The sequence below is a fragment of the Sebastes umbrosus genome, chromosome 15, assembly GCF_015220745.1.
Source record: "Sebastes umbrosus isolate fSebUmb1 chromosome 15, fSebUmb1.pri, whole genome shotgun sequence".
In the NCBI taxonomy this organism is placed as follows: Eukaryota; Metazoa; Chordata; class Actinopteri; order Perciformes; family Sebastidae; genus Sebastes; species Sebastes umbrosus.
In genome coordinates, this window is record NC_051283.1 from 23,600,065 (window position 1) to 23,715,743 (window position 115,679).

General features: G+C 41.7%; 1 protein-coding gene across 1 annotated transcript; it reads left to right on the top strand.

Annotated features, from left to right (window-relative positions):
- Positions 1-6,898: 6,898 nt before the first annotated feature.
- Positions 6,899-110,558, top strand: LOC119502781 (dolichyl-diphosphooligosaccharide--protein glycosyltransferase subunit STT3B). Its single transcript, XM_037793980.1, has 16 exons — positions 6,899-7,419; positions 50,337-50,445; positions 60,991-61,278; positions 73,620-73,685; positions 83,668-83,767; positions 86,247-86,345; positions 89,030-89,176; positions 94,995-95,043; positions 95,706-95,860; positions 96,909-97,120; positions 99,258-99,445; positions 101,005-101,176; positions 101,720-101,893; positions 106,240-106,353; positions 108,771-108,977; positions 109,727-110,558. Exons 1-16 carry the CDS (start codon positions 7,139-7,141, stop codon positions 109,799-109,801), a joined length of 2,436 nt encoding a protein of 811 aa, XP_037649908.1. The 5' UTR covers positions 6,899-7,138; the 3' UTR covers positions 109,802-110,558.
- The last annotated feature ends 5,121 nt before the right edge of the window (positions 110,559-115,679 follow it).

The following is a 115,679-nucleotide window of genomic DNA, read 5'->3' on the forward strand; positions in this document are numbered from 1 at the left end:
CTCCCGCGGGGATAATGTCAGACCAAGTTCAAGTGTTTTCTACGCACTACATTTCTTCTCAATGGCCTCAAAAGACATCACACAGACCGAGGCTGTTCCAACCACAGACGTGTTGATAAGACAGCTGTTATTCTGAAGAGGTAGAAATGCATGCCAACTTTTCAGAATCTGACATTCTGCCTGCAGACAGTTGATATCTCTGTTGAGCTCAGGTTTGCACCACTCCTCCTTATTTCTCTCTTCTTGCTCTTCCTCGATCAATTGAAACTTTCTCGCAAACTTTTCATGCAGCCTGCCAATAGGATTTGAAGCATCACTGCACTCTTAGCTATGTCGACAGGTCAGAATCAATCTTGATGAATGTGTTGAACTGGCAATTTTCTATGCTGTTATTGTTTTGAGGGTTGCTGTCAGACAAAAGTTTCCTTATTTAAGTTTAAGTCCCTCTTTATGCCCTCAGATGCAACATGAGTCTCTTTTCAGTTCATAATCGCGTTATTATTGTATAATTTCAGGGCGTAATTATTGTGATTAAAAGTCTGATTAAAAAATCTGAATGATACGATTCTGTGACTGTATCATTATTTGAAATTATTTCGGGTAAGATAAAGATGCAAGGACTTTTTTGTCAAAAACACTGTTACACTCTCGTTCATTTCTTATTTAAATTGTAAAAAAAAGAATTGAAGCCTTCATTGACAGGATTATTGCTTTGTTCCCTTCTTGGAGATGTTGGTAGATGAAAGCATTTTTGCAATCAAATGAAAAAATGAAAAGAAATTTTCAATCGAAACTGTCATTGTCTCTGCAGCTCACAGCACTCTTAGGGAGAAATAACTTTTCATATGCTTTGGAAAATGACAGACGTATGCAATGAATGCAATAGCATCCTGAGGCAGATGCAGCCTTATAAATTGAGCAAAAGCTCTCTGATCTCCGGGATGATAGATCACGGCATATTCTGTTTCAAAACATATTATTTTATATTCTATCACAACAAGCGATTTTCTTTAAAATGAGAGTCTGAGCTTGGCTGTGTGAATAGCTATATATAATCGGTGGATCATCCATGACGTTATCAAGATTAACTGTCCCATCGTACGAGGTGACGCCCGTTGTCGACCCCGTGCCGGCACGCCTTCCATCAAAGTCAAGATTAAGATGTTGTGGAGTATCATCCACACACGTGTTGAGTCTGGGTCTGAGTGGGTCATGTTCACATTAACTGCCTCTCTGTGTGTCCCATTGGCTGTTGGAGAAATGAGGCATGCTCAGTGTGAAATGATGTGTCACTGATGAGGCCACGCGGGTAACCCCCTGTGCACTCGGTGAAAGACCCCGCATCATCAAGTAGAACTTAACTCAGGTCATTACTCATGTTTTTGTGACTTATCACTAAAAGACCTGCACTCAAGATGTCACCAAACTCTGTTGTCATAGAAACCTCTTCAAACGTGAATGCGTATTTGTCTTAATGAAACGAGGAATTCTTTTAAACTTGACCTTTACAATTTATTACGGTGTCGTGCAGCTAGTCAGAGAGTATTTGCAACAGACTGTCTTAACTCTCCTGCAGGTAAATAAATAGTTCATAACAGTTGGACGCCGCACCTCGTTGGAACGTTAAGTGCTTTTCTTTAAGTGCTCTCATTTCTGTTAATGATTGCGACGCAGATCGGCGTGCACGGTGGCGATTCCCCAGGCATTGGCTAATCATTCTATTGCACTGGATCACACAGACGGACTCTGTGGAGTCTTTAAAGCTTGCTGCGCTCGCAATGAGCGAACATCCTGCTCTGCCATGCTTTTTATTAGAATGTACAGAATGGATTCCCCCCGTTAGGTTGTACATGTAAATGATGCACAAGGTATTTTGAAGGGGAGCGATGCCAAGTGAATTAAAGGACAATATCAACTCAATATTGCCCAAAAAAAACAACAACTTCATGGTTTCAAATGTTTTTTCTGTAGTTTACGAGACAGGAAGCTGGTGAACTTGAGACTCTGTGTGAATGCGCTTGACTCAGCGTGTTACTCCTGTGATGGATTGGCAATCAATGTAGTGTTTTCCTGCCTTCCACCCATTGCATGCTGGGAAAGGGGCTCCAGTCCCCACTAATGACACTCAAAAGGAAAAGGTGGGTATAGATAAAACATGGATCTATAATTCTCATTCATGATTTTTTTTTTCTGCTTTCATTCACAATGCAACAGCTGCCACTGCTGTGTTGCACGGATATCAGGTATCTGGGAACATGGTGTGCCTGCTTCTCAGACATCCTTCACACCGCAGTCTGTGCCTTAAAAACAAATTACAACATGAGATTTCTTCCCACTGTGCAATCCGCGTACCGTCAGCATTATACTGTTTGTGAGGCTGCCTCTAAAAAGTGTACAGCATCTTTGTTTTTTTCAGAGAGACGGTGTATTCACGGAGGATTCTTTGCTTTGTCCCACATGCTGCTTACATAACAACGAGCACAATTGACTGAGAGATTTGAGATTATTGTGCATCTTGAGACAAATTACTGAAGTCAGTCAATACTGCACCTGGATGATACTGAAGCTGTCTGCAGCTTTCAGGGTTCGCCAGTTGCACTGGTGGACTCGGGGGGTAGGGGTGGGAAAGGAAGGGCAACCATCCCCCTTGGTGCCCTTCAAGTGGAGAAAACATGATAATGTGTCCTCTAGGGTGCCATTCAAGTGGAGAAAACATGATAAAGTGTCCTCTAGGGTGCCCTTCCAGTGGAGAAAACATGAAAAAGTGCCTTCTAGGATGCCCTTCCAGTGGAGACAACATGATAAAGTGTCCTCTAGGCTGCCCTTCATGTGGAGAAAACATGATAAAGTGTCCTCTAGGGTGCCCTTCAAGTGGAGAAAACATGATAAAGTGCCCTCCAGAGTGCTCTTCCAGTAAAGAAAATGGGATGAAGTTCCCTCTATGGTGGCCTTAAAATGGAGAAAACATGATGCAGTGCCATATAGGCTGCCCTACATAACTTTTTGTGCACTGGTGCCCCACTGCATGCAGATGGTGCCCTTCTTATTTTTTCGCCCCTGCCCTTCAGACAGCCTGAGTATCCCACTGGCTGACTGCACCATTCAATTGCATCACTTTTGGCAAAAAGAGTAAAAGAAAAGGGCATAATGAGACATAATCTTCTTGACCAGTTGTGACGCCTCTTTCACTCTCTAACTCTCTCACGCAGGCGGTCAAAGCAGAGAGAGATGACAGAGGTGCAAAGAGTGTTTCATGCCATGAGGCATCTTGAACTTTTTTGCACGACTGGCCTTTGGCAAAGTAAAGAAGTGCCGACACCTAAGAATGCCGAGCATGAACTCGGCGAGTCTGTATAATGTTCAAGGGAGGGGGAAAAGAAAAAAAAAGCAGAGAAGAAAGACAAAGCAAAACACAAACATTCAAGTCTGCCTCTGGAGACGGAGGAAAAGCGGAGCTGCCCTGCCTGGCAACAGCACTCATTTTGGCTGGCTTTCATCTGGGCTTGGCCTTTTGACAATAGATGCGATTGAGGCAATCTTCACAGCCTGCATTTCTATTTGTCTCAAAGGTCATCCATTCAGAGTGTGGAGGTATAGAGGTGGAGAGGGTGAAGGGGAAGAGGGCTCATCACGGCATAAGAAGCAGGCCTTGATGAATGATTGAGGAACTGTGTGCATATGTGTGTGTGTGATACTGTACACAAAGTATGTATTCATCAGTATGCATGTGCTCATGTGGGATTACATGTATTTGCATTCATTGTATTGTTACACACTCTGTTGCCTGTGTGTATATGTCGCGTGTGGGTGTGCATGAATTCTTTTTGGCTCTGCCTCTCAGCTGCAGCACGCCATATGCCTTCAATACCGTCCGTGATACTTTTAGCTTTGGTCTCTGTGATCTCTTTATGAACTCAAAACTCATATATCCACTTCTGCCACTCCATCCACTCTCCGTGATGACCCCCATCAATTTCCATAATCATCCTTTTACTCTCCTTTATTATCGGCTTTCCATCTTCTCCCCGTCTCCCCGACGCTGCGTTCTCATCTCCCTCTTATCTCCTCTTCGTCTTGTCAGAAGATAGCCTCAATGCACAGCTGTGCTAAGCCGGCTCAAACTTCAGTCCAATTCTTCTACATGAATATTTCATTTGCATTTTTTTTTTTTTTTTTTTTAAATCATGATCTTATGTTTGACAGGGTAGCTGTAAACATTGCTGATGCAAAGTCAGGATGGGGAATTTGGGCCAATTTGTGAAGTATTCAAAGTAGCAAATGGGCTATTCTCAAATCAAGGGTGCTGAAAGTTGGACATAACAACTTGTTTTATATTGTAAACAGAAAAGCACACATTCGCTTTTAAAACCAAGATGCTCTGGTGGGTAGTTATTGACTGAGTGTGCAGCATCCGTTTAAACATTCCAATAAATTACCCAAAGCGATGGGTATTGAAATCAGGGGCAATACATAAATACAATGAATGCATAATTAGAATTTTGATTAAGAAGGACATTGTTTAAAGCAGCAGTGGGTAGAAATGGAGCAAATATGATTAGAAAAAGTTATTTTTATAAAACGGTCACTATATCCTGACAGGTAATCTGAAAAAAAACATGTGCCTCTGTTTTCTCCGGTGTCCTCCGGTGCTCCTAACGGCATCTGCAAGATTTCACAGACCGGAGGAAAACAACCAATCAGAGCTGATCTGGAGCCTTGCCGTCTCTGAGCAGCTGTCAGTCACTCGCAAACTCCGATCAAACGGTCAAACTAGGCAAAGCTGATCAAATATGAATCAATATTCTGTTACTGTAATGCCTATTTCTCGTGTAAAATGTTTTCAGAAACATCTTGTAGTGTACTGTTTAGCTGTAAAATGAGAACGTTTGTGACCCGGCAGCCATGTTGAAAACAGTTGAGGAAATACCAAGCCCTGCCCACCAGCCGGAGCAAACTTTCTCATCTTACAGCTAAACAGTACACTACAAGATGTTTCTGAAAACATTTTATGTGAGAAATATGCATTACATAACAGAATATTGATTCATATTTGATCAGTGCTCCCTAGTTTCACCGTTTGATTGGAGTTTACAAGTGATTGATAGCTGCCTCCTTTGAATGAACAGCCAATAGGAACGCTGTCTCTCTCTGAAATGACCTGTGATTGGCCAAAGTCTCCCGTCACGGGATTTTTTAAAGCCTGAAAACAGAGCCATGAGGAGGTGCAGAAGTCTAGTTATCTCTCAGAACACTTGAATTACAATATGCTGAAAGATTATTATGGATTTTTTGCCCAATGATGCCAATAACATTCTGCTTACTGCCACTTTAAAACCAAGATACTCGGATGAGTAGTGAGTAGTTATTGCCTGTGTGTGCAGCATCCGTTTAAACATCCCCATAAATTACCCAAAGTGATGGGTATTGAAATCACAGGCGATACATAAACACAATGAATGCATAATTTGAATTTATGATTTTGGAGGTCAGTGATTATATTACATTGCAGCTTGTTTAGAAGCAGGGCTCCTCTGATTGTGCAACGCTCCAGTGTAAGATGAAGCACTTTGCAGCAGGATAGGTTCACATAGAGAAGCATTATATGCAACAAATGTTAGAGGAGATGAGAAAAAGTATATTTTTTGTCAACTTTTGTTCGCTCCCTTTTGGACTGAATCACATCTCAGATAAATCAATAACACTTCCTGCCTCTGTCTCATTGTTATATGAAACAGTGCGAGCGCAAAATGAATGTATACTATCAATCAAAAAACTTGAGCATTTATTTGAAATGTTCAAAAAAAAAAAGGTGTCTTATTATAGGCTTTCAAGGCTCCGGGGGGAAGTTGTGAAAGAAAGTACATCCTGAGTTTTAAGAGAATGATGAATGCTGTGTTCTTGTCTTTGCTGGGGGACATAATAATGATGAGAGACATCAATCTTTATTACCACTCCACCACCACCCAGTCCAGAACATCCAAGGGCAACAGAAATATTGCACTCACTGAGAACATTTATCTTCACACACACCTGCCTATAGATTTAGGGTTTAGGGGTAAAATACATTTCTGATCTTCTGCTCTGTTATGAACCATCCAGACCTCTCAGGCCATCTGGATCAGGTCTGCTTAGTGTTCCCAGAGTCAGAACTAAACATGCAGAAGCAGCGTTCAGTTTTTATGCACCAAATATTTGGAACAAGCTCCCAGAAACCTGCAGGACCAACTCCAACTCTGAGTTCTTTTAAATCAAATCTTAAAACGTTCCTGTTTGCTGCTGCCTTTTATTAAACCAGATAATGATCTTATATACTGCACTAGAGCTTTTACTCTTGTGTGTTATACTCTATTTTAGCTTCTATCCTAGCTTTTATTTTAATTTTTTTATGCTTTTATAACTGTTTTAATTATGTCTTAATGTTCTTTTGCACTTTGTCGCAATGTTCTTGTATGTTTATGTAAAGCACTTTGAATTGCCCTGTTGCTGAAATGTGCTATACAAATAAAGCTGCCTTGCCTTGCCTATAGATTTTATATAGATTTTATAGATTATCTCTTCTTTTGTTATTCTCTTTGAAAAGTGACTAATTCGGCTTTAAAAAAAAAAAGCCAACTTTAAAACCTTGTAATAAGGGTTGTATTTATAGCAGGGGCAACCAGAATGACTCAATCTTCATATAACAGAGGGGATAATCCTCATTTCAATCAGTGGCTGCTATAATATAAATGTGTTTCTATTGGGGGACTCAACTGTCTGTTAAATCAAGTTCTGCGCCCTGATTGGCTTAAACACGTGAAGCCCCGCCCCTTCGTACCTGTCGATGTGTGATTGGTCGAGATAGCTTCCCTACACCCCGCCCCCTCCGCATCCCCTCCCGCCTCCCTTTCCAACCGGCGTTCAATCGTGAAGCGGATTCGACCGTTGCAGACTCGGCTCGCGGCTCGGTTATGTGGCGCATGAGTGTGCTGTTTCGGGATGTAACGGAGTACTTGAATTAAAAATATACACATATATATACCCGGGAGACTCAGAAGGAGAGCGGGTACAAACTACGGGAGTTTACGGAGGGTGGGAGACACGGGAGAGCGGTGGAAAGGAGGAGGGAAGACCGTTGCAAAACCCCAACTGACACGCAGAAATGGCGGAGCACCACGCAGCCAGCGACAAGCAGCACAAAGCGTCCACCAACGCCGCCGGAGGCTCCTCGGTGCACGGCGGGAGCAGCCGACCCAGCGCCGCCGCGGGAGGTGGTGGAGGTGGTAAAGGAGCAGGAGGCCTGTCTGGTGGACTGACACAGCCGGCCGGGTGGCAGTCTTTACTCTCCTTTAGTATCCTTTTCCTGGCCTGCCTGGCCGGGTTCAGCTCCAGACTTTTCGCGGTGATCCGGTTCGAGAGCATCATCCACGAGTTTGATCCATGGTAAGAAGAAGCTAACTTAAAGCTAACGTTGTTTGTTTTGTGTGTGTCGGGGTCAGGTTGTTAACTTGTAGTTGACAAAGGAAGACAGAGATATTGATGTCCAGAAAAGCTCCAGCAGGGGGTCATTTTAAAAAGATGAACTGTGTTATTTGTACTCTTTAAAAGTCAGCATGAATGTTTTGAACACAGCTTTAAGCTAAACATTGAACTATGAAGACTTTAAGAACTTTAAACATGCACTTTTTTTAACTAACATGTTTTTGCACTATGGAACTGTGGTGCTGGAAACTTGAATTTCCCTCGGGATCAATAACGTTTCTATCTATCTATCTATCTATCTATCTATCTATCTATCTATGCAACCATCGTGGACTCTAACCACTGGCACACTTTACACTATACATCCTATATACACTTACTTTACATTATACATCCTATATACACTTACTTTACACTATACATCCTATATACACTTACTTTACATTATACATCCTATATACACTTACTTTACACTATACATCCTATATACACTTACTTTACACTATACATCCTATATACACTTACTTTACATTATACATCCTATATACACTTACTTTACACTATACATCCTCCACTTTATAGACTGCACATATTTACATATAACATAACTTAAAGCTAAGGTTTGTTTTGTGTGTTGGGGTCAGGTTGTTAACTTGTAGTTGACAATGAAAGACAAATATATTGATGTCCCAGAAAAGCTCCAGCAGGGGGTCATTTTAAAAAGATGAACTGTGTTATTTCTCCTCTTTTAAAAGTCAGCATGAATGTTTTGAACACAGTTTTAAAGCTAACTAACTCACTGTTTAGACATTCAAAAGTGTTTTCCCATAATGACTTGCGACAGGGCTTTTTCCTCTCTGGTGTCTTTGGGATAAAACACTTTGAATGAGAGAGGTCAGTGGCCTTGATGTGTGTAGTCTTGTCTGAAGCTCCGTGACATTATTGAAATGTGGTGGACCGAGTGACAAGGAGCTAGCTGGTCCGGTTTTACCACTGTTCATGTTGTTTATCATTCACCTAACCGTAATGATAGCTGCAGATGAACCGTGTGTGTGGAGGCTCCTCCAGCTGCAGGTGCAAATTTTGTTTAGGTTGTGTGGGGGGAAAACGTGTGGAACACATGCATGATTTCTCTTTAATTCATTGAATACTCAATGGGTGAAATTGAAATGGTAGTTGTTGCTTATATGGGGATTATTATTTAAACAATATTTTTGATTGGATTTTACATATATACACATACAGACAGATTAACAATATTAATAATTCAATTATACAATGAAATGTTTAGTCAGAATTTCCACAGTTATCAAAGAAAGAGAGACATGACATTTCACATATCTAACAAAGAAAACAAAGAAAATAAAAAATAAGACCCACACAACAATTTCAACAGCAGCACCCAGCAACACACAGCTGTGCCCCTTGACGTCCAAGAAACTCCAACAAAGGTTTCCACACTTTTACAAATTCTGAGGCTTTTCCTCTGGTTATGTATGTAAGTCTCTCCAGTACAACACAAGATGCCATATCCCTCACCAATACATGTATTGAAGGTAAATCCATTTTTCTCCAAGACAAAGCTATCATTCTCCTGGCCTGCAGGAGTCTAAAGTCAATTAGAATGAACTGTTTTGAGTTGGGATTATTATTTTTACTGCTAGAATAGATTCTCTCTTAGAGTTTAACACAATTTACTGAGTGCGTGGAGATTGTGCACACTGGACAATCAGGTTTTCGCCCAAAATAATCATGATAACAGCAGACCGTTTATACCCCGGAAGCCAACTGATCCGGTCTGGTTATGTCTGTCATCACAATGCAGGATTATTCCGCTTTGTAACGGTGTCACATGGGGCTCACAAAGTGTCCGCCTGGCTGCAGAGCATGTCGTATACTCTGTGGGATTCAGCCAGGCAGCACTGACTGACTGATGCATTCATTTATTAATTTTCAAGGACAGGTGCTCCATCTTGTTCAGGGTGACACTTGCCTCTTCAATTATGTTGATAACTTGATTGCATTCCATAGCCAAGGGCTATGAGAGGGTCCACACGGTTCAGAGGACCTTGATCCTGCTTTGAGACCGGAATTTGCGCTAACCTGACCTCAGCACTGTTAATGAGTAGTCCCCCAAGTGTCACACACTCATTAGACCCCAAATTGTTTCTTTACAGCCGTCATATATCCGATTAACGCCCTGGGTGGTGGTCACACAGTTACCTATGGCGTTTTTTCTGCACTTCACTGTGAAATTGGGAGCTGTTTTGCCTCAGTACGAGGCTATAAAGTGCCATCAATTTCCACAGTTAAAACCGCACAGTTCTCTGGGAACATGTCACAAAAAAGAAAGCAAAGGCGCTCTTTGATATTCAAGAGTTTAAAAGCTCTTGCAGCTATATGAGTAGTCTACATTTGGTTCTGAGAAAAAATTCTCTGGGACCTCGAAAATGTAGAAATGTTTTGATGGAGCCTAGTTTACTGTTGCAGGTTTAAATGTGCAAAATGGTGAATTTCAGCCACAAAGAAGGGTTTAACCCTTTGAGACCCACAGTAGACCCATTTTTGTCTTTTTTTTTTAGGGGGTCTTTGGGGGGCGATAGCAGGTCAGCAGTATATGTCCCATAGAAGTGGTGTACATCATTAGAAAGCTGGGAACCTGAAGATTAATTTGAGAGGCTGCTCTCAGTCAAGTTCCTCTAGTCATAAATCAGAAATAAACATGAATTAGTCTATTAAAATAAATTACAAAAGTGTCTAAGGGCTAAGGACATTATGATGGAAGTATATGATTGCCACTTCCATGCTCTATTATGTCTCATAAGTTGCTGCGGCAATTTTTGGGTTGATACCATTTGGTGCTAAATTTAACCATTTTTTTACCACTCGAGAGTTGATAAAAATGATAAATAGTCTGTCAAAAATGCCACATAAAGATACCAAGACCGTGAGAAACAACATAGGAAAAAAAAGCAATGCTGGGTATCAAAAAACTTTTGACATTTTAAGATTTCTGTAAGAATTGTATTTTTCGGCGATTGGATGGCGAGCATTTCTGTTGTGGAAACTGCTTAGAAACCCTCTCATTATCAATCTACCTAGGAAAGCCATACATCCTCTGAATGCCTCTAGTTTGTTGCTGTCTTTATCGTCATCGCGTTTTCAACTTGCGCGATAAACACATCGCGAAAGACTGCAATATTGCACTTTTTTGAGTTAGTTGAAAGAGAGTATCAGTAGAAAACTGCACTTTTATAAATGCCTTTTGTGTTCAATTTGTTCAATGAAAGAATGTTGGAAATAATATCCTTTAATTAAAAAAAAAAATGTACAAACAATTCTATTTTAGCAGCAGTGTACTGAAAGCAGCAGAAAGGCAGAACTGACCACACTTTAATATCTGTTTATTTATGGCAAGTAATATCGTTATACTAATATTCAACATATTTTCCTCATATTGTGCATCCCAAATTAGAAGTAGCTAGAGATTGCAAATAATCATTACTTTGTGGAAAACACATTTGTCAAAACAGAGATTAACACCAGATATATATCTGTAGTGGACTATTCATAAATCTTGCAACATTCATACCCCCTCCAGTCATCTTTTGACTCCATGAGTAATCCTGATCAGCTTGCTGAGAGGTCAGAACCACGGCCCTACATTCGTTAACACTCTTGTGAATCTTTCAGTGTGTGTGGCATCCGTAACACTGGGGTTGTTGTATACATTAACACACAAACCTGACCTCTGTGAGTACTGTTTTTTGTCAGGAATACTAAATGGGACATTATTCAAAGATTTATTCTGTTGACTCTCAGAAGCGAAATTGGTCTGTATTGCTCTAAAAAGCAGGTTTTTATGATTACGTTGCATTACATATTATAATTTCCTCACCTTTTTTGATGTTGAGAAAAGAAAACATGTCTTTTACAACCGCAGGCACACACAGGGTGCTGATTGGAAGTGGCCCGTCACTCCCAGACACACATGATTACTGCTGCTGCTGTTGTCGTCTGGATGCCGTTATTGATTTTTTTTTTCCTCTGCGCAGAGCTTCAAATTATCTGCAGCTAACCATTCCGTTAAATAAGCTGGCAATTTGAGGAATGAAGATTGGATTTACGAGCACCGAAATGTCAAGCTTGTTCTATGCAAACACAATTTTGTAGGCGAGTCTCTGATATGACTCGTCGCCTGTTATCTGGCTGTGCTGCTCATTTTGGTTTCCTAATATTTGTTGATTATTTTAAGACCAGACGGGCTTTAGTTTAGTTGGCATTCAAGTGAGATTTTGTTTGTCTTCTCCATTCATGAAAGCAATTAGTTTTCGAAAGTTGTGACCTGACTTTCAAATGCATTTTCACTTTCTTTAACCAACCTCAAATTAATGCTCAGTCTTCTTAAAGTAACGAGTCAGTGGATGGTTCCCTTTTCTTTAAAGTGGAAGTGAATCACTCAACCAAGTTAAGCTGGTTCACTAAATGGATTTCCACTCTCATGATCTATTATATAACAAACATGACAAATGTAAGCATTTAAAAGAAAAATGCCAACTATCCGTGTGACGTCACAGGCTAGAGTACTGCAACATGACGGCGCTCTTGCCACGAAAGATGAAATGGATCTTTTTTATGGTTTAAATGCTTACATTTTTCATGTTTGTTATATAATTGTTTATTTGTTATAATTGCAACAGGTCAGTGGATGGTTCCCTTTTCTTTAAAGTACCTGTATTTGGCAAACTGCTATTGGTGTTCCTCAAAAGAGAAACATTTGTTCCTGCTCTCTGAGTTGACTTTTAAACAAATTCTCCGTCCTGTTTATTGAGTTAGTGGAAGGAAAATGTAACTAGACTGACAGCTGTATGGTGAGGCACATGCATGTGTGTATGGGAGGGGAGCTTTCCTTGGAAAGAGGCAATTTTTTTTTCCACCTTGGTTATGTCAGACAATAGAGTCCGTTCTGACAGCAGAGGCAGGGGAGAAGAAGCGTATCTGTCAAGCATAATGAGTTGGATACTTGGGTATAGCCACACAGAACATATACTCTCACAATTCACACACTTGCATCCTCACTCTCTCTTTGACCGGTCGGCATCAGAACTGCTGCTGCTTTGCATGGCTGGAGCTTTGTTCTAGGTCTTGATGGATGCTCACAGCGTGTCATACAGGGTGTTAGCTTTTAGTAGCCAAGTCCACTAAAGCCTTAAGTGGTGTGTGTTGGGACGTATGTGGTGCTAAAATGATGAGTCAATTAGACACAACATGTGCAGGTCACAGTTAGGAAGATTTGCTTAGTTTTTGCTGCTTCACGTGATTGTGAATTGAATACTGCAGGTTTTAGGCTATTGGTCACAAAATTTTAACTCTGTATTCTTCACTGCACGAAACTCATTTTTAATCCCTTTTATGTTAAAGGCTATATATGATACCTAGAGCATTAATATAGCAGCAAGCAACTATTGTCTATGTAAAGATATAGAGGAGTAATGTCTACCTGAGCTGAGAATGAAGTCACTCTCCCTCTGTGTGTATTGTAATCAGAGTAACCAGCTGGGCTGGTCGTGCATGCCTTTTTGTGCATGTTCGTGCATGTGAGCGTGCCCCACTGGTTAGCTCACGGCCGCCGCTCTGCACTGCTCTCAAACGGCGATTACAGCTGATAACGATGTTCCGACCGATGGCGTCAGCGCGGAAGCGTAGCACCCACCCTCCGGTTCCTCTCTCACGTTAACACCAAAGAATATATATTGCAAAGAAGTGAAAGTCAATTGATCGTTCCATTGCAACATCAGCGCCCAGCAGCAAAGCTACGCTTTTACCATTTTGGACTAAAAGCAACTACCAGATGTCAGTTAAATGTAAAATAAAAGTGGTGTACAAAAGTAAAACAAAATTATTTCTATTCAGTTGTCATATTCTACCAAAATGGCCATTGTTGAACAATATATAGTAAAACATTATAAATATAATAAATGTTTTCTGTCCAAAATGGCGGCAGCGGCTGTTGTCGAAAAACATCAGTTAACACTGTTAGCTCTGTCAGCAGTTTTGCCATTGTTTTCACTGTTGGCACCGCTAGCTGCGAGCCGCCGGCACAGCCTTCGCCATGTTGAGAGCCGTGCGCAATAGAAATGCTCCCAATCTCACACTTAGCACCTTTAACTAAAGATGCAGTGATCCAACTTTTTTCTCTCCCAATATTCAGATACCTCAGCTCAGGGTATCTGCCGGTACCAAGCACTGATCGTTATACCAGTGCAGCTTTCCCCCAAATTACTTCACTGCATGAAACTCATTTTTAATCCCTTTTATGTATGGTTCCAGTTCAAAATTGCTTATGCATACACCTGCCAAATCAGAAATCTGGGTTTTTGTCAGTTGCCAGATTGGAAATAGATATAAATCTTGAAGTTGTTAAGTTAAAAAGGTTATGTTCTGTTTAAGGTAAGAGACAGTCGGGATTGTAGTATTTGTGCCATCTGCTCCTGTAGCATTTGTGTGCCATCTGCGTGCACACTCACGACAGCAGCTTCACCAGGTTAATAGAAGATTCAGCCCAAGAGCAATTGGAAAACTGCCTAATGACGCTCTAAAATGATCAGAACACGTCGCCTTATTCCTGCTCTTTCTTTGAGCTGATCCTGCTGCTTGTCTGCATGCGCTCTCTCTAACCTGCCTCTCCTCTTTTGCTCTGCAAAATTTGGGTGCAGCAGATTTGAATTTTTCTTCAGAAACACAAATCTGAAAATGATTACAACCACTTTCATCGTCTTTGTTGATATCCTGATCATCTGGGTGGGAACACCTGCAAAACTGGCAGCGCTAACAGCACCACAGATGGAACAGATTCTCAGAGCTTTTTGGAGGCAGTGACATTATTTCATGTAGGACACAAAGTAAAACATCCAGTGATATTATTCGCCAGCTTTTGATTGTTAATCCCAAAACAAGAGAAGTGTGATTTAACATCTGAAATGTCAGTAGTTTTCACAGATGCCTTGTACACAAACTCATCACAAACAACACTTTGATATCCGTTAACACCTCTGAAAGGATGTTTTAGTGTTTATGACCCCTTTTTATAATACAGTTTTCACTGGTAAAAGTTGTTAAGTGCTGTGAAAATGAAATCCACACAAGTGATGTTACCACTTCAGCTTTTTTTTTTTGAAAAGCAAGCCAAATTAATAGGGAGAAGCAGCTATTGTGTGTTGTCCCCCCCTTCCTCTCTTCTTTTTCTCTTCCCTTCTGTCTTTTTCACACACCAAGCATGACGTCCATCTCAAAGTAGATTAGGCCATACCAGAAGCGGCGGCTGCTGGCACAGCAACACGTTAGCGAGTGCAGAAGTGTGGGAAAATGGAGAATAAGTCGGGATTGATCTCCCTACCAGACACTTGGCTGGAGCTGTGATCTCCACCTAAACCCCTCGACTGGCTGTCCAACAGCTTATGAAATATTCAGTGTTCAGACGGTGTCCAGTTACCTGCAGCAGAAAAAGTCATAGCGAGTGCCCATCCTCGGGTATTATAGGCTCATTTCTTAGGCTTACATTATTCTTTGTTTAATAAATTGGAGTTACCACGGCAACTTATTAGCCATTTCACAGCAGAGCCAAAGGTAATGACTATTTTGGCTCTGGCTCTTTTGTCTCCACTCCAGCCTTGCAGGCCAGGCCTCCTCGCACGCAACTCATATCACAACAGGCTAACACATTTTTTTGTTTTATTCTCCCTTGCAGAACTTTTTTTATTTACTGCTTTCTCCTCAAGTCAGGAGGCTTGATGTCAAGCCCCTGATGATTAAGTGCTATTTCCCAGGCCGGGCCTCCCAGCGGACCAGTGTCAGGCATAGCAGGGGAGTCTGTGAATCCAAGGTGTGCTGCGGCACAGAGCGACAGATCTTTTCCAGGGCACCTGGGGCGCGTGGAGATGAGCTGAGATGAGGATCAGGCACAGGGACACCACAGGCTAGCACAATGAAAGGCATACAAACAACCCAATTTCACACCAGATTTAGTAGTTGTTTTTTTTATTTTTACGACTAGGTTAACATTTAATTTGAATATAGTTAGATTTCTAACAGTACTTAAAAGGATAGTTTCAGTGTTTTGAAGTGGGGTCGTATGAGGTACTTATACATAGTCCGTGTATTACCTACAGTAGATGACACTCGGCACGTCTCCAGCTTGAAGAAGCAGATGGCACAGGAGCAAAGCAATGTACTACTGTGGACGGGGCCAGCAGCAAAACGTATTTTAGCCACCTAAAAACAGCCCTTTCCGACGCGGAACTGAAGATGTTGTATCCATCTATGCTCTTGCCAAAGCCACCAGACTCCATTGAAAAAACCTGTAATTTTACCTTGGGGGTTGCTTGTCTACCGCTGCCTTGATCAGTTAGCTTTTTTGTGTTGTGGTGAATCCAAACTAACCAAAGTCACACAATAACACAAACAAACTAACAGAACATGGCAGCGGTAGACCAACAGCTCCTGTGCTCGGTGTTTTAAAATTACAGTTTTTTTTCAATGAAGTCTGGTTGCTTTGGTGAGAGAGTAGATAACAGCTTCAGTTCCCCATGGGAAACACAGACTGTATAGCTGTCTGACGGCAATATAAAGTGGTGAAGATATTCTAAATATAGCGTTAAACTGATATTGAGTTTTTTTTTAGGTCGGCCTTAGGTGGCATAAATACGTTTGGCTGCCAGCCCCGTCCACAGCAGTAAATGATTTGCTCCCATGCGGTAACTCCTGTCTGTTTCTCCAAACTGGGGGCGTGCCGACTGTCATCTGCTGTAGGTAATACACTGACTATGGATAAGCACTTCATACAACCCCACTTCAAAACACCCAAACTATTTCTTTAAGGTGTGCTAATTCATATGACTGCTTAGTCTATTCTGAGGTTACCGTCTTGACTGTGAAATATGTGCAAAAGGTTGTGCATTCAGCTTTTTGTCAGCTATTCCATGATGCCGTTCAGGACTATAACAAAGGGCAATATACTGTATAAAGGTGAAAAGCATTAGTAGATTCGTTCACACTGAATTGAGGCAGCTGATGCCCCAGTTTTTATCCCTCAATTTGCCTGTCAGACAATTTTGGTGGGGCCTGTTCTGAAAGTGTTGGCAAGATTGCCACCTAACAAGAGGTGCTTGTCAGCAGCCCGGAGGCCACACGAGCCACAGATGCCTTGATGGAGGATAATGGCACTGAGAGGTAGCCCAATTTGTTAGCGTGATGAATTGCCTCTGCTGCGCATTCAGGGCAATATTTGTGTTTGTGTGCTCACCCGCACATTATAAGCTTCACGGGGTGTTTGGAGCCAGTTTAAGTGTTTGTTTAATTTAACATTTAATTACGTGGCGGTGGCAGAGGTTCAGCACAACACGCTGTTTGCATAAGCTCCAGTACAATGTAGCCAGCATGGCTGTAATTCATTTGGAATTACCTTGTGCTGGTCGTCTGCCCCACCTTTTTCTCAACCACAGGCTTTTTTTGCTGGTTTTGGCAGCCGTTCGCTAATGAGATTTTAAGAGCATTGTCCTCTGACAGCGTTAAACATTGTGTTCCAGCCCTGCGCTCTTTATTGAAGGCTAAAGAGTGTGATCGTCTACTCCTATAACTTTAAAACATGGCAGCAGTGCAACACAAGCAACTGATTACACCCAAGCCTGATGCTTACATCTCAACATCCAGGATGTAGATGGCAGTGTTTCCTATACCGTACACATTCCCTAACCAGTAGGCCTCCACAGTTTAATTAAATTACTGTTTAATTTACCTTATTTCACACAATGCGCCCACAATTAACAGAAAAAAGTTCCCTCTCAGCTAGAGCAATTTGGAGCTTCAGTAGTTTGGATTTCTGTTCAACCCATCCCTAAATAATTACCACAGATTCCCATGTTGTAGTGTTTTATTATCTGTTTCCACATTATCGCAATTTGAATGCCAACACATAGTAAAACGACTCTTGGCTTCTATATCCTTTGCTCTAACACTCGGCCGACCAATTGTGTAACTTCATCACTCAGTCACTCAGTCTCAAACTGGAAACAACATGGCGGCCTGCTCGAAAACTCTGTTATTCCCTCAAAATCTACGTCTGAAAACATTTTAAGCGAGAAATAGGCTATGCCGCTGCTGAATCCCATTTCATTGCAGAACTAGATCGCCTAGTTTGACAGCTTGGTCTAAGTTTCGTGAGCCGGATGCGTCGCGTTGGACGGGCTCATTTGCATAAAGGACTGTTCCCCACCTTTTCATTTTGATAGAGCAATGGCCAATGAGGAAACTCCAACACTTGGCCGACCAATCGTGTAACTTCTTCACTCAGTCAGTTACTTTTGCGTTTTTTGGGCTTGGCCCTCTGCGGTCCGGCCAAAAATGGAGAACCTTTGGTCTAATACTGTATCCTGTACTGGGACTGATGTTGGAGTGTGCCCAGAAACAACCTGGGAAGCAGAACTAAATTTATTTCCTGTGTTCTCATGAAAAATGCTACAGGAAACAGTGGACAACTTCAAGCACACACACACTCGTACATTAGTGTGTGTGTCACGCAGAGTAGAGATGCGTGGTTGATGCAGCGTGTGTCAAGCTGTTTGTTCTGTGTTGTCACAAGCGCTTTGATGTGATTGTTGTTCCTTGACCACCCAGCCTGCAGAACCCATCCGACTGGGAAAAAACAGAAGGAGCGACGTGTCCCGCTTAACAAATGCAGCGCTGTAATTGACGGCACTCCTTATTAAATGCCTGTGCAAGCGCTTTCTCGTTTGTGTTTTCCTATAGCGGTTGTTCTGTACATCAGTAGAACTGTGTGTGGCTGGTCAGTATGGCAGCAACGTTGTTGTTTATACCATAGACATTGGTTTGTACACATACGTTTACACACAGAATTTCGTCCGGTCTCTGTACAAATATGATGTACTATTGTAGCTCTGGGTGCCCACAGACAGCTACAATTGTTTTTTCCTCCGTATCTGATTCAACAATGTCAGTGACAACTGGAGGAGAATCTCAATGCTGATTTTCCGCTTGTTTGTCGCATCTATTCATCTCTTTGCATTGACTTTGTATGTAATTGCACTGCATGAAAGTTTGTCTCGCGCTTGGCGTGAATGCGCCATAAGACCAACAGATGTAGATGATGCATGTGCGGAGTCATCCCCGAAGTAGGGCTTCTCCTCAGGGGAAACAAGAGTTATTCTTGCATGAGAAAACCCAATATCCGCCTGTTATGCCAGTCTTGTGACTTTGTCTGTGGCTACTGAAGATCATTGTTGGTCAGACAATGCTTGAATATTGGCTCAGCCTGGCTGTTTTCCTTTTCTCCTTCACGTTGGCTTTGAAGTGGTCCTTGATGTCCCTCTGGATGGTGTGGGGTGGAAGTGGGGCAGAGGGAACAGAGAGGATCTGTGCTTATCATGTCCTCTTACTGACAGGAGTCAGCGTGCAGCTCTGTGGGCGAGCGCACCTGCATACAGAGAGGAGAAGAAAGGAGGAGTGAGAGAGGAACGGCGTTCGGTAGGATGGTAGGAGGGGGAGAGAAGAAATGAATGCCTGCCAGGCATCCAATCTGAGGGAGGTTTCGGCAGCGAAGCCAAAGAGATTCATTGTTCCAAAAACTGCCTCATCAGTTTGTTTGTATGTGTGCGTGTTCATGTGTAATATTTGTGCTTTATGTTTTTCATGCAGGGAGGATAGGGTTGATTTGCTATTTTGTCAGCCTCGGCCTCGGGTTAAATTGAATGTCTTGTGTAGCTGATAGACTACTTACACCACAGCCCATTTAATAAGATCAGCTGCTCAAAGCATCTCCAAAGCATTATGGAATAGTTAAAATAGCTCAACTCAGCTTATTCTTGAGTCATTTTTCTCCTTTCAATTTAAAGCCTCCAACACGTTGCAGAAACTCCCAGGAATTCACCGTTAAGCATCAGCAGCAAACCCAGGTAGATAGCTAAGAGCTGGCTTAATCAAATAAATCCCAAAGCAGAAGTTATTATGAAAGTCAGCAGGTAGTTCTAACCACACTGCGGTGCTTTGTGGAACAAATTAGCCGTTTGGGTTCTCTTCTCAGTGAGCTGGTTATCTGTTATACGAAGTTACCGCTGCATGGTTCACACTGAGATTTGCCTGCTTAGTTCTGTGTGTGTCGATATGCCAATTGGCCGGTTCCCTGGGTAGATGATTGGCCAGCAATCAGTTTGGCACCTCTTAAATGCCTCGTGTTCCGTTGTCATGTATATTCTGTTATGTCTTCATTGGTATTCCTTTTTCTCATTTCAAGGTAAGATTTCTGTAAGCCTCTTGCATATTTTTGTATTTATGCTTTTGAATCAGTTATTTAGTTTTCAAATCGTTGTTGTATGAAATGATTGTCTTTTTCAGGCTTTTATGTTTCAGCGCTTTTCTAGCTAATCTCACATATGATGTTATTGTATTTTCCTAAAAGGGGTTACACGGCTCCTGCCTTCCTCTCCCACCACTCTGTTTTGTAGATGCCGCAGTAAATCTTCCACAATACCGAATCTCCTCTTGTTAGAATATTTATATACTCTGGTGCAACTGCCCGCCCTTCAGTTTTATGTGAACATCTTGTCCCCTGGGATTACATGTGTTTGTTCTGGGTGCTTTGGTTTTCTCCTGCACCAATAGAGAAGTGTTGGGAATTAAAGATATTCCTGCTATACAGTGCTACAGGGTGATGTATTTTTGTAGGCCAACCAGGAAGTTAGCATCGCCCGGGTTTCCCTCGACAAAAAGCCAATGGGATTTTTCAGAAAATAAGCTTTGTGGCAAACATTTATGATACTTACACGTTTGTTCCATAAGATAATCTGGGTCTATTGATTCTAGCTGGTGTATACAGATCCAGTAAGGAAGCTACAGCTAGTTTGTGGCATGCTCAATCTGGCAGAGCATTTTTTTCGGGCTACTATGCCACTGAAGATGTTCCACATGATCACGAGAGTGATTTGAGTTGATGATCGGGACACAAGACCGGCAAGCCGTCAACGGGACAAGCTTGCTGCCATTCAGGCTGTATGGGACAAGTGGGTGTGTCACCTGCAGCTGTTGTACAACCCAGGCGCTGATGTCACCGTGGATGAGCGCCTGGTCCCCTTCAGAGGTCGCTGTGCCTTCAAACAGTACATGCCAAGTAAACCAGGGAAATATGGCATAAAAATCTGGGCAGCATGCAATGCTAGGACCAGCTATGCATGGAACATGCAGGTGTACACTGGCAAACCTGCTGATGGACAGCCAGAAAAGAATCAGGGCAAGCGTGTGGTGCTTGATATGACAGAAGGTCTCCGGGGTCAAACTATCACATGTGACAACTTCTTCACATCCCATGCCCTTGGCCAGGAGCTGCTGAAGAAGAAGCCGACCATGGTGGGAACAGTGAGAAAGAATAAAGCGGAGCTTCCAGCTGTACTGCTAGTGGCAAGAGACAGGGCTCGATTCTCATCTAAGTTTGCCTTCACTGAGACACATACTCTTGTGTCCTAATGTCCCAAAAAAGAAAGAATGTGCTTCTGATGAGCAGTCTTCACAGGGATACTGCTGTAAGCACAGGGGAAGAAAAAAAGCCTCCAAATCATCCTGGACTACAACAAGAACAAAGAGGGGATCGACAACCTTGACAAGGTATTGCACTTTTTCTTCATCAAATATTTACTGTCATTCATTCAAAGTGCAATGCAATGCATTTTTGTGTAAAAAATAAGTATACATTTTCAAATGATGTATTGTTTGTTTCTTGTGTTACCAGTGTGTACACTTGTAAAATAATGACAGCCCGTTGGCCCCTGGTGATCTTTTTTCAACTTTCTCGACTTGTTCTGCCTACAACTCTTTTGTGCTGTAGAGTGAGATTGACCCGGCATGGAATCGGGGGAAGTTCCACAGGAGGAGGCTGTTCTTAGAGGAGCTTGGGAGAGAACTCGTGACACCTCTCATCAAACGACGCCAGGTTCTTCCCCGCACGTCAGCCTCTGCCAGCTTGGTTGTGGATGTTCAGCAGCAGGATGCACCCTCTACCTCTGCAGCAGCCCCCCCTCTTCCAGCTGCTCTTCCTGACCCATTGGCCACAAGAAAGAGGTGCAGATTCTGCCCTGGCAAGAGTGATTTCAAAACGGGCATCAGGTGCCAAAAATGCGATGCATATATGACACAGGGAAGGTTCTTTTGTATTTTCTGTATTCTGTTTTTATGATCAAAATGAACAGAAATTATTCTGAGAAGCTAATGTTTCGAAAAGTTGAGTTTTGGAAATAAATGTTGACTGTTCTTTGCAAATAAAGTTGTTTTGCTCTTTTTCTCTCTGTTATTTGTGAATAAAATTGCTCTTTGATAATCCAAAATAATTCACAATTTCTTTATTTTACTAAAAAATTAGGTATATTTTCATATAAATGAACAAACAAAAGTAAAACAATAAATCCCATGTAGTTCACCATCCACTCTCTTTTTGCATTGCCAATTGGTACTAAAGTATTGGTTCTCGTGTTTTTTTTGGCATTTTAGCCTTAAGAATTACTTAATATTTTAGGCTCCTATACAGTAAAAGCTCAACTGCAACAAGAGGGCAGTGTTCAATACAGTTCACACTAAACTCTGTCCTTTTGGGGAAGAGAAAGATTTTCCTACCGTAAAAGAAAGTGAAGAGAAAAATGGAATGAAAACTTGAGTTGCTGACTATGCTTGTGTTCATATGTTGATATTTTTTTGCCCGGATTTTTGTAGTATTGTGGTTATTATGCGATTGTCAGAACAAATCCTGATTATTTTCTCGATTTTCTTGCTGAGTGTGTTTGGTTTTGTTCTGAAAATGATTCCCAAGTATAATCTTACTCTGCCCATTGTACGTCTGCCAGAGGGCATCTCTCCATTTGTGTCAACACCCAGTCTCTTGTTTTTTTTCTGATGCGGATGAGTCCATTGTTCAGCTGTTGTATTTGTGTTCATTCGCATCGGCCCATTGGGAGGGGATGACTTTATTGTCTCAGCCTAGCCACTGGCAAGCCCACCTGGTGTGACATTACGGAGCATTATAGTCTGAGGCCACGGCTTTGTTTTAGGTTGCCAGAATAGCTGACTTCCAGGCAAGGACACAACCGCCCAGGGTTGCTTTCTTCTGTTACAGGCACAGACTAATGCAGGAGTAGTTGAAGGGAGGAGTGGGTGGAAGAGGCCCCAGGGCAGAGGAAAAGAAATGACAGATGGACGAATGGAGCGGTGTCATGCTGGACAGAATGACAGCTGGAATAGGTTGTCAATCTGTGACTGGCCTGAGAAGTACGAGGCTGTCAGGCGGCTGTCATATCATCGTGGTTATCAAGTAAAGCAGCCATCAGGTAGTCTGGGCGAGCAGCAATGAAACCAGGTGGAGCAGAGTCGAAGACCAGTGGACAGTAATGTAGACTTTCTTTTGGTGACTAAAGTCACTTTTAGGACATGTAGCGTCTCATGAGAAAGAAACCAATTAAAATAGTTTGAACAGAAATATAACATTTTCCATTTTTTAAATGATTGGCAATGAATCACCCATGTATTTGATTTGGCAAAGCACTCCATTCCATCGTCCAAGTGTGCAGATGTTAACTCTATACATGAAGATTCCCTCTCTGTTGCGTAGCTCTTTTTCTGCTGAGGTCTAAAAACAGATGACAGTACTGGAGCTCTGCATGGCAAAGGTGAAATTTCTGCTGAACAGGAAAAGGTAGGGAAATCGTGACTGAAATTAATCATCTGCAACAAATTCATCAGGAAAGTTAAAAGCCCCTAAAAACCCATTATAAGGATGTAATATTTCAATGTGAGCGGTTTTAACCCCTGCAAGGATAGACCCCCTAAAGGTGTTTTTCTTAAGCTGTAGAAGTTCAGCCAGAACTTTCAGATTAAACATTTTTTTGGATATAGCTTTTATTGTGAAATACAATGTCGTAGCCAATAATGTGAAAAGAAAAACATTTTTATGCCTGTGCACCAGCGATAGCCATGGCCGTAGGCATTATGTATTCGCTTTGTCCGTACGTTCGTCCATACCATTCTCATAAACGCAATATCTCAGGAACGCCTGGAGGGAATTTAGTCAAATTTTGAACAAGCGTCCACTTGGACTCAAGGATGAACCAGTGGACAACTCCAGTGTCTGACAAGTGAAGCCAATGCAGAAGTGCCTTAAACCTGCATTATACCTAATAGCCAGCAGGGGGCGACTCCTCTAGTTGCAAAAAATAAGTCTGATTGTATAGAAGTCTATGAGAAAATGACCCTACTTCTCACTTGATTTATTACCTCAATAAACATTGTAGACATGAGTTTATGGTCTCAATCGCTAGTTTCAAGTCTTCTTCAATACAGCATGATGTTCATTTGGTAAATTATGGTCCCATTTAGAGTCAAAAAGACCATAAAGCAGGATATGCTTTCGGTCGCTACCACAGCGTTGTCCTAAAAATGTCTTATTGAGTGTTCAGTTGTCCTTAGGTCCACCCTCTTGTGTCACTTCTGGTTGCAAAAAAACAAGATGGCAATGGCTGAAAATCAAGATGGCGACGGCCAAAATGCTGAATGCTCGAGGCTTCAAAGCGGTAGTCTACAAACCAATGGGTGACGTCACGGTGACTACGTCCACTTCTTATATACAGTCTATGTGATTGTCTGATTTGATTTTGGAGGTCAAGGACACAGTAACCTCGCGTCCTTCCCATTCTCGTGATATTTCAGATCACCTGGAGGGAATGTCTTCAAATCTGACACAAACGTCCACTACGGCTTAAGGATGCAGTGGTCAAAGTTCACTATTACATCACAAAACACGTTTTTGGCCATAACTCAAGAACTCAAGAATTCATATGCTAATTATGACAATGTCACACAAATGTCTGATTGGATAAAATGAATGAAGTGATGACATTTTGGACAGACATGGATGTAAACAGCAACTTGACTGGTTTTGCGGAGACATACAACCGCGAGGTGGTAATTCTTGTTTTTGCCATATTTTGCCATTGGACTCGCTTATATTTATTCATGAGGAAAGGCCACACAGAAATCCCTGGGATACTGTGGATGCTTTTTTTACCAGCTCAATCTTTCAGTTCAGTGTCATTATTTAAACACCTGCCTCCCAACATCATCTCTATGCCAGTCAGAGTGACAGAAGGCACAATGTAATGTGAGTGCTCGCTGAGAACAGGTCTCCCTCATGGAACCTGTCTGTGGGCATTGTTGGCATGCAGCTAACCTGCTGCTATAAAAAAAGTCTAAGGAGTGCTTTGAGAATAGCATGACTCAGGCAACCCACAGCAGGCATCGGTGATCTTGCAGGCCATTAGATAAACAGTTTGTTTCGGCCTTAAGACATCTCCGGAAAAAAAGCAGCTTTCAGATTCCAGTAAAATATTATATCACAGATTGCTTTTTGAACCCTATTTGACAGATAAATATTACAGCTCTTTTATAAATGGGTGTATAAAATTAAAGAGAAAAGAGGCCTCTCTATCAGAGTCAAGGTATAGTTTTCAGAGCCAAAAAAAGATCCTAAAAACATCCTACTATTCTCTTGTATCCATGACCACACCCACGTCATAGTTAAAGATCTTAAACTAGTTTGTCTCGTCTGACCATGCCTGAAGGAAAAAATATTTGTAGCTGTTCCAAACTGCCTTATTTGAAAGCAAGATGAAAAGCCTCCCATCATAGAGAAATGCGAGGCAAGAAAATCTTTTGCTTTTTGATCCATTTTTAGGAGTTACTTCTACTAAAAAATGTATACAACTTGGATTTCCTGACATGGTGGACAATATATTGTATAATGTTATTCTTTTTGAGTACATATCAGCCTTAAATGTCCTCAAGACCATCTTGTGATGTATGTGTTCTTGCATGTGTTTTGAATTCTTTTAAGGCCCTGACACACAGTTTGGGGCCGTCGTTGAGCGTCTGTCGCCCTAGTTTTTTGCGGTGCGTCCCCGCACCGTCGGCTCTAGTCTGCCCATGTCGGAGGCTTTTTGGCCGATTCAGCATGTTGAATCGGCGACGGAGCTTGTCAGCGAGGGAAATCACTATGATGTGATTGGCGAATTAGTGCACGAGAAGAGAAACGGAATTGAGGAAAGCAAGCAAACGAGTAAAGTCAAGAGGGCAGACACAGAAGGCTCTCTTCATTTTTCATCTCATCTGATCATTCCAACACAGATATTTTCACAGCGACATGGCCATGTGGAATTAAGCCAAGTGGTGAGTGAGAGTGGCGTGAAAATGGTCGGAAAACGCCGCTTTATTTCATGTACAAACGGCTTGTATATCAGTCCTCGGTTTTCAGGTTTCCCTTTTTGAATGACGAATACCGACTACGGCCGCTTGCAGGTGTGGAGAGTTGGTTCCTCTCACGCAGGAGCAAAACGTACGAGCTTACTGGCAACAGTCGGCCAGGGGGCCTTCATCCCCGCTAGGTGTTTGATGACGGCTCGGTGTGTCTGGGCCTTTACACTGAAGTAACAATCAGAGAAACACCCATGTATCAGTATTGTTACACCTTGTCACCCTGCTTTACATCCAGCATTCTGGTACTTGTGAAAATGACTAAACTATAAGATTTCAAGCTTTATTTTTCAGTTAAAATCTTACAGATGCAACAAGATGGGGTCATTATAAAATGTTTTTCTCATTCCACTTGCTGTCTCATCTGGCAGCATTTCAGTCTGCAGAGACACAACTCTGCCTACTCACTTTGCCTTTTATGATGCCTCCTCCTGATCTAACCAAATCTTCAGAACAGATTTGCAGAAATGAATAAATAAAATTATTTTTTCCCTATAGCCAACTCTTCAATTTAATGTGTCCTTGAGACATGTAGCACTACAGGAGTAGAAGAGCTTTTCTTTCCAAATGCTAATCATTGCCCCGAGTGCCATCCCTCTTGTCAGCCGCGGTCCTTCTACATTTCCCAACCACGGGGATGGACTGACCCACTTGATTTGGAGGCTTAGTCTTTTGCCTTCCGCTGATATCCCGGAAACTTGCTGTCATCCTTTAGAAGCTACCGGTTTCATTGTTCACAGTTTTGTCAAGCTGCTTTTGCTCGGTGGGGGAGATGTAAGGCAACCATTCTTCGACTCTGTTGTTATTGAATCACAGCAGCAGTTTGGCAGTCTAATTCAATACTTTTCTCTGAGCCAGCCACCATATGGATGTCACGGTGATGCCAACATATCCCTCACATCTTCTCTTGTTTTGTCAGGAGAAAACATGGAGAAGATGCCTTTTCGTTGTAGGTTGTGTCTACTTTAAAATAGACAGGGACATGTCCTATGTTTATACGGATATGTTTGTACTTTTATTTCCATGCACAGTCATACATTTTGAGCTGCACGTAGATGGTCCGCACAGACATGGGCAAAAAAGAAATTTATGCTGCTTCCTTGTAAAATTGAATCTATCAATTAGGGATGTCACGATACCAGAAATTTAGTAGTCGATAAAATACCAGTGAAATTCCACGATTCTCGATACCAGTTCGATACCAAAGTAAAAAAGAAAACCAAAACAATAAATCCCATGTACATTCAACATCCACTCCTTTATTACTGTTTGCATACTGCTTTTTTTAATTTAAGGAAGTTAAACAGGTCATAATTCCATTTCTATTATCTATTTTGTATTGCTGTGAAAACATCTCTTTCAAACAAATATTTGTTCAAGTTTATCGCCCAAAACTACATTTTACAAGATTACTATTATATATTATTTGAACACATCAGGAAAACGTTAAAATTTTCCCTTTGACCAATACTAATTTTTACTGAATAGAGCCTGAACTCTATCATAATGTAAATCAATGGCACCTCCCGTGTTGAAATCGGAGGACGAGAGCTAGTTAACGTTAGCTGTTAGCTCTGTGCTGCTTACCGGCTGCTAACAGCTAACGTTAACTAGCTCTCGTCCTGCCGATTTCAACACGGATTTGCTGTGCGTATTGCAGCATTATTAGGGAAAAATAGGCTACATACCCTCGATGCGTCGCGAGTGGGTTTACTACATCACAAACACATTTTCTGTCGTCCCCGGGACAACGGGATGCCATTGGACTCGAACCCTGGCTGGTACCGGCAGTGCTGTAGAAAAACAAGTACCGTCATATTTTCTGAATTTTGTCATCGACTTGATACCGAAGTGTCTGTTCTCATGACATCCCTAGTATCAATAAGCTGTCTATGTCTGCTCTGCCTCCTAACAACCAGTTTCATAAAGAGTTTTTTGGGTGCAACATTTTAGAGGTTCCTCCCTATTATCCCATTCTACCTTGGCTGTGCTTCACTGGCTGCTACTTTGTTGTAGCCAGGGCTCCTGTAGCATGAAATATTAGATGATAGATGCTTTTTTGAGGGTACTCTTTTGTGCATATCTTGTGAAGTAATACCTGGCTCCTTTGAAATTCCTCCATTAGAAATATAGCTATAGGTAATTATCGGGATTGGTCTTGACCTTTAACTAAACTCCTCAGTGTAATGAATATAATGAATTCTGTGTTATAGATCTTCAACAGGTTTATTATTTATGGTGGTATTTTACTTTTATCCTCTTGTTGATGTACTGCTTTTCCCTCCCTGGTGCATGTGACACTAAAATCAAAGACTGTGAAGTTAATCTAGGCCTGTGATGGTGTCGTCTTCTCTTTTTCATCTCAACCTGTGACCTTCTCCAAGCATGTTTCCTTTTTAAGCGGATGCACCCTAGTTAGTGAGATCAAGGAGGATATTTCCAACACTTAAGGAATGAATCCAGCCCTGATGATGGCACCTCTCCATTAAAAATGCTCCCAAAGCTTCATTGGAATATATGAAGGAGATCATTAGGCACTAGATATGATTTCACTCAGGAGAGATAAGTGACCTCAGACTTCGACAATTCTCTTTCAATGTAGCACCAGCAATTTGGCAATTACCGCAGTCATTAGACTTTCATTTACCATGACTGCTTATCTTGACCTTGAAACATACTTTTTCAATGCAAGTGGCAAACTGACAGAGGTACTCTTCTCTCTGTCATTCTCAGTTTCTTATTCGCTGTAGTTTCTTTTATGTGCGTCCTCTGTTCTCTTCCCATGAGCACGTCTTTGTAACTTAGCAAGCAAGTCTTGTTCTCAGACTGTGATCTAACTCCCATCTGGTCCTCCCAGCTAGTAGCTACCCAGAGTTTCATTTCAAAGCAGGATGAACTTGTAGAGGCCCTGGATTGCTCTGTCACCTGTCATCCCAGTTGCATCAAAAGTCCCATAAACCTGGACCCCTGCATCAGTGATGAATGACGCTGTACTAAACCTCTGTGTATTGTACCAAGCGTTTAGATTATGTTTAGGCTTTAGTGTATTTCTTCCCATCTTTGATTGTATGCTAACCCCCCCACAGTCAGTCAGTGTGCCAGTGAGGTTGTTAAGGAATATTCTTTTTTGATAATGCTCTCACTGTTGCCATCTGGTACATCAATTTATGTGAATTCCAGCGGGACTTGGCTGCCAGAATTCATCTACTTTCCTCTTTATTAGGGGTTTAAGGCTATGCAGCTTTTAAAACAGCGAATAGGACTATTTGATCTCAAGTAGGCCGGACCAGTAAAACCATTGCATAATAACCTATAAATACCAACACCTCCAAATGTTTCCCTTTCTTTTAGTGTGAATTAGTACATTCTGAAAACGTTCACAATTAATGAGCAATCCATTTACAAAACAGATGATGAACAACCTTGAGATGTCTCGCTGATCTCTCAGCTCAGATTAAGGGTGCAATCACACCAGATCCGGCGCTGCGGCAAAAACGCCAATCCTCCCATTCATTTTGTAGTGTGTTTGGGCTGCATAATTGTTTATTTTCAAGCAAAAATGCCAAACATTACCATTTCCCAGCCTCTCAGTTGTGAAGAATCATTGATTTTTCTTTGTCTTATGCGACATATGTGGCTTGTCAGACTAATTAAGCAACTGTCACCTTGAGCTCTAGTAAATGTGGAGGGCCATTTTTCACCATTTTCTGACGTTTTTTTAGACTGAACAATTTTTGATTTATCAAGAAAATATTACAATACACTGTTAGTTGCAGACATACATGTTTTAACCTTTTTATAATAAGCCACTGCAGGCAAAATACATTAGAGCCAAAGAGGAGGTCAATAGCATTTCTTCATTTAAGGCAGAGCTTGTAACTGTACATATTTTTTATTTGAGTGGATTTAACAGAATGACTTCAGGCATGGTCCTTTTTTTTGACGATGTAATACAAATGGCTATATTTGGCACCAGTGCACAAGTGTGCATTACGGCGAGGTCATAGTTTGGGCCAGTGGTTAGCCATTAGCCAGATGTTCTTCCAGAGAGTGGATTCCTCAGAGGGGATGTTCAGGGATGGTTGGTTCATCCCGATTAACATTTTATTCAGGCTGGGACAAGTCCAGCTGAGATGTTAATAAATTCATTTCATTCGGACTGAGAGTGAATGAGCCTCATCTCCAGAGTGGTTGCTGAAGGCAGAGTGTATAACTGTGATTTTACCACTTTACCTATTTATCATGTCATTTCTACGAATGCTAGTAATGTTGGTAAAAGATCTTCATCTTTAAACAAAGATGTCTATCTCCTTGACTTGATATGGGGCTGCTCTGAAACTGGCACAAAGCATGTCTCTTTTAGAGGTGCTGGCTGTTACAGCTTGTGACATTAGTCTTGCTGTCTGCATCAGCATCATTCAGTTGCAGAGGGACGATTCCCCCTTCTGCATTTCTGGGCTGCGGTTCAATCAGGAGTCAGGCTGAGAGAGTTATCTGTCTCTTTCGCCTTCTCCATCAGCCTCTCTCTTCATCTAACGTGCACACACACACACACACACACACTACCTACCTGCAGTTGCTGCTGCTAGAGCTGGCGTAATGTCATTATGGCACTCCCAGCGAAGGTTGGGCCCTATTTGATGGGGCCCGCTAGACAAAAGCAGAATTTGGCTGCGAATGAAGCGCGGCCCCATCTTTCAGGCTCCCCTGTAATAGGGTGCTGGATCTGTTTCCCCCTCTGGCTGGGATTTGGAGATTTGCTACCCAGACAAGCGAGCGAGGAGGAAGCCTCTGCTCTCATTCACCACTCCCAAATCCATCCAGTGTGGCGTTTTCATCCTCGATGAGCTCATTGTTGCCTTTTATGTATTCTCTTTGCCCGGAAGCCCCGTTTTCTACTAAGATGCTATCGCCGCGCATTTCACACAGATACACTATCTGCGAGTGCTTGTGCTGCTTGATTTTTATCATCGCTGAAGTTTCAAAGTCGGATTAGGTCGACTGTGTGTTTTCATTGCGGAATGAGTGATTGCATTTCTGTTCATGTTTGTAGACACCCTGTTCGTATCATAGCAGTGCTGACCGCGTGCTTAGTGTAGCTTTTATGTGCGTCCTAATGCTGCGTACACACTTCACGAGAATCAAGCCGATTTTGGGCCCAATTCCTTCCTCTTGACAAATGTCAGCAAAGCCCCCGATTTTTTTTTTTTTGATGGCTCTAAAGATTATCTTTCCAGATATTTCTGTGGCGTGACACAAATACAAATCGTAAATATTAAACATGTTCAGTATTTACGATCTCCTGTTGTGTGTGGGGAACCCGGAGGACAGCCAATGACGCAGTCACGTGGGAAAGAATGATAGCCAATTGGGAACCAAGCTGACTGAAACGGAAGGACAACCACTGCCGTCATGGCGGCCGCGGCTAATGCATGAGCCAGTGCATGAGCTAATGCATGAGCTAACGCAAGTGTTTATTCAACATGTCTCCATGACTTCATCCATGCATCCTTGGTGAATTTTCAGTACAAAGTAGTGTAAAAACTGACATCACTAATTCTTCCTGCCCGTCGTCCGCCTTTCTGGTTAATTCTAGAAGAACGTTTGATTGCGAGATATTTTGCGAGATTTAAGTTTTTTGAGTCGGCACTCTTGTTGTCCATGAATGAATCTGTTAGTGTGTGGTGTGCTGTTTTGGCGAAATCGTTGCTCTCCACACACTATAGGAACAGAACTGTTAAATTGATCATAACATGACGTTATGTGTGGGGTCCCTCACCTTTTTAAAATCTGTTTAGATTTGAACGATCTTTTAGTGTAGGCCAGCGTTAAGTAAGTTGTCATTGTTGACCACGTTTCTCTTGTTTTAGTGATAGGGCAATTGTAGCAGTTTGACAGAAACAGAAAGGGAACTGTAATTGTACACGGATGAGAACAAGTTTGAAACATGTATCCACATTACAGCAACTTTGAAAGGTGTTTGGTTTACTTTTTTCATTCATGTAACTGGAACCGGTTTCTCACAGTCACAGTTCTTCTCATGCCATGTGACCAAAATAGGTCACACAGCCACACGTCGAGAGGTGTATAAAATTGTTTGTTAACTCGAGACTCCAGTTACTCAGTTTGGACCTTTTTTTTTTTTTTTTTAAATGCTCTTGCTGCACTGTCACAGACTCCGAACAAAAACTAATCCCCACGTTGAGATGCATTTGGGATGCCTCGGCCTTAGCAATGACTAGCGGCGCTACAGTATTCTCCATTTGGCCACGAGCGATCCGTCATCCTCGGCACCGACGCCCTAAAGCATGGAAGCTTCACCGTGTCTGGGGTGACATTTAATTTGAGGAATAACAAAAGGCTCATTCTTTCCTCAACTGGAAATTACCGCAAGCAATTTTGCCCCCACCAAACAAATCAATGTCCTTTTCCTCCAGCGCAATTATGCATGCAGAGGCACAGTTGTGACGGAGTAGCTTTTTCTGTGTTTTACAAAGTTGGGAAGCACCCCCGTGGTGATATCTGTATTCGACATGGCTGCTCATTAGATTGCGTGGGTCATTAAGGGCTGCTACATCAAACGAGCACTCTTTGGGTTGCATGCTCTGAGCTCATGTTGTCTACGCTCCTCTCCTTTGTCTTCTACAAAGGAAACCTGATCTGACAAGACTCAGACTGAATATTTGAGGCAGTCTCGTATTTATATATTTAGTCTACATTGGTGCATATAAGCAATTAATATTGTTTCTCAAAGTAATATGTGATTTATTTTTAATGCTTAAAATGCGTAACATGCTGTGCATCAGTCAATCCAAGTGAGTGAGTAAAAAAGTTTTTAATTGCTGTTTACACTGACTCACTCACTGAATTACTGGAGACCTTTTGAGGCATCTTTTGTAAGCATGAGCAATGCACGCTGTCACAGTAGTTCACTCAGGTTAAATCAAATTTAAATGGAAGTTAATGTGGGCAAATGGCTCAGTATGCGGGGAGCGTTTTGCAGTCTGTTAACAGAATGGTTCAGTCTCAACACCTCTTCTGTTTCTCCAAAAACAATTTAACACTGCATACATATGCCTACGTAGTGTCAGTGTTTGTTTGCAGTGCTATTGAAGAGAATGGACCATTCAGCGTCTGAAATATGAACTTTTACATTGGGATAGGTTACAGAAGGGAAACAGGTACGTTTTGAAGCTGCTCAATGTGCTACAGATGATTAAGCTATTTACCTTGCCTAAAGGATCTTTTAACCTCCTGAGAACGATCCCAACCAACTTCACTTTCAGAGGCTGTTACAGGTTCAGTTTTAAAGCTAGAATGAAGGAACCGATATCATATGAAACTACAAAAACCATTAGTAACATCATGTCATGCTAGTTTGTCGGCAAGGAGGATAAATAATGCTCCAAAGTTTGGCAAAATTGGGCAAGGAAAAACTGGGGTCCCTTGACCTCTGACGTCAAGATATGTGAATGAAAATGGGTTCTATGGGTACCCGCGAGTCTCCCCTTTACAGACATGCCCACTTTATGATAATCCCATACAGTTTTGGGCAAAAAACATGCAGTTTTTTTTGCATGCAGTACAGCACAATGTTATTTTCGCCCATTCTAAAATGGTGTATTTGCATATTTCTGCATATTGGGGTTACTCAGACTCTTGTGGATCCAATGAGCCCAATTGTATTCATGTGAGATGATGTTAGTCCCCATAGTAGCCATTTCATTGTAATGAGACCATTTTTGTTTTTAAATTTGACCTCTTCTGTATAAAACGACGGGTCTATTGTGGTTCTCAGAGGGTTAAAGAGTGTTTTTTTTCTCGCTTTGGAAGTGTGTTTCCCAGCTTGTTCAGTGAGCCAAGGTGCAACACAAAATGTGGTCATGCTTGCATGTAGAGAAGTGACTAAGACATTGTAGCTAGAAAGCTAATATTTGCACGCACACGTCTGTGGTTCCTCTCTGTATGCCATAGGCGGCTGTCTGGCTGTCAGTCAATGTCACTGTCATACAGACGAAAGAGGACTTGCGGTTATTGCTTTATGGGAAGGCGATTTAATATAGAAATGCTTTGATTGGCTATATTCACAGAAGTTCGTCATAGACACAGACGGATAACAATGCTGGCTGGTATTTGCACAGACCTTTTCTACCTTTTTGTTGCTGATTTTTTTTTGTCCTTCAAAAAGACAACAAGGCATCCAATATACAGAGCAGACCTGTATGGTGTAACAATTCCCCATTGGCTTCACTTTCAGACCTGGAGGTTGCTAACTGGTTGGTACACTTTCTGGATGATAGAAAATCTTCATAGACATAGTTGTGTGTTTAAGAAGACTTCATTGTGTGCATGAAGAACTCACCTGTTAATTTTACAGCAGGACAACACTGAGCCCTGCTTATCAGTAAGGTGTGTTCAAGTCTCAGAGGGCCGACATCTGTTTGCTATCTAAAGAGCAACGTGTCTTTCCCTGGAAAGTTGATTCTGAATTAACCAGCTACTTGCTGCTGTTAAACACTATCCCTTCGTTTACATGCAAATAAAACAGCTCATACCCCAGGCTAGCTAGCTAGTTGGATATCTACAGCAGGAAACACACACTTCACGTGTCTCTGCTCTCTCTATGCATTGAAGAGGATGTAAGATTTGGGAGTTTATACCTCCTGAAAGACTCCCCTGTGGAGGAATGAAACATTGCTTTGTCACCAGTGTAGGACAAGAGTGGGAAAAAAAAGAGCGGGAGAGAAGCACTCCCTTCTGTTCTCCTCCATTATCTCATAGCCATAGAATATGAAACAGCAGAGGCAGCCATGTGTTAGGAAATAATGATGAAGGGACCACAGTGGTACAGAAGACAGTGTATAATTACTCAGCCCTGGCAGTAAATTTTGACCCCGCAGGATTTCGGGAACCACTGTGGCAAGCCCATTCATGCAGATACGGCAGCTTTGGGGGCAGCAATAACTTGTGTTATGATGTAGGCTCACTGTATTAATGATTGTCGAGTTTGCAGAGAGACGTGGCGGTGTAGAGTGCTCAGTATCTTTTTGAGTGGAGCCTCATTGAGCGCCTTGCGCTGATGCTTTAAGCCAATGAGGCGTAAATGTCTTACCGGCTCTCTTAGTGACTGTACAATTCATTGCCGAACCATTATCCTCAAAGGGCAGGGCAATAACAACTTTTTGTCCAGGGGAATCAATTGTAATGTGGACTGCATAATTGTCCACAGCTGTGTTTTTAACATCCACTTTTATGGTTTCATTTTTTGGCGTCTTAATAGAGCCTTTTTCTCCCAGTTGCCCACTTGCCCGCCGCAGGTGGATGTTTGGGTGAAGAGAAGATGATTTTTAAGCTGTAGATGGCGGTGGGCAGCCGCCCTCAGTTTACCCTCACTGCAGGATTTTCAGCCTAGAGCCTCACAGAGGGGAGATTTAGTATAGTGTGTGGCTCCAAAATGTACGGGTCCTTCTAAGCTTTTACAGCCTTTGAGTTGTGTAACTTCCTTCACATCCATAGCAAGATTATTTTGAGGGCTAATCATAAACTGTGTATAAGAAGTGGTCGAAGTCACCGTGACGTCACCCGTTGGTTTGTGGACTGCAGTTTTGAAGCCTTGGTGTCGGCATTTTGGCGGTCACCATCGTGGTTTTTGGTAAGGCTGAGCCGAATGCGACCCCCAAATCAGTTTTCGAATGCTTCGTTTTTTTTTTGTTTTTTTTTTAAATAAGTATGTAATAATAATGTATAAATCTTGTCTAAAAGCCAGCAGGGGGAGTCGCCCCCTGCTGGCTTTTAGACACAATGCGAATTTAAGGCACTTCCGCATTGGTTTCACTTCTCAGACCCAGAGGTAGCCCACTGGTGCTGGTTGTGCATACTTGTTTAATGCCTCCTTCATTACACCTTGTCAATAGTTGTACTAGAAACTTCAGGGTAAACCCGTGCTGTTCTTTTTCCAAATCACGAAGCATTCACACAAGAGTTCTTATGAGAATACCTTCAATAGAGATCTCACTATGTGATGATTAGGCCTGTAATTATTGCTGCTGTTTGTCCTCGGTGTTTGTGTTTGCGATATCCAATTGATTAGCCGCCCGTTATGACAGCAAAGCTCTTTGTTTGCCAGTAATTACATCCCATCTCTGGGATACACCGCTGCCTGCTGTTTCTGCCTTGGCTCTCCCAGTGCCTTCCCTATTTTTGGTCGATGGAAACAGTGGGTTTTGATAAAAGAGAAGCCTCTGCCCCAGTGGACTCCTTGGCTAAATGTGGAATTGGCATGCCTTTCATCCATTTCCTTTGATTCACACGCCGCAGTTTGAGATTCAGTGACTCTGTGCTTTTGGGAAACGTCCCATTTTTTTTTTACCCCCCTTCTCACCTTTTTTAAATGGACTCAAAGTACAAATCCTTAGTTGCTTTTGAATCACTTTCGAAGACGTTTAACACAATTCTAAATCCAGCAGTGTGTGTAGCTGGGCTTATCGGCTCTGCAGCACTTAACAAAGAGTTTAAGGAGGGGAGTCTGTGACCTGGAAGACTGGCTTGGAAAATATGGTGAACGAGACCAGTTTAAGTTCCCTTGACACTATCAGTAGGTGCCCTTAAACAAAATGATTACTTACTGTGTCTGTCAGTCTTTCATGCGCTAGTGTACTGTATATCCTTTGATCAATAAACAGCCAACACAAATTTTCACATTTGCTCCAATCCCATCAAAATGTTTTCTTCATGTATCCTTATAATCATTTGTGAAACACTGGGGTAATGTAAGTAGTCTAGTCGATACCAATACCAGTTCAATTCCATGATTCTTGATATCCTATTCAATACTGCGGTGAAAAACAAAAACAAAGTAATAAATCCCATGTACTTCAACATACATACCTTTCAGCTGAAAAGTTCAATGACATCGTCTGCATTTTGCGAATCATGCGTGTTGTTGTTGTTGCTCCGTGCTGGTAAGCGTTCTTCTTCTTTGGCATTAAACGACAGACTAGAACACTTGTACATGCTGCCCCTGTCGGGTCCGGAAGAATTGCATCCCCGGTACTTGCGGTACTGTAGAAAAACGAGTACCCTCACATTTTCTGAATCTTGGCACTTGTACTGAAGCATCGGTTCTCGTGACTAATCACTTTCAATAACTTTTGGCATTTGAAACACAACATATAGCAAACAATAAAGCTCCATAAAGCCAGAAGGAGCTGCAGATTCGGATAACTCCCTATAGGTTCATCACTATGAGCGACCCCCTTTCACAGTGACATATTACTTTCACATTTGATATTTGATACGTTGTCATAAAAACATTACTACCACTTTTAGGAGTTATGGCTTGCCTGACATACTGTTAAAGCATTTGAAATTCAGGAACTAAAATCATATTTAACTTAATTTCTTTTATTGCCTTTGGGTTTTCGTTGTTTGGTGTGTTTAAATCTAGCAAAGCATGCAGTTTAGCATATTTGATAGTGTTAACGGTGCTGCTAATGGTTATTTTCCTTCTTGAGAGATCTGGATACTGCTTATGCCTGCAGAAATTTTAATTGTATCCATTTTCCATAATAAGTTTAAACCCTAAATTAATTCAACTGTGAAAATCATCAGGTACCTGAATTTTGAAAGGGCCCAGGCACATGTAAATATTTATTAATGGTAAATTCTCCCTGTATTATCTGTGCATGTGTAGAACAAGCTTACACAGGTTTAACAGTGAGCTGCTTCTGTTTGGTCTCTCAGCGGTAGGCATCCGCTGTTGACTCTAGTACTAGGACTTGCGGCGTTTCAATGGCTTTTACCATCAGTCCGTTTTCAGACAGGGTGATTATGGGTTTAATGGCAGTTACAGTGCATACCCCTCAGGTGTATTTCCTCTACATAGCCATTATACAGTATGCGGTGAAATCTATATTACATTGATCTCATAATGTTGTAGCCACCCAGCGTGTCCACATTGCACTTAGTGACACTCCTCTCAGTGCTTGCTCTTAATCTCCAGTGCTAAGAACCACGCTTCAAATTTTCCATCTGGCGTCCATGTAGTGTGCAGAGACTGTCACTGGAACATCTGTTGCAATTGAAAGCCGCTCATCAGTTGTCAGCCCAATAAATTCATCAGACAGGATTCATCAGTGCCTTCCTTTGGAGGAGTCGTGTGCGGATGGATGGCTACATCTCGAGACTGTAGTATTTCTATTAATATTATTACAGCTGTTGTGCTATTATTGTTGTTGCTTTGCATCCCTGTCTCTCTCTCTCTCAACCCAACCGATCAAGGCAGATTGCTGCCCACCTAGTTCCTCGTTTTTTGGAGTTGAAAAGTACTGTAATGTGTGCTTGGTTATAGAGATGCACCGTCCACTTTTTTCAGTTCCGATTCAGATACCTGAATTTGGATATCAGCCGATACCTGTATAATTACAAGATTAGAGTTCTTTTGCATAAAATTTGCATTGCAATTTTGCATTAGATTTAAATGTATTCCAATGCAACTTATTTGAACTGTAGGTTAAGCAGGTTTCACATACAAACAGATGTAGGAGTGCAAACTGCTATGGCAACTTCTTTAATGTTTTGAACTTGAACAACTACTAGTAGATTTCTATACATGAGTTCAAAAGCAATACGAAAATTTCAAAGAGGAGTGCGATGGCAAACTGACAACTCCTTCATAAGGTTTTCAAAGTGAATATTTGAAATAAAAGGGCAAGAACTGTGTTAAGAAAATATAATAAATATCTAACATTACCCTTTCAATAAGTTAAAATCAACAAAGTGTATGACTGCTTAAATCTGCTTTGTTACTAAATAGTGTGTGGTGTGACCGGATGTTTTTTATACACACATTAATTTTGATCAAGTAATAAAAGGTGAGGCCAGAAGTCTGTTTGTGTCGGGACGTTGAATAGAGGAAGTGGTGAGAGGTTGCTATGGTTACCATGCAGTTAGAAATCAGCTGGAATAGTGTTACATATATGACAAGCTAGATTATTAATACCTGCTAGAAGTAGCCTAAATGTTGAATGGTTTATTTAATGAATCACCGCGAGTGGATCTCATCATCTGTTTAAAGAGCTGAAAGACCATCACTGTGAAAACAAACGACAGGCTTTGCCGTGTTATTGTGAAAATACAAACGATAGTAACGTGTTGTTTATCATGTTTTTCTCCTGTGTTGGGCTTGGAGCAGCCACTCGACTTCCATGCTAAAGATGCTAGCGTAGCTAACTAGCTTCTTTGCAGCTGTAACACGGCCGAAGGGACATTCTCCGCCATTATTACATAATTATATCGATTGGTACGTGGATCGGTAACCTCAGTCTGATATCCGATACGTAAATTACGACATATCGGATACCAATATTAGATCGGATCAGTCCAATATCTACTTGTCTAAATGCTAAAATGAGTTGTTGTGGAGTGATATTTCAGTCGCTTTTTGCAAATAGTAGAATCAACAGCATCCTTCTGCTGCATCTCGCCTTTTACTGAGGGGAATACAAAGATGACCCAAATATGTTAAGTAAATTAGCAGGAGGATTCATCGCTGTAGGTACGTTTATAATTCCGTTGATGGGGGGGAATCAGGAGTGAATACATTGCTTATGTACCCACTGCTTTGTCCAGATTCCATGTCCTGTCTGGGTTCAGTCGGGGACATTCTTGGGAGATGGGGAGTTAAGCTCTGTGGGGAACTCATAGTATTACAGCCCACACTAAGAGGAGCTTAATCTTTTAAAAGACGATCAGTTTGCTTTGAACACTGACAGATTCAGCTGCATTTCTGCAATCATGCCGTGGAATATTAAGCGTGTGATAGGAGCTACTTGAAGACTGATCAAGGTAACATCAGTCAAACCTTCTCTTTGAGCTAGGTTGTAGCGTGCATTTTGCACACCATCGAACTTAATAAGGGTGTAAGGTAGGCCGCCTCATCTTGTTCTACTCATACCCACATTTTACCCAAGAATGCATTCAGCACAGTAATTGCTGTGGTGTTAAAGCAATACTTGTTGGGGTTCAGATTTCTCATCTATCTTCTGTAATTACTAATCAATACTAACCCAGCTCCAGTTGGTTAATTGTGCGCCACATGGCCACCTCGGTGTAGTGTTATTGAACACAGAAAGCACAGTGGCCTAATGGTTTTGTCATTGATGGATTCCCTGCACATCTGACTACAGTTTTCGCAAGTGCTGATAATCTCGACCCCTGCCTATTATGGCTGACCCCCAGTCTCAGCTCATTCCCTTTGTTATTGCAGCCTATTTTTAGAGTGCTTTTTAAAACGAATACCTTTACATTCTCCCTCCGTTCTCTTTTAGATCTCCAAAACAATACTTTGCTCCCTGTACAATGAATGAAATGCACCTTCAGTGCCTGACATGTTCAATTTTTGTAGAGACAGAAAGGAGGTGGCAGATTCTCAGTAGTGATTTTGTAGTATATGTATTATGTATAGTCCACCTCCATTTACATATGAGGAAGGGAGAGAGAAAATATGGGCATCAAAAAAGTTCTATTTTTCTATTATACATTGACAATGTCCCACCAGCCACAGTTGTTTCTTTCCTATCTGAATTCACATCTCCCACTGCATTACTGATGCCAACCTTACACCAAACAACTTTTCAAGCAATGACACTGTCGCAGACATATCTCCAATGTTGGAATTAAATCACGAGGGTTTTGCTAGAGTTGATTTTGATCATTTAGTGTAAGATGGTCATAAAACTCAGTCCATGCTGTCTTAAGTCAGTCTGTCAATAGCGGTGCTCTCTCCAGCACCAAAAAGGAAGCTGCAAACGGGGTAGAAAGTAAACACGGAGAAACTGGTGGAGTTGTGGAGTGAACAAGAGTGCGTCTTTGACGTGTCCTCCCTTTTGTACCACGATAGAGTGGAGATGGAAAAAGCTGCGGCTCTCCAAATCCCCGTTGAGTATGCTATATGCTATAGCCAGCTAGCAAACCACCGTCCCAAACGTGGGCTACTTGAAAGCTAACGTTAGCTACTGTAATGTGTGCTATTAGCCTAGAAGCTTCAATCATATACATCGGGCTTCAGTACTCACTCTTTCTCTTTCTCTCATATACACAAGTGTGTTTGTTGATTTATATGATTGAAGCTAGCAATCTCCATCTGAAACATACAGTTAGCTTGTAAGTTAATAGCAAACATTCCAGTAGCTAACGTTAGCTTGCAAGTAGCCCCCGTTCGAGTGGTTTGCTAGCTAGTTAACCATAGCATACTCACTGGGGAGTTCAAGGGCTGCAGCAACTTCTTTATCAACAGTTTTTCTTCCTGTAAATTTCCACCAAGAGCAGGATGTGACATAATCTCAAAACAAATCTAGTTGTAATCTTGTAAATAGTGACCGTGCAATATCCTCAGTCGTTGCAAAATATTTTAGTCTGTGACTAAAAACTCTGTGACTCAAGACACGCTGTCTTTAGATGTGAGACGGTGTCAGACTTCAGTCTTTTAAAAGTCTTTTCAAAGTCTCCTAGGACCTAGTGTATGGTAGGCATACTGTAACAACTAAATTAGATCCATCCTACATTCTGCTGTTGTGTATTACTTTTGTGTTTTCACTGTGACGTAAATCTGTGTGTTCCCTCAAGCCACGGTGTGTGGTGTGCACAGGAAAACAAGGCTATTTCTCAAATCCTACTTAGGTGTCAGTCCTATGTAGGAAGCAGACAATGTTCTGGTTGTAAGACCAGCTCCGTTGGCCTCATTTGACTCAGTCGGCCTCATCGGACTCGGTTGACCAGGCACATTCTTCTTCATCACCCTATCATGGAGAGCGGTTAGATCACGCTGAGCGGCTGCTTTGTTTAGATCACTAATCTGTTTGTAGTTGTTTAGTCCAAAATGCAGGAAGCCGTGGAGTGTGAAACGATTCTGTGTACCTTGAAATTTCTTAATAGACCTCCACTGCCCTGCGCCCTTCACTGGCAGCAGCAGACCTCCACCTAATGCAAGAGGATTAAATACTCCATTTTCTCTTTCTCCCAAGTTTTAAACACATTCCTTTTTAAAGTTTTGTCATTTGCTGCTGAACAGCCACTATAGAGAAGTGCTGTTTCCAGTGGAGCTTGGCTAGCCAGGATCTAAACTCGTCTCCAGTTTTTTCTTTTTAATTGGAACAGAGTATGGCTGTGTTCTGTAGACATACAAACATGGGTGTAATTAAATTCATATAGCATGAATAATCTGAATATGTAAGTGTATATTATCAGTTTATTGTTGCACACATTATGACATTTTAATGATTACCAAATGATTTTAAACCTTTAACATAGATAGATGGACCAGAAAGCAATTATTAATCATTGACAAAGTATGAACTATCTATCTAAATAGTTTATAGATGCCATACAAAGTATTTATTAACAATTTAACAAGGTATTATAATCATCAGTTGCAGTGCTTACAAACCAATTATTAACCATTAACAAAGTGTTACAAATATCTATCTATGTAATGTTTATAGATGTTTTACAAACAATTTCTTTAAGGTTTACAAATAACATCTTTATCATCAACAGATACACACATAATTATATATATTATATATATATATATATATATATAGTATATAAAATGTTATATGTGCAACAATTAACGTTAAAATAACATAAATTATAGCATTACTAATTTTATTTTGTTGTTTAACAGTAAAATAACTAAGTAAGTTTAATTAACTATCAATTTACCATTTGTAAATGATGGTTATTGAAAAGTGTTACCAGCAAATTAAATGTATAGCCAACAAACGTTTTTTTGAGTGAACCACCAGTCCTCTCCAGCCATGTGCACTCAATGGACAATGTTTTGCATTCTTGCTTCAGACTTGTTCTGTTTCTAGGACTACTACTACTACTGCATGCATGATCACTATGCACTCTTGGCCCTGTTTGGGTAATTTATTATTCAGTGCCTCTCCTTCTCTGCTTATAGCTTGTGTAAGCATCTTGTCTAGCTCGGCTAAGAAAATAGCCTAATTCAAGATCGATTGTTCTATTAGACCCGCAAGGCATTATCAGTCTGTGTCATTGTGATGGGTATTGCCAAGCTGTTCTCACACAGGTGTGAATAAGAGTCTGTGTGTCTGTGAAAAGATAATTAGGATGTCAATAGCAGCGACTCTGCTCTCCATAAATCAGGTGTCAGGAAAATGTAGAGCTCATTGGCTAATTGCTTACAAATAACTCAGACTGAGTATTTTACACATAAAGCAGCATATTCCCAAACTGAAAAAATTCCACAAGCTTCTTTTCGCATTTACTATTAGAGTAAGAGACGCAGCATCGACACATTCACAGAATAGCTGGGCACAGGCAAATCTTTATCAGGCTGTGCCTTTTTTCAGAATTGAATAACTCTGCTCCTTTTTTTTTATAACCTAAACTGTTTTATGTGTGAATCTTTATCTTGACTGTCAAAATGTGGTGCTGGAGCAAATAAACAATTCTAGTTTATAGCTGTTCTGTGTCTGTTGGGTATTCCCAGTTAAAGTGTATTGAAATTATCCCCCTTAGCAAGTCAATATTTATGCCATTATGTCTCTTTACCTCAAGATGCAGTGCCATTTTTCAATTTTCATTCATTAGTTCCAACAGGCAGTAGTTTGGCTCTTTGCATATTGACATGATGATCTTACACCCCACCAAGGCACAAAAACAGAAACCATCTGCTTGTGTTACCATTGCCAGCTGGTTCATTCAGAAAAGCTTAGATTAGAGGGGCTTTTTTTTGTATCAATCCAGTGCTAAGCACTGATCCAAATGCACATTTAATCAGTCCAGCGTTTTAATTGAAATTCAAATGTTGATATGTTTGGGGGGATTCTCTGGCAAGGTTCTCAACACGTCCTACAGAGTAACTTGTTTTTATGCCTCCACGCCGGCGACAGCCATGGTCAGAGGCATTATGTTTTCGGGTTGTCCGTCCGTCCGTTTATTCTTCCGTCCGTCTGATCCATTCTTGTGAACGCGATATCTCGGGAACACCTTGAGGGAATTTCATCAAACTTGGCACAAACGTCCACTTGGACTCAAGTATGAATTGATTCGAATTTTGTGGTCAAAGGTAGGGCTGGGCGATATGGAGAAAATCAAATATTATGATATTTTTGACCAAATAACCCCAATATCGATATTGCGACGATATTGTAAGATTAACTATTGGTGCTTTCACAAAATATTTAGACATTGACATTTTTGATAAACAATCATCAGTAATGTGAATATAATGAGTAAGTAGGTTAAAATTGCATTGCAGTCCTTGCCTCTACAAGCACTATTTTCTGTCCTTGGTGGGGTCTTTGGAATATGCAAAACTTGTTTACCACTGGAATTATTGTAACCAAATTAATTAACAGTAAAAACAGCTGTGAAAAAAATGTTTTAAATTTGTTCTTCGGAAACATCATCGTCTGTGTTCAAGCATGAAGGAGAATATTTAATATTGAAAAATCTTTTGGGTGGATTTATTTCCAATAGTATTAGGATTAAATGGCTGTCCCTGAACCTCTTTATCTCAAAAGATGAGCTTTGCACTCAAAATGCCCTGGGAAGAATGCTCCCGGCAGTGTCAGCAGGTGTTCACACATTGAAATTAGATATATTTTTTTGCCTGTTTGGGATTTTTGTTAATGGTTGACCTGGCAATAATTAGCTGCTTGTTTGGTATTTATCTCCCAATGATACAGTTCATGTATTTTTGCTGCTCCGGTTTCTATAAACAACCTTCAACCCATCAACTGAGACGGTGCCTCATTGAACCGGCTGCATATGCTGTCAGGCTGGTAATTAATTACAGCCAATATTTCATTTCAGATTTACTAAGTGATGTCTTGTACCATGTGCACAATATTTCCATCACACGTCTACAGAATGCAATTACCTTACTGGGCTATTGAACCAGCAGGAACACACACACACTCACACAACACCCTTTGATTGAAGTGATACAGCCGCTAGATGATATGCCAGGATGCCTCTTCTTGTCAGACGATGGCAGGCATGCAGGACACTCAGCACTATTAAAGCTATTTGGCAGCTGTCAGTGTCCAGTGAGCCAGTTAGCGTGACCCTTTCCACCAGCATGGAGGTATTAGTTTTGGGGCAGGAAGGGAAAGTGTGCAGTGTAACTAAAAAACAAACTATCATGCAATTCTCAGGTAATCCAACCAGAAAATCCTATTGGGACTATTAAAAGGTCAAATTCGGTAGGGTGAAGATAGTTGTAATCCTGTTATTGTAAAACCGTAGTTAAGGGGCTTCTTCAAGAGTCTAGTCAGAGACCCACATTTACAGTTGGGGTTGCAGGTAGGTCTAGTGATTCTTTAACTGGTTTAAGCGCTGTCCCAGTGAGGATCCGTCCTGCCAAAGTGTCCAAAAGCTGGATCCCGAATCTACTAGCTACTAGCCCCTTACTCTACTGCCTCATAAACGGCAACCATAGGTTAAAGCTCAGCTGTAGTTCAGTTTCTCTTGCAGTCTTTCTAAGCTTTGAATTTGATTTAACTTGTATCCTTCAGAAATTCCCATTTTATATTTTTTATGCCTCCACGCTGGCGATAATTGTGGCCGGTGGCATTATGTTTCATTATGTTGAGTTGTCCGTCTGTCCCATTCTCATGAACACAATATCTCCGCAACTCATGGGGGATTTTCTTGAAATTTGGTAAAAACGTCCACTTAGACTCAATGACGAACTGATTAGATTATGGAGGTCAAGGTCACTGTGGGACCTCGCGTCTGTCCCATTCTCGTGAAAGCAATATCTCAGGAAAGCCTGTAGGTAATTTCATTACATCTGGCACAAACATCCACTTGGACTCAAGGATGAACGGATTAGAATATGTTGGTCAAAGGTTACTGTGACCTCACGTCCGTCCCATTCTCGTGATATCTCGGGAACACCTTAAGCGAATTTCTGTAAATTTGGCACAAACCTCCACTTCAAGGATGAACTGATTAGAATTTGGAGGTCAAAGGTCAAGGTTACTGTGACCTCACAAAACACGTTTCCGAACATAACTAAAAAAAGTGTAACAGGATAAAATGATGTAGTGATGATATTTTGGACAGACATGGATGTAAACTAACTATCCAACAAGTATCCTTTGCATCTGTCTTACCCTAATTGTGTCTTGTGCCTGATATTGTGACATTAACTACCATACTTTTGATTTGTGATTGCATGCAAAGATGCAGGCCACCATATCCCCCACCTTTATCTATCAAGGATCCCTTCTTTCATTGCAAACTCTAAAAAAACACCAACACCTTGGTATTGCTCAAACCTGCCCATTTGATGAGTGTCTTGTTTTGTGTAGCTCATGCTGTATGTGCTCACTTGCCTTTTGGGTCCCCAACCCGGCTCTCATTTACACATTATTCATTCAGAGATTGACAGAGGTGGCTAATTAGTCAAGGTGGCGATTACACCCCTGGAACCAAAAGTCTATTTAGACATTCACCATATCGCGGACCAGTGGGGAAAAGGCAATGATGCATCTGATTATGTAGTCGATACTGAATGAGGCATTACTGGCTTGTAAACAGCAATGGAGCCCACTTAGTCATGCTGATGATGATGGCCCTGTCTCAACAGGAAACTGGTAATCAGTGAAACGGACCTTGATTAAAATGAATTATGATGTCGGCAGGGGGCCCCGAGTGATCTAAAGTGCACAATATGCCAGTCCTAATTTTCATTTTTGCTTTGAGATATTATCAGAGGGGTTGATTTAGAGGCCATTTTCCCCTTCATCCTCCTAGCCATCAGTCCAATTAATTTTTTTTATGGTATTAGAGGTGTGTTGCTCATTCGCTGGTAGTTGGACGTGCTGCAGTGGCATCACTCGTCATCATGTGCTCCGTGGCCTGAGACCATATTGGCAGCTATGCATTAAATTGCTAATGTGCCTGGCAGAGCTACATTATCCGCCCCATCAAAGTGACAAGGGCAGGGATAAAGCACTCCGCTCGGCTGTCCATGAGATCATTGGAAAATGGGTTTTGTGGATATGGCTTTGGCGGCGTGCAAAGTTGTCTTTCAGAATGCTTTCTTTGAATTCGCTTTGTTTCTGCCTCGCTGGTTTGACAGCCGCAGAACAATGAGGCAAAAGTGTCCGTCCAGTTCCACCTGCATTCAAAGTCCCGCTGTGGTAGAACTCTCTCACACCTGGCTACCCCTGCAGCCTTGCACTTAGTAACATTGTGGTTCTTTGCACACATCTCAGTATTTAAAGGAAATAGACTCACAGAACGGAAGAACAAGTATTGTCTGGACGACTATCTGATTTTGAAAGAGCAGTTCGGTTGGCCACTTGAAATTGTGTGCAGGAAAATGAGCTTTGGAGGACGGAAGTACTAAGTTGCGATGGACAAGATTGAATCTTCAATGGCAAAATTTGAGCTGAGTTTTTCGAGCCAAAAAAACTGAGAACAATGGTGTATTCTTTTCTTTGCGAGTCTCGCGTTCCAGCTGGATGGTGGGTTTGTCATAGGGTGTACTGTGCCCAGATTCAGGGCCCTAGTCTTGTGGTTGTTGAGTGATATGATTGGCCAAGGAGCCTCAAGGATAAACACTCATGTCAGCTCCTCAATAGCTTTTCAAGATCACTTTAACGGGCACAATGCCCGTTATACTTTCCTATTTTTTTCCCCCATGTTTTCATCCAAGGGATAGAGAATATTCAACATCTAATTTCCGATTACTTTGCTTCCAATGACTCATACATGTAATGAATAATTGCTGTCATAGAGAATTTGAAAAGAAGAAACAATTTGAAGATTGCTTTCCACTCCTGCACGATAGGGGTGTTACGATTCCTAGACAATCAATAGAACATCAAAATATCATGGAGAGTTGTGGGTTTTTGGTGCAACTTGTCAAACGTGTTGTATCACTCACATAAAACATAATATCGCGATACTCGTGTATCAATATTTTCTTACACCCCTAGTTTACAGTGGAGTCAGTTATTGGAAAAGATTTTCGAAATGACACATGGTGCTCAAGATGAACAGACCGGTTCTCAGCATTAAGTTTGAAATGACTAATATCTGGCAACAGCATGCTCTTTCCAGAAACGAGATGGGAGGCACCGCATGAGGGAGGAGAGCTGCTCCGGCTTCAGGTGTTATGTGAAGGCGGTAGAAAACCAGGCACCTTGTGATGATTAATGAGCTGCACCTCATGCCAGCGATTTTAAACACACTGTCCTGATCACAAGTGTGTAAGTGGCGCACACTCCAGCAGCTTTGTGACAACTCTGCTGATGCCTCTCTCCCAGTTTTACTTCATTCACACACACACACACTCTTAAACTGTATAAGAGGCTACTAAATCTCAAACTGTGGAGTAGAAGTGAGGAGAGGCTGTTGATTTGGTTTGGGGCTGTTGACAGGCCTGTGTTTCTTGTTTTTTTCTGAGACCATACTGTTTTTTGCTAACATTTCTTTACAGTCCACTATTAACATAGCCTTACTCGCCACAATGTCCCTGGAATTAATTTACTTATAGTTACATTGACCAAGTAGGTCCCATGTATTTGATGCTGTCTGGGTAGTAGGATCTTTCACAGACCTGTCAAGAGATTTCAGTGAAATGTAGATTGTTAGGTCATAGGCCAAGGGAGCAACTGATAACATTTTGACACAGATCTGGATTCAGGTGCAGATCCAATCATTTATTTTACCGATTTAAAGGGTAACACAGCCTGAATTTAGAATTCCATTATGTTATTTCCATGGCCTAGTGAAGTTCAATCAATATTGGTGAACATGAACTACTCTCTCTCAAAGCCAGAAACCAGAGAAAAAATTGTGATATCATAGAATATAAAGTCTGGAGCTGCTCCATAGACAATGAATGGGAATGTTTGTTTTCTTTTTTACACCCAAGTGAGCTTTATTCTATTGTAGTGCTCTCAGCTGTGTGTCATCTAGAACATCTCTCCCAATTCATTGTCTATGGGGCAGTTCCAGACTTTATACTTGATGACATCACAAGTTTGAGTTTTATCGCTCTAATTTTTGGGATTTGGGAGAGAGTTGTTCATGTTTTTGAACTGTCTTAGACCATAGGAATAACATGTATGAATTTTAGAAATGGGCATAGTTCCCCTTTTAAAATGATCTCATGAACTGTTGCATGTGCATAAATTAAAAATCTGGTCATGTTTGTGTGATTGTCTTACTGCACTTTGATGCAGATCCCAGTTTAGATCTATATAAAAATATCTACATATTTTATATTATTATTTATAATAATATATATATTATATTTTTTAATGAAATATTGTCACGCTGCACATCATAATCTACAGACTTAAGAAAACATCTTTGTTTGGTACAGAGCCCTACAAAAAAATCACTCTATAATCATCTTAATACGTTTTTCAATGAAAATGAGAATAATGGTCTAAAAGTGATCATTCCCTGTAATAGGGCAAATCATATCGCAATTGTAATATCAGTCAAAATAATTGCAATTAGATATATTTTTTTCAAAACATCAGCATTTTCAGGCTTCTTAGCCTTCTTTTACTGCAGAACAACAGCTACACATTTTAGGCTCCTTGCTGTAACCTTACCATGTTTGTTAACTGAAGATATTGTTATACTTGATATAGTCTGAATCAAAGAACCTCTCTTGTGTGTAAAATATCTGATTAGTCATGTCAGATGATCTCCTGTCCTTTCTATTAGAAACCAGCAGAACAGGTAATTGTCCTTTAGCAATCTGCTCTACCTTGCTATAGGGTCTCTATGCATGAAGTGTCTTACATGAGGTATACGGGCCTCTGAACATGCCATAAAGCAGCCCACATTAATGAGCTGTGCAGCGAAAAAAGGTGCCTCTGAATATTTCCTGAACACTTGCTTCGTCCTCTTTGGCAGCAGCCTTCTCAACAGTGTCAGCTCTTTCGTTCTGCTGCTTGACAGTGTTCCAACCCCCTCAGCTTACCACCACCACGGTGTGAATCGAGGCCTGTTTGCTGTGATATTCCTTATATTTATTCTCAGGGTTTGTTTTTTGTGTCGTTGTTGTTATTTCTCTGTTCCAACACCAGACCCATTTCCCGCCTTTGTCACCTCAGCACATGCCAGTGGTTGCCGTTGGAGTTATCTGTGCAATAAGCAGGCTTTGTTCTGAAAAATGCCACAGTATGTGTGAGCGCCCTTCATCTCTCCAGTTTTTAACCGAGGGCTGACCTGAGAGATGTTGGCATCAGCACAAAGGCACACATAGTGAATGGAGGCTTTATCTTCCCTATTCTAACAAGGCAAAGTCTCTGCAGCTTAGCCATTCAGACCGCCTTCAGAAAATCTGGAAATGAAATAACCTTTTCTTTCCTTTCCTTGAGCTAAGTGTTTTCGGTCTGTCAATAGCTATAACATTTTGGCAAATTATGATCGAGGAAATGGAAGTCGGATGTTTTTTTCTTTGTGGTTGTTATTTTGCCTTAAACTCAGCCATTCCTCTTCTCTTTTCTCTTCAGGTTCAATTATAGATCAACACATCACCTCACCACAAATGGCTTCTACGAGTTCCTCAACTGGTTTGATGAAAGGGCCTGGTACCCCTTGGGCAGGATCGTTGGTGGCACAGTAAGTTTCTCCTCAAATTGATACAGTCAAGCTCCATGTTTTAAACATTTTCTTATTTGTTTCATTGTTCTGCAATTCTAGGGTGTCATTAGAGGAATACAGATTTACTTACTTTCTTGTGACGTGAAGGAAAATAAATGATTGAAATGAGATGAGACAGTGAGTGGTGGTTCGCACTTCTGAAAAAGGGGAAAGAAAGATGTGCCCCAGCTCTTGGTGTATCACACTGCTCAGCCTCTCCAGGAGGTCTTATGTAAGGGCGATTGATGAACCGCCGATCTCCGATTGAGGAGGAGCATTGCAGCTTCCATCCTGGTCGCGGAGCCTCTTTAATCTCTTGAATCTTGGAAGAATACTGGAGGGGTCATGGAGCTCGCTAAATATGTGTTTTTTTGTCTGGTGCACTTTGAGAGCAAAATGAAGAGCTTAGATCTATGAAGTGCTCTTGAAAACAAGTTTGTGCTTTAGTATTATTTAATAATAAACACTTTGGTTGTCTGGATATGAATGGTGAAGATCCACAAAGCATGGTAAACTGTCCGTGTTTTAAGGTAGGTCATGTGGATTGCCGTCATCGCGGCAGACTCCTGACTAGGCTTGCTGCAGTAGTTACACAATGTTCAGGCCTACACCGATTACATTAACTTGTCCACTGTCCCCACTGTCGTTTTGCCTTTTTTTGTAGAAATAAAACCCATTTACTTCATTTTCGCATATCAGCGGCGTGATATCAATACATAGTTGGACGACGGACGCTACAAACTGACAGTGAATGTGTCTGCTCTGTATGGAGTCTCAGCATAGAGCAGTAGGAGTCCGATTTCACACGCGGGACGAGAGAGAGTTGTCAGACAAGACGATGGCGGAGGATTTGTTGTCAAAGAAAAAAGCAAAAGCACCTAGGTATTTGGCAATATTTGGTATTTAAACCCAATGCTATAAGGGAACCATAATGTTAATGAGGCAATCGCCAGATGGAAATCGGCGCAGCGAAAGCTGGACTGGAGAGGCCAGACACACCGCCATCCAACGTTAAAGATCAAAGTAAGCGTGCTCCACATGTTGAGAGAGCGTCATTGCGAAATACACAATTATAATTTTATCTTTGTCATCTTGTTTTCATAATCATTAGAAGCCAAAATCGTAATTGGAATTAAAATTGGATTAATTTGCAGCCCTAAAGTTCCTGGCTTAGGTGAGGGAGTACAAGTAAATTGGGATTTTGTTCATGAGTGAGGGTAAGATGGAGTCTGAGATCGGTTGGCAAATTGGTACAGAATTCCCAGTCATGTGGGTGTTGTACTCGACTATAGAGGGAGCTAAGCCTGAAGGCAAAGCTCTGGATTTACTAGTTGATCTCTCACCTGCGGTCATGAGCTCTGGGTGGTGACTGAAAGAATGAGATCACGGATTCAAGCTGCTTTAATGAGTTTTTTCACATCTGGGCTCATTCTTTGGGATAGGGCGAGGACACACAGAAATATTATGCTGTAAAACCACAGCTCTTTCGTGCTTAAAAGAGACAGTTTGGGAATCTAATCAGGGAGGGTCCTACACACCTCCCTATGGAGATAGTCCAGACTTGTCCAGCTTTGGAAAAACTCCCAGGCAGACCCAGAACATGCTGGAGGGATAACACATCCCACATGGCCTCTGGGAAGGCTTTAGGAAATGCTGACTGGGAAAAAGGAAGTCTGGGCTACTCTGCTTCGCATGCTGCTTTTTTGAATTTGACCTACTTAAGTGGCAAAAAAAGGACAGATTGATGGATGGAAGAAGTTTTATATTAGCCATGGCAGGAGTTTGTGGGGAATTTTCAAAATCTGCAGTCTCAAACCCTTTTATATTAAAGGATAATCAGCCCATCAGTGAGTACAGTCATGCATCAAATTATGCTTCAAATCATACTTAATCATATTAAGGTACCTGCGGGCCACCCTTAACCCAGACCCAGAAAATCCATCAACAATAAATATCGGCATGTAGGAAATTGTAGAGTTTACATGTCTTACAAGATGGGAAAAAGATTAGTCTGTACGTGCCGTTAATATTCATGAGCACATGGGGATTACTTATAGATATTGATATGTACTGAGCATTTATCTCCTCAGTGTTTAATGCAAGAAAAATGGGAAGTAGATTTTCAGTCTGTCATGGGTATCCTCAGTGCTGAGTGTGTGTGTGTGTGTGGGGGGGGTTATCCGGGGTTAAGCAAGGCGGTGCAGGGATACCATAGAGCCCTATAAGCCTCCGCCGGGCAGCACAGATTTAAGTCACAATCCAGTAGCAACAGTGAGCTGTTAACTTGACAGATTCCCTCGGCTGCCGTGGACTCCCCGCTTACCAGCAGCAACGAGTGTTGCAAAACATTGACCCTTTTCAGTGAACAATCCAACGTGCCGATTCCACTCAATTTATCTCTCCATTTCCCCCGCCTCACCTCCTCTGTGCATTTCTTCTCCCAACCCTCATCTTCTCAGCTCTGCATCCTGTGAACCGTGAGTTGGCCTATCCATCTCCCTCTTACCTGCCTTCTTGCGTTTGACCAAGCTTCATGAACCCACCGGGTTGGCTCTCTGAGCTGTAATTGCACTAGCTAATAATGCGTCAGGAGGACCGCGTACTCCAGGTCTTCGGTGCCAAATGAATGTGGAAATGTCTCCCAATGTTTTTCCATTATTGGGTCGGGCTGGGTTAGAGCCTGGCCCTTGGTGCCCGTAGTGCTATTCTCTCTCTATTTCTTCCGGTCTGTGTGTGTATAGGTTGATTGGAGAGGCCTCTGCACAGCGGAGACAGCGAGGCATGTTAATGTTGTGCATCACTATCCGATGCCGTTATCATTACAGCACCAAGCAGATGGTGCAGGGCAGGAGCAGTAGCCACGCTACATGCTGATGTTTGAATATAGTATTCACTACTGCACAAGGAATTGGAATCCAAAACCCATCCATCAGCATTCGTCTGTCATAGTCAATTACCATCAGCCACTGGTAATAGCATATGACAGGCCTGGCTCGTAATAATGGATGTGCTGGTTCTGTTACAGTACATGGATACTTGGGTTTAGGCCTTGTACCCATCGGGCGGAAGCTGAAACTCATGATTAGACTGGTAATCGGAATTGGAAGGCGTATAGTTGTAAGTTAATTTTCATGACATTTACAAGATCCCTGGGCTGCACAGCGCATTGTCTTCTGCATACAAATAAGCATACAAAGCATACACAGCACTCAGCTTTTCTTTTGAACACTTGTATTGGCATTTTATGAATGTATGAGTAAAAGAAAACAACCAAAAACTGCAGAGTAATTCCCACATGGTTCATTTCAAGAAGATTATAGCGAGTTGCGCTGATCTGTGCTCAAATTGAGTTTCACTTAAAAGTCATTTCCAGTTGAACATTACTTTAAATATTTGAATGTACTCGGCAGACAACCCTCCAGCTAGACCAATCTGCAAATAGAGGACATACGAGAGTTTATGCTTTATCAAAGCTCGGGTTTTGTACATCAGTGTAGTGCATCACTTCCTCTCTAGCAGATCTGGCTACAGATCTGTAGATTGTTTCTCTTTATGAATATTAACTCTGTTCCCTTCAGCATCCGTTTTCTGCCAGAAGGTCTTACATTTATTTCAGATTAAACTTAATGATCCACTCAGTCAAGACTGAAAGTTTGCTTTGGTCTCACAAAGCTTTATTACACAAGAAAACAAATAAAAAGTTCAATACCATACCTACAATAAAACAATATACAACTTCTAAAATGCCTTGAACCATCTGAGACCCACAATAGACCCGTTTTTGTCTTTTTTAGGGGGGTACAAGGGGTCTTTAGTGGGAGATAGCAGGTCAACAGTAGAAGTGGTGTACATCATCTGAAAGCTGGGAACCTGAAGATTAATTTGAGCTACAGCTCAGCACTGTGTGTCAAGTTGCTGTAGTCATAAATCAGAAATAAACATGAATTAATTAATGAATTATTTAATTAAGATAAATTGTGAAAATGTATAAGGGTTTAGAACATCGTAATGGAAGTATATGATGGTCATCCCCATGCTCACTTGCGTCTCATAAGCAATTTTTGGGTTGATACCATTTGTTACACAGATTTGGTGCTAAATTTAACCATTTTTTACCACTTGATAATTGATAAAAATTATCAATAATCCCTCCAAAATACCACATTAAGACACCAAAACCTTAAGTAACAAGGCTAGAATGACATGGTACCAATGGATTCCTTAGGTTCTCTAGTTTCATATGATATCTGGACCTCCCCCCTAGCTCTAAAATTGAACCTGCTACAGCCCCTGAAAGTCGGTCGGGATCCTGCGGGTCTCAGGGGGTTGAAGCAACAACAAAAGTAGGCATGAGGCCGAGCTTATAGTGTTTCTGATCTAAGCTGAGCAGTTATGAAACGTGTTAGTGGAGCAATTTCGTTGGGTATAATTTGTGGAGCGATTGCCTGGCCAGGATATGTTTTGCACTGCAATTACCGAGCAATTATGGCAGTCATGTTGTCCTTGCATCATGTGTTATTATTTTGAACAGTGTTGGCTGTCGATTGCGTCCACACCAGTGCCACTAATGGAGATGACACTGATCATATCGGAATCAACTAATGTAGTGTACTGGAACCAATGGGTTGCTTTACCAATAATTGAAGTAATTTGACTGTCCTGAAGAGAAATGAACTGAAACAGAATGATTGTGGCATCAGAGCATGACGATGTTGTTAAAGGATGTTAAAGTTATGTTTTTGTCATGCGAACATGAACAATGTATTGCGTGTGTGGCCAGAAGCTTGTTATAGCCTATTTCTCTGTGCCATAGTGCTCCATTTTTGTTCATAAGCATTACAAATATGACTGAGACGCACTGTTGCTCTAAGAGACACATTCCTTCATTACCATGAACTAGGGCTGACACCTTCTGATCGATCGTTGGTCGATATGCTCTCGTCCGACCAAATTCTCAGAGGGAGAGAGAGAGATAATGAGAGAGACAGAGTTCATGTCTTTAATGAAGGGTTACTTGTTTTGCTGCTATTCAACAATAAAGAACACCATTTGGAACAATTTGTCTGCTTATTTAGCCTAGATCTTCACCCTACTGTGGGCGGGGGTGAAAGAGAGCACACTGGACAGCTGTAGCTGCTCCCAGCATGCAGGAGGAGCTCCGAGGAGCACCTGGGAGAGCGCCGCGGCACTCAGTCTCTGTCCTTGTCTCAGTCTTGACAGTTGTGCTACTAAAATGCATAAAGTTGGCAGTTAGTGGATCAGGTTCAGGTGGTTGCCAATTGGCTCTCATACCTGGTTGGGTGGTGTATTATACAACAGAGAACAGACGGGCCAAAATAGGCCTACAATCATAGAATGTATGTACGAGGTGGAAGTAGTCTCTGTGACGTCACCCAGTGGTTTGTGGACTACCGTTTAGAAGCTTTGCGTTTGGCATTTTGGCTGTTGCCATCTTGGTTTTTGGTTGTCGCCATCTTGGTTTTTTGCAACCAGAAGTGACACATGAGGGTGGAGCTAAGTTCAACTGAAAGCAGAACAAGACATTTTTAGGCAACCAAAATGTTACAGTTAACTTTTAAGAAAGACTGTGAAAGGGTTAAAGGTCTAAAACCGAAGAAAACACGGACAACGCCGTGATAGCGACCTGTCAATCACAAGGTAGCCACGCCCTAAAGCGTACCACTTGAACGCCAAGTATATTGTGTACACAACTTCCCATGTTGTCAACTCGGGCCCTCGGGTTTCATTTGAAGGCACCAGAAGTATTGAGAGACGGACTAGGAATGTCCGTTTTAGTCTTTTCTTGGGATTTTCTGATAATGAAATATAGAAGTTTGTCAGCCTTGTCCTTTTAACAGACTGCTGACAACCCACATATAACTTGGAAGAAGTTTAGTGCCAGATGGTCAGTTAGTCACATTCTGCCTTATAGGGTTCACAGGGATTTAGATGGCAGGTGGACGGACGGGTCATATCGTCGGCCATACTAAATGCAAATGTCTCCCTATGACATGCAAATCTATGCAAAATAGAGCAAAATCTAGTAACTGACACACTGAGGAGATCTGACGGAGCTACTGCAGAGGTTCAACCGGCTGGCTCAGTGATAGATCCATTTCAGACTTTTACCTACTCTATCTTTTATACAAGAGGCTGAGGTGGGATTAGTTGCCAGAATAATCCATTGGCTCGTTCCAAGGGCACCGCGACGGTAGTTGCTGGAGTAACAGAAAGCCACTCACTCATTTACTGTGTAGGCTAATTGTCTATCTGTCCCACCTGTTTGCATGACTGAGCTAGATAATTTTCAGAACATAGACAGGCTTCAGGGAAGAAGGGGCATTTAGTTTACTCCCACACGGCATTCGGAATCATAAAAACGAATGTGTGAGAGCTCTTATTTGCATCAAGCATATGCTTTTAAAAAACATGCAGGGGTGTGGACAAGGGCTGGGTTCATCTCGGATTGGCGCAGCGTGTTTCATATCCCGTAATGCAGTCACAATCCATGGCTGCCTCTTTGTTTAGAAACCTTTTATGAATTGCAAAGTTACGTTCCCTCGTCGTCTTGTCATTGTAACAATGTCGGTTTCTCTTCTCATACACAGAGGTGGTCTGAGACCCGTCTGGCTCCAGGTGGAATTCATAAAACCACCTTTGCTCTGCCTGAGAACAGTGATGAGACTCTTTTCTGTTGCATTGAACCTTTTTACCAACCTGCACTCAGTTTAACATACCCTTTCTCTCCTTTCATCCCCTATAGTTCACCTTTCCTCCTCGTTCTCACCCACCTCTCTGCCTCTTAATCTTTCATCATCTCTCCTCTGCTGTCTGCCTCTGCCTCTCTCTAATGTACGCCTGTCTTTTCTCACCTCCACTCTGCCTCCATCCTTTGCTCCTACCTTTATCCTTACCCATTTTTTATTCAAAATCAGCCCGATGATCCTGGCAGTCCTCATTAATTGTGTATGATAGCGTTAAGTCTCTAAGCACTCGGATGGGTCCCGCCGTTTGGAAGACGGACGAGCAGATATCAGTTAATGTGGCAGTTTCAGACCAGACCAGTCCAGCTGCCCCTCTCTGCTTTTTTTGATTTCCCTTTGCACTCCCACCCACCCTCCACTCCCTAGAGGACGACTGTCAGTTGCTCTTTCTCCTGAGCTGTAGATAAGGAAGGCAGGCTTCTCTAATGTGACAGTCCATAACAACAGCGGGCTGTCAAGCCAATAAACCACTCTTTGTTGCCATGAGGACAATGACTCAAGTGCGTTTTTGGTAACAGCTTTTGTCAGTTCTAGCTGATGATATTTTCATAATGAACAAGCGGTGTAATGTATTCTTGAATGCCAGAAAAGTGATGATAAAGTATGCTATTTTTTTTTAGCTACAAAGCCGAAACTCAGTGCAGGCTGTGTAATGTTTCAGGGACCTGGACAGGGTTTGAAATTAGTATCCGCCCCCCGCCAAATGCGGCAGTGGCGGATAAAATCATTAGGCAATCTGCCATCTCATGCCTCTGTGACTATCGATTTCTCTGTATTGATGCTGTATGACAGTTACACATGCACAATGACGCAACGGCATACGCACGCTGTGTCGTGTTTCACTTTGTTTGTGACCGGAGCCGTGGCGGAGAGAAAAAAGGCGCTCAAAAGCAAGGCGCTACTAGTACTAAACCTGAGGGACGCACCCTATTTCATCCCTGATAATGCTACACTGTGAGCAGCAAATCCATACTGAAATCGACAGGAGGAGAGTTTGTAACGTTACCTGTTCAGATCAGTTTACAAGTAAGATACGTGGCAAACTAATCTAAACAGTTAGACTACATAGCCTACTGCCAGCTTTTGTTTTAGCTTGTGTAGCCGAGGGTTACGTTGCTCCTATACTTAATGAAGATCTAAAATGAATACCACGGAGCCTCTGTAATAACCACTATAGATGACAATAACAAAGTGCAGTACAGCGTACCCTCTTACCCCTGAAATATAGGGCTCCCCCATAAGCTACGGTGTATTTCCAACACTGTAATTTACCATGCATGTAATGTTTTCTGTGTAAAATATATCGAACATTGAATGACATCAGATCTAAAATGTTATTTTTTTCATTTAGCGCATATATTTCAAAAGTGGCAGATAAAATTTCTGAGACAAAAAAAAACATACTTGCCTGCCACAGTGGCAGGCAGTGAAAAAAAGTGAATTTCAGACCCTGGACCTGGGCCCTACCACAGAGTGCAAAATGGCTAATAATTACAAGAGTAGTTTTGTAAATGGCAGGACACCGCTCCATTAGAGTGAGTCCAATCCTCAGAGCCAAGAGGCAAGACGTGGTGGATTTTCATTGAAGTAGATTGGTTGATGAGGCTTAGGTCTCCTATGCACCAGCTAATTAGAGACATGAAGACCTGGGTTTATTAGCGGGGAGGCAAAGAGCATGGACTGCGGCTAGAGGGAGCGCACATCAGGGACATCACTCACACGTTAAACATAGCCTTGTTTTTTTGTTTTTTTAACTCCGGATAGCCAGTGTACTGCACAGGGCCCTAATTGGATCTGCTCTCATATAGACGAGACATCGCCACAAGGCCTCGCCTTCTCAGGCCCCAGTTTCAACTGAGTGAAGGGTTTAATTAATAATAACTTTTTTGTTGAAGAACACTGTACATAGCAACAATTTGATAATAGCCTTTGGGTGCTTTCACACCTAACCTGAACTCAGGTCTGTTTGCCCGGTTAGTGCGGTTCGAATGAGCTGGTGTGAAAGCTGTCAATGGAACCCCTGTGTGGATCAAACAACCAAATCCAGAACTCTTGAAAAGGTGGGTCTCGGTCCGCTTTCAAGCAGACTCTGGTGTGGTTAGTTTGTGGTGTGAAAGCAAACGAATGAATCAAGAGCTAAACTACTAATAAATCCATCTGCTGAAATCTGTTCAGCAAGGGATGTTGATCCGTATAAGGCCATGTACTGGTAACCATGGTAACATGTTTGCGCATCATTGCTTTTCAACATAAATACTCAAGAACCGTTTCACAGTACAGAAACACATTTTAATTTGAATCATGTTAATACCACTTATATACTATTAAAGAGAGGGTCATTTTATTCAAATTGAATTTGGACTCAACTATATGCATTAGAGAGAGCGCAGTGACTGATTCATGACAGATTGACGTGATGTGTTGCAATCATATGAGAGTTTCTATTGACCCAAAGCTAACGAGGGTGGGGGTAATTGACACAATGCTTGTTTTATTGGTGCAAATAGTCCCCATCTGTAGATATGTACTTTTTAATGATACAACACACTTGTGTAATTTATAGCAAATTATGTCACGGACCCTCTGGCAGAGTGCCACGGACCCCTGGGGGTCCCCGGATCCCACTTTGAGAATCACTGCTGTACAAGACGCCACCAGTCATTAGACTTTTGATTTTCCCACGTGGATCCTGATGATGCAGAATGACAATCGCCAAAAGTTACCTTTCAGTCAGTATGACGTCATGAGTACTCATCTGGTTAATTTGTAAAAAAGTCAGTGTGAACAGGAGACAGATGAGAATTAAATGCAACAATTTATCATTTTCCCCCCTCGGTCCGAACCAAATGAGCCGAACTACATGTGTGAAGGTATTTAAGTAATTTATGAACCAAAAGATGTCAAACATTTGCTATCTCCAGATTCTCACATGTAAGGAGCTGCAGTTTTTCTCTGTTTTACATAATTATAAATATGATATCTTCCATTGTTGGACTGTTGGTCAGACAAAACAAGCATTTCAAAGAGTTCAGCTCTGGCTCTGAAAAATGTGATTTATTTTTAACTATTTTCTGATATTTTATAAGCCAAATAATGAATCCTAGCTGTACAAATAAGTCTTCAGGCAGATCTGGATGACTTGAGTTTTATCAGTGACAACTGGATGAGCAGTGGAGCATGACATAATTTAGAATGTAATCTATTGGCTCTAAAGAAGTGTGTGTTGATATAGATAAAAGCCTGTGTCTCAATCAATAAGATGTATTGATAATAATGCAGCTTGTTATCTTCCATGGTCCTCCTGTTTGTTATGCTCAGAAATGCTCTTTTCTCCATCTAAAACATTTTCTCCCTCTTGGCATCTTTCATGCTTCCTCTCTCGTCCCTTTCACTCACCTACCTTATTTCTATGGCTGCATTGAAAGATTATAACGTATTAATCCGCCAATTATCTTCTTGATTAATTGAAAGTTGAGTTGTCCACAAAACATCAGAAAATACAATTTCCCAAAGCCCAAGTTTACGTCATCAAATGCCCTTTCATTTTACAATAAATTCTCACATTTAAGAAACTGGAACCATCAATTGTTTGTCTTTTTGTTTGAAAAATCACTGTACAATAGCAGATACATTTTCTGTCGATTGATCGTCATACCGATCACTCTACTCGTGTCTCCCGTTCTTTTCCTTTCTGTCACCAACATCCCTCCTACTCTTTATTTTGCTCAACCTCTCTCTCCCTCTGCCCCCCCTCACTCAGGTATACCCGGGGTTAATGGTGACAGCCGGCCTCATCCACTACATGCTCAACCTGCTCCACATCACCGTCCACATCCGCGACGTGTGTGTCTTTCTGGCGCCGGTGTTCAGCGGTCTGACGGCCATCTCCACCTTCCTGCTGACGCGGGAGCTGTGGAACCAGGGCGCGGGGCTGCTGGCGGCCTGCTTCATCGCCATAGTCCCCGGCTACATCTCACGCTCCGTCGCTGGCTCTTTCGACAATGAGGGCATCGCCATCTTCGCCCTGCAATTCACCTACTACCTCTGGGTATGTACAACGGTCACTTTGATGGAAATACGCAATAAGGAAGAATCTTATTCTACATGAAAATTTCAAAAGGCAGACATGTCATTTTGATGTGGATGTAAACCTCTGATATTGTGTTTCATGTTCAGGTTAAACTTCTCCTTTGTTAGGAATCAGAATAAAGCCTGAAAATATGCTCACTCAGCTTTTTAATCTATTTTAGCTGAAAAGAGAAACATCATCATTTCTATCCCAATAGCGAAGGCTCACTCTGTTCATTTTTAGGGGACGTGCTGTATGTAGCCAGAAAAGAAGCACTATTTTCAATCTTACTTGGTCTCAGATGTTGAATTATTTATCCAGAGGCTTGAAAGGCATGCTGGGCATCTTTGTAGACCATGAGGAACCCAGGAAACAGCACGCTACACTGTAAAACCTTCACAGGAAGATGACCTTTAAGATTAGAATTGAAAACAGGGTCTTCCCTGCCATTATACAGCTTGGGCACAGCGCCTCAACGTTTTTACGCAGCGCCTAAGCCGTACGAATGTAAAAAATAATGTGGAGAGCGTCTGGACGAACCCAACAAACAAAATGGGGGGCTGTAATTATCAATGCAATGTTCACATCCTGCAAAAGCAGGACACATCGCCGATGAGCGAGAATCATCTACCAGTTCACTAATGCGTGATAATAAGCAGTGATAAAACGATGTTCATCACATTAATTGGGTGCCAAATAGCTAAAGTTAGATATTTAGCGAATAAGTACAAGAAGACTGTCTCTTCAGTCTCTTCTTTTTTTTTTTATGATTTTGAAATAGATTTTTTTAATGCCAGAATCAATATACAACTGCTTCATTTGAGTCTATGTGGAGGTAGAAGGAAGTTACCGCTTTTATTATTGTAGTCTGAGTAACGTGACGTCATATCCATTCCGTATCCGTCAACCAAAACAAACTGCAGCGAGCCGAAATAACAAAGCAGAACACGTCGGAGGGTCCACGTGGATACGACCTGCACCCTCACATTTTAAATCCAAACTGGTTAACACTACACATACAGTAAAGTATGCAAACACTTTGGGTTTCATACATTGCCAGGAAAAGCAGAGCTAGACATCACGGCTAAAGCTGCATGCTAACTCTGTCATGGACAGGAAACGTTATCGTACTGCGGTAACGTGAGGTCAAGCCAGCCGTCACTCTCATCCCCCTGGTCTAATCGGCCAACGCTACAACTGTAGAGCACTCATATACAGCATCTCTGACTACATACATGCTGAAAATCAAACATCTTTACTGAGAAGTGTATCATTCAACTTTTTCCCCATGGTCTAATGTTAAAAAAAGGCAACTAAAAATGCAATAAATCGAATCGCAGTACTTATCGAATCACCCAAGTATCGTGATAGTATCTGGAGATTGGTGTATCATCCCAGCCCCTTTAAGTACTACGCCAGTGGTATACATTTTCTCAACACCGTGAATCCGTAACATGCGAGTGTTTTCACATTAGGTCATCGACCATATGCACCGCCGTCATCGCCATCAGTCTATTGGCCCAGAGCAGTGCAAAATAAATCAATAACACAACAAGAGCTAGTAACACACCTGATGCAACTCAGCAGCCCTCACTGTTGGATCAGGACTAGAGTATCAGCTGGTTCAGGTGTGCAAGAGCAGAGAGAAGTGGAAAATGGGCAGGTAGCGGTGCCTTAAGGTAAAAACTTTTTGGAAATCTCTCGGGTTAAGGGTTGAACAGCCCCCCCTCCCAATCTCCAAGTAAACATAGCGGGTTCACCTGCAGTATCTGCCTACAGGGTCGCTGACATTGTTGAATTTGCACCCATCACTGTTCTCATCAAGGTCAGGTTTATTTTGTATGTAGCGAAACTATTTTTCCTTCAGCGATTTAAAACCTAGTTTGTCCAGGTTCTCCTTGTAGGTAGACCTTGACGGAATAAAATAAATTCCACAGATGAGTAGAAACGTGTTCTTTTTTTTTGAACATAGCTTGGATCTTTGCAGGAACCACAATGCAAACATTTTTTTTGAAATAGTCTTCGACAGTAGGTGGAAGAAAAGATGAAACAGACTTTTCACTGTACCTCAGTGTGTCCACTCCTTTCAGTTGCATCAGCAGCTGCCTTACAGCCCCGCAGACATCTTACTATGAATGCCTCTCGTGTGTGTGTATGTGTATGTGTGTATGTGTGTCTTTGTGTGAAATTGAACAGCTCTGCTTTCATTATTGGAGTTGACCTTGACAGGTATTGAGGAGTTTTTTCATTCTGTATTGAGCTGTATTACATGCTTTATTTTTTACTTTTAAACTCAGACAGACGACGATTGAAGTGGAAAGGAAACTTGAGATAGAAAATATTTTCAGATAACTAGTTTCAATGGAAATAAGCTTTCTCCTGACATTGAAGAGGTTAACATCAATAGATTAAGGCGCAGCGCAATTTACATATGAATAGCCCATATACAAAGCAACGTACAAATAAGATGCAATCCAAGTTACAGTAGATCAAGAAGAAGACTTTGAGAATAAGTGCCTCAATATTCAGTTCCACGTTCCACCTGACACGAGGCTCGTTGGTTACATTTAAAAGGGAACAAAGGCCATTTTTAAAGCACTGATATTATTCTGGATACTGGCTATATAACATGATGGGGAAAAAACACTGCGACTTGCTCATGTACGCGCATATTGCGAGAGTGTGCGCCGGGAAACCACAAGGTTGCAGCGCCATCATGGTAAACAGCAACTGCCTGTCAATAGCAATATGAATGTATAGAATTTCAACAACATTTTGCAAAATAAATAAACTTGCTGTCACTTTCTGAATCTATTAAATGTTAACAATAAACACTTACACTCACCGGCCACTTTATTAGTTACACCTTGCTAGTACAGGGTGGTCTTCTGCTGCTGTAGCCCATCTGCTTGAAGGTTGGACGTGTTGTGCGTTCAGAGATGGTATTCTGCATACCTTGGTTGTAACGAGTGGTTATTTGAATTACTGTTGCCTTTCTATCATCTCCAACCACTCTGCCCATTCTCCTCTGACATCAACAAAGCATTTCCGTTCACACAACTGCTGCTCGCTGGATATTTTCTCTTTTACGGACCATTCTCTGTAAACCCTAGAGATGGTTGTGCGTGAAAATCCCAGTAGATCAGCAGTTTTTGAAATACTCAGACCAGCCCGTCTGGCACCAACAACCATGCCACGTTCAAAGTCACTTAAATCCCCTTTCTTCCCCATTCTGATGCTCGGTTTGAACTTCAGCAAGTCGTCTTCACCACGTCTAGATGACGTAATGCATTGAGTTGCTGCCATGTGATTGGCTGATTAGCTATTTGTGTTAACAAGCAATTGAACAGGTGTGCCTAATAAAGTGGCCGGTGAGTGTATAAGACAAGGAAACTGTGTCATACCTTTCCGACTTCTTAGGAGTTAGAGTTTATGCAAGCGCTGTCCACTGGAACGGCAGTAGTCCATGACAGGATTTCAGCGCATGTTGTGACGGTCATCCCACGGCTAGCGATCATGCTAGCGACAGGCACGGCATACTGATAGCTCACTGCTGGGGTGCCCTTGAGCAAGGCACAGATCCCCTTAAAACTGCTCCCCGGGCACTGTAGAGTAACTGCCTATTGCTCCTAATATAATAGGATGGCTGAAAAAAAACAGTAGCTTAATTTCACTGTGCTGTGCGGTGTACAATGTGTGACAATGAGTGGATTAACATTTATATTTACATTTTGGACCATTACCAGAGGTTTTACTGTTCATGCTGGCAGCAGTGGACTTGAAAGACATGGATTTCTAACATTCATGTTCTCCTGTCACGGAGAACATTCGATTAAAGGAATAGATGCGATGTTATAACGGTTAAAAGTAATCTTGTTTCTGCTACTGACGTTAGAGAGGATTACTGGAGGGGGAATTCTAAGAGCATGGTCATCACTGCCTATCATTAGAGCACCGTAGGTATATTCCTTATTTATACAATTTCCTGTCATCTCATGGAGTGTATAATGATTTTTCTATTAACAAAATTGCCTCGCGTTCCTGTAGACTGCAGTGATAGAATATAAAAGTAAGAGGTTACGGTGACGCAATTACAGTCATCACTGTGAAAGAATTTCACACCTGCATGGTTAACATGAACAGGAGCAGGTGTCGAATGAATATAGACGTTTTAAAAGGGAGTCCACATTTAATATTGTCGGATCACATCGATGTAAAAGAGTTCAAGAAGAAGAAGATTGAATTGATTGTAAGGAAGTGATCTGCAATTAGCGGCTTGCACAGGCCTTGTTAACCTGCAAGGAGCCAGCCGCCTCCACTCGCAACGCCTCCTTACAAACACGCCTGCAGCAGTGAAATAATGTTATATAATTGGAAATTATTCATCCTTATTGCTTGGCTGTAAACATAAGCAATTGTAGTTAACCCTAAGAGACACAGGGGTACAAGGGATCTTTAGGGGGAGATAGCAGGTCAGCAGTAGATGTCACATAGAAGTGGTGTACATCACCTGAAAGCTGGGAGCCTGAAGATGAATTTGAGATGCAGCTCAGCAATTTTTGGGTTGATACCATTTGTTACACAGATTTGGTGCCAATTTAAAAAAACAAATTTACCACTCGAGAATTGATCAAAATGATCAATAATTCCTCCAAAATACCACATTAAGACAACAAGACCTTGAGGAACACCACAGAAAAAGCCATTCTGTGATTTGGTATCAAAAACGTTTGACATTTGGAGATTTCTGCTAGAACTGCATATTTTGGCGATTGGATGGTGAGCATATCTGTTCTGCAAACTGCTCAGAAACTCCCTTATTGGCAATCTGCCTAGGAAAGCCATCCATCCTCTGAATCCCCTAGATCTCTAGTTTGGGGCTATAAGGTTTCACAAGGCTGTGATTATCCTAGAGGTCACCACAGGTCATTTTATACAGCGAGGTCAAGTATCAAAAAATGATCTCACTATATAAAATGGTTACTATGGGGACTAACATCACACATGAATATTATTGGGCTCATTGGCTCCACAAGAGTCTCAGCTTTACACTGATACCCAATTTATACAATTCCAAGACTGTTAAGGGACCCCGGTATGCAGAAAACCATTTTTAGAATAGGCGAAAATAACACATTTATACACGTAGGTTATCATCATATAGTTTGATATGATACCAGTGTCTTCACTCTAGCTTTAAGAATCTGCTACAGCCTCTTAAAGACTAAGAGTAATGTCGGACAGAATTGGCGGCGATCCCACGGGTCTCAGAGGGTTAACACTATAATTAGTCATCTTTATTTTTGGCTTTAAACAATACATTAGACAAATATTAAGAACAGATCATTGTTTTACTCCTTTTATAAAGCTTCTTTGTGTCTTCCTCTTCTTTGCATTGCTCCCGCTGCTCAGTTTTCTTTGCCAAATGACATTACATTTTTTTTTTTTTTTTTTAGCTCAGAAGCTTTGGGTATTATCTACAAAAGATTATTACATTATAGGACGCTGCAATCCTATTGGAGACTCGTGCAAATAAGCCACATGTCTGTCACTGACCAACTGTATCTGCGTAGTTGTAGGGAGACGTATCGTCCATGGTCGGCTCACATCAACTGTGCCAGAGTTACAGAGATAAGGCAGGCAAATGAAGCTCCAGTTTTATTTAAACTACATTGATAATTTTTTAATTATACCCGCAGCGTTCAAACATGACCGCCTGCAGCTGTTAAAGAGTACCATCACAGCTCGGAACGGAGCGAGACCCGCAGGATTCCCACATTTATGCAGACATGTATTTGGAGGCCATACAACGCTGCTCATCAGCATTCAGTATAAGTGTTCTGTCTTAGCTGTTTTACTTACTGCACAGCACACAGTAACAGATTCAGGCTGCACTTAACCCTAAACTATCCACGCAACAAAATGCAAAGACATGCTTTCCCGGTCGTCAGATGTTTAATTGGTAAACACGGAAATCGAGGCTGTCACTTTGTGTTATTCAAATCACCAGTGTGTGCATAACGATGTCTCTTTGTAAGGGGCTTCAAATGAAACGTATAGATGTTGTGTATGCTGCAAAACTCTTGATGTGCATACTGGTTGGCAATTAAAAAATGGAAACGGCAGCTGTAAAAGGCAGCATCAACATTTTGTGCTTTATGTCTTCAGTTTTTTCAGGTCTTTACTTCTTTTGGTTTTCCATTTTAATTTAAATCTGTTTTAATTTAAACTCTAAAATGTAGAGGTCTTCTGTTTCCAGGTTTAATTTAGATACACCAGCGCAGGGGCCCGTTCGGGGCGTGGTTGTTCTGAGTGGGCCGATTGCTTGGCCCCCGGAAGAGCTGCTTTCAGCGTTGTCGAGAATCGCTCATTGCTCATTGCTCATTGCTCATTGCTTGTTGACTCCAGGGAAGAGAAAAGGAGTTTGGTTGTAACGTTAGTATATTCAGCATCCAACAGTAAAAGTGAACTGCAGTTACGAGCCTGATATGCTGAGTATTGCGAGAAGATATATTTCGTTTTATTACCTTTTTCAACTGCAATTTATGCAGTTACAGACAATTTTTCCTTGCCATAATTTTGCGTAACTTCGGATCGCTACTTAGCCTTCTTTCCGACAAGATAACATGACATGGTTGGTGCCGGTCGATTCCTCAGGTTTTCTAGTTAGATGTGATACCAGTGTTCACTCTAGCATTAAGACTGACCCCGCTACAACCTCTGAAAGACAGAATAGCGGCTGAGCCCGCTGTAGGGCCGTCGGATTGTTAAGGGTGTTAATAGTTTATATAATAAAAGATCGATACTTGACGTCCGTGTATCGATACAATATTGCGATTTTATGCTGTATCGATTTTCCCCCCCACCCTTACTGCATGTCCTTGGGTCCCGAACAATACACCCACCAAGTGTGAAGCAGATTGGATGAACTGTTCTCGAGATATGAGAAGGACATATCCACATACGGACAGACAGAGATTCCTTGCTCTAAAGTTGTTCTATAATTTAACTATTTGACATTCAATGGTAAAAAAAACTGCAGACACACATTTGTTTTAAGGGAGTGGCGGGCCATGTTAGACAGGCTGTTGGACAGGAAAACCGTCTAACTGTCCTCATCCATGCGGTTTCAGTTCAGTTTCATTATGCTTTGCTACAGGGAGTGAGTGTTAATAGTAGCTCGTAGGCTATTTGTCCAATTTTTATTTCACCTTCAAGGCGTTGATTTCCCTTTATGCTTGAGCGTATAGACACGCTGCGCGGTGGAGGCTTTCATCCAGGTGGAAGTAGTGATGCAGGTATTTCGTCATGCCATGCCTCACCGCCGTTTGTCACAGAGTAACAAGCTTGGAAGCACAGTTGCCGCCGGGTTGGAAGGGAGCTTTTATCAGTCCAAGGATTCAGCCATCCCAGTTTATGTCACTTTGTCAAATCGTGCATGGACGCATGTCTACATGTGGTTAGTTTCATGGTAGTATTACTCACCAGGCTCGAGCTCGCGGACAACTCGCTCACTGCCGCTGATCTGGCAATGACCTACAGTCTGGTGTCCAGGTGGCTGGCTGAGCATGCCTGTTGTGTTTACAGTCCTGATACATCACACCTGTCTGTGTACTGGCTCAGCAGAGAGAAACCAAACAGCTGATCAGTGGGAGAGTTTACATCCTTCAACATACAGCGCTAGACAACTCACATTTGTCTATACCAAAACAAAAACGGACATCCATCAAGACAGTTTTCTTTGCGAATTTACTATTAGGGCTGTCAATCGATTAAAATAGTTAATCGCGATTAATCACATATTTTTATCTGTTCAAAATGTACCTTTTAAGGGAGATTTATCAAGTATTTAATACTCTTATCAACACGGGAGTGGGCCATTATGCTTGCTTTATGCAAATGTATGTATATATTTATTATTGAAAATCGATTAACAGCATAAAACAATGACAAATATTGTCCAGAAACCCTCACAGGTACTGCATTTAGCATAAAAAAATATGCTCAAATCATAACAGCAAACTGCAGCCCAACAGGCAACAACAGCTGTCAGTGTGCTGACTTGACTATGACTTGCCCAAAACTGCATGTGATTATCATAAAGTGGGCATGTCTGTAAGGGGGAGACTCGTGGGCATCCATAGAACCCATTTCCATTCACATATATTAAGGTCAGAGCTCAAGGGACCCCTTTGAAGATGGCCATGCCAGTTTTTCTTCGCCAAAATTTAGCCTAAGTTTGGAGCGCTATTTAACCTCCTTCTCGACAAGCTAGTATGACATGGTTGGTACCAATGGATACCTTAGGTTTTCTAGTTTCATATGATGCAGGTATCTTATCCCTTGTTGTGATAATGCATTAAAGAAATCAGTGGCGTTAAGACAAATTTGCGTTATCTCGTTATAATCGCTTTAACTTTGACAGCCATATTTACTATATATTGAAATGTGTGCAGAAAGAGCAGGGAAACAAAGGGATGTCCGAATAGTTTTTGTTGAGATGAGACAGTTGGGCAACAAGGACTCCGAACTCTGCATAGCTGCAGACAAGTGAACTGTATTAAGGGTGAACTTGAGGTGAGCTGTCTCTACATTGAAATCTGGATGAGCTGCATTATGAAATAGTCCCTACTCCCTGCTCTCTAAAAAAAGATGTTTTCTTGCCGTTTTCACTCTTAGATTTTGAAAAGATTATTTCTGCTCGCATGTGATGTTGACTTTCCCAATTCCAACTCTTATATATGTTTGAAATAATATGGATAAATCATGGCAGATCATGACGCCCAAATCATAATTATAATCTGCCTAATTTGTCAGCCTCTTAGACGGGTACATTTCTTATTTTCACAGCAGTTATTATATAACCTTTTATCGGACATTTGGCCCTTTTTTTTTTTAAACGTTCATCCTTATCCATCCAATGTATTATTTTCCAAATACATCTGAGATGTCTTCCCCCTGTGTCCATCTGAAATCGTTTTTTAACTCTGCAGGAGTCCCCAAAATTCACCATTTAATTTTCAGGACCCATCCAAAAAACTGCCACCATAACCATTTGTCTCCCACCAGGAAATGTGTATTAGGGGGTGTGTTGGGGGACATCTGTTTGTCTCTGCGCTATTATAATGGCCTCTTGTCATCTTGCGTGTATGGACAATACATCTCAAAGTGAGGCAGGTGTTCCTCGCAGCAGCCATCACTGCCTCTTAAGGTGATGTGTCATCAGCGAAGCGCTGCCATCGAGAAAAAAAAAAAATCCCTCTCCACTCACCTACCACCTCTCACACGCTCCGTTCTATTTGGCAAGCGCCCTGAAAAACAATCATCTCGGCCATGCACCACTGCTTCCCATTATCGGTCTCATTTACCCACATTTGTCTTTTGCGTTTCCCTTTCCTCCGCTCCGTCTTTCTTCCATCTCGTCTCCCTTTAATTGTCTTTGTCTTCTTTTGTCCCTGCCATTGTTTTGCTCTAGCAGTGCTCTGCGTTCTGACTCTTCTTCCTTGTTCTTCCCACCTTGCTCTTTCTTCCTGTATGTCATTATTGCTCGTTCCTTTTCCTTGTGTGTCTCTTTACCCCCCGTCCTCTCCTCCACGTGGCAGGAAACGCACAGAGCCTCTCTCTCAACGCTCAGCCCAATCTTCATTATCCAACTCCTTCATTTTATCCGCTAATAACCCATTCAACTCCACTCGCTTAATCTCTGTGTTTACCCCCTCCCAACACACTCACACACACTCACACTCTTGCACACCCTCCCATAATCTATAATTGAATCCTCTCACACCCAGGAGAGCTGCTCTTTTTAACACCGCAGCTCTTCATAACATGAATACACACACACACACACACACATAGAGTAGCACTGCCTCCCCCCCCTTGCTCTAACCTCGTGCACCGTGCCTACATTGTTGTAACAGTAATTCCGCTCTTTCTCTCGGCTCCCATTTAATTAGCTGGACTGGTATCACACTGTGTGACTTCTGTGACTTGACAAAGAGAGTGGAGGCTGGGAGGGCGGTTGGCAGAGGCGGTTATGGTGGCACCAGTTGAACATGTATATGCTACCTTTGGCCCAGCTTGAGTGGGAATATTGTCTGAGGATAACACAGCGGCTTGTGCAGTTAAGCCTCGGTTATACTCCCAAACAAACGTGCACATTAAAATACATTTTTTATCGCCACATACATACATGAAGTTTGACCTCTGCATTTAACCCATCCTCATTTAGGAGCAGTGGGCTCCTGTAAAGCACCCGGGGAGCAACTTAGGGTTCAGTTTCTCGATCAAGAACACTTAAACATGCAGAAAGGAGGAGCCGGGATCGAACCGCTAACCTTGTGATTAAAGGAAGACCCGCTCTAACCCTTGAGCCACAGCCACTCGCAAGCGTGGTGGCTGTGCGAACAAGTTCACAGGGTCACAACAAATTGGCGGTATGCGGACGTCGGCACAGAACCTACGAGTACACCCGCTGATGACGGAAATTACGTCACGCAGACCCTCGCTGCATTCACACCAAATCAGGCAGTGCAGCGATTAGCGCGGGGTTGTGCGGCGGTATGGGAGTGTCGCTTAAATGGCCCATTTGTGTGACGCCATGGTGCTAGTATGCCGGGTCCTACAAGTGATTGTCTGTCTGCACCATTGTGTTTCGGTCAGTCATGTTGTTCTCTTTCCCGTGGCCATCTTTCGGTCTGATTGCCAGTTACGCGATTGGCCATCGTAAGGTGATGTCAGGTTGTGTTTCTCCAAAAAAGTGAATCTGTTTCAATTTATCGCCTCTGCGCTATTTTTGGCATCCCCTGAGGTCCCCACCGCCACAGCCTAAAAAAAAAATAATGTTTTCACTGCAATGTCTGATTTTGTGTGAATGCAGCCTAACTGTTGTTATCCTAATCTGTCATCAAGTTTATTTTCACTCTTTAACAAAAAAAAAGAAAGACTCAACATGGAGCTATTTGGGAAAAGTGTTGGTGGTTGTGCCTTTGGCAACGTAAGCTCTGTTGCCAGGTTACACCAAGCTAATGCAGTCTAATAAAACAGCCCTGCAATAAATCTCACTTTCATTCCTTTATGATTTATTGCAGGACTGTTGTATTAGACTGCATTATACAGTAAATGTAGCTCTATGTATAAGAACTCAATACACTTAAAAACAAAAGAAAACAGTGTCTCTCCATACTGGACTTACAGGACCAGCAACTTGGCTGAAAAACAATGGGTCATTTGGCCTGTAATTGTTACTAGTCAGTGGCCAGCGCATGTAATATCAAAATCACCCCATCTCCCGAGAGAAATAAATCTCACCTGAATGGGGCTTTAGTGCTGTTGACCCAAACAGAGCAACAAAGCCCTAAAACAACAAAAGTTTCCCACCTTCTTAAAGGAGAGAATGATAATCAGGTCAGCGCAGACCTACTTACTGTGGCTGACCTCAACACATAGGGAAAGCACTGCTTGAGGACAGTTTATTTTTGTATTTCTGCATGCACTGACGGTATGAAGCAGCGTCGGTGTGTCTATGTGCAGTTAATTGATCCAGCGTCTGTCTGTGAGGCTCTGCTGGGTATTTGGGCGAGGTGAGACCACCTTGGTCCAGCGATCATTGATTCACCCCCGTGAGCAAATCCCAGGCATTGTTGGATGTGATCAAGCTTCTTGGCAAACCTCCCCTACCCCCGTTGTTCTCTCCTTGAGTTTGATGATTCGAACGAGCACCGTTAAGTGCGTCTGTGTCTGCGCTCGCAACTTTTTCATTATCTCAGTGTGTTTTGAAATGTTAATGTGCACACTTGCCTGCTTTATCGGCCTGTGGCGGGGAAGGAAAGCTTGTTTACAAGATGTTCGCGTTGGTCTAGTCTGAACTGCTCTCCTGTCATCCGCCGCTCTCTCCACAGCTGGCTGTTCCACATCTGCTATGATCATTAAACTGTGATCATTAAAATGTGTTTTTAAAGACGCACAAAATCTGAATGTTTTTTTAGCACTTTTATCCATTTTCATATTCCATTAGATTCAAAATAAATGTCTTAAGTAGCTCTTAAATGTGGTGAATCACAGTGTAAACAGAGCTGTCAATGAGACTATGATGTCTCAGCAAACAGAGTGCAGCTGTAGTATAGACGACAGCCAGCACTCCGGATTAAATTTTTGTATCTGTAATTGAAGGAGAACATCATGTCATTATCACAGGGAATGTGCATCCTAGGGCGATGTAGTTTCTAATGTCCCTGATACACAAACTGTGGGTCTGCATGTCTTATTTGATGTTGAAGCATAATGGATGTATTCTTAACATACCGCTTTCTCTCTCGTAGGTGAAGTCAGTGAAGACGGGCTCTGTATTCTGGACCATTGGCTGCTGTCTCTCCTATTTCTACATGGTGAGAAGAGTTACACAAACACATACATACATGACCACGCTGGGTACACACATAGACTGTACATAAGAAGTGGACGTAGTCACCTTGATGTCACCTATTGGTTTGTGGACTGCTGTTTTGAAGCCTCGAGTTCGATATTTTGGCCGTTGCCATCTTGCTTTTTAGCCATCGCCATGTCGTTTTTTTTGCAACCAGAAGTGACACGAGGGTGGAGCTAGTTATAATCAAATACTGAATAACTGAGGTAATAAATCAAGTGAGAAGTAGGCTCATTTTCTCATAGACTTCTTTACAATCAGACTTCTTTTTGCAACCAGAGGAGTCGCCCCCTGCTGGCTATACCTCAGTAAACATTGTAAATCTGAGTTTATGGTCTCAATCGCTAGTTTCAAGTCTTCTTCAATACAGCATGATGTTCATTTAGTAAATTATGGTCCCATTTAGAGTCCAATAGACCATAAAGCAGGGTATGATTTAAGGCGTGGCTACCTTGTGATTGACAGGTCGCTACCACGGAGTTGTCCGGTCTGGGAGTCGTGTTTTTGTTTTACAACTTTAACCCTTTCACTGTGTGTTTTCAGTTCATGAAAGTTAATTATAACCTTTGTGGTCGGCTTAAATGTCTAATTCGGTGTTCGGTTGTACTTAGCTCCACCCTCTTGTGTCACTTCTGGTTGCAAAAAAACAATATGGCGACGGCCAAAATGCCGAACTCAAGGCTTCAAAACTTCTTATATTCAGTCTTTGGGTATAATCCAAGTCTCATTTATCTCATTATTTACTGTCTCATGCTTGTACAGACACACTACTCGCATTGTCTTGGGAACTGTAAATCAAAGCTGCTTTGACTTTTTATTCCCACCTTTTATATTTTTATTCATAATTGAACCTATTTTGAAATTCTTTTTACTTGTGTTCTCTGCTTTTTACCCATTTCTATATTTTATTTGACGTAAATATATGATGTGTTTATCTGTTTTCTTTAGTTTTTTTTTTTTTTTGCTTGTTTGTTTCTTTTTCGCTGCTGTGCAACCAGCTACCCTGTGAAGACAGTGTGATTGACTGACTGACTGACTCACTGTGTTTCAGCTCGGTATAATTATATATATAATATCCCATTATTTGAGTAAGAGAAGACTCCAAAGTATATTCAAAGCAAACATCTCAGTCATTCATCATAAGCAACAAGGGATTTCATTTCATTCTTGCAAAGTGTGAAATGAATGAAAATATATATGTATTCTGTTTCTGTTTGGCATGCACAAAGAACATTCACTGCTTTATGCTCGTCTTCACTCGAGTTGAACACGCTGGAACTAACTGATTCTGCAGCACTACGATGACAAGAGTGGACTTCAAAACCGTTGTATTCTCACACACACTGCTGCAGGAGATGCTTTGTCGTTTTAGTCCGACTTCTTCGCTACTACGAAATGTTTTGCAACTGTCTTTTGTAAAGTAGCTCTGGCTCTGGTCTGCCTTTTTTTTTTAAACACTTTGCCTTTTGGAGTTGAAAAGCATGTTTCTCAGCAAATCCTACTTAATATGCATTTGGAGCTAGTTCCAAATTCAGATCTGGTTCCTGCTAGTTAACCGCGCTCCTGACATGGTAGTGTTGTTGGGGTGATTGTCCTCTGTTGGTCCAGCATGGACACGACAAAGCATGGAAAAAGAGGAGGAGCAGTTCAGCCAGTGTTGTCTGCATTATTTATGAATTCAGGCACAAGCCCATCAGGGGATTGATGAGAGAGATGAGATAAAAAGACGATCCGGGCTCGCTGCCTCGGCGACAGATTGTTTGTGTGTGTGTGTGTGTGTGAGCGCCTATGAAAATCTCCAGCTTCTTGCTCATTCTGGGCTAAATCTCTTTGGCCGGCAGTGAGACAGATATCAAATGAAACAGATTACCGAAATCCAGCTTCATCGATCACACTGGGCCACACGGTCCGATGGGGGCGTAGAGAGGATTGGGTAGATAGAGGAGTGATGGAAAGATGAATAGAACGGGAGACAAAACAGAGAGTGGAGAAACAAAAGCATAGAGGGAGGTGTGGGAAGATAAGGGAAGAGACAGGATAGAGTGGACAGAGAGATGGAGAGAAAACACTGAATGATAAGACGGGAGAGAGAATATGTTGTGATGTGTAACTTCCGCGTCAGAAGCAATGGGAACATTGAGTCTGCATGCTTCGTTCTCCTTATTACCACTTTCTCTCTTTGACACCCTCTCTCCCCCTCTCCTCAGTGATGTGATGTTCCTCAGTACTGTATCCGCAGCCCACCCACTGTTGCAGATAAGTCCTCTAGCAGTGAGCAGCAAACTAGGCTCATGTGTCTCCATCAACACCACCAACCTCCCGACTGCCCCCACTGTTTCCTTTTGGTCCTGCATCCACTCGTTGACCGACCCCTGTTATTTATTTATTTTTTATCACCTTACGCCGTCACTTTAATCAGGATATAGCCAAGGCTACCTTTTCAAGTGGGGCTTAATCGAATGTGACACTCGTAAAGCAGATATGGAGACAGAGAGGGACAGATTCCCCGCCTGGATATTGGCATAATCAGAGGTGGAGAGGACGGAGAAGGACGAGATTAAGAAAAGGATCAGAGCAGCAGGATCCTACTGATGGACAGGAGCCACGGGAAACCATTCTGGTAGCTGCGCCACATCCTCCTTTCATCCCTCCAGGGGTGAGGGGAGAGTGGGTGAGGGCCGAGCGAGAGGGAAAACAGAGGACAGAGCAAAAGCAGATGCACTGCACTGCTCATTCCCAAAGCTTACTTTCCTCTCTAAAGCCTCCACAGTCCCCTCTAGCAGAACAACCTGTAAAATCAGGGCAGCTTCATTGCTTAATCAACTATTGATTAAATGCCCTGAACGCAGAGCGCCTCAGGTGATGGTTAAAAAGATGTCACTCTGTTTAACTTTTTAGCCATGCTAGCAGCGTAGCTCTAGGGGAAAGTCGATGATCGGTCCACCACTTTGATCCAGACCGAAACATCTCTAGCAACTATTGGATGGATTGCACTGAAATTTTGTACAGACGTTCATGGTCCCCAGAGTATGAAGCCCACTAGGGAAGTCACAATACCAGAAATTTAGGAGTCAATATCAATACCAGTGAAATTCCACGGTTCTCGATACTAATTCCATACCACGGTAAAAACCAAAAGTAAAATAATAAATAAAGCGACGTACATGAAACCTGCCTTGGCGGAGGTCTGCGCTCTCCGAGTGCACTTCTAGTTAACATTGTCATTGTGAGCATGCTGATGTTAGCATTTAGCTCAAACGGATCCATAGTTCAGCCTCACAGAACTGCTATTATGGTTGTAGCCTCTTAGTCCTGTTTAATTCAAAATGATATAATTCCAACACAAAACTAGAGTATCATTGTGATAAAAATACAATGTAAGAAGGAGTCTGGCCTGTGCCCAAGGCGTAGCCCTGGAGCGATCACCATCTGACTCATTAGCAGGCATACACACATCCAGACGTCTTATTTAACAGCGGAATCTAATGGAGATTCAGGGAGCAGTCTGTGCTGCAACTGCAACCTTTCTGTTGACCCTAGATCATTAAGTGTCTTTGTCTTTAATGGCACTCATCTTAAAGTCTTCTTAATGAACCAGAGAGTCACTGCTGGTGTTAGTGAATAAGCACCGATAAACAGAACCACATTCATATTCATTGTCATAAATGGACTGTCTAATAAGAGCACATAGGCAGGCTGCAAACGCTACTGCACACATACAATTGTACGCACACACACACACACACACACACACACACCAGAGTAAAACCCTTCCCCCTGTTGCATGCTGTGTTCGCTATATCCTCTTCTGAGTGCCCCCGCGGTCATCAGATAAGCCCGGTATGAAACGCAGAAAGCGATAACGGCTAAAAGACTTTGCTCCAAACATTTTCTGATTCCTGCCCTCACCTGTTAGCCTGTGGCTCGGGCAAAGGGCTGGCTGTTAGATCCATAATTTCAAATGGAGCTTGTTCGTGTGCAAACACACACAGCTTTGTTTTTTAGTCTTGAGCATTCATCTTTGCATGGTCCTCTAATGTGAACAGATGGCCAGTATTTCCCATTCTTTTCTTTTTTTTTTTTTTTTTTTTTTTTTACCTCTGGTTGATTGTGCGCTCTGCTGGCATGAACAGAACCCTCCAGAGATAAATCTGCAATTGCATTGTAGAGTTTGCTGAAAAAGAGACGCTGATGCCACCTTAATCAGTGGTGTAGCGGGGGGTATACTCATCTCTTTTCCTGACAGTTTACAGTATACCCTACTATCAGCCAAAAAGCCATTGGTTTATATAGGAGAGTATACCCACTTCCTCCCCAGTTACCTACCCATCTACCTAGCAGTACACCCAAGTTAACACATTTACCGATCTCTGACTTGTTAATACTTGTGAATACGCTAAACTAAGATGGTGAACAAGGTAAACATTATAAACACTAAACATCGACATGTTAGCATCGTCATTTATGGCTGCAACTAACGATTATTTTCATTATCAATTAACCAGTCAGTTATTTTCTAGATTAATTGATTAACCATTTGAGAAACTAGGATGGCCATTTTTCACTATTTTCTGTCATTTTATAAACTGAAGTCCAAGGTAATGTCTTTAAATGTCTTGTTTTGTCAGTCCAAAACCCAAAGAGATTCAGCTTTATATGATTTAAAACAGAGAAAAGCAGGAAATCTCCAAATTATCATCATCAATTATCAAAATAGTTAATAGACTAATCGTTGCAGCTCTATTGTCATTGTGAGTATGTTAGCATTTAGCACCACTGTGCCTAAGTACAGCCTCCTCGAGAGCCGCTAGCATGGCTGTTGACGGTCTTGTTAAGAAATGGATATATTCAAGTTGCATAACAAGCACACATGGATGCCTTATGCCAGCTGAAGCTCATTTTGACTCAGTGTTCCTGCTTTAATACCAATTAGTGCAGTGCCCATTCGGAGCGTGTGCCCTTCTGGAACGGGCCAATTGTTTGGCTCCCAGAAGTTCTTCTTGCAAGGTTGTTGAGAACTATGGTATGGCTGCTGGTACCCGCGTGAAATTGATTGGATGAACAAGATATGTGAAGGGCATTCATATATACATACACAGACAGACAGAGAATACTTCTTTTATTGTTTTAAGATGCTGCTACAGCGCCACCTATTGGCCAAATGGCACCAAATTGGTCATGGTCACTCAGACATCATATCTACACATGTCCACCAAATGTGGCTACAATAGCACAAAGCGTTCAGGAGATATGATATTTTTTGTAATATAAGCCCCACCCACAGCATTTGCGCTAACTTTAAGGGCCAGCCATAGCAAAACTGTATGGTACATCAACAATCCAAAAAATGTGAATTTTTCCGGCTTGGTCCAGAGATGTTTTTACCAAATTTGGTCAAGATTGAACAAAATTTGTAGGAGGAGTACAAAAAAAATCAGATTTGGAAAAAATTCTAAATGGCGGAACATCAGTAAAGACACACAGTATAGCGCCACCATCTGCCCAAATTGCACCACATTCGACACTTCACTCCCTTGGGTCCTGAACAATACACCCGCCAAGTGCGAAGTAGATCAGATGAGTGGTTCTCGAGATATGCATATGAATAACACACAGAAGGACAGACAGACAGAGACAGAGATTCCTTGCTTTATAGTTAGATTTGGTGAACTCTTTTTCTTAAACCCACATGTCCAACTCTACAAATGATGTAACTGTAGCACAACGGTAATTAACTATTCATTTAGTGTGTAAATTACACCAGTTTATTAGAGCTGCTGGTAATTCTCAGTTGCCATGAACACACGCAAATAGTGACCATGGGAACTTTTCCAATCACTATCTTCCATCCCTCTGACATGGCATTAAACCTGCTACCCCTTTGCCCAGTTAAATACCCACAGGGGAAAACGAGCCTTACAAATAATGTTGACTCTGACTCTCTGAGTCAATAATGCACCTCAGTGACGCCAGAGAGTTCAACTCAGAGTGATCAATATTTTAAAGAGGCTTTTTTATGAAGTTTACCCTGGAAAACGCCGGTGCGGTTGGCATGGTTTTTGGGAATTAACACATGCCATGATTTCACAAACACGCCTATTGATTTACAGACTTTCACAATAAAAAGACGGGGTGAGTTGTCCACCTTGTCTTCGTGCCCGCAGTAGATTGCAGCCAGTTTTGGCCAAACGCAGAGAAAAAGGGGGGATTTAAATTTCATTTTCTCAATGCACTCTTTCTGTTTTCCTCTTTCTGCTATCATGCATACTCACTAGAAAATTGAAAAATGCTGCAGTCACACAGCCAGTAGCACACTGCACACAACTGTGTTTCAAGTGTTATAATTTTCGTTAGTTCCCAGCCAGTCAGCAACAGAGACTCGGATCAGTTCCTCCTGTGTCAACACTTAAAATGAGTCTTAAATTGAAGTCATTTCTGTTATTCATTCAAGATACGGTTCACATGCTACTAATTGGCTGTCACCATCTGAGAGAACAGATGCAAACTACTGCCAAAAGATAATTGCACCTAACCATTCAGCATAGAACTTATTTAGGAGTTTTTCTTTCACCCTCTGCTTTAATGTAGCATATTAATGTTTTTATCAATTAGACGTGATGTGCTCGTTTTTTTTCCTGTAATTGCAGAAGCGTAATGAATGCTCTTTTCATCGTGCTGAGCGGGTGCAATGGGGCTATTTCTGACAAGCTACTGCGAATAAAGGCTCTTCAAACAATTTGCGTACCAGCAATCCCTTTTCCTGTTTAATTCCCTCTTTCAGTTTCACTTTCTAACACTCTCCTTTCTCTTTTTCTCTGTCTCGCTTTCTTTCTCTCAACACTCTTTCTCTTTTGCTCTCCTCTCGGTCTGTCTAGTGCTCTCACTGTTTCCATTTGCCCCTTCGCTGTAGTCAAGTATAAGCAATTGAAAAGTTGTCGGCGATGTTTTTGCAGAGTTGTTTTATAGCCCTCCCCACACCCAGCGCCGTGATATTTAGCGGACCTCAAAAATGGCTGAGGTATAATTTGAGTGGAGCTTTTAAAGTTATTAGTGCATCTAACACATAAAGTATGATTGCCTAGTTTTTATAGATTCTATATACGTCAGGTTTTTATAGCTGTGTGCTTATGTCTAATAGCGAAGAGGCAGTAAGATGGTTTTTACATTCGTCTAGAATGATTTAATTCAAAGTGTGTGAGGTGATTTTGATGCAGGGGGGGCTTATATGTATAGATGGATTGATTGACTGAGTTAATGTAGTCACATATTGAGTTTTTGCTTTTATTTATATACCGTATATTGGTGCTGTAATGATTAGTCGAAAGCTACAGTAACTTTCATTGCACATGAATGCACCATTTCTTTCTACTTCCTTTTTATTGCTTTTCCATTACAGAAAGGTCACATACACATTAAAGGGAAAAAAAAACACCTTGTCTCCACAGCAACCTATTTATTCCTCTGACGTATTCAGTGGTTCATTCTCTTATCTAGTCGTTTTGATGTAAACATCATCCATTTCTCCTCTTGAGCTCTTATCCTATGAGTTAACGGTTCCATATCATATATTTCATTCACAGTTTTCAGCTATCTTGTGTTGGTGGTTCTGCCTTTTACCATCTCTTACAAGCTGCCAACAAGACTTTCAGCAGATATGTCTTCTCTTAACACAGTATCTCCTGACATATTACCAAAGCACAGTATTATACATGACCTACATATATCATAGCCCAGAACGTTGATAATAACCATTTGAACAATTCCCCCAAACTGTACAATTTCAAAGCCAAAATACATTTTGGAGTGGTCTATATTTTTTGCCCCACATCTTTTCCAACATGGTTGTGCTTTAGACAAGTATTTACTCTTAATTTTGGGTATAATAAAGAATCTAATTACTTTATTCCAACAGTGTTCTCTCCAAGTACATGAGACTGTTTTGTTCTCCAAATATGCAACTATTCATCTTCTGTAATATTAATACAGACGATTAATTAGTTCTTTTTTTCCTCATTTCAGCTTTTTATGTAAAGTAGGGTTTCTGCTTCTCTCCATTAGGTGCTGATATAATGTAGATATTATTCTATATTTCTTTGAATAGTTAACTCCAATTATGGTTCTAATTATTTATCTAAATTTACATTGTGCTTTATATCTCGGTCATAAAAGTCGCTTAATTGCAATTATCTGAAGGGTTCGTGCTTGTTTCAGCTCCTGGAAAATCGTAAATCATATTTTATTACTGAGCATAATGCTGTCATACGACTTGGAATCCGTTGTTTGAACCTTTGGTCGAGAGTGCCTGGGATAAAATGTCTAAAGGCTATCCAGGAAGTCAGAGTTCTTTCTCTAATCTATGTTTCCGTACTACATTAAACCACAGTTCTAGGGTAAATCGAGTGAAATTTTCTGTTCCAGTAAATCCTTTGCTTCATCTCTGTCTCCAATGAGGCTTACGTTCCCTTCCTTGTAGATATCACTCTAGATTTTACCATTTTTCTTCTTATTCTTCTCTTTATGTTTCCCAATCTGTGATGTTTGAAATGTTTATACGGAAGACTCTTGGGCCTCCATATAAACCTTGAAATAACTTTATCCCCGGCTCTGAATTGTTTCTCAGTGATCCCGACTGGTAGTGATGGAAATAAGTAGAGGAGTCGTGGAGGTATATTAATTTTTATAGTATCTATTCGTGAACTGAGGTCAAGAAGGACAACCTACCTCTCAATATCATTCCTAATGTCCTGATCCATATAGTGATGTAGTTGGCTTTATCAAGTTGATTAATTCCTCTTGTTATAGTTACCCCAGAGATGTCATTTTTTTAGAACTCCATTTCAAGTTATGTTTTTAGTCCCCTTTGAAAATGACCATGCCGGTTTTTCATCGCCAAAATGTTGCCTAAATTTGGAGCGTTATTTAACCTCCTTAGCGACAAGCTAGTATGACATGGTTGGTACCAATGGATTAGTTACTTAGTGACCTTCACTCCAGCTTTAAAACTGAGCCCGCTATAACTTGTAAAAGATCAATTACATTAATGCGTTAAAGAAATTAGTGGCGTTAAAACAAATTTGCATTAAGGAGTTGTTATCATGTTTACTTTGACAGCCCTAATATATAGATATATAATATAGACCATTGAATAGTTGTAAATGAGAATGACATAAGCTGACAGGAAGTAAACATGGACTCAATCTGTTGCCTAGCAATGCAATTTCATTGAAATGGACTGTGGGAAGGCATGTGTCAAGGTCCTCTAAATAGCCCGGAGCCCAGTGATATGTTCTTCATTCCCAACCTTTATTCCTGTTAAGGTCTCTATTCTGCCTAATTGCTTGTGCCGGAGGCTCTATAAAAATTGCGATTAAGGTCGGGGAAAGACAACATCCCTGCCTGGTAGACTGTTCTAATTTATTATACCATCACGTCAGACTATGGCAGACTTTTTAATCTGCACCTTGAATTGCATTTCCATATAGACCCCAGAAGCAAGACAGAATAACTAGATACAACAAAAAACCTTTCTGCATGGTGGGCTGATTTGGGTTTGTTTCCCCAACAACTTCAACATAGTGTCTCTGCTCTGTAACCGTGTATCTCCAGCTCCGTTTTCACTTTCATGACATGCATTTTTCCGATAATCCATCTGGTGGTTTACTGCAACAATATGGGAAACCCTTTGCGTCTCAATGGGACTTCAGGTTTCCATTAATCTCCTGTCACTGAGGCAAACCTGACATCTTTCTTGCACAGCTGATTTGTAACATTTTAACAGGAAAGTCTCGACTCAGCAGGGTTAGCTCATTTGAACCAGAAAAACAAAAAAGAAGAATAATTGATCACTCGGGGCCAGTTCTTTCTGAATGGAGAAGACTGTTTTAGAGAGACGATGCTGTCCTAGCAGGTTGACTGACATATCTGTCTGTGTGTGTGTGTTCTAGGTGTCAGCATGGGGAGGTTACGTGTTTATCATCAACCTGATTCCCCTGCATGTGTTTGTGCTGATGCTGATGCAACGCTACAGCAGAAGAGTCTACATCGGTAAGCTGCACACACACACAGAAACCACACTGACTTTAAGTACATGACTTGATTTAAACTCCCCCACATACAGTCACTGAAATGGAAACTGACAGTGTTTTCAGACCTTCTTCCATTAGAACAGAAATGTATGCAATGAGCAGACAAAACCTTTCCTATGCGCGTCTCCTAACACCGTTGCCCAAGCATTTGACCCTGAAACAAGCTCAGATGCACCGGTCACGCCTGTGCTCACCTCTCACAACTGTAAGCATCCCATCATCGGCGGCGCAGACATCCACACACCACTTAACGGTAAATGCAGCCACCTGCTACCTGATCTCTTTTTCATTTTATTTTTTTTTTGCAAATACCAGAGTCAAAGCGCTGTAGAAGAGGATTGGCTTGTTATTCCGCTGAACATCCCAGTTTCACAGAGCACGTGGCAGCTCCAGCACATTATATGTTTGGCCCCGGAGAACGCAAGCTCAATCCTTCAAACCCTCCACGCATCAGACCGCGACAGGCACTTCTGTTGTGGTCAAGGAAAAAAATGATACCATGCCAAGTGTCTTTTACACATGATTATATGTTGCAGTCGCTGTAACCGCAGAGCATAGTCTTTGAGAGCTTTGGAAATGAATTGCGGCCTCTTCAAAGTGGGAGGGCTTTGACCTACCTCTGCTCCATCTCCAAACGCTTGTTCAACAATGGAGTTCTACTTGACGATGCAGGGCTGTTGAATGAAGTTGAAAATATATATCCGTCTTCATTGTTCCTCAAGGATGTCTGCAGCCGGAGCGTCATCCAGCAAACCTCATGCACCATTTGGTCAGAAAAGACATTTTGGGCCCTATTTAAACAATCTATAGCACATGGTCTAAAGTGCATTGAGGGCGTGTCCAACTACACTTCTGCTAGTTAAGCAGCACATAATCTGTAAAGTAAGGTGCTAAGGGGTTGTATTTAGTCTCTTAATTAATCATACTGTACTTGTGTTTTGGACATAACAGGAATTAAACCAATCAGAGTATCATCTCCCATTCCCTTTACAAGCCAGGTGCACCTGCACATCATTGGCGCATTGCTATTTAAAAAACGGATTCGGCAATCGGAGAAGCGTTTTCTGCTAAGGAATCGGATCTGCTCGTGCACGAAGTGAAAGTGCGCGAGCAGATGTAAGTGGTCCTTGGACAGTGGAACCTCTGCCTCCGCAGTCTCCCAATCCTCCGTCCCATGAACAACTCTATTTGACTGCATCTGAGCAAATGCACCGATAACGTATTTAACCAGCAAAGCACTTGGCTCAATATGATAAACATGTATTAATAAATAATGAAAGCTGTATTGCTTTCCGTTGCAACCCACGGGGGGCACAGACCGGCTGAGTATTATATTATATCCATTTTATTTTAAATTGTCACCTGCTCAACATGAATAAAAGCATTGTTGTAGCGCCGACACTGTTTAACTGAGAAGGAGCGCTATTGTGCGTCCCTGTGTGTGTGTGTAACAAGCAGTATGTGTACGCGTAATGTGAACCTGCCTGTGTAGACAAATCTCAGTATCTGAATAATGAGCCCTTTTTAAATTAAATAAAATACTGAACCAGACTTTAGACCAGGTTTTTGTAGGTCAATGGCGCAATCGCTCTCTGCTGCCTCAGGATAGCAATTCACCAACAATACGCATGACCACACCTCATTTTAAGACCAACACACCCAAGTACATTTGCTACTTGCACAACGTAGGTGCTGGGCGTGAAAGTGACAACTGCGTCGGAACTAGCAATGACAGTTGCGCTGCGCTGTGCGCCGGTTGTAAGATAGGGCCCTAGGTCTTCAGGCGTGCCCTATACTCCACCACCTTCCCTCTACTTTACATCTTGCAGCTCTTCTTTTCAGAGCCAGGTGTCTCTCAGTCACTACCAAGGAACATACAAAAAGGAGACGTAGAGAAAAAAGAAAGAAGAAAATTTGAGTTTAATAAAATGCCTTGCAGTCTATGTTCCCTCACAATTCATCTCTCTCCGTCTTGAGTCAATAGCAGATGTGTGAGAAAGAGATAGCTGAGGGCGGTCACAACTACTTCAAAAACGAGGCACACTCTTCAGGAAGAGTATGAAATCTTAATTAAGCTGGTGCGTCTGCGAATCGGTTCCCCCCAGCTACAAAGGTGGGAGTTGCACTGTTCTCAGCACCTTCGTCTCACTCCAGGCCTCCCTTCCACACCGCGCCGAGCCAGCTCCCATTTTCTCAGTAAATGACATTAGATTAGGTATTTTGTATTTACTCCCTCTGAGGTGTGACAGTGAAAATCAATAGACTTTAAATAGCTCTGTTGAGGTTGATTTCCCTTCGTAGGACCCAAAGTGGAGTAGTGGAGCAGAATAGAAGGTGTTTAGTAGTGCAATAGTTTATTTGTGTTTGATTTCTTATCTGATCAAGCCTCTCTCTCTCTCTCTGTTTCTCCTTCTCATTTGTCTCTCCTCTCTTTACAGCTTACAGCACTTTCTACATCGTGGGTCTCGTACTGTCGATGCAGATCCCTTTTGTCGGCTTCCAGCCAATCAGGACCAGCGAACACATGGCTGCTGCCGGTAAGCCCCACCCTCTCTACCTCCAGGGTAGCTGATGCTGCGTTCTTCTTGGAAGAACACGTTCCCTTCCTGAAAAGTTTTAACATGAAATTCGTTCGGAGTGCAGTGGTGAAGTCAGCATTCCTTGGAAAATGTTGCTGCCTTATTTTCCAAGTTATGACTCAATCATACCTTTCTCACCAGATGTCAGAGCTTCTCATGTATAGCACAGCCCTCAACTTTACTATTTTGGTTCACTCTCATCTGCTTCATTTCCTCCTGTATACTACCTGCAACTAACAAAGCAAGCCACTAGTTTGTGAACCCAATTATGCATTTAGCAGCTAAATTTAAAAAAAATTGAATAGCCAAATAAGACTGTCACAATAACTACTTTTGTAGGACGACATTTAAACCCCGAATTAATTGAGATATTAATCATTTTAAGACCATTTTATGCCATTGATATAATGATAACATATTAGTCTAATAATGCAATTACACCCTTTCAAAGAGCAATGAAGGTTTAATTCTTAAGAATATTCAGACATTGGATTTAGAATGTGAAAAAAAATATTGAAATATCCTAACTAAATAAAACATAAACCACACAACCAAAACATCAAAACATCATGTTGGCTAAAATGTTGGCGACATTCTTATGTTAACAAACACACATGTAAACACAACGGACAATATCAGGGTCAGCAAAGTCATGTCCATATATTGTATAAGTCATGTCCATTTATCGTACGATAAGTCAATAACGTATAAATGATCGAGGTATGTCCATATATTGTACAATTAGTCGATAACGTAAACATGATCGAGGTCATGTCCATATATCGTAGGATAAGTCGATAATGTAATTATCGTGACAGGCCTATAGCCAACAATTTCCCCCAGGATTTGAAGGGTGAATGTTGGACTTGTGTTCATCAGGTTGCTAGAAACATGACGACCAAATAATGGTGCTCCGTGCTGGTTCAATGTCTAAATAGACACGTTACGTTTCCCATATCAACTTAATTGGGGGATAATATGTTGGCGTTGTTTGCAACTTGTTAAGCTGCCCACAACTGGCCAAAAACAATCAATTAATACAAGTTTAATACCACATTTGTCTTTGCAAAAACACCTACTTGTTTCATCTTACCTTGAATTACAGTGAAAGTATAAGTACTGTATTTTAACACTATATGGAACATTCCTATTTAAAGTTACATAAAGAGCAGACTTTTTATACAACATCGATGCAATGCAGAGATTTTATTTCAGAGAATTCACATCTACTTCTTCCAACCTGCCCTGACCCTGCCAACAAATTCATGCTGCAACACAAAGGAAAGGTTCAGGCTGTCTGGTTGTAGTTCATGTATAAAAGGTGTGACTTTACATAAGCCACCTGCTTGTTATCCAGAGCACCTTACAGTAACCGTGGATGCACACACTTTGAGATTTTTTGGCTGCAGCAGGAATTGAATCCCCCCCCTGCGCTGACAGCGTTAGTCATGCTCTGTAGAAGAACACAGGACCTTCTCAGAATATATTTACAAAATAGATATAAGTAAGCGACTTCAAGAGCCACCCATATGGGTTTAGCACTGTAAGTACTTCTCATTTTTGGCTTGTGGGTAGTTTATTAAAGCTTGTTCAGTTCCGCCACTCAAGAGTGGGCCCATCTGCTGCCTGAAAGCACGGATGGGTGCGTATGTACGCGCAGGATTCTTGCGTTCATTTACATCCAGATTGGGAGAGGACTGTCGTTGGCAGCTTCAGGAAGCCGAGCAGCACCTTTTTTAAAAAAAAAATCTCTTAACACTGCAGCAGGCTTACGTTGAAGTGTCCCTGTTTTCCTGTGTCGACAACACAAACAACATTATGAGAGGCTTTGAAAAAAACGCACCACCAAAAAAATCATCTCTGCCTCTCTCCATTTTTTTGGCTCCACACTCTCTTTGAGTGTGTTTTTTATGTCGCTGGGGTAGCAGCTGTTCAGAACATCTGGTGGTAGCATTCAGGGAGCACAGCGGGAGGCAGGAAGAGAGTGACAGAGCCTTGGACCTGTCGGTACCGCTGAGACGTCAGCCCCTGAGGCGGGCAGGCAGGGTGGCATAGACTGACAAGCGTGTTAGCACCGTGGCGGCTCTCCAGGAGACAGGCAGGGGCTTAACCTTGGAAATGGGTGAGACCTGCTGTGGGCGGCGGTGGCGCTAGCGGAGGGGTAAGGCGATTTCACACAAGATTTGTCAAAGGATGGGAGGTGACGAAAGAGAGGGAAACCAGGCCTCTTTTAGAATTTTTTATATCGAATTCAACTGAGAGACGCACTGGAGAAAACGGAGCTGAGAAAGTGACAGAGCAAAGGAACGGAGGATGGAAGTATGACCGAAGGGGCTGCAAAAAGAAGGACAAGGCGAGGGGAAAGGAGAAGGGCTTATCCAGACAAATCTATCTCATGCATTTGAAATATGTTGTCCCACAGTATTTGTCTTTGACATCTGCATGAACAGCCAAAGGGGCTATCGCGGACTGCTTTGTCGAGAATACTGCCAGATTGACAACAGCGCTTCTTAACCACGTAAACCCTCTTTCTACCCTGCAGGAAGCGAACATGAATCGGGGCCTCCTCAAATATTCAGTGTGAGTTTCCCTTTGTGTGTTTGCTCATTCTTTTGTTTTATGTCCGTGGCTTCTTTTTACAGGTGTGTTTGCACTTCTCCAAGCCTACGCCTTCCTGCAGTACCTGAAGGACAGGCTGACGAGACAGGAGTTCCAGACGCTCTTCCTCCTCGGAGTCTCTCTCGCTGCCGGCGTGGTCTTCCTCACCGTGATCTATCTCACATACACAGGTCTGTATGGCTGCTCACTAGGGAAGTCACAATTCCAGAAATTTAGCAGTCAATACCAATACCAGTGAAATCCCACTATTCTCGATACCCAACTCCATACCACGTTAAAAAACAAAACAATGAATCCCATGTACTTCAACAAACACTCCATTATTACCGTTTGCATACTGGTTTTTGTGAATCTATTATTAATCCCTGATTATCCGCCTCAAGTTTCTCGCCAAAAACTAAATTTTACAACCTTACATATGAACACGTCATAACGTTATAACTTACCTTCTCCCAATACTCACTTTTAGAGCTTGAACGCATCATAATGTAACTCAATGCAACCTCTGTTAGCTGTTGCTAAATAACGGAGCTAACAGCTAACGTTAACTAGCTCTTCTCCTGCTGATTTCAACACTGATTTGTTGTTCATAATGTAGCATTGAGACACCATTAGTCTCGAGCTCTGATCCTCGGTACCTGTGGTACTGCAGAAAAACGAGTCCCTTCACGTATTCAAAATTTTGGCATCGACTCGGTACCGAAGAATCGGTTCTCGTGACACCCCTCCTGCTCACATGGTTTCACAGTCCATACACTGTAATTGTAAATGATCTCATTCATTTATTCTTTTTTGACCTTTCAAATAGAGCTGAAACAATTGATAAGTTGGTCAATAGAATTTGACTCCATGCATAATGATTAAGTCAATTATCAAGCAAAAATGCACAAGATGTTTTGGTTTCATCTTTACAGTTTTGAGTATTTGCTTCTTTTCTCCATGTGGTAACATTATAAATTTGATAGTCAAACAAAATTAAAAAATTGAAGACATCACCGTGGGCTCTGGGAAATTTGTGAGCAATTATCATCAATTGCAAACCAATTGGCTCGGCAAATGGGGAGACTTGTCATTAATCATTATGCGTATTACTGAACATAAACAATCCAGCTAATCAGCTACAGCTAACAGCTAATCCAACAAGGATCAAGAGGAAAAAAGAAAAGAGAAAAAAGGAACAACGCAATCCTGTATCATGCTGTACTATTTTTTACATCATATTTTGACAGTGAATATTTCCATCTAGCCAAAACCTACCGTCTTATATGGATTTGAGTCTCCCAATTGCAGCCAGAATATTCTCGTGAATGTGAACACATTAAATTAAAACTTCCTTTGTGTTGTTGTGCAGTTGCACATGGAAATCAGACACAGCAAAAATGGCAAATGTATGAGGTGCTGTTATGTAGTAAAGTTGTTGAAGATGAGTGGTTCAGTGTTACTGTGGCAGATCATCATCCAATAAGGAGGTTACTGGCAACAAAAAACGACATCTAGTATGTCTTGGGTTTATTTCCTGGTGCAGTCTTGAGTAGTCTGTGTCGAGATCGTTCATTTCATTTATACGATGGTAATGTTTTCAGACCCATCTGTTTGTCTGTTCAATATGTAAGAAATCACACTGAATTTGGCTGAGGTTTGGTGGACAAATAGCCTTTTGTGCGAGGATCAGTCGACTCCATCTTTCTGATGGTGCTCCAGATCTGGGATTTCAGCCATTTTCGATTTTCTTTATTTAGCCAAAGTTCCAGTATGTTCACAACACTATCCCCCGATGGTCTGACCTCCAGGCCTCTACAGTGGGCTGCTAATCAGCATTTTGTTTGTCAGGAAATTAAACCCGGAAGGCAAATGATAAACAAATATAAACTGATATGGATTTCTGCAGCTTTGTCAGTAGGAGGACTGTTGAGCATTGGTGGAGGACCGCGCTTTACCGAGGGCCTTTTTGTGGACTTATACATTTGTTGTTTTGGACTGGCCCGGTTGAACCCTGATGCGCACAGCCGGCTGGTTGAACTTTGTCCCTGTTAATGTTTTTCTCCATTATTTTCAGCTCTGCTGGCTTTTGTGGCCGCAAAGATCCAGACCTTTTCAAAATATGGCCTCCTTGCTATTTATTGATTTTGTTTGCCTCCTGCTGAAGTGTTCAGATTCAAGATGCCATAGCTGATTTTAACACCAGCTTTGCTTCCCTTATCTAGTAGTGGTTCATTACCTCAGACTGGTCCCAAGAAAGCTAGTTTACTTTGTAAGAAGAGAGCTCACTTATCCCCTACGGCTTTGTATGCGCTCCTTTTTCTACAGTGTGTAATGAGCCTTAATAAAGCATGGGACTGTTTTTTACCCGACATCATACCACTATATACAACCACATTTTCTCACCTTGTTTTTGGCATCATTGGGAAAAAAATCCATAATAACCTTTCAGCATATTGTAATTCAAGTGCTCTGAGAGAAAACTAGACTCCTGCACCTCCTCTTGGCTCTGTTTACAGGCTTTAGAAAATCTAGCCCGTAACTTTAGACTTTGGCCAATCACAGGCCATTTCAGAGAGAGAGCGTTCCTATTGGCTGTTCATTCAACAGAGGCAGCTTTCAATCACTCGCAAACTCCGATCAAACTAGGCAGTGCTGATCAAATATGACTTGATATACTGTTACTATAATGCCTTTTTCTCACCTCAAATGTTTTCAGAATTTGAGTTTGTTCGGAGTTCACAAGTGATTGACAGCTGCTCAGAGACGGCAAGGCTCCATCTCGGCCCTGATTGGTTGTTTTCCTCCGGTCTGTGAACTCTTGCCGATGCCATTAGGGGCACCGGATTTTCAAGTTTCAGATAACCTGTCTTATGCACTTCTGTCAGGATATAGTTATAAAAATAACTTTTTGAATCATATTTGCTCCAATCTTGCCTACCTCATCTTTTAGGCAGCAGATTATTTACTCGCCTTAATCAACAATCTGATATTCTGTCACTCCAGATTATGTGAACACGGCAGCCAGGCCTTTTTGCCCAGTGCAAAGACATGGTGGCACATTACATCCACAGTAATACTGGCCTTTAGATTGGTCGCCTGCCTGCTTTTAGAACTGATTTGGCTGCTCATGTGGATGCAGAAGTCTCGTGAGGATCCTGACTTCAACTGGACGTCTGGTGAACGTTGTGATGTGTCAGCCATCTGAATAGAGCAGTGGGAGTCGGGGACTGTTTGGTGATATGCCAGTTTCCCAGCGAAACTGCGCATGTCCTTCTCTGCTCTGTCAGACCTTTTCATCTCACATGAATCTCTGCAAACAGAGTAGCCGGGTGGGTTTTCCTCTTGAACACTCAGCCAAGTATTGATCGGTTAAATCAGTGTCCATCCTTTAAATCGCCTCTCAATAATATCTCTTTTTACTGCCTTTTCATATCTTTTTCTTGCACGCTTCGATTCAGTGCTCTGTGACATCTTATTTAAAAAGTGCTCTTATTTTTTTTAATGATGGCGGCGGCGATTATTTCATAATTATTCTTAAACGTATTAGCCACAGTTTCTTTTAAAGAGCATCAAAGGACAGGATGCAGCTACATGTTGGTGCAAACATGTCACAGAAGTTGAAATGTGGGGCTAAGGCGCTTGTTTGTGTGGTCTGCACACACATGAGTGTGTGAGCGGTTTGTGAGAGCCCCCCAGGCAACAGTTCACAGCTGAAATGTATTCCACATCAAAGCCGAACCAAAATAAGACATTTTGTATGCGCACATAAAATGCCCTGTGCGGTCTAATTTGCAGCTTAAATGGTTTCAGTTACATTTATAAACAAGTCAATTCCCGTAATTAAGTACCATCAATAGAATACATTTTCAGTATTGACACGTTCTCGTTGGTTTTTCTTGGTTTTGAACCGCAGAAAATTCTGCTTTATATAGTTTAGTTGCTGGGCTACATATGAATGTTATTAAAGGCCCTTAAGAGCCTGTTTTTTCTCAATTAACTTCTGACTATAAAGTATTAAGATTTTCTGTTTAAAGCTGAAGTTGGCGCAAATATGAAAAAAAAGTTATTTTTTTAAAACGGTCACTATATCCTGACAGTAGTGCATGAGACAGATAATCAGAAAAGTATCCGGTGTCCTCCGGTGCTCCTAATGGCATTCGCAAGATTTCACAGCGCCGAAGGAAAACAACCAATCAGAGCCGAGGATTTTCTACAGCAGCTGTCAAATCGCTGCTCGCGAAACTCCCCAACTCTGATCAAACGGTCAAACTAGGCAGCGCTGATCAAATATGAATCAATCATCTGTTACTGTAATGCCTATTTCTTGCCTCAAATGTTTTCAGAATCATCTTGTAGTGTACTGTTTAGCTGTAAAATAAGAAAGTTTGCTCCGGCTGGTGGGCGGTGCTTGGTTTGGGCTTGACTGTTTTCAACATGGCGGCCGGGTCAGACTTTCTTTTCTCTCTATTCTCATATTTGATCAGCGCTGCCTAGTTTGACAGTTTGATTGGAGTTCGGGAGTTTCACGAGCAGTGACTGACAGCTGCATTAGCGACTGCTCGGCTGTGATTAGTTGTTTTTGTTCGGGCGCTGTAGAAACTTGCAAATGCCATTAGGAGCAAGAGGGGGAGGTATAGGAACATGATTTCAACTGATCTCAGCATGACTGCCGGGTCACAAACTTTCTCATCTTACAGCTAAACAGTACACTACAAGATGATTCTGAAAACATTTGAGGCGAGAAATAGGCATTACAGTAACAGATTATTGATTCATATTTGATCAGCGCTGCCTAGTCTGACCGTTTGATCGGAGTTCGCGAGTGATTGACAGCTGCTCAGAGACAGCAAGGCTCCAGCTCGGCTCTGATTGGTGGTTTTCCTCCTGTCTGTGAACTCTTGCCAATGCCATTAGGAGCACCGGAGGACACAGGGGATCATGATTTTTTTCAGATAACCTGCCTCATAGACTGTTGTCAGGATAAAAATAACTTTTTATCATGCTCAAAGTTACCAACTTTAGATGAAATATTTAAAAAATAATGGCTTAGCCAATGTTTTATGAGGAAGGAAACACATTCAACACATTTGTTAGACCTCCCACAGGGCGTTTTGGTGAGAAACTGAATATAAAAAAATAACTTTAGTTTGTTTACTAGAAAACTCCACAGGACACCTTTAACACTCAACATCTCTGATAATCGGTTCCATCAGGACGGTGTGGTGTTATTTTGACAATGCTGGCACCACAGGCAAACCACCAAATTAGGATTTGTTTACATCCACGTTTGCTCGCTAGTAGTCTTCTTCACTACCGTTGTTGGGTGGATTGCTGCATGTTTTTGGGCACATTACCGACACCAACTGTTGATCAGCAGAATATCGTGAAACACCCCTGTCTATGTGCGTATTCTTGCATGTGCACACAAACAAACAAGACCAAAACATTACTGCATTGTGTTCCTAATAGTCAGAAACTCCACAGGGTGCTTTTTAAACTTTTGAATAGATAAAGACAGAGAATTTTTTTTCTGAGCTTAGCCTTGATTATTGCTTATTTAGTCATGAATATTTATTGTGATAGAGAAATACGTCAGATCAGAAACCCAAGTTTTCAGTGGCTTTGAATAAGTGGATGCACTTTACCACATGATATAATGTATTTCAGTTGTGTGTCACACATAAAACTGAACTATAGACATCCATTGTTTTATCCTCAGGCAACCTTTGCTTCTTGTACACATTTTTCTCGGCCTGTGGGTCAGATAGTGTTTTCCATTTTATTTATTCAGAAAGAGTTTGCTTTATAAATATTATATTCGGTTGTAGTAAAGTATTTCCCTGTGACTAACAACATTTATCTCACTCTACGTAAACATAACTCAACAAACTTCCTGCTGCACGCCTACCAGCGGTCCTCGTAGTCTGCGACTCGCAAACGGAAAGCATGAAAATACAAATGTTCTATATTTTCTGTATTGATTGTCTTTTTTTTTCTTTCCCCCAGGATACATCGCTCCGTGGAGCGGTCGTTTCTACTCTCTCTGGGACACCGGGTAAGCTCTGTTGACCTTCACACTCTCACCGTCGATGGAACACTTGTTCAATCGAGTGTGTGTTTTCTAAGACGGCTATAAACCCCCCCTCTGCACCATCCCAGAGGGGAAAACAGTACAGCACAGGCTGCGTGTTGAACTATTGTCTTACCTCCAAACAGCACCAGGCACCCTGTGTTCTCCAAATGCACTGCAACGTGTTTGATATTTCAGCACACCCAATCAATTCTCTCCCCCCCTCCTGTCTGCTGACTGAAGCAGTATGGGATAGTTTTTTCTTTTCCTCTTTCCTCTGGAGGCTGATACTAATTCCTTAATGTGCTGTGTGTTTTCTCCTACCCAGCTGTAATCACAAAACACTTTGTGAAATATTTAAAATTGTATAGAAACTGCTGTGTTGAAGCCCGTTAATGAATAAAGAGGGAACACAGATCAGAAAAACGAAGCAAAAAGAAGAACATGAATCATGTTGAGTGCTAAATTTGTTCATATTTTAACATAAGCATGCCGGGGAGGTAAATTATCTTTTTTTCCCCTCATAATTCTGGAGTTAATCAGGAGGATCTATTGTATAATTTGTCTCAACACTCCCAATGCGCTCAACCCAACATGAATAACATCCTGTCTGTCTCTTCCTCCCCCTCCCTCCCTTTATCCCTTAGCTACGCCAAGATCCACATCCCTATCATAGCGTCGGTGTCGGAGCACCAGCCGACGACGTGGGTCTCCTTCTTCTTCGACCTCCACATCCTGGTCTGCACGTTCCCAGCAGGCCTCTGGTTTTGTATCAAGAACATCAATGATGAACGAGTGTTTGGTAGGAACATTTTTTTTAAAACCACAGCTTTTGAAAATATGCTTTTAAAGATTTAAATTCCACTGTGGCATAAAGTTACCACGTGCAAGAAGCAGCTGTTTTTCTTTGCTCTGAATTTCCATCTCAGTTCTCTCCTTTAACGTATGAACACAGGACACTCCTACATAATATATTTTGGCCACCAAATTAAATTATTTCAACTTTGTTTCACAGAAATCACGTTTTTAACCATGGAAGCAGTGAGGCAATTTAGAGCTGTAATTGGATTTTTCTTACCAAAAAGAAAGTTAACTTATGTTTGTATGTACTGTACATAGGCTTGCACCTTTTGACTTTTTATCAAAGAATCATATACACACAGTTGATCATATTTTTGTGCTGATGATTGTCGCCTGTCCAAACAGCACTTCCTTGAGTCCCCAGCAATACACCCGACAAGTGTGAAGTAGATCGGATGAGCGTTTTTTTAGATATGTGAAGGGCACACAGACATACAGACAGAGACTCGCTTGCTAAAACTTGAAACAGAGTACAGTATAGTATCTCCTTTGTCTCCAATATTGTGATGCGCTCTCAGCTTTCCACCTGCCTGAAAGAAGAACATTGAGGAGGACTTGAAAAACAATTCAACTAAAACTTTTATGTATACAGAGTAAGACGGCCGAGATCAAGGGCAGAGAACCTTTGAGCGCTAGAAACAGTCCTTCAGCAGCCCGTTTCTCCCTCAGACTTAATCAGCCAATTACAGCTATTGATTAGCCATGCACCTGTTGAGCCGGGTCGGCACTTTTCAAGGACGGAAAGCAGCCAGCGCTCTCTCTCCATTTAGCGTTTGAGCTCTGCGGAGCCAACACAGACTGATTATGCCGCGTTACAACTCAATTTCTCTTTTTCATGTCTTTATCTCCTTCTCACACACACCTCCCCATTTCCTCTGTCCTTTGCATTCACACCGTCTTTCTCCTCGTCTGACCTTTCGTCTGCTTCGTTCTCCCTCTCTCCCCCCACCCCTCCCACCCACCACCTTCTTTTTCTATTTTCGTTCCAGTGGCCCTGTATGCCATCAGCGCAGTCTATTTCGCCGGTGTGATGGTGCGCCTGATGCTCACACTGACTCCTGTGGTATGCATGCTGTCCGCGGTGGCTTTCTCCAGCGTCTTCGAGCATTACATGGGAGATGACACGAAGAGGGAGAAACCCCCCGCTGAGGACAGCAGCGACGAGGATGACAAGAGGAACTCTGGGAATCTTTATGACAAGGTCAAGACAGAACTGAATGATTGTCGCAAAGACAAAACAGTCACTGAGTTATTCTGCTAAGCTCCTTTGCACACCTTTGCTGTTTGGATTTATCATTTGCTTGTTTGTCAGCTTCCCTCGCTCCCCACCAGTTTAGCTTGCCAGTTTGGGTAAACTGTGATTCAGCTGCAGCTGCCATAATTTTAGCTGTCTCACTTTGTTGAATGTTAATCAGACTGCTTGTCTTCGTCTATTCCAGTCCACCTCGTAATCACATCATTTCACATGCTTCCCACAAATACCCATCCTCTAGAAGTGATGCTGAAATATAACATTTTAGCTTTGAAATTGGCGAACGCTTCACAAATGACACATTTAAGCCAGTTTTTGAAGATCGAGACAGCAAAGTTGGACATCTGCTTATGGTGACGAGGCTTATTACACATCATTGCTGCCCTGCAATGACGGGAAAGAAAATGCAGCGATGGACATTTTGACCATGTCAAATTGCCAAACAATTTGATGCAAATTGTGATAAACATTTCTACTGATAGTTGTTGGTAAAAAAAACAAAAACATGTAGTAATGTGCCAATAATAGAGGAATAGAAATCTGGAAGCTGATATAAACAATGCAGGTTACAAAACAGAAAGGTTTTGAGGTCAGAATAAAGATTACAGGGACTAACATTGAATGTATTATATTATTATTATATAACAACATTTTATACAATGTTTACAATGAACTCTACGGGGTACATTTAAAGCTGCAGTCGGTAACTTTGAGCTGAGCTGAACTGTCACTATATCCTGACAGTAGTGCATGAGACAGGTAATCTGAAAAGAAATCCTGTTCCTCTGTGTCCTCCTAGTGCTCCTAATGGCATTAGCAAGTTTCTGCCACGCCCCAAACAAAAACAGCTGTCTCGCGAACTCCGATCAAACTGTCCAACTAGGCAGCGATGATCGAATATGAAGGTAGAGAGAAAAGAAAGTCTGACCCGGCCGCCATGTTGAAAACAGTCGAGCCAAAACCAGGCACCTTGGCAAACTTTCTCATTTTACAGCTGAACAGAACACTACAAGATGTTTCTGAAAACATTCGAGGCGAGAAATCGGCATTACAGTAACAGAATCTCGATTCATATTTGATCAGCGCTGCCTAGTTTGACAGTTTGATCGGAGTTTCACCAGCAGTAATTGACAGCTGCTGTAGAGACTCCTCGGCTCTGACTGATTGTTTTCCTTCAGACGCGGTGAAATCTTGTCAATGCCGTTAGGAGCACTAGGAGGACACAGAGGAACAGTGTTTTTTTTCACAGATTATCTGTGTCATGCACTACTGTCAGGATATAGGGACAGTTTTATGAAAATAACTTTTTATCATGTTTGCTCAAAGTAACTGACTGCAGCTTAAAGGCAGGCATTCAAACTTCTTACATTTCTTTTCATCAGGCAATTAATCAAATGTCATTAACCTATCATGTTCATGGAGAAGTTGTGTTAAAAAGGCTTTGTCTGCTAATCAATTTTGTCCCTTATATTAGCTATAGATAGTTGGTTAACCTTTATTCAGGGAGTTTCATTAAGCTCAAGATCTCCTTTACAAGACAGACCTGAGAACATATATATCTGTCAACACAACAAGATTTGTCACACACATACGCTAATTAACAGTGACACATATTATATATTATCATAATAAAGATATCAACGAATATAACTTTACAGTGCCTCAGTTATATTGGTGTCTGTGACAGGTTTTTTTGCGGCTCATTCCAATAGTTAAGTGCATAGTACCTGGTGCATAGTGTTCTCTACATCTATCCTCGCTCACTTTTAGCCCCAGTTTTAAGTGTCAGAGCAAGTCATTGGAGCTGCTGGTAAAGAAAAATGTTCACATTATGCAGATTTCCTTCCTCTCCAGAGTTTTTATAGCCTTAACAATTCTCTTTTGCGAGTGTGAAATGATATTAACTCATCACAAGGTCCGTCTCACAATGCTTAGTGATGCATCACACAGTCCAGAAAACTTGAGGATGATGTAAGATACTCTGCTCAATTAGTTCATTCAATAATTTATTCCACTCAATAATTCATCTCTCCTTGGAACGCCGCCGTCCCGTCCCCGTCATAATAGCGTTTGTCTCCCCCTGCAGGCCGGCAAGGTGCGCAAGCATGTGTCAGAGCAGGAGAAGGCAGAGGAGGGCTTGGGTCCCAACATCAAGTCCATCGTCACCATGCTCATGCTGATGCTGCTGATGATGTTCGCCGTGCACTGCACCTGGGTCACCAGCAACGCGTACTCCAGCCCCAGCGTGGTGCTCGCCTCGTACAACCACGACGGGTACGGATTATACATGCACGCACACACTTCAGCTGTAATGAGTTAATGGATGTCTCAAGTGATGGTTCATAATGCAGAAGAATGGATTGCTCAACCTTGCATGCAAATGAGCACGTGTGTGTGTGTGTGAGCGTGCACGAGCACACAGAGCAGCAGGATAGAGGAAGTGCATGTTTATTTTATGAGAGGTTTGTGGAAATATTGATATGTGCACCTATAAACTTCAATATGATTTAATATGAACTTAGTGTTTTCTAGGTCACAGAAAACATCTGTGGACCGTCTCTGAATTTACAAAAAGCTTGATATATTATTCTCTCTGAGATTCTTTACAGGCAAAATTATTCTCTTTAAACATTACGGAGGAAATATTGAAGGCCAAGACTAAATGGTAGACGCGAGTCCTCATACATTTATTAATGGTACCACGGCAGCTCTCAGACAATGGTTTTAGCTGGGCTACTGGGAGTAGCATGGCTGTCACTCCACTCTTTCCTCTCGCACATATACACCCACACGCTCACACGCATATTATATGATTTCCATACCTACGAGTTAAAGCGGCAGCAGGATGAATATTTTTGGCATCATCGGGCAAAAATTCCATAATAACCTTTCAGCATATTGTAATTCAAGTGTTCTGAGAGAAACTTCTGCACCTCATCATGGCTCTGTTTTCAGGCTTTAAAAAATCCCTTGACGGGAGACTTTGGCCAATCACAGGTCATTTCAGAGAGAGAGAGCGTTGCTATTGGCTGTTCATTCAACAGAGGCAGCTGTCAATCACTCGCGAACTCCGATCAAATGGTCAAACTAGGCAGCGCTGATCAACTATGAATCAATATTCTGTTACTGTAATGCCTATTTCTCGCCTCAAATGTTTTCAGAATCATCTTGTAGTGTACTGTTTAGCTGTAAAATGTGAAAGTTTGCCCCGGCTGGTGGGCGGTGCTTGGTATTTCCTCAACTGATCTCAACATGGCTGCCGGGTCACAGACTTTGTCATTTTACAGCTAAACAGTACACTACAAGATGAGGCGAGAAATGGGTATTACAGTAACAGAATATTGATTCATATTTGATCAGCGCTGCCTAGTTTGACCGTTTGGTCAGAGTTTGCGAGTGATTGACAGATTCTCAGAGACGGCAAGGCTCCAGCTCGGCTCTGATTGGTTGTTTTCCTCCGGTCTATGAAATCTTGCAGATGCCATTAAGACAGAGACATTTTTTCCAGATTACCTGTCTCATGCACTACTGTCAGGATATAGTGACCGTTTCATAAAAATAACTTGTTTTAATCACATTTGCTCCACTTCTACCCACTGCTGCTTTAATTGGTTGCTTGGCTTTTCGTCTGCTTATGCTCCTCGTGGTAAATTTAGGACACGAGCGTTCAAAGTACAAGATGTTTTTTAACCCCTCGGTTTGTTACGTACGGACGGTTTATTTTCAGCTGTTGTTGCCCTTCTGATTCAAAGTCTTAAACTGAAATATTAATAGCCTCAGCAGTCACATGCCTGTCAACACTGTTACCTGTCAACCTTATTTCCCCCTTTTAGGACGCGTAACATCCTGGATGACTTCAGGGAGGCCTACTACTGGCTGCGGCAGAACACGGACGAGCACGCACGCGTCATGTCGTGGTGGGACTACGGCTACCAGATAGCCGGCATGGCCAACAGGACCACGCTAGTGGATAATAACACGTGGAACAACAGTCACATAGCACTGGTGAGCCTCCTGTCTGCTTCTCTCTTTGCGCTCTTCCTGTTTTGATTCACACACATACAGAGAGACAAAAGATTTCCTCCAACAGCCACTGGATGATTAGCAAGCTCTTCCGTGGATTTTTTTTATGTAATTGCCACATAGTATAAAACTGTTCCTTCCAACAAGCCACATAATCTTGTTTGCTTAAACTTTTCCCATTGAATTTACACTGTAGGGGGATTTCAGTTAATTGCTGTCAGATTCTGTGGGTTTGATTTATGTTTTTTTCTCTCTCTCTGCTGCCAGACATAGAGGAATGTTTTTTATCTTTAGTCTGTTAAAGGCCCCTGGCTTTCTTCTCTCGTGCTTTCTACCTGCGTCTTGTTGTCTCTTCAGCATCTGTCCACAGGAAATGTAATTACAGAGGAAACAAGATGGATGTCTGTTTAATAATTCCTGTGTTTTTTCCCCCCCTGCCATCGCCGTATTGAAGCGCCGTGTCTTGTTAAACAGAGGAAACTCCAATTAAAGTGCGACTTGTCATTCCTCGCCGCTGTTTTTTAGGTGGGGAAAGCCATGTCGTCCAACGAGAGCGCAGCCTACACAATCATGAGGTCGCTGGATGTGGACTACGTGCTGATTATCTTCGGAGGTGTAATTGGCTACTCAGGAGATGATATAAACAAGTTCCTGTGGATGGTGAGGATAGCGGAGGGAGAGCACCCCAAGGACATCAGGGTGAGTTTGAGACCTGCCCGTCACTGCAGCCGTTCTCCACCAAATCTTGTAGCAAGCACTTACACAGCAGTGAAATCAATGTTTCCTCTTCACTCCTACTAACTGGACGCAATGCGAACATCAGGTTGTTTCACTTTTTCCCCCGATGAAGATGTTCTGAACCTGTTCTGTGCATCAGCAAACAAGCTAAGCATCATGTCGCTTATTTAATAAAACGCTTGCCCTGGCTCTCTTTATGGGAAGTTTTGCACACTTGTTCCACCTACAAACTGTTTTCATTGGTCTAAATTGACGCTGATGTCCGTGACAATTTTATTTCCCTTACAAGGAAAACATAGCTGTAGTAGCTGAGGAAATGATTAAAACTTAAGAAAATTAGTTATATTACATAACTTAGACAATTAATAATTTGTAGAGGGAGAAATTACAACGGCGCCCAAAACATTTCGCTCCTATATCTGGACAATTTTTCACGCTCCATCCGCCAGAGTTCACTCACTCGTTGTATGTTAGGACGAGGTGTTAACGTGTGTTCAGACCAAACACAACACTAATTTTCGCCTTGTGTTACTCGCGCAAATACGGCTGCTCGAGTGTTTTTAAATATTTGAATCAATTGACAGCCCCTAGTAATAATAAAGTATAAGTCCCAAAATATACCATGAAATAAGGAATAATCCCACAACATTATTTGTTCAGGAGCCAGATCAGTTTGAATTGCGTTCGTCACCCACTGGTGGTCGTTCTGTGTAGTTTCTGTTTTTGACCCTGGAAACAAGAAGCGCTTCACTTCCTGTCCAGGTCTTACCTGAGGCAGCCACGTGTTACTGCTGGACACAATCTAATGCCATCCTCTCTTTCCCAGTTTAAACATGACATCATCTGTAACTAGTATTGTTTATTAACATAAAAGTGACATGGATGCATCGTTATTTGTTTGACAATGCGTTGTTTAGCCAGGCATGGTTGACTTTTTTCTTTGTTATTTAGAAGAGTACAAACCAACTTACCTTGTACTTTGCCTATAGTAAGGCTGTCCCGATTACCATTTTTTGGGCTTCGAAGCTTCGGGGAGAAACATTCAAAGGCATCGAAGCTTCTCGTCATCTCTACTGTTTAAATGCCTGGGACAGTGCCGCTGCTGCGCCAGTACTGTACACACACACAACAAACAGCGGTATCTGTCTGAGAATAACTAATAATATTTCATGTTGAATATGAATAATGTTGTGAAGCATTCGAATACTGATTTGGAGGTCAATTACCATGGCAACGGTCACAGCTACGAAGCATTTGGGTCAGCCCTAGCCCTTAGCATAGCTTATTGGTCCTTTATTTAAATGTTGTGGTGAAAGATGTCATACAGCCCTTAAGCTAAGCTCTGTGAGATGCTGTGCAGTGATGCAGCGTTTTCATTTGTATTCCCTTGTTCTTTGTCCACAGTGTTAAACTTACTCCTATTAAACCGCCAAACTCTACACATCGGTCTGCTCCTTGGAGCTTGATTAGGAGCGTTTAGCTGTCTGTATAGCCGGGTACATGTTCATGGGGACAACACTCAGCGAGGACAGAACATTATTCATTATTCATATTCAACATGAATTATTATTAGTTATTTTCAGATGGATATCACTGTTAGTTGTGTGTAGATGTGCGTGTGTGTACAGTAGTGCGGCAGCGGCACTGTAACGATGGAGACAGACAGACAGAATATTACTCACCGAAGCTTCGAAGCCTAAAAATTGGTATTCAGGACAGCCCTAAAACTTACCATGTAGTCCTATGGCTTCGCTCACTTTTCTCCATGCCCTCTACTTTTTTTCTCTGTGTGGTACTGACGTTGAGTCGTAGAGCTCCGGGTGCCCACAGATGGCGACAATAAGTTTGTCCTCCATTTCTCTTCGCTATTGGTCTGAACACACCATTATACTTTCACTCTTTATAATGATGCTCAAGGACAGACTCTGTTTAGCCCATTGTGGCGCATTCATGACATATTATCCGGGACTTAGAGGCTCATCCTGAACAGCAGCCTTAATTGCAAGAAAATATCCCATTCAGATTTTCCAGTTCATCCCCATTTCACATATTTCTTTGTCAGTTTTGAATTGTCAGCGTACAGCTGAAGCCACAAAACAATTTACATGCACTCAAGAAAACCAGGTTATTCAGGGAAAGCACAATACGCAGGAAGTCACACAACACATTCACATGCTGGTTACCGTTAGAGATGGGACTGATCTGATCCAACATCGGTATCTGGTTCCGATATGATGTAATTCACATATCGGATACCGTACTGAAGTCACAGATTCACGTACCGATCCATATAAAGATGTAATAATGGTGCAGAATGTCCCTCTGGTCGTGTTACAGCTCCAAAGCAGCTAGTTAGCTACGCTAGCGTCTATAGCACAGAGGTCGAGTGGCTGCTCGAAGCCCAGAACAGGAGATCAACATGATAAACACATTATCATTATTTGTATTTTCACAGTGACGGTTCTCCGGATTTCAACCGGGCTAACGCGGCCGGCCTGCCGTTTGTGCCGGTGAGAGTTGGGGTGCTCTCAATAAACCGTTCAACATTCAGGCTACTTCTAGCAGCTATTAATAATCTAGATGTATATGTACCTGTTCCAGCTGGTCTCTGACTCTGCATGGTAACCATAGCAACATCTCACCACTTCCCCCCTATTCAACATCCGACACAAACACAAACAGACCTCTGACCTCGCCTTTTATTACTTCATCAAAATGACTGAAAAGGGTAATGTTAGATATTTATTTCTCTACACAGTGCTTGCACTTTTATTTCAAATATTCACTTTGAAAGCCTCATGAAGGAGTTGTCTGTTTGCCGTTTTGCACTCCTCTTTAAAATTCTCTTATTACTTTTGAACTCATGTATAGAAATCTACTAGTAGTTTCGCTGTGCACTTGATTTGTTCAAGTTTTTCCAGTACATTAAAGGCGTTGCCATGGCAATTTGCACTCCTACACCTGTTTGTATGTGGGGCGTACTTAACCTACAGCGCAAATAAATTGCACCCCTGCATTGCATCTCTAGTTACCATAAAGCTGCGTATATATTTAGACTTTTTGTTAGTTTCGATTTTGTTTCGAGAATTATTAAGGATACGAGAATGTATCGCTGTGTGCGTAATGATCTTTCCTTTCATACCACCACTCTGCTGTCACATTATTACTTTACCTGATGATTAAAAACCCGGCTACCTGCATCCATGGCCAAACAAATCTGTGTTCTCCAGGAGAAATCTAGCTGAGGAAGCCATGTTTATCTAATCCCCGACTCCGATTACAGAATTGGCTTTCTTGATTACATGACGTTAAAAGGGGAACACCGCCTAAATTAAGAATTCCAATATATTATTTCCACGCCTGAGGAAAGTTGAATCAATATTTGTGAACATGAGCTACTCTCTCTCTCAAAGCCAGAAACCAGAGAAGTGAGTCTCCAACTTGTGATGTCATAGGGTATAAAGTCTGGAGCTGCTCCATAGATAATGAGTGGGAGGCTGATTTTATGGACCCACAGAATGTTTGTTTTCTTTTTTTAATACCTAAATGAGTTTTATTCTATTATAGTGTTCTCAGTTGTATATTATATATTCAGAACATTCCCCTGGGTGCTCTTAGTGTCATCTATAACATCTCTCCCCATTCATTGCTCCACACTTTATACCCGATGACATCACAAGTTTGAGTTTTAGCATCCTAGTTTTTGGATTTGGTAGAGAGTTGTTCATGTCTACTAATATTTTTTGGACTGTCTTAGACCATAGGAATAACATGACAGATTTTGAAAATGGAGCAAGTCGACTGTAACTCGGTTACTTAAAGTAATAGTTCAGCATTTTGCTTTTTTGACGAGAGTTAGATGAGAAGATTGATAAATATCTGATATAAAATCTACCTACCAGCACCTCTAAAGCTCACTGGTTACATATTATATCTTGTTTGTTTAATCTGTACAAAAAAACGAACGCACTGACTGAGGAATGCATGTTTCTGGTTTTGTGTGTATCCGAGATTCACATTTAACATTTGTTTTAAAATAAGTCATTCTTATAAGTTATTTTTAAACTAGTATAGGACAGTAGTTTCTAAACAATGTTTTATGTGAGCACAATAGCTGATATAAGGAATATGATTTGATTATTTTTATCCACCATGCTCTATCGGAGCCTCATCAATTACTGTGAAACTGTCCTCAAATGTTTCATATTTTGATCCACCCTTATAATCATCTCCAGTCAGTGAGTTCTATTAAATTGCTTCACCTTCTGGCCCTGATCCTCCCATACTTTCATCCCTGTCTTCTTCAGGAGAGCGACTACTTCACCCCTCAGGGAGAGTTCAGAGTGGACAAGGCCGGCTCACCGACTCTGCTCAACTGCCTCATGTACAAGATGTCCTATTACCGATTTGGTGAAATGCAGGTGAGGAGAGAGACTTTTCCAATCAAAGACGCTTTCACTTTCCAGCCGAGTAACCTCGCTGAAGTAAAAACTCTTCGACTGTGCAGGTCTTTGATCATTTTTTTTTTTCCCTCCAGGTGAGGTCATACCAGGGCTAGTGGGAGAAATTTAAAAAAGATTTTGTGGAGATCATGATCCACTTCGTCAGTATAAATAATGAGTTCCAGCTTTGTGCAGAGATCAGAAAGTAACAAGCAGCTGCCATCGTGGTAGAAGTAAAAAGCACTGCTGGTATATTTTATGCAGCTTTACCACAGAATAACAAGCAGCTGCCACCACCAAAGGTGTACAACTTTTTTTGCTACTGTATCTTAAAAGCAGAGCTGGCTGACAGACAGGTAGAGGAGGATTTAAGGAGATGCCTTGGGGAGCTCCTGAGGTTCGGAGAGGGAGCGGGTGGGGGGGGGAGGAAAGGATGGAGGAGGAATATGAACGATTGGCGGAATCTCTCAAATGTTCCACGGCTACTTCTGGCAGGTAGCGGAGAGAGAGATGAGAGGGATACCTCTTTGCCAGGTGCTTACATCCCCGCTGTAGATGCGGCACCGGCCAACAGCGCAGCGGAGACGGGAGAATCAATGCAGCCGCCATCTGTAGACAGACAGCCAACGCTGTGTGTGGCTCACAGCGCTGTTTTGGGGCGAAAATATGGAGAGACTGAGGCGCAGGAGGAGACGGAGGAGAGGAGGGAGTGAGCCCAGCGAGAGAAGAAAGAGTAGATTACGGAAACAGGATGTGACAAGGAGAAACGGAGGCTTAGAGGACATCAGGAAACACACAATAAGGAGATAGTTGAGGATGCAGTTTGTAGCGGTGAGTGGAGATTAAAGGATAATACTGACAATGTGAAATACAGTACGGAGTAGAAAGTAATGAATAGAACTTCATATCTCCCTAAAAACGTGCTCATTTATCTCTTTTTCTTGACATTTAAATGACGAGTTGAACAGTGCCAGTAGACGCACGGCGAGAGACTAAACTATTGTGACTAATAATAGTTTGATATTTCACACCCCGTGCGTCCTCTAAAGCAGCCTGAAGGCACACACGAGACGCCAAGGTGTTCTGTAGAGGAGAACGTGGTACACAAAGGAGAACAAAACAATAGAGGGGAGGTGGATAGAGTGGAGCTATAAGAATAGAGGTGACAAGGGCAACTCAAATGTGAGAAGGACACAGTAAGAGCAGAATAATAGGAACAAGAGGTTGGGAGTGATTCATATAAAGTATGTAATAGTCGCCAAAGGACAGATGCTGCGCTGTAAACAAAGAGATGTCAAAATTGTTGTTTTTCCTTTATAATTGTGTTTGTCCTTGTCCTTGTCTTTGTCTGTTGAATGCAAAGTTTGAATTAGAAAAAAACTTCAGTGTGCTGCGATGACATTATAACGATGCCACAAGGCTACAGCCAGCAGCTGGTTAGCTTAGCTTAGCATATGGACTGGAAACACAGGGTGAAAAGGGCTAGTCTGGTTCAGTCCAAAGGTACATTTCGCTAATTAACATCTTGTTTCTTTAATCATTAGACTATTTCAGACTTTGTCACCTTTAGACAGAGCTAGGCTAGCTGTTTCCCCCGTTTCCAGTCTTTGTGTTAAGTAAGTAAGGGATAATGTACAGCGAGCCGGTCATTGTTGCGAAATACACCAGCCACTTCGTGTCGGGGTCTCTCATTGGCCTGAAGGGGTTTATTTCACAACAATGACCCACTAGCTGTACATTATCCTGCTTATTATACGGCTACTTACTGCTACTACTACTACTACTACTACTACTACTACTACTACTACTTCTTGAAATCAATCATTTGACACAAAACCGGTCAGTCAGAGTCCGACATCAGAACTGCGCCCATAGCAACGGTCTGTTATACATAGCAACGGTCTGTTATACATAGCAACGGTCTGTTATACATAGCAATGGTCTGCTATAAAGAAGTAACAGACCGTAGAACGCTGTGATTGACCAATCAGAATCAAGTATTCAACAAAGCTGTGTAATAAGCTAAGCTAACCGCCTGCTAGCTGTACATTTATCCAATATGCAGATATGAGAGTGGAGTCAATCCTCTCATCTAACTCTATGAACTCCCCAAAGTGTCAAACTATTTCTTTAAAAGACCAATATATAATATATGTATTGTTATAAATCATAAAATGGCCATCCTATGTCATCAGAGGTTAAGGAAACGTATCACTGTATCACAAATATGCCTCGGGGAGCTTTACAATCTGTACAGCATACGACACCCTCTGTCCTTTTAGACCCTCGCTTTCATTAAGGAAAAACTCCCCAAACAAACCCCTTCCTGCATGGAACATTTAAACCAAGACACACAGCTGACTGCTAATTAATGACAACCTTATCCCGTCTCCCAGCTGGACTTCCGGACGCCTCCCGGCTTCGACCGAACGCGCAACGCCGAGATCGGCAACAAGGACATCAAGTTCAAGCACCTGGAGGAGGCGTTCACCTCAGAGCACTGGCTGGTGAGGATCTACAAGGTCAAGAAACTGGACAACAGGGAGGCGCTGGACCACAAGCTGCGCAGCGTAGTGCCCAAGCAGAAGTACACCTCCAAAAAGGTAGAAGGAGACTTCCTGTTCTATTGTTTTATATGCAGGAATCATTTTGCCTTTTAGTTTTAGAAAGATTTATGTTTGAAAAGTGACTAGAAATTAACGATTTAGAAAAAATATCTAATTATGATTATTTTTACTGATATTATATTTGCAATATGATTTGCGATATTTGAGGGAATGATAATTTTTACATCATTATTCTTATTTTCATTGAAAAACATTAAAATGATTATGGTGTGATTTTTGCAGGGATCTGTACCAAACAAAGATGTTTGCTTAAGTCTGTAGATTATGATCTGTAGGCAGCACCACAAATAATATATTAAAATCATTTTGACATATTTTGGTTTTGAGGATGGAATTACTGGGTTTTCTCTGGACAATGAAAAAAACTTTTATGTTAAGTTATAATTAATACTGTAGGCTGGGACCAGAATAACAACGTGACTGTACATATAATTAACTCACTCAATTGGAGCATTTTTTATTATAATAAACAACTCGATATATCACGACTAAACTAGAGTATGTGCTCCAATTTAAGTTTTTAATACCAGTATTATAAGTATAATATGTACTTGTTTATATATACAGTATATTGAAGCAGAGTAGCTCTTAAAGTCGACCATTTCTGTGACACTAAATTCACCATATTCACTCATCATATTCATCCCTAATATCCAGTAAATTCTAGATGAAAATGATTTTCGTTGGAGAATACATTGTCTTTTTCTTTCTGTCCCTCCAACCAGACTGCCAAGAGGAAGCGAGGACACATCAAGAACAAGCTTGTCCTGAGGAAAGGCAAGAAACTACAAAAAAAATAATGGTGACGATGAACTCTTCTAGGAAAAACAAACAAAACAACTGCGAAGAAACCTCTAACAACCAATGAAGAAGAACACAGGGGCCGTTTATCTGGCACTTGGTCTCAAGCGCTTCTCATTAGAGCGCCCCCGTGTGTCGAGGAAGCGTCATATCTGGCTAGCTCCAGAACCGTTTTATCCTGAGGACCTTTTTGTCTTGCTTATTTTTTTTTCCTGTTTTTGTTTTGTTTGTTTTTTTACTTTGTACTTGAATGTGTGGCGAGGCATAGGGCTGCTCTGCTTGGGTTCGGCGTTGATTTAATTTTTGTGGTACGTTTTTAATTACTGCTTATCAATGCGGGGATCGGGGGGGGGGTGTGAGGAGGTGAAGGGGGGAGACGAGAGAAGACTTAGGAACATTTGCACCAAAGACCCATCGACTTTGCTCCATGGCACATGTGAACTCATTACTGAGAGTGAGGAAGGAAGAAGCGCAGGAAGTGAAAGCTGAGGACTTGTTCCTGACACGTGTACAGAGGACCGTATGCGGTATGGAGGAACGTCACCGTCTAGGCACAGCCCATCTGTAATATTAACCTTTTGACCATCATCCTCTCCTTTATGTCTGCCTGGCTCCCTGACCTTCGGTTTCAAATTCTTTAGAAAAAAAAAAAAATTGGCCTAATATGTAAATATGTTATGTAAAGAATAAGTCTAAAAGGATGATAATAATATATTGGATTATTGTGGTGATTTTTAAATATGCAGTTGTCAGTTATTCTCTTCATTTCTTTATGTGATTTATTTTTTTGTATGACAACAAATAGATCAGTGAATGCAATAATTCTTGTACAGAAGGGGCTTGAGATTTTGTTGGAAGAATGAATGTGAATTTTTACAATGCCCCCCCCTTCCCACCCCCCCACACCTCTATCCCCTCCGCCACACACACACACACCGCCCTTTTTCATAAATTGCATAGATTGTACATTTCTGCTGCTAAGGTTTTAAAGACGGAAAGCAAGCAACTGTGTGTAAAAAGTAGTGATAATAAATTAGGCCTCCCTTCCTGCAGAGGGAGCTCTCTAGTTTAGTGTGCAGAGCCTAGTGCCTCATCGCTGGTCACCATCGCCTCGGTAACTCGTGACTGTCTACTCTTGTTAGCGTTTTTGTTCGGCTCATCGTGTGTCAATGCGGCGGGTTTGGGTGCTTTCGACTGAGGCTTTGGAAACTGGGGATTTTTTTCAAGATGTCTGGAAATAGACTGGTGAACTGTGAAGGGGGGGCCGTTAGTACACAGGCACTGAAACTGAGACTAGAAAAGACAACTGAGGTCAGGATAGGTAGAGACTTCCATCACTGTAGAGCTGTGTCCTAATTCCATACTGCATCCAAGGCTAAAAAGTATTGATTATATTGTTAATTCACACTGTAGAATTAACCACTATTCACATATATGTCAAGAAGCATTACTGTAGGGCTGCAACTAAGGATTATTTCCATCATTTTATCAGCTGATTAGTTGTTTTATCTATAAAATGTCAGTTTCCCAAAGCCCAAGGTGACTTCGTCAAATGTTGTTTTGTTTGACCAACCAACCAAAATCCCTAAATATTAAATTTCCACTGATATAAAACAGAAAAAGTAGCTAAAGGCCCTGGAACAAACAAATGGTTAGCATTTTTTGCTTGAAAAATGTATAATAGTTGCCAATTTAAGGGTTATTCAACCAGTTTTCTTCCGTAAGACAGGGTTTATTTCACAACAATGACCTGTTAGCGGTGCATTATCCCGCTTATTACACAGCTACTTGCTTTTAAGAAATCAATAATTTGACACAAAAATGGTCCAACAAGAGTCTGACATCAGAACTGCGTCCATAGCAACAGTCTGTTATACATAGCAACAGTCTGCTATAAAGAAATAACAGACCGTAAATAGATCAAAAAAGCAGCAGAGGCCGAGATAATCCAAATTGTTAGTCCATAGTACGAGTCGAGCTCCATAACTGCTGGATCCTACATTTCCCATGATGCATCCCAATAGCATCTTGTACTAATGGACCCTCCATATTTGGTAAACACCCACAGATTTGAAACTCCACACCCCCGTTTTTACAAGTTTCTCTAAAAAAAAAATCTTGATACCATGATAGTTTCAGTTGCTTCATGTATAAAATTTGTGGAGTGGCCCTTTAATTTTCTGTCGATAGTTAGTGCATAGTGTATTCTTTATAATATTATTATATAGTAGTACTGCAAACCATTAGTTTTGTTATTGATTAATCGGTTGATTCTTTTCTTTATTAATCGTTTGGTTCAGTAAATATCACAAAATAAGGTTAAAACGCTAAGTTAATTTTTGACATTTCTGCTTTAAAAAAAATACTTGAATAATTAAAGTAGTATTAAGATAAATGATTAATTAAAAGATATTAATGTGAGTAAACTTATCGGTTAATCTCCTGATAGTTTGATCTCTAGTATAAAGTTGGGACACAGCTCTAATGAGCCGTAACCTTTGACCTCTTCTATGGGCACTGCACTGTTCTTTGTGTGTCTGGGTTCTCCAGATGTTCTAAACACTACTGTATGTGCACGCTTCAGTAACTTTTTCATTTTTATTTTTTATCAACTAAGTAACACATCAAAAGACTAACACATCATACAGCTGTACTTGTTTTGTCACATCTCATAGAAAAGTGACTTTTTTTAACATCACCTGTTTCTTTTTCTTTACACTTTTTTAAAATACTGTCTGAATCGCTTTGGTCTTTTTTTCTTTGATCTTCTCTGAAACTTGAGCGTCACCATTTCAGACTTCAGACCTTCAACGCAACGCCACATTGTTATTCAGTCACGCGAACGCCTAAAAACTGAATCCTGTCCTTCTGATTTCTCATTTGTCAAGAGAGGAGAGAGTTCAGACCAAGCCTTAATGTGATGTACAGTTTGTTGCCCTCTTATGTTTTCATTTTGTGTCATTAGGAGCGGCAGAGCGGTTCCTTCCTCTACTAAGTTCACTCATTTTCTTAGTAGCTCAGTGCCGTCTGTCCTTAACACAACGTTTCTGTTTGATGAAATCCCTCCCTCGCCTTTCAAAGTTTACATTTTTACATTGTTGTTCTGTTCAGCCATCTTTAAATATACACTTTAATGAAAACATCTGTGTAAGTTGTTATTAATGCATTTAATGAATGTGTACATTCAGTAGATTTATATTTTTCCTGTGCAGATCTGTTTTTTTTTTTCAACACAAAGCCAACCACTTGATGGCAGCATTAGCCTTTGGATGAAGCGTCAGAGTCTGCAACAGAATGATTTAACTCTCACCAGGGTCAGGATAGTTGGTGATGAGTTTCATTATATGATCACGAGGTGGAATCCATTAGTATGTGGGTAAATCTTGGTTGGATAATGTAAAGTAAAACTTTCCTGAAACAGATAACCTTAAAGAGTTGAATGCGTTAAAGCAGGCAGTAAAAAAAATGCATCTTTACCACCTAGTCTTCCACAGGTAAAATATGAACAGTCTATAACGGTGTGGGAGGAGTTCAGGGAGACTATGAAGAAGGACTTTTGGTTGGCCTTGAGGAAGTTCTGGCAAACCGTTTTAAGACTACTCAGAAAGGGAAAGCAGGGTCTGACTCAGACTGTGTTCAGCAGAGGAGGAGAACTGCGGTCCTGGACTGGAGATATTGTCGAGTGGTGGAAAAAGCACTTTGAGGAACTCCTGAACCCGACCAGCACGTCCTCCGTGGAGGAGGAAGAGTTTGAAGTCTAGGAGGAAGTCAAAAAGCTCCTCGGCACCAGGGGGTGGATGAGATTTACCCTTAGATGCTGAAGGCTCTGGACATTGTTGGGCTGTCTTGGCTGACACGCCTCTTCAGTGTCACTATCGAGGTATCACACTTCTTAGCCGCCCCGGGAAACTTTATTCTACGGTGCTGGAAAGGAGGCTCTGACCGATTGTCGAACCTCAGATCCAAGAGGAGCGATGCAGATCCCGTCCTGGCCGTGGAACAGTGGACCAACTCCTCGCAGGGCTGTCGGAGGGGTCATGGGAGATTGCCCATCCGGTCTACATGTGTTTTGTGGACTTCGAGAAGGCTTTTGACTGTGTCCCCTGGAGAGTCTTGTGGGGGGTATTAAGGGTATATGAAGTACCGTTGCTATGAGCCACTCCTTTTATAACCAAAGTGAGAGCTGCGTCCGTATACTCGGCACAAAGTCAAACACGTTTCCGGTGGGTGTTTGACTCCGCCAGGGTTGTCCCTAGTCACCAATCCGGTTTGTGAAGTTCATGGACAGGATCTCAAAGTGCAGCCGGTGAGAGCAGAGTGTCCGGTTTGGGGACCTCAGAATTGCGTCTCTGCTCTTTGCAGATGATGTGGTTCTGTTGGCTCCATCCTGACCGTCAGCATGCACTGGGGCGGTTTGCAGTTGAGCGTGAAGCGGTCGGGATGAGAGGCAGTACCTCCACGTCCGAGGCCACGGTTCTCTGGGTTGGGAGTAAGTTACTGCCCCAAGCGAGGGAGTTAAAGCATTTGGGGTTCTTGTTCACGAGTGACGGTAAAAATGGAGCACGATGGACGTGCGGTTCGGTGCAGTGTTAGCAGTTCTGCAGGCGGTGTATCGGGCTGTTGTGGTGAAGAGGAAGCTGAGCCGCCAGGCAAAGCTCTCAATTTACCAGTCCATCTATGTTCCAAGGTGACGACCGATGGTCATGAGCTCTGGGTAGTGACTGAAAGAATGAGATCGCGAATATGAGCGGCCGAAATGAGTTTCCCTCGTAGGGTGGCTGGGCTCAGCCTTAGAGACAGGGTGAGGAGTTCAGACATCCGGAGTAGAGCTGCTGCTCCTTAACCTTGAAAAGGGGCCAGCTGAGGTGGTTCAGGTATCTGATCTGGACGCCTCCCTTTAGAGGTTTTACGGGCACGTCCAACTGGTAAGAGGCCCCGGGATAGACCCAGAACACGCTGGAGAGATTATATATCTGGTCTGGGAACACCGCGGGTTCCTTCTCAGGAAGGGCTGGAAAACGTTGCTGGGTAGAGCGACGCCTGGAATACCCCGCTAAACCTGCTGCCCCCACAACCCGGCCCTGGATGAGCTGAAGAAAATGATTGGATGGATGATAATGCACTTAAGTTGGTGAGTAAATATACTAACTTTTAGCAAGTCACATTTAGCATGTGCATATTGGATATTCACTTTCTGTTGTTTAGCATGCTGATGTTATTACGGGAAAATGCCAATATATGCTATTTAATGTTTAGCATGTTAGCGTATGTAAACATACGGTGGTTGGTTATCTACTGGTGGCGAAAAGTCACCATATACTAAGTATATAACAATCTATTTAATTGTTAGATATTTCATATCGGGGCCACAGAGCGAGTCCATGATTGCCATGGCACATTTATTAGAACAAAATGATCTGAAACAAAGTTCCTGCTTTGATTTGTAGATGTTGTGACAGATGAGATGTTTCACAGGTCCTCTACCAGAGCAGTGAATGAGGAGTAGCGGTTTACACTTTATGATTAATTAACGATGTTGCAGGACATTAGAACAGATGTACATTCATGAGAAGACATGTTTAATTAAAAAAAAGTAGAAGGTCTTTATTAATGGACAATCCCTCCTTTATCCACAGTTACTCTCTACTTCAGTGAATTTTTTGAATATATATATATATAAAAGAGTTTGTTTCATGTAAGGCGAGTGTCATTAAACAGTATTTCTAAATGGTTGCAGGTTTGTTATCTATACTGTCATGACATAAGCTACAAATAGGCATCTGGTAAATTCACCTGGTTTCAAAATACTTATACTATTATATTGAAACTGAAAGAGCAAGCAGTGAGAAAAAAAAAATGTAAGGCCATTAAAAAAAA

What these genes read in the sequence shown, in the direction of transcription:
- LOC119502781 (XM_037793980.1), top strand. Translation starts at nt 7,139, where the DNA reads ATGGCGGAGCACCACGCAGCCAGCGACAAGCAGCACAAAGCGTCCACC. An exon ending in ATCCACGAGTTTGATCCATG is followed by an intron (nt 7,420 to 50,336) that starts GTAAGAAGAAGC and finishes TTTTCTCTTCAG; the next exon opens with GTTCAATTATAGATCAACAC. An exon ending in CGAACACATGGCTGCTGCCG is followed by an intron (nt 86,346 to 89,029) that starts GTAAGCCCCACC and finishes TTCTTTTTACAG; the next exon opens with GTGTGTTTGCACTTCTCCAA.